General features: G+C 39.0%; 1 long non-coding RNA gene and 1 other non-coding gene across 2 annotated transcripts; both read right to left on the bottom strand.

Moving 5' to 3' along the window:
* Window positions 1-8,056: 8,056 nt before the first annotated feature.
* Window positions 8,057-89,013, bottom strand: LOC145537178 (uncharacterized). The gene is made up of 3 exons (XR_014076249.1): window positions 88,885-89,013; window positions 12,210-12,327; window positions 8,057-11,743 (listed from the first exon to the last, which is right to left on the bottom strand). It is a non-coding gene; the product is annotated as an uncharacterized LOC145537178 (long non-coding RNA).
* On the bottom strand, window positions 45,222-45,293 carry TRNAC-GCA (transfer RNA cysteine (anticodon GCA)). Its single transcript has one exon. It is a non-coding gene; the product is annotated as a tRNA-Cys (tRNA).
* Window positions 89,014-144,179: the final 55,166 nt, after the last annotated feature.

The raw sequence follows: 144,179 nt of genomic DNA on the forward strand, positions 1-144,179 counted from the left end.
CACAGTAATCCAAGTCTATGCCTCGACCAGTAACGCTGAAGAAGCTGAAGTTGAATGGTTCTATGAAGACCTACAAGACCGTCTAGAACTAACACCCAAAAAAGATGTCCTTTTCATTATAGGGGACTGGAATGCAAAAGTAGGAAGTCAAGAAACACCTGGAGTAACAGGCAAATTTGGCCTTGAAGTACAGAATGAAGCAGGGCAAAGGCTAATAGAGTTTTGCCAAGAGAACTCACTGGTCATAGCAAACACCCTCTTCCAACAACACAAGATTCTACACATAGGCATCACCAGATGGTCAATACCGAAATCAGATTGATTATATTCTTTGCAGCCAAAGATGGAGAAGCTCTATACAGTCAGTTAAAACAAGACAGGGAGCTGACTGTGGCTCAGATCATGAAATCTTTATTGCCAAATTCAGACTTAAATTGAAGAAAGTAGGGAAAACCACTAGACCATTCAGGTATGACCTAAATCAAATCCCTTACGATTATACAGTGGAAGTGACAAATAGATTCAAGGGATTAAATCTGATAGACAGAGTGCCTGAAGAACTATGGACAGAGGTTCATGACATTGTACAGGAAGCAGTGATCAAGACCATCCCCAAGAAAAAGAAATTCAACAAGCCAAAACAGTTCTCTGAGGAGGCCTTACAAATAGCTGAGAAAAGAAAAGACGTGAAAGGCAAAGAAGAAAAGAAAAGATATACCCATTTGAATGCAGAGTTCTAAAGAATAGCAAGGAGAGAAAAGAAAGCCTTCCTCAGTGATCAATGCAAAGAAATAGAGGAAAACAACAGAATAGGAAAAACTAGAGATTGCGTCAAGAAAATTAGAGATGCCAAGGGAATATTTCATGCAAAGATTGGCACAATAAAGGACAGAAATGGTATGGACCTAACAGAAGCAGAAGATATTAAGAAGAGGTGGCAAGAATACACAGAAGAACTGTACAAAAAAGATCTTCATGACCCAGAAAATCATGATGGTGTGATCACTCACCTAGAGTCAGACATCCTGGAATGCAGAGTCAGTGGGCATTAGGAAGCATCACTACGGACAAAGCTAGTGGAGGTGATGGAATTCCAGTTGAGCTGTATCAAATCCTAAAAGATGATGCTGTGAAAGTGCTGCACTCAATATGCCAGCAAATATGGAAAACTCAGCAGTGGCCACAGGACTGGAAAAGATCTATTTTCATTCCAATCCCAAAGAAAGGCAATGCCAAAGAATGTTCAAACTATGCACAATTGCACTCATCTCACACACCAGCAAAGTAATGCTCAAAATTCTCCAAGCCAGGCTTCAACAGTATGTGAACTGTTAACTTCCAGATCTTCAAGCTGGATTTAGAAAAGGCAGAGGAACCAGAGGAAAAGGCAGAGGAACCAGAGTTCAAATATCCAACGTCCGTTGGATCATTGAAAAAGCAAGAGAGTTCCAGAAAAACATCAACTTCTCCTTTATTGACTATGCCAAAGATTTTGCCTGTGCAGATCACAACAAACTGTGGAAAATTCTTCAAGAGATGGGAATACCAGACCACCTTAGCTGTCTCTTGAGAAATCTGTATGCAGGTCAAGAAGGAATAGCTAGAACTGATCATGGAACAACCGACTGGTTCCAAGTCAGGAAAGGAGTACGTCAGGGCTGTATATTGTCACCCTGCTTATTTAACTTACATGCAGAATACATCATGGGAAATGCTGGGTTGTACAAAGCACAAGCTGGAATCAAGATTGCCAGGAGAAATATTAATAACCTCAGATATGCAGATGACACCACACTTATGGAAGAAAGTGAAAAAGAACTAAAGAGCCTCTGATGAAAGTGAAAGAGGGGAGTGAAAATTGGCTTAAAACTCAACATTCAGAAATCTAAGATCAAGGCATCTGGTACCATCACTTCATGGGAAATAGATGGGGAAACAATGGAAACAGTGACAGACTTAATTTTTTGGGCTTGAAAATCACTGCAGATGGTGACTGAAGCCATGAAATTAAAAGACGCTTGCTCCTTGGAAGAAAAGCTATGACCAACCTAGGCAGCATATGAAAAAGCAGAGACATTACTTTACCAATAATGATCCGTCTAGTCAAAGTTACGGTTTTCCAGTAGTCATGTATGGATGTGAGAGTTGGACTGTAAAGAAAGCTGAGTGCGAAAGAATTGATGCTTTTGAACTGTGGTGTTGGAGAAGACTCTTGAGAGTCCCTTGGACTGCAAGGAGATCCAACCAGTCCATCCTAAAGGAGATCAGTCCTGGGTGTTCATTGGAAGAAGGACTGATATTGAAGGTGAATCTCCAATACTTTGACCACCTGATGCGAAGTACTGTCTCATTTGAAAAGACCCTGGTGCTAAGAAAGATAGAAGGCGTGAGGAGAAGAGGACGACAGAGGATGAGATGGTTGGATGGCATCACCGACTCAATGGACATGAGTTTGAGTAGGCTTCGGGAGTTGGTGATGGACAGGGAGGCCTGCTGTGCTGCAGTCAATGGGGTCACAAAGTCAGACATGACTGAGCGACTAAACTGAACTGATTTGGGTAGCGTGAACATTTTAACAGTATTCTTTCAATACATGAACACAAGATACCTTTCTATTTACATGTGTCTTCTTCAATTTCTTTCCTTAGCATTGTGTAGTTTGCAGTATATAGATCTCTCACCTCCTCAGTTAAGCTTATTCCTAAATGTCTTATTCTTTTTGATGGTATTGTAAATGAGATTATAGTTTATGATATGACTTTTTTTCTGATATGGCAAGTGGGGAAAAAAGCAATAATATGAAATATCTCGGTAAGTGCTACCACAAGTTTGACCTATTGAACAGACACGCAATTCTTGATCCAACAACAGGAGAAATCACATCCTGTTTTTTAGAACCCATGGAATATATTCTAAACTGGTGATTTTATGATATGAAAGGAAAAGCTCAGCAAATTTCAAATATTAGGCATTGTTTTTTCTGTGCATTTTGATCTCAATATAATTTACAAGTTAATAACAAATTTCCAGTGTTGGGGGCTTTTATGTCATTTTAGCATAATACTAAATAATTTTAATATTATAATGGATATTTTAAATAACACAAACGTAAGTAGCAATGAAAATACTATACCGAAAAACTACATAGGCAGTGAAAAGTGCAGTATTGAGGGAAACTGAAAGATGTCAAAACTTCTAAGAGAACACATGCTCAAAAATAATGAGGTAAGTTCCAAAATTTAAACAGTAGAAAATGGTATTATGCTCAGGGAATTAAGTCAGAGAAAGACATATAATGTTATGATATCACTTATATGTAGAATATAAAAAATACAACAAACTAATGAATAAAACAAAAAAGAAGCAGACTCAGACACTGAAAAGAAACTAGTGGTTATCAGTGGGACAATATAGGAGTTGGAGGGTGAGAGGTACAAACCATTATGTGTAAGACAGGCTACAAGGATGTATATAGTACAATATGTGGAATATAGCCAACATTTTTTAATAACTAAATGGAGTGTATCCTTTAAAAATTGTACAAAAACTTTTAAATATAAGTATAAAGAAGGTAGAAGATGAACAATATCTTCAAAAACAAAAGGAAGGAATTATATATAATAGAATTAAATGAAATAGCTTTTTAAAACCTGGAGTTCTTTAGAAAAAATGAAAACTTCTATGATTGATTGATTAAGGAAGGACACACATACAAATATAATTAGAAAGAAGACATAATTACTGATTGTGTAGAAACTGAAGTGATAGTAAAAGAATTCTTCCCACTACAATATGTCAACAACTACAAATGTGGACAAACTGGAAAAATTCACACAAATTATTACTTCTATAATAATTAAATCAAAAGAATATTTCAGGAAAAATTTTATGAAACATTCAAATTCACGTCAATCTTAATAGATTACCAACAAGGGTCTGTTGTATAGCACAGGGAACTCAGCTCAATATTAGGTAGAAATCTAAATTGGAAAAGAATTTGAGAAAGAGTGTATCCTTGTATGGGTATAATTGAATCACTTTGCTGTCCACCTGTAACTATCACATCACTGTTAATCAACTATACTCCAATATAAGACTAACAAATAAAGGAATAAAGCAAAACAAATTCATGTCAATCTTAAGCAAAATCCTCTGAGAATAAAAGGATAATACTACTTACCTTATTTTACAAAACCAGGACAATCCTCATGCCAAAATCAAAGGTATTACAAGGAATTTTTAGGCCTTTTTCACTGTTGCAAAATGCTAAAAAATATATTAACAAATCAATTCCAACAGTGCATAAAAATATATACATATTGTGTGTTCCACTTGGCTTTATCGCAGATATAACTGAGTTGGCCAAAAAGTTTGTTTAGTCTTAAGTAAAAATAAGACTTTTCCATTTCACCAAGAACTTTATTGAAAAACATAGTCACTAATGGAACAAACTTTTTGGCCAGCCCAATATAATGGTGATTTAATTTTGGACAACCAATTTATTGATGGATTGAAAATGAAAACAATCACTGTTTAAATAGATGCAGGAAAATAATAAAAACTCGGTAAATTAAGAATAGAAAATTTCTATAACTTGCTAAAGAATATTTTTTAACAAACTAGGTAACAGCTACTTTAAGTGGGCCAATTTCACAAACATTCCTTTTAAAACTAGAAACAAGAAAAGGGAGCTCACTGTTACCACTTCAGTATTGTGCCACAGGTTGTAGTCAGTAAAATACAGCTGTCAAGAGATATTAGTGACAAAAGTCTTAGGAAGAAATACAACTGCTGCTCTTTCAGTTCAGTTCATTCACTCAGTCATGTCCGACTCTTTGCGACCCCATGGACTGCAGCACACCAGGCCTACCTGTCCATCACCAACTCACAGAGCCTACTCAAACTCATGTCCATTGAGTCGATGATGCCATCCAACCATCTCATCCTCTGTCATCCCCTTCTCCTCAAGCCTTCAATTTTTCCCAGCATCAGGGTCTTTTTCAATGAGTCAGTTCTTTGCATCAGGTGGCCAAAGTACTGGAATTTCAGCTTCAGCATCAGTCCTTCCAGTGGGTACTCAGGATTGATCTCCTTTAGGATGGACTGGTTGGATCTCCTTGCAGTCCAAGGGACTCTCAAGAGTCTTCTCCAACACCACAGTTCAAAAGCATCAATTCTTTGGCGCTCAGCTTTCTTTATTGTCCAACTCTCACATCCATACATGACTACTGGAAAAACCATAGCTTTGACTAGACAGACCTTTGTTGGCAAAGTAATGTCTCTGCTTTTTCATATGCTGCCTAAGTTGGTCATAGCTTTTCTTCCAAGGAGCAAGTGTCTTTTAATTTCATGGCTTCAGTCACCATCTGCAATGGTTTTGCAGCCCCCAAAATTAAGTCTGTCACTGTTTCCATTGTTTCCCCATCTATTTGCCATGAAGTGATGGTACCAGATGCCTTGATCTTAGGTTTCTGAATGTTGGGTTTTAAGCCAACTTTTTCACTCTCCTCTTTCACTTTCATCAGAGGCTCTTTAGTTCTTCACTTTCTTCCATAAGTGTGGTGTCATTTGCATATCTGAGGTTATTGATATTTCTCCCAGCAATCTTGATTCCAAGTTTGTGCTTCATCCAGCCCAGTATCTCGCATGATGTACTCTGCATATAAAGTTAAATAAGCAGAGTGACAAAATACAGCCTTGATGTACTCCTTTCCCAATTTGGAACCAGTCTGTTCTTCCATGTCCAGTTTTAACTGTTGCTGCTGTTTACAGGTGATATTATTCATCACAGAATAATTCAAAAAAATACTCAGATGTCTTAGAAATAATAGGTGAATTTAGCAGTTTTAGATAAGATTAGTTTACAGAAATCAATCACATAGATAAAAAGCAAGGAACTAAAAATATATTTTATAAAAATACATATTCAAAAATATGTGCTATTACTTACAATAGTATCATACAAATATCACATATATAAAGACTAAAAATGTGGAAAACTTTTACAGGAAATAATTATATAATTACTGTTAAGTGACATTAAACTAGACTTTATATAAATGGAGAAATATGCTATATTCATGGGTTGGAAGACAATAATACATAAAAAAAGTTTTTCTTTAATTTGATCTCTAGAGTCAAGGGAATTCCCCACCACATCCCAAAAGCAATTTCAAATAAATTATTTCAAGAATTTAATAATTTGATTATAGTATTTATAGAAAGACATTTCTGAAAAAGTAAAAGCTTGCTGTAATATCTTATTAGTCATTATAAACCTATATTAATTAAATGTATTACTGGCATGGAAATAGACCTCTGTTCACCAGTGGAGTCAAACAGTGCAGAAACTGAACACACTTGTATGTCAGAGGTGTTATACTAGATCAGATTATAATAGAGTGACTACTCAAAAGATGGACCAAAAAATTTATCCACATATGATAAAAAGTAAAATTGCATTCCTACCATCCACTGTTTAAAAAAAAAAAAAAACTCCCCATAAATCTAGGACTTAAATGCCCAAAATAAAACTTAAAGCCCTTAGTAAAATATAGTGGTAATGATTTATTAGACCTTGGAAAAGAAAAGGATTTCTTTACAAACAGTATAATCATCCACAACAACAAAATATTTTTCAGTTAGGGCAAGCTAAACTTTAAACAGTACACTATATGTCCAGTGTAGCAAAAAAGCTGTGCTCATTACTCAGGGACCCAGGCTGATCAAAGTTTCATCTTAATTATAAGGGCAGGTAAAAGAAAACAAGTTTAATTTTATGCAGCCTCTTAAATATTCTTCCTTCTGCTCCCAGTTGACTAAAATCACATGACAATGAGTAAATTCACCAAGATTGTGATATTAATCCTTTCCCTTGAAGGGCATAAAATATTTATGAAAATAATATAGTTTTCTATAAAATACTAATTATATACTAACTAGATTCTTGACTATATTAAAATTACAGTACGTTGTTAAAACTATGCAAAAGTAAAACAATTACAAGGGATAGCTATAATGCATAACATAAGCCTAAATCATCAAAGAGCATGGTATCAGCACTTGAATACATAATGAAAAAGATAGTCCAGAAATGTATGAGCAACACACCCTCAAGTAGTGAAGAGAACAATTAATACCAGATCTTGATTTCTAAATACTGTCCTTCATGAAAAGGAACCAGATCTTTTTTGGAGAAATGAGTGATTATAGGTCTTGGCACAGAAGTGTAAAGGTAAGCCTCAGATTCCTTTTTAATAAAAAGCAAAAAATGCTCAAAGTCTAATAGACTCATGTCTAAAGAGAGAGTGTGACTTGGATGAGCTTCTAGTAATCAAATTTGGAATAATTTGAAAATTGAAAGGTATACTGAACTAATAACAGCATCAAACTACACAGAGAAAAACTGATAGAACTGTAAGGAGAAAGGGGCAAATCCATGATCACAAGTGGAGACTTCAATACCCCTCTCTTAGATCCAGCAGGCAGGAAACCATTAAGCAAAAAGTTGCACTCAACAACACTATCAATCAACTGGATAAGACTGACATCTATAGATTATTTGATCCAACAAAAGCGGAATTCACATTTTTTCAAGATAGCTAGGAACATTCAATAAGACAGACAACACTGTTGGCCATAAAACAACCTAAGCAAATTTAAAAGAACTGAAAATATACAGTCTGCTCTTGGACCACAACAGATTAAAGTAGAAATCAATAACAAAGTGACAGCTGGAAAAATCCCCAAATACATGGAAATTAAGCAACACATGTATAAATAACATGAGTCAAAGAGTAAATCTCAAATTTTGAAATATTTCAACTAAATGAAAATAAAAGTTATGGGATTCAATGAAAGCAGTGGTTAGAAATTTATAGCACTGTATGCATTCATTAGAAAAGATCTAAAATTGATAATTAAGTTTCCACCTTAGGAAACTAGAAAAGAGTTGAATTTAAAAGATTAAATTCAAACTAAGCAGAATAAAAACTAAGAGCAGAAATCAATGAAATTGAAAACAGGAATGCAGAAAATCAACACAATCAAAAAAAGCTGTTTTTTTTTTTTTTTAAAGATCAATAAAATAAGACGTTAGCCAGGCTAAGAAAAAACAGGCACAAATGACTAATATCAGAATGAAGGAGAGGACATCACAAAAGATTCCATGGACATTAATATTATAATAAAGGAATACTAATAACAGCTCTACTATGGGTATAAATTTGACAACCTAGATGAAGTGGACCAATTTCTTGAAAGATACAGTCTGATAAAATGCATGCAAGAAGAACTAAATCTGAATAGGCCTATATCTATTAAAGATATTGAATAAATAATAACTTTTCAAAACAAAATGAACCAGGCTCAGATGGGTACACTGGTGAATCCTACCAAACATTCAAGGAACATATTATTCCAGTTGTCTACAGTTTCTTTCAGAGGATTAACCAGAGGAAATACTTACCCATTCCATGAGGCCAGCATTACCCAAATAACAAAACAAGACAAAGACCTTAAAAGAATACTGCAGATCAATCTCTCATGAACACAGGTGCAACAAACCTCAACGAAATCAAATTCAAAAGAGTATGAAAAGAACTATACACTACAACCAAGTGGGATTTATTCCAGGTATGCAAGGCTGGTTTGACATTTGAAAATCAATTAATGCAATCCATCATACCAACAGACTAAAAAAAAAAAAAAATCACATGATCAATAGATGCAGAAAAAATATCTGAAACAAATCCAACATTCATTCATGACAAAAACTCTCAACCTGATAAAGAATATCTACAAAACACCTATAGCTAACATTGTACTTAATAGTGGGAAATAAGACATTTTCCTGCTAAGATGAGGTACAAGGCATGGATGGACCCTCTTGCCAATTCTTTTCATCATCATACTGGAAGCACTTCCTAAAGAAATAAGGCACGAATATAAAATAAAAGGTATACAGATTGGTAAGGAATACATAAAGCCATCTTTGCAAATGACATGCCTACATACAGAAATCTGAAAGAATCAACAAAAAACTCTTAGAACTAACAAGCGATTATACCACAGTTGCAGAATACAGGGTTAATAACATAAAAGTCAGTTGCTTTCCTATACCATCAATTGGATTCCTATACCAACACTAAACAAGAGGAATTTGAAATTAAAAACAATACCATTTACATTAGCACCCCCAAAAATGAATACTTAAGGGAAACCTATATACAGGATCTGTATGAGAAAACAGTGAAACTCTGATGAATAAAAAAAGAGCTAAATAAGTGGAAATATACTCCATGTTCATGGACAGAAACAGTATGGTCAATATGTTAGCTCTTCCCAACTTGAGTTAGAGAATCAATGCAATTCCAATAAAAACTGCATTAAGTTGTTTTAAGGATATCAACAAACTGATTCCAAAGTTTACATGGTGAGGCAAAGGGCTCATTTTTGTTGTAAACTTAAACTGCTGTAAAACATAAAGTTGTAAAAAAGAATATTGAGAATAACTGATCATATCACATTAGATTTTAAAGAAAACATAATGAGCTCATAATAAGGTATGTTTTTAAATGTGGTTGGGGATGAAGTTTTTTTTTCCTTTTACACAAGTTCCTAGCTAATAAGTTTTGAAGGAGTAGTATAATTAAGAAATCACCAGTTTGCAACATCTAATATAATAACTATAAGAACCGATTGATGCCAAAAGAACTGGGGTTATTTAGTAGTGAAGCACAACTCACAGATTATTTATTAAATACAAAGAGAAAACTATTATTGTTACAGTGGAGCCATCTGGTCAACAATTCATTGACTAGGCAGAATGGAGGATGTTATAAAAGATTAATAGATTAGATTCTTTAAAAATGTAATACCGTGAGAAACAAATGTGAAAAAATAAGCAACTAGAAAATCAAAAAGATAGAACTTTCTGAGATTAAAAATGACATAAAAACAAAAGTAAATTAGTAAACTTTGGATATTTAAAAAGATCTTGAGGACAAATGAGGATATCATAATATTGCCCCTATATTATATAATATTACAGAAATATGTTTATTAAAGTAGTAATAACAGTATTATAATTATATAGGACAGTGTTCTTATTCTTAAGAGATACATGGTGAAGCAGTTAAGGATAAAGTATGATGTCAACAACTTTCCTTCAAGTGATTTGGCAAAATAATACACACATAAACACAAATATTAACAGAAAATGTGGCAACAATGTTAGAAATTGATGAATATGACTGACTGATGGTGAACAACTGGCATCCACTGCACTACTCTTAACTTTAGTTTTGAAAATACCACCAAGAGACACTGTAAAGAAAGTAATAGTCGAGTCACAAACTGGGAATGTATTTGTCCTCACATAAATGACAAACAATAAATATTAGGAATGACAATAATATTAGGAATATGTAAAAATTGTCTACAAATTGCTAAGGAAACCAGAAACAGAAAAATGAGGGAAAATAAAAAAGCATTTGACAGATGATAAACAACTTTGCACTAATAAACTGGAAAATATGTTTTCCAATAAGTGAAATACAAATCAAGATCAAAGTTATATATAATATTTTCCCATTTCGATTGGTGTAAATTCAAATAAAATTTCTAGCAATACCACATGTTGGACAGAATATAGATGCACAGTATTTTTAATAGACACTTACTAGAGTCTAGATTGGTACAACTACTTTGAAAAACATATGACACTCTCTCATAAAATTGTACACACAGACATTATCTATGACTCAATAATTTCACTCCCAAGAGAAACTCATATACTTACTTCCAGAGTCATGTAGGAACATCCACAGTGACACCATCTTTAAAGAGCAAAAACCTGGAAATAATCCAGTATGCATCAAGAGGAAAATAGATGAGTGAACTCTTTATGTTCACACCAGGGAATATTGCACAGGCATTAAAATGAATTACATCAAGATATGATAGTATATGTAAAACTAAAAAATTTTAAGTTAAATCTCAAACTATAACATAAATATGTATAACATACATATAAATATCTATAAAAATCTTTGTATATATCCTTGCATACACTTTTTTAGGAATACATATAATTTAAAACTATGCAATTTAACCTAAGGAAATGATGAACACAGATTCAGATGGCAATTCCATTATGTGAGAGGCAGGCAGGAGAATGGTTTGTATAAGATCACATATGAATATTTAAATTATCATCAAGGTTCTGTTTTTCACGTTGAACAATGATTTCCCAGGTTCTTATATTATAAAACATAGACAAATTAAAAAATAGACAAGTACAAACATATGCATATCTAACTGAATGAATAATAAAAGAAAGTCATACCTGGGCCAACAATGACTGTTAGAAATCAAGGATGAAGATTAATCCTTAGTCCTGTGCCTCTGAGATTAGGTGGTATGAGGAGCATTTGTTGTGTGAAGCTCATATGCATTGCTATTAGCAATAGGCAGGAGGAATATGAAGGAGGTCTGCTCACAAACTGTAAAGAACACTGAGGGCGAATTAAGTAGTTCGTTGTCTTAACTCTGTACCTCAAATTCTTCATTGATACTTTTCCCTTTATTAATTCCATAAGGTTCATTGAATATCACTTGGCCTCGAATTTCTGCAAAAATCTACTGGCTGTGTGGGTCGATTTATTCCTGAGAGTATAAACACTCTAATGAACCTGGATGTTTTGAGCTGTTTCTAAGAGCAGTTGAGCATGGTTTGAAAACCCTGGAGGAGGGAAGAGCAAATTAAGTTTAAGAAGGTATTATTACCTTTTTTCTCCAAGTACAACTAGGCTAAGAAGGAGTCAGATACTTCCATCTTCCCTCCCATTTTCCTGGATGATGAGGAAAATTTAAAGTCGGTGTCTGAAAACAAGGCTTTTTCTTTTAAGAAGTTCAGGTAATTCTCTGGGAGGTAACATTCAGGTAGATGTATTTCTGTAGACTATTCAGCATTCCTAAAACTATTTGTGAAGTAAAACTGTGCAATAATTATCAGTGTAGGTAGTGATTAGAAAGGCGATTTTATTCTGGAAAATTTTCACATTTTAAAACACAGAGAGATAAAAGATACCTGCATTTATTCATAACATTCCTCCAACCTACTTGTTGGATTATTATTCATCTTTTTGAGTGTAACACTCACATGTGCAGTCAACTGGGGGCTGGCTAGATGACTGTGTTGAATGTACCTGTGTTTAGTCACATGTCTGGAATCAGCTGACTCTTCACTGGGGCGATTACTCTCATCCACATTTCTCATCCTGCATCAGGCTGGCCCGGGCAAGTTCCCTAAGTGACAGCAGAGGCCTAAGAGGAAAGTAAAAATACGGAAGACTCAGTGGGACACACCAACAGCTGGCAAGTCACATGGCCAAACGCAGCATTAATGGAGAACAGCATTCCACAAAATGAGGAAATAATTGAGGCTGGTGTTGCAATCTACTGCTGGCACTTATATCTATACTCTAATCACTGGTCTTGGAATAAGGCCAATTTTTGCCACCTCACATCTCTTTCCACTTCATCATAGTAGTTTCGCTTGGGGCTTCTTTTAATCCCTAGCAAGGTTATTTCACCTCCAAGGCCTCCAAGGTAACAGTGTGTTACCTAGCTAGGCTGGTAAATACCGGTGTCTATTTCTAATTGGACAAGCATCACTTAATTTTTGTATTATGGGTCATTATTTCCAGATAAATATTTCTTCAGAAATATGTTTTGAGGTTAATAACATGTTTTAAATATATGAGTTTTTCTCAGTATTTAACCTGCTCATAGTAGGTGCTCAATAAATAATCAGCAGTTGTTTAATGGATATTTCACTTCTGAGGTGAACAAAGAATCTTTTATTTCAAGGATAAAAATTCCTGGCTAAAGATAGAATATTCAAATAGGAATTTTCTAGAGGCAGTACAGAAATATACTGGTCAAGAAAAAAAGACTAAAACACTCAACTAAATATTAATTTCTTTTTTTTCTTGATGGGACACTTTTTTTTAATTGACCTGGTAGAAGCATATTATGAAGCATAGAAAAAGCGACTGCTGTTATTTTAAACCCGTGGTATTCTATGCTGGCTTCAAACCAGAATCAACAGGGGAGAATTTTAAACACTACCAATTCTGGGGCTCACCCTAAATTAAATCAGTGTCTCTAGAGGTGGAGCCTAAAGATGGATATATTTGGAAGCTCCCTAGGTGATTCTAATGTGAAGCCAAGGTTGAGGACAGATGCTCTAAACTCTTCTAAAAATACCAACAAGAAAGTTTGGAAATTGAACAATACACCTGGAAGCAACATGGCTGTTAACTTGGCTATTGCTAAACAATCCTGACAGATGAAACAGAATCCTAATTAATTTGTCTTCCTAAGTCCATTATGGGCCTTCACCTGGTGGCATTTTCAAAACACAGATTTTGGAAATGCTTAATTTCAGTTATTACAAAGTAGTTCATAGATGCTGGGCAAGCAACTTACAATCTGACTTATATTGTGATATAAAATTGATTTGATATCACTGGGATGTAGCTCTCCTGATGAGAGCTGACAAAGACCAGCTGAGGCTTTAGCTAAATGATGTGTGAGAGCACTGAGGAGCAGACAATTGGAAACTAATGAGATGATAAAAGCTTTCAGGTATGTGAGTTGATCAGCTGCCTGCTGAGACCCTCTCACTGTAGAGAACTCCCATGCTCAGGGCCCTCTTTTCCATCTTAGGTACAATCAAGAATAGTGATATTCTGTGAAGTATTGTCCCTGCTCATTTTTGGAAGTGAAGTTGGAGAACAGTGGGAGTCAGTAGGTATATCTTCCATCCCACATTTATATATATTCCAGTCTAAGAAGCATTCTTATTAGTGCTTACATATAGTGGCACAGGGATGACTTACGAAGGGATTGTCAGCCATAAACTGAAACCCAGTGGCACTAGGGGTTGTACTTACTGCTCCATAAACTACTGACCTCAACTGAGATTCCCTGATTCCATCTCTGACCAATCCTGGACATAGTCTACCTTTTACCAAGAGCAGTGATTGTGGTAGGAAAAACGAGGTATGAGGCTATATTTTAAAGTCAAGGTAAAATCAGGTTTTAAATTCTAAAAAATTCAATTGGATTTCAATTTCAAATTCAAGGAATTCAGAATAACTCATGATGAGATGGCATTAGACTACAACAGAATATACTAGCAAAATATAAATGTATACATAAAACAAGGGTTACTGAACTATTCAAAAGTGGGAACAAATTAAAAATTCCCAAGACTGGACTAGACAAGCGATTTTCTATACCAGCTTCAAGAAATTCTCCAGAAAACAAGTGTCCCACTGTCATATCAGTATAGAAAATGCTGCAAACCACACCTCCTTCTTAAAGTGTCACTGTATAGATGACAAGAATAAAGGTGCAGAGAAATAATACAGTAAATAAGAAGGTTGGGGCTTGCTTATTGCAGAGTTTCAAAATACTCTTAGAGTGAGAACGCGTGCTGTCATATGATTACATTTTGGGGAACACTGAGCTGGTATTGTTTATGTAATTAATCACAGACAGGTGTATTAATTAAAGGAAATGTTAAGCCACACACATGTAAATGTAAAGCTGACTGATAATAAGTCAAATTGGATAATTTACCCTGTCTTGAAATTCACAAACAAATTTTAGGTGTGGAGATTATTTCATTCTTTTACTTTTCACCATCCACAAGAATAAAGCTATTGAACAACACTCCTAGATTTAAATCTACGTACAGTTCTCAGGCAATCTAGGGCAGAAATTCAAGAGTACAATATAAAGTTACTTACCTTTGAATGTAATCCAAGTTTTTATATTTCTTGGAAAATATGGCAGTTAGAATTTGACAATACACTTTGTGCAGTCAAGCCAGAACAGGCCATCTGTAATACAACTACAGTTGTCTGTTATCCACAGGGGCTTGGTTTCATGACCCACTGTGGACACCAAAATCCACATATGTTTAAATACCATAGTCAACCCTCCATGTGTGGGTTCCACATACACAGATTCAAGCAAATGCAGATTGTGTATTAAGTTTGTGATCTGTGGCTAGTTGAATCCATGGATATTCAACCCATGGATATAGAGAGCTGACTAAAAATAACAACAAAAAATCTACACATAGGTGGACCCATGCAGTTCAAAATCATGTTGTTCAAGTGTCAACTGTATTTCTGTCCAAGTTTTCTTTCCCTCTCTATCCATACTTCCTTTCTTTCATTATTTTATGTTGCTTCTTTCTAAAAATAACCTATTTTACAACACCCTAATTCAAATCTGTAGTAACAGGTTCATTTAGATTCTGTTTTACTCGAAACCCATTATTTCAAAATATAATTGTTGATACTGCAGTCGATTATTATAGTGTTTCTGCAACACTTACCTTACTCCAAGTGTTACCACTAGAAAAATTTAATATTGATGTAGTTTCATTAATACCATTTGAATATGAATGTGTAGTAATTCTTTTATCTTACAGATAAAGAATGAGGTTCCAGCTCAAGATGATGATGTAGGAAGATCTTGAACTCACCTCTACCCATGGGCAAACTGGTTCTACAGCTACCTATGAAACAATTTCCTCCTTAAAAAACCCAAAGCCTGGCTGAATGATGACTATACACCAGATAGATAAGAACAACAACATCTCAAAGTAGGTAGGAGATGATGGAACCCAATTTCACCGTAAACCCCACCCCAGCATGGTGACCCACAAACAAGAGGGAACTTGAAACACAGAGCGTCTCCACTTCTGGGTATTTATCCAAAGAAAACAAAAACACTAACTCCAATAGACATCTGAAGCCCTATGTTCATTGTATCATTTATAATAGTCAAGGTGTGGAAACAATCTGACTGACCATTGATGGATGAATAGATAAAGAGAATACTTTTATATCACACAATGGACTATTATTCAGCTATAAAAAAATGAATGAAACTTGCCATCTGTGACAACATGGATGGGCAGTGAAGGGATTATGCTTAAATGAAATAAGTTAGACAGAAATAGACAAATACCATATGATACTTTATGTGTGGAATTTAAGGGAAAAAAACCACCAAACTCACAGATACAGGTTGGTGGCTGCCAACATCAGGGAGTGGTGGGTAAGAAAAAAAAAATCCTGTATGTCTTATTTATTTCACTTTTAGCACTCCATCCTAGGGAAAAAATAATGAGAAATGTGCTTATACTAGAGTATCTATGTATCTACAGATCACCTCAGTAGGGAAGTTTTGATAATCAACCACTATTTGGATGTTATTTAGAGGAAGGAGTATTATAAAAGACCATGGAATGATGGTGGCATCAGTCAATAGGCACAGCATAAATGAATCTTCCTAAATGCATAAGTTAGGCAAGGGTTAAAATATATATCATCATAGTAGTATATGCATTATTAATAACAGTGATTTATGATTTAAATGTTTCTAGTAAACAATATTCCTTTGGTAAAAAGTGTAACATCGAGAACTAATACATTTGTTCAAACCATAAGCCTGACACTGTTTCAGATGCTCTGAATGTATTAGTTTAATAAACAAAATGCTTCTATGAGCTATAAAGAGTATCAGCCACCTGGCATCACACCACTAGCCTATACCAGTAGTGGTAGCAAAGATTTTTGGTTTGATCCCCTAGGTGGGACCCGAATGCAGACAATCAATCCACAGACCGTATACTCACCTCAAATTCTGCTTCCAAAATGTCACAAAGCGCCAGGAAATGTTTCTCTGTATGCAGCTTTTACTGAAAGCTATATTTATATTGGTGCTTAGTCACTGTGGCACTTAAACCAACAATTTTATATAGGTACAAAACACTGAAATATACTGAAATGTATTTCAGCTAAAATCTCATGAAATATGGGACAAATTACTTAAGTAGAAGATATGTTACATTTTATGATCAAACCCAGTAATCTTATATATGCAAATTACATTAGGTTTTAGGAAAAGGGAATTTTTGATTTCCTTAAATATCTAGAAACTTACAAAACTCTAGGTTGTAAAATTGCAGTTTTATGAAACAAATATGATTTAATTCAAAAAGGCAAAACAATGGAAAAATTCATTTTAGTTGCTTGTAAATGTGGTAATTGAGAGAAATTTTGGCATGAATGATACAATTCTTTGGTAGCAGAGTACTTAACTCACTGGTATTTGAATCAATAAGACTGTTTTGGGGGGGAAAACAAAAAGTTTCTCTTTGGACTTTAAAACTCTTTAATTAGAAGGCAGATAGCATAATACAATTAATAAAAGGATAATTTGGTAGGAAAATGTATTTGAATCAAAATGAAAGGAACTGGCTGAAGTATTTCATATAAGAAAGTAGAATTCACTAGTTTGAAAATGTATACATTCAAGAATATGTTGCTTATACTTTAAAAATTCTTTGATTCTAGAAATGGGAACATTTAAAAAAAAATCTGTGTGGTAATAAAGTTTTTAAAAATCCAAAACATGCTTTCCTACTAATAAGGAGAGTTATTTAAAAAAGGACTCACGGAAGTTATAATTCATGGCTTTTTGTCAGCAAGCAACGATGCTTTTGAGAAAGCAGAATGGCACTAGCACCTGAGAAAGACTACCTCCTGCAGTGACCATCCCACCAAAGAGATCAAGCCCTGAGCCTTTGGAGTGGGAGCACTGACTCCAAGACCCTAGACTACCAGAGAACTAGCCCTAGGGAGTATCAAATAGTGAGGACTCACAAAAGGAAACCACTTGAACACAAGACCCTGCATTACCCAACCACCAGTAGCACCCTGAGCAGGACACCTCATCTAAACAACAAACAAAACAAAAATACAAACCCAATCATCAGCAGACAGGATTACCACCTCACTCAGCCTTGCCCATCAGAGGAAAAACAAACAAACAAACAAAAACTCAGCACAAATCTCACCCTATACAAAGCTTATACAAACCACTGGACCAACCTTAGGAGGGCAGAAGCCAAAAGGAAGAAAGATTTCAACCTTGAAGCCTGGAAAAGGGGACCTCAAACACAATAAGTTAAAAAAAAAAATAATGAAAAGGCAGAGAAATACTACACAAATGAAGGAACAAACTAGAAACATAGAAGTCCAAATAAATGAAGAGGAAATAGGCAAACTACATGAAAAAGAATTCAGAATAATGACAGTAAAGATGACCAAAAACCTTGAAAACAAAATGGAGAAAATGCAAGAATCAATTAACAAAGACCTAGACGAATTAAAGAATAAACATACAGAGACAAACAACACAATTACTGGAATTAAAAATACTATAGAAGGAATCAATAACAGAATATCAGAAGCAGAACAAATCAGTGAGCTGGAAGATAAAATGGTGGAAATAACTTCTGAAGAGCAGAGTAAATTAAAAAGAATGAAAAGAACCAAGGATAGTCTCAGAGACCTTTGGGACCATATCAAATGCACCAACATTCAAATTATAGGGGCCCCAGAAGAAGAAGAGAAAAAGGGTATGAGAAAATTTTTGAAGAGATTATAGTTGAAAATTTCCTCAACATGGAAAAGGAAATAGTCAATCAAGTCCAAGAGGCACAAAGAGTCCCATACAGGATAAACCCAAGGAAAAACATGCCAAGACATACTAATCAAACTAACAGACTAAACACAAAGAAAATATTAAAAGCAGCAAGGGAGAAGCAACAAGTAACATACAAGGGAAACCCCATATGCTTAACAGCTGATCTTTCAGCAGAAACTCTGCAGGCCAGAAGGGAAGGGCAGGATATATTTAAAGTACTGAAAGGGAAAAATCTACAACCAAGATTACTGTACCTGGCAAGGATCTCATTCAAAATTGATGGAGAAATCAAAAGCTTTTCAGACAAGTAAAAGTTAAGAGAATTCAGTACCACCAAACCAACTTTACAACAAATGTTAAAGGGGCTTATATAGTCAAGAATACAAGAGAAGGAAAAATATCTACAAAATCAATCCCCCCAAATTAAGAAAATGGAACATATATATCAATAATTACGTTAAATGTAAATGGATTAAATGCTCCAACAAAAAGACACGGACTGGCTGAATGGATACAATAACAAGTCCCATATATATGCTGTCTACAAGAAACCCACTTCAGACCTCAAGACACATATAGACTGAAAGTGAGAGGATGCAAAAATATATTCCATGCAAATGGGAAGCAAAAGAAAGCTGGAGTAGCAATCCTCATATCATACAAAATAGACCTTAAAATAAAGAAGATTACAAGAGATAAGGAAGGACACTATATAATGATCAAGGGATCAGTCCAAGAGGAAGACATAACAATTGTAAATATCTATGCAGCCAACATAGGAGGACATCAGTGCATAAGACAAACACTAACAGACATAAAAGGAGAAATTGACAGTAACACAATAATAGTAGGAGACTTTAACACCCCACTCATACCAATGGACAGATCATCAAAACAGAAAATTAATAAGAAAACACAAGTCTTAAATGGTACATTAGATGAGATGGATCTCATTGATATCGTCACGACATTCCATCCAAATGCAGAAGAATACACCTTCTTCTCAAGTGCACATGGAACATTCTCCTGGATAGACCACATCTTGGGTCACAAATCAAGCCTCAGTAAATTTAAGAAAACTGAAATCATATAAAGCACCTTATCTGACTACAATGCTGTGAGGCTAGATATCAATTACAAGAAACGAGTGTAAGAAACACAAACATATGGAGATTAAAAATCACATTTCTAAATAATCAACAGGTTACTAAAGAAATCAAAAGGGAAATAAAAAAAATTCTAGAAACAAATGACAATGAAAACACGACAATTCAAAACCTATGGGATGCAGCAAAAGCAGTCCTAAGAGGGAAGTTTATAGCAATACAATCCTACCTCAAGAAACAAGAAAATCATTGAATAGACAATCTAACTTTACACCTAAAACAACTGGAAAAAGAACAAGAAAACCCCAAAATTAGTAGAAGGAAAGAAACCAAAAAGATCCAAGCAGAAATAAATGAAAAATTAAAGAAACAATAGTAAAGACTAATAAAACTAAAACCTGGTTCTTTGAGAAGATAAACAAAATTGACAAACCTTTAGCCAAACTCATCAAGAAACAAAGAGAGAAGAATCACATCAACAAAATTAGAAATGAAAAAGGAGAGGTTACAACAGACAATGCAGAAATACAAAGGATTATAAAGAGACTATTATGAACAACTATATGGCTATAAAATGGATAATCTGGAAGAAATGGACAGATTCTTAGAAAAGTTCAATCTAAAAGGCTGAACCAGGAAGAAATAGAAATTATGAACAACCCAATTACAAGCACTGAAATTGAAGCTGTGATCAAACATCTCCCAAAAAACAAAAGCCCAGGACCAGATGGCTTCACAGGAGAATTCTATCAAACATTTAGAGAAGAGCTAATGCCTATCCTTCTAAAACTCTTTCAAAAAATTGCAGAGGAAGGAACACTTTCAAACTCATTAATGAGGCCACCATCATCCTGATACCAAAACCAGACAAGGACAACACAAAAAAAGAAAACTATAGGCCAATATCACTGATGAACATAGATGCAAAAATCCTCAATAAAATTTTAGCAAACAGAATTCAGCAACACATCAAAAAGCTCATACACCATGATCAAGTTGGATTTATTCCAGGAATGCAAGGATTCTTCAATATATGCAGTCAATCAATGTGATACACCATATTAACAAATTGAAAGATAAAAACCATATGATAATCTCAATAGATGCAGAAAGAGCCTTTGACAAAATTTAGCACCCATTTATGACTAAAACTCTTCCAAAAACGGGCATAGAAGGAACCTACCTCAACATAGTAAAACCCATATATTATAAGCCTACAGCAAGCATTATTCTCACTGGTGAAAAACTGAAAGCATTCCCCCCTAAGATCAGGAACAAGACAAGGGTGTCCACTTTCACCACTATTATTCAACATAGTTCTGGACGTCCTAGCTACAGCAATCAGCTAAGAAAAAGAAATAAAAGGAATGCAGATCAGAAAAGAAGGAAAGCTCTCACTGTTTGCAGATGACATGATACTGTACATAGAAAACCCTAAAGATACTATTAGAAAATTACTAAAGCTAGTCAGTGAATTTAGCAAAGTTGCGGGATACAGAATCAATACACAGAAATCACTTGCATTTCTATATACTAACAGTGAAAAATCAGAAAGAGCAATTAAGGAATCAGTTCCATTCACCATTGCAACAGAAAGATTTAAATATCTCGGAATAAACTTACCTAAGGAGACAAAATAACTGTACACAGAAAATTATAAGACACTAATGAAAGAAATCAAAGATGACATAAACACATGGAGAGATATTCCATGTTCCTGGGTGGAAGAATCAATATTGTGAAAATGACTATACTACCAAATGCAATCTATAGGTTCAATGTGATCCCTATCAAATTACCAATGTCATTTTTCACAGAACTAGAACAAAAAATTTCACAATTCATATGGAAACACAGAAGATCCTGAATAGCCAAAGCAGTCTTGAGAAAGAAGAATGGAGCTAGAGGAATCAACCTTCATGACTTCAGATTATACTACAAAACTACAGTCATCAAGGCAATATGGTAGTGGCACAAAAACAGAAATATAGACCAATGAAACAAGATAGAAAGCCCAGAAATAAACCCATGCAACAACAATATGGGTACCTTATCTTTGACAAAGGAGGCAAGAATATACAATGGGGCAAAGACAGCCTCTTCAATAAATAGTGCTGGGAAAACTGGACAGGTACATGTAAAAGAATGAAATTAGAACACTTCCAAACACCATACACAAAGATAAACTCAAAATGGATTAAAGACCTAAATGTAAGACCAGAAACTATAAAACTCTTAGAGGAAAATATAGGCAGAACACTCGATAACATAAATCAAAGCAAGATCCTCTATGACCCACCCCCTAGAGTAACAGAAATAAAAACAAAGTAAACAAGTGGGGCCTGATTAAACCTAAAAACTTCTGCACAGCAAAGGAAACTATAAGCAAGGTGAAAAGACAACCCTCAGAATGGGAGAAAATAGTAGCAAATGAAACAGCTGACAAAGGATTAATTTCCAAAATATACAAGTAGCTCATATAATTCAATGCCAGAAAAACAAACAACCCAATCAAAAAATGGGGAAAAGACCTAAACAGACATTTCTCCAAAGAAGACATACAGATGGCTAACAAACACATGAGAAGATACTCAATATTGCTCATTATTAGAGAAATGCAAATCAAACCTATAATGAGATATCACTTCATACCGGTCAGAATAGCCATCATCAAAAAGTCTACAAACAATAAATGCTGGAGAGGGTGTGGAGAAAAGGAAACACTCTTGCACTGTTGGTGGGAATGTAAATTGATACAGCCACTATGGAAGATGGTATGGAGATTCCTGTAAAAACTAGGAATAAAACCACCATATGACCCAGCAATCCCACTCCTAGGCATATACCCTGAGGAAACCAAAATTGAAAAAGATATATGTATCCCACTGTTCATTGCAGCACTATTTACAATAGCTAGAACATGGAAGCAACCTAGATGTCCATCAACAGATGAATGAATAAAGAAGTGGTGGTACATATACACAATGGAATATTACTCAGCCATAAAAAGGAATGCATTTGAGTCAGTTCTGATGAGGTAGATGAACCTAGAACCTATTATACAGAGCGAAGTGAGTCAGAAAGAGAAAGATAAATATAGTATTCTAACACATAGATATGGAATCTAGAAGAATGGTACTGAAGAATTTATTTACAGGGCAGCAGTGGAGAAACAGACATAGAGAATAGACTTATGGACATGGCAAGAGGAGGGGAGGAAGTGAAATGTATGGAAAGAGTGACATGGAAACTTACATTACCATCTGGAAAATAGATAGCCAACAGGAATTTTCTGTGTGTCTCAGGAAACTCAGTCAGCCTAGGGGGTCAGATGGGGAGGGAGATGGGAGGAATGTTCAGGAGAAAGGGGATATATATGTATGTCTATGGCTGATTTATGTTGAGGTTTTACAGAAAACAACAAAATTCTATAAAGCAATTATCATTCAATAAAAAAAGAAACATAAAAAAGAATTCACAGAAATACATTTGTCCTAGCATAAAATGAAACTTAGAACTATTAATGCACAGATGATTTATAAACAAATGTCTATAGACTTTGAAACCTCCTAATTTTCTGATTATAATTCTTTATTCTGCAATGACTTGATGAACTCCACTACTGAAGTTAGTAAAACACATAATTTAGGTAAGCAAAGTTTTTTACCTCTCTCTCTCTCTCTCGCTCTCTCTCTCTCTCTATATATATATATTTTACCTATCCAAATTTCCTATAAATTCAATGCCAAAAGCCTTTCCTCCAGACTATATACCTTCTTAATATCAGTTACGATTCTTTGATTTATACATAAAAACAAACATTTATACAGTGAACCTATTTTTTAAAAGTTTCCTAAATAGTATAGTTTTAAAAATTATCAAATAGTAAATGCCAGCCCACATTGTTTCAAAAAAAAAAATGAGGAAAAGTAGTGAATATTGATGATCATTTCTAAGTTCAGTTTAGTTCAGTCGCTCAGTCGTGTCCGACTCTTTGCAACCCCATGAGCTGCAGCACACCAGGCCTCCCTGTCCAACACCAACTCCCGGAGCCCATCACAACTCATGTCCATTGAGTCGGTGATGCCATCCAACCACCTCATCCTCTGTTGTCCCCTTCTCTTCCTGCCCTCAATCTTACCCAGCATCAGGATCTTTTCAGATGAGTCAGATCTTCGCATCAGGTGGCCAAAGTATCGGAGTTTCAGCTTCAACATCAGTCCTTCCAGTGAACACCCAGGACTGATCTCCTTTAGGATGGAGTGGTTGGATCTCCTTGCAGTCCAAGGGACTCGCAAGAGTCTTCTCCAACACCACAGTTCAAAAGCATCATTTCTCAAATCTACCAAATTGATGAAATAATTTGAGGAAAGACTGATGGAAATCCTGTTAATGCAGTTCCAAAAAACTATGGTTCATATTTACAAAATACAAAATGATGGAATTATCTTGAAAAACTGGTCATGGATGGATAAAGACAGAATTTTCCAGAAAATGGCATGGTCCCCAAATTTTTCTAAGGTTCCTAGCCTGTCCAAAAGTGACCCTTCTTACTACCTGTGAGATTGGGAACTTATAAGTCAGATACCAAGTCTGTTTTCTTAGGAGGGCTTTGTAGTCATTTGGTCAACATATGAAGTCAATACTAGTTCTTTAAGAGTGAGATTATTATGCCTGATTTGATGAGAATCACTTGAAAATATGATACTGTAAGTATGGCTATGACTGCACAAGCAATCTGTCCAGTTATATATCTGAGAATAAAGGACAAATTCTTATTGAGTCTGTGCAAATAAGTATATAACACTGTCATGAAAGGTAAGGGCACTCAAGTAAACACTACTATTTGTTTCCGAACTATGAGAGACCAATGACAAATAGCATTAAAATGTTTCATTTTACTTTTACAGAAGCATACTCTACTAAATTAAGTGTTAGGAATAGCTTAAGAATAGAATGCATGAGACTTCCTTAAATAACATTAAAAATCAAACATTAAAAAAATTCCAGTAATGTTTTAAACAATTATAATAAGATTGTTTTCCTCAGTCTGAAATGATGAATTTTGTTTCATCAGGTCTCAAGTCAGCAATCTGCTTTTGCAAAGTCTGTTTGCTTCTGCAATCAGAAGGGTTCTAGAAATCCTGACTAGAAATCCATACCATAATCTCAAAGTTGTTAACCAATGCCAACTGGGAAGCCTGTAGTCATAATCTATTCTTTAATTTCTGTTTCTTTAATTTCAGAGTACCTGTTGGAATCCTTTCTAAGAGGCTCTATGACTGTCCTTTGCTGAAGACACAAATGTTAGCTTCTGGATTATACCAGAGACTTGAGGCAAATACCTAGAAGCAGAAAATCGGTTGATAAGACGGAGGGGCTGTGGTTAATTTACAACTTTGCTAATAGTATCATAGTTTACTACTGGGGTACAGTAAATAATTATTTTGTAAAGATTTAATCAATAGTTTCTTGAAACATAAGAATGCATTATGGCAGCACAGGCATTAGCAAATCTCTAAGCCTCCCCATAAAATGTAAAATCTCTATAATATTTACACTGATACAAACCCTTATGATTATACAGTGGAAGTCACACATAGATTCAAGGGATTAGATCTGATAGACAGAGTGCCTGATGAACTATGGACAAAGGTTCATGACATTGTACAGGAGAGAGGGATCAAGACCATCCCCAAGAAAAAGAAATGCAAAAAAGCAAAATGGCTGTCTGAGGAGGCCTTACAAATAGCTATGAAAAGAACAGAAGTGAAAAGCAAAGGAGAAAAGGAAAGATATACCCATTTGAATGCAGAGTTCCAAAGAATAGCAAGGAGAGATAAGAAAGCCTTCATCAGTGATCAGTGCAAAGAAATAGTGGAAAACAATAGAATGGGAAAGACTAGAGATCTCTTCAAGAAAATTAGAGATACCAAGGGAACATTTCATGCAAAGATGGGCACAATAAAGGACAGAAATGGTATGGACCTAACAGAAGCAGAAGATATCAAGAAGAGGTGGCAAGAATACACAGCAGAACTGTACAAAAAAGATCTTCATGACTCAGATAACCATGATGGTGTGATCACTCACCTAGAGCCAGACATCCTGGAATGCGAAATCAAGTGGGCCTTAGGAAGCATCACGACGAACAAAGCTAGTGGAGGTGGTGGAATTCCAGTTGAGCTCTTTCAAATCCTAAAAGATGATGCTGTGAAAGTGCTGCACTCAATATGCCAGCAACTTTGGAAAACTCAGCAGTGGCCACAGGACTGGAAAAGGGCAGTTTTCATTCCAATCCCAAAGAAAGGGGCAATGCCAAAGAATGCTCAAACTACTGCACAACTGCACTCCTCTCACATGCTAGTAAAGTAATGCTTAAAATTTTCCAAGCCAGGCTTCAGCAATACATGAACCGTGAACTTCCAGATGTTCAAGCTGGTTTTAGAAAAGGCAGAGGAACCAGAGATCAAATTGCCAACATCTGCTGGATCATCAAAAAAGCAAGAGAGTTCCAGAAAAATATCTGTTTCTGCTTTATTGACTCTGTGAAAACCTTTGACTGTATGGATCACAATAAACTTTGGAAAATTCTGAAAGAGATGGGAATATCAGACCACATTACCTGTCTCCTGAGAAATCTGTATGCAGGTCAAGAAGCAACAGTTAGAACTGGACATGGAACAACAGACTGGATAGGAAAAGGAGTACGTCAAGGCTGTATATTGTCACCCTGCATATATAACTCATATGCAGGGTACATCATGCGAAATGCCAGGCTGGGTGAAGCACAAGCTGGAATCAAGATGCCAGGAGAAATATCAATAACCTCAGATATGCAGATGACACCACCCTTATGGCAGAAAGCGAAGAACTAAAGAGCTTCTTGATGAAAGTGAAAGAGGAGAGTGGAAAAGTTAGCTTAAAACTCAACATTCAGAAAATTAAGATCATGGCATCTGGTTCCATCACTTCATGGGAAATAGATGGGGAAACAATGGAAACAGTGGCAGACTTTATTTTGGGGGGCTCCAAAAATCACTGCAGATGGTGACTGCAGCCATGAAATTAAAAGTTGCTTGCTCCTTGGAAGGAAAGTTATGATCAACCTAGGCAGCGTATTAAAAAGCAGAGACATTACTTTGCCAACAAAGGTCTGTCTAGTCAAGGCTATGGTTTTTCCAGTGGTCATGTATGGATGTGAGAGTTTGACTATAAAGAAAGCTGAGCACTGAAGAATTGATGCTTTTGAACTGTGGTGTTGAAGAAGACTCTTGAGAGTCCCTTGGACAGCAAGGAGATCCAACCAGTCCATCCTAAAGGAGATGAATCCTGAGTGTTCATTGGAAGGACTGATGCGAAGCTGAAACTCCAATACTCTGGCCACCTGATGCGAAGAGCTGACTCATTTGAAAAGACCCTGATGCTGGGAAAGATTGAAGGTGGGAGGAGATGGGGACGATAGAGGATGAGATGGTTGGACGGCATCACTGACTCAATGGGCATGAGTGTGGGTAAACTCTGGGAGTTGGTGATGGACAGGGAAACCTGGCATGCTGCAGTCCATGGGGTCGCAAATAGTTGGACACAACTGAGCAACTGAACTGAACTGAATATTTCAACTATAAAAATTTAAACTCAGGAAAACCAAGCCTCTCTTTTGATTTGACAATTTTGTTCATACAATTGTTACAATAATGTTAATTAAGATGGAGATACCAAACCTATTTAGAGCATCTTTTCTAAGGTAAATAATAAATCTTTGTGATTTTCCAAGGGTCTCCTGGAAAATCTATACGATCTCTTTAAATGTGAATATTAGACTTGAACTTTTATTTTTCTCAAATTAGATCCTATCTTGGGCAAGTAAAACGAAAGGAGTTGTCAGAGATCTGATCAATTGTTTAAGATAGGATGATGGATGCCTGAGAAACAATATATGGTTACCTATTTAATCAAAGTGACAGTAAAATATTGTTAAATAATTATTTAAGAAAGTAACACAGTTGTAAGGAACTTTATCTTTTTGACAACTGAAGAATCCATGCTGCTTTTATTGTTAATTAAATAATCAAAATAATAAAGCAAAACAACTATTTTGGTGAGATGGGGATTACCTACAGAAAATAAATAATAACCTTTATAACTTCCTGTTAAGATTCTTAAGAGACACCTTAATGATTTTAACAAAGGAAAAAGTCACAATATACTCTTGCATTTATATTTTTGGCAGTAAAAGTTTCAATGTTCTTTTTTTTTGTATAAATAACCTCATGTAAAATGAGCGAACTTTGGTAAAATTTTAATATATTTCATTGTCTCTTTTTATGCTCAATTATTATAACCTAAGCTGAGTAAAAACTACCTTTCTTCGAACCTTCTACAATTTTCCATATCAAATCTAGTCACTCACTAAACTTTTTGACATTCTGGAACAACTGGAACCTTTAGAACAAAATGACCCTCTTTTTCTCTTGATAAACAAAACCACATTTTATTACCATACATACTAAGTGTATTTATCCTGGTACTGTTCCTCCTAATATATTTTCAACCAACTACAATAATTGTAACTTTTAATAAAGAAAACGAACCATTTCAGAAAAATACTGAGAGGTCTATTATTTGAGAACTTATCAAATACTTTAGCAGGCTAAGAAAATTCATTCTCTGCAGCCACATACAGCACTTTTATACCTTCACAAATTGGCTTAAGTGAACATGTTCATTAACATTACCCAAAGACATAGCCACTGTAAGGCATATAAGAATAATCAGTAAGAGCATATAAACTTAAAATTATGTTTACTAATCAATGTTAGACTGATGCTGAAGCTAAAGCTGCAATACTTTGACCACCTGATGCAAAGAACTTACTCTTTAGAAAAGACCCTGATGCTGGGAAAGATTGAAGGCAGGAGGAGAAGGGGACGACAGAGGATGAGATGGTTGGATGGCATCACCGACTCAATGGACATGAGTTTGAGCAAGTTCCAGGAGTTGGTGATGGACAGGGAAGCTGGCATGCTGCAGTCCATGGGGTCTCAAAGAGTCGGGCACAACTGAGTCACTGAACTGACTCTATGTTTGAGTATTCACTTTTACTTAGAAATTATCTAGCATCTAATCACTATCTATTAACTCAATTTAATATTACTACAAATTTGTAAATTATATTTAAACTGAAACACTACAAGATATATTCACTGTTGATACAAAAAAGTGTCAGAATAATGATTCAATTTAGCCCAAAACAAACTAATCTCTTTCATAATTGTAAATGTTTCCTAGGAGTCATATTAACTTATTTCATCAGTAAACTAATATAAAAAGCCTAGAAGTTCAGATCAACTTGTGACTTCAAGAGAAAGCAAACCCAAATCTAAAAAACAAAAACAAAATGCTTGGATTATAAACCATACTGACAGATTAAAGGAAAAGAGAGAGTTACTATTTATTATTTTAGCCAAAACTACTAGTTTAATTACCCCCCACCCCCAGTTAAAATCTCAGGGAGACTTTCTTCATTCTAATTGGTATAAAATTCCTAATTGACTTAAGCTCATAAATAGCAAACAAAAAAACAAAAAGATCAACAAACTATATTCTCCACTATCTCTATCATTCATCCAACATATATCATGAAATGGTAAGACTGTAAGACCAAATTTCCAATCATTGCTGCTGCCAAGAGAAAGTTACATCACTTGAGTGCAAAACAGAAACAAATATAAAAACACAAAATCAACAGAAAGGTGGAAGAAAAGAAACTGAGGAAAAACTAAGAGTCAGCAAAGTGGAAGTTCTGTTGTCATTTGGAATTCAATCCAGTAACCAGGAGAAGACAGGCCTGGAACTTACCAGCCCACAAGGTTTAGTTTCTCCATCAGGTGGGTCAGCTGGGGCATTTCAGTGAAACCTCCAACATGGTTCAGGTAGAATTTTCACTAAGATAAAATCATGTGAAAAGTTAGGTAAATAGTTTACCAAAGAAAAGACAGATTGCTGGGTTAGAAAGCTTCTTACTGTCTAAGAGGGCTATAAACCATTAGGGATTATCTGTTGCAACAGACAGAAATAACTTTTATCTCTACCAGTTAACCGCTGCCCTACAAAACTGTAAAATAGCCCAGACAACAGAAAGGCAAGCCCAGGGTTATCTTTTTCCCATTTCCAAATTTCAGAGAATTTTCCTGACAGATTTCACCTATGTTTACCTCCACTGGTTGAAAAGAGAGCTAATATAATTTCAGGAGAGAAGCTGATAAAGCATGTTTCATGAGAACTTAGGGTAGCTGTCTCTATCTAAAGCAAAGTTACCCAAGCTCCACCTAGATTTGAAGGAACAATTTAAAGCATGTGAGGAATACCCTCACACAATATTTTTTTCTTCGAGTTAACAATCAGTTGATCTAATTAAAACACTAAGGTATTTTACAAATTAACTTACTCTGTTTTGAGTTAAAGAAAGTTAAGGGAAAAAAAAATGTCTATTAAAGTCCTAGAATATCAAGTCTACCTTCCTTGGACCTATAATGAAAATAATATAATCAGATATGTTTCTTCAGAAATTTTATGCATTGAAACATTAAACTCCCCACAACCTCTAACACTACTTGCTAAGGCCATCTAGAAAATGACAATACACTCAAGACCTATACCAATTCCTGGAAGCTTCTGTCCCTCTTTCTCTGGCCACAACCTGATCTGAAAGATAATTGGATTAGAAAAAAAGTCAATATTATACTTAGTATATAGCTCTCATATAGAAACTCTGAGACAAGTAACTCTTAGAGATAGTGGCAAAGAATCAAAGATCATTCACATACATTAAACTAGAGCAAATAGATGGTATTCATGGAACTTCCCACTACCTTACTTGTGGGTAAGGTGAAATGAAATATCATGATAAATATACAAAATTTTTAAAAACCATAAATTCAGGAGCATAATTTGAAAAAGGAAAAGAGAAATAAAAATTATGACAACCAACCAACCAAACTAACAAAATCCCCACAATAAATGATTTGCATTACAGAATAATTTTTCCAGTTTTACTGAGCCATAATAAAGAAAAAATAGTATAAAGTATATAACAAGATTTGACAAACACAGACGTTGTGAATTATTTACTACAATCAAACAAATTAGCACACATATTACCTTACAGTTCCCTTTTTTGTGGGTGTGATTAGAACACTTAGGATCCACTCTTAGCAAATTTCATGTATACAATACACTATTTTTTTTTAATAAATTTATTTATTTTAGTTGGGGGCTAATTACAATACACTATTAACTACAGTCACCATGCTGTACATTAGATCCTCAGAACTTATTCATATTCCAGTTTCAGGTCTCTACCATTTGATCAACATCTCCCAAGTTCCCCCAACCCTCAGCCCCTAGAAATCACCACCCACCACCACCATTCTATTCTCTGTTTCTTATAGAAAAAGAGATGAGATTTGTGGTTATCTGTGGTGGGGGGTTGGAGGAGGGGGAGTTGGGGAAAGGTGGTCAAAAAGTACGAATTTACAGTTGTAAGATAAAGAAGTACTAGGGATGTAACGTTCAACCTGATGAACATAGTTAATACTGCTGTATGATAGAGAGGCAAGTTTTTCCGAGAGTAGATCCTGAGAGTTTTCATCAAAAGGAGAATTTTTTTTTCTTTTGGTAGTATCTGGATGAGATGATGGGTATTAACTAAACCTGTTGTGATAATCATTTAACAATATATGTAAATCAAACCATCATGCTGCATACCTTAAACTTATATAGTGATGTACAATTTTTTCTCAATATGACTAAAAAGAAAATAAAAATATTTTAAAAATCAAGATCACAGTAGAGAGTTTAACAAATGCTTAGTGAAGAGTGAAGATAGGTGAGGGATCAGAACGATAAGACCTAAGGATAATATGAGGAACAGACAGAGAGAAATTTATCTCAGAAGCAACAAAATACAATTAGAGTTATGTTTATTTACATCTTAGGCAAAGAATAAGTCCCACTTTCTCCTAAATATTTGAGTAACCTATTTAAAATTTTAAAAATATTTTCCATATGATATCTCAAGTTCTTAACTTAAATACTATATCTGAAGTCACCCGTATTACAATTATGATTCCTTTAATTTTTATTTTATCTGTCTATCAACTCTGATTTCCACTGCTACCAATTATCTTCCATGTGACTAATTTAAAATAATTACAGCTTAGCAGATTTTATTATGTTACTGAATATATGTATAACTTTTGTTGCAGTTCACTTTTCAAAAATCTTATTTCACTATTTTTAACCAAGAATTTAACCTTTTAAGCATGTCTCAATGTTTCATTTGCTTTAGCTGCCAATAAGATATACTTATGTCATGTATATCTTTTGTAGATCAAAAACAAACAAACAAAATTTTGCATGTACCAAGACCCAGAGGAGAGGAGCAGTGCCCCCATAGGAGACTGAACCCAAACTACCTGCTAGTGTTGGAGGGCCTTCTGTGGAGGCATGGGTCGGAAAGGGCTCACCACTGGGATGGGGCCACTAGAAGCTCCCCCTTGGCTTAAATCCTCTTGGAGTTTGCCATTAACCCTACCACAGAGGCCATAGACTCCAGGGATGAGTTGCCTCAGGCCAAACTACCACCAGGGAAGGAGTGCAACACCACCCATCAGCAGATAATTAAAGCTTTACTGAGGAAGGCCCTGCCTGCCAGAGCAAGACCCAGTTTTTCCCACCAGTGCCTCCCATCGAGAAACTTGTACACAAGCCTCTTAGCCTCATCCATCAGAGGGCAGACAGAAGAAGCAAGAATCAGCATAGTCTCACAGAAGCTAAAACAAAAACCATATTACAGAAAGTTAATCATGATGAAAAAAGCAGACATGTATGTCCCACATGAAGGGACAAAATAAAACCCCAGAAAAACAACTAAATGAAGCAGAGGCAAGCAGAAGCAGTTGGTTTTTCTCTTCCAGAAAAAGAATTCAGAATAATGAGAGTGAAGATGATCCAGGATTTGGGAAAGAGAGTTGAGACAAAGATTGAGACAATGCATGAAATGTTTACCAAAGACCTAGGAGAACTAAAGAACAAGCAGGCAGAAGGAGAAGAAAGAGAGAAAGGACCTGAGAAAATATTTGAAGAGATAATAGCTGAAAACTTCCTGAACATCAGAAAGGAAATAGTCAGATAAGTCCAAAAAGCAGAGAGTCCCAGGAAGGATAAACCCAAGGAGGAACACACCAAGACACATAGTAATCAAACTGACAAAAATTACAGACAGAGGTAAAATATTAAGAGCAACAAGGGAAAAACAACAAACAACATACCAGGGAACTCCCATTAGGCTATCAGCTGATTTCTCAACAGAAACTCTAAAAGCCAGAAGGGAATGGCATGATATATTTAAAGTGATGAAATGGAAGAACCTACAACCAAGAATATTCTACCCAGCAAGACTCTCCTTCAGATCTGATGCAGAAATCAAAAGCTTTCCAGATAAGCGAAAGTTAAGAGAATTCAGCACCACCAAACCAGCTTTACAACAAATGCTAAAGGAACTTCTCTAGGCAGGAAACACAAGAGAAGAAAAAGATCTACAGAAAATAAACCCAAAATAAGAAAATGGTAATAGGATCATACATATCATACATTTTTTTTCTTGATGTTCTCTCTCAAGCCTTTATCAAGTGTAGTTGAAAAGCTTTTGTATAGCTATATATAAATATGTATAATATATACCTTTTAGAAAACGTCAAAAAAAGCAAAGCTAGATAATTAATACATCTATCACCTCAATCATTCAACAATGTCTATCAAATCATCACACTATAATACTTATATACAGAGAGAAAAAGCTGGCTTAAAACTCAACATTCAAAAAGCTAAGATCATGACATGCAGTCCCATCACCTCATGGGAAATAGATGGGGAAACAACGGAAACGGTGACAGACTTTATTTTCTTTGGCTCCAAAATTACTGCAGATGGTGACTGTAGCCATGAAATTAAAAGACACTTGCTCCTTGGCTATGACCAACCCAGACAGCATATTAAAAAGCAGAGACATTACTTTGCAGACAAAGGTCCATCTAGTCAAATCTATGGTTTTTCCAGTAGTCATGTATGGATGTCAGAGTTGGACCATAAAGAAAACTGAGTGCTGAAGAATTGATGCTTCTGAACTGTAGTAGTGAAGACTCTTGAGAGTCCCTTGGACTGCAAGGAGATCCAACCAGTCCATCCTAAAGGAAATCAGTCTTGAATATTCATTGGAAGGACTGACGCTGAAGCTGCAACTCCAATATTTTGGCCACCTGATGGGAAGAACTGACTCACTGGAAAACACCCTGATGCTGGGAAAGATTGAAGGCAGAAGGGGACAATAAAGGATGAAGTGGTTGGATGATCACCGACTCAATGGGCATGAGTTTGGGCATGAGTTTGAGCAAGCTATGGGAGTTGGTGAAGGATAGGGAGGCCTGGTGTGCTGCAGCCCATGGGGTCGCAAAGAGTTGGACACGACTGAGCAACTGAACAGATACACTTTAAATATATACAATTATATTGGTAAATTTTCCCTCAATAAAGAAAACAGGGAGAAAAAAGTTAAATTTAGTATACAATAACAAAAAAATTAGAGCTATTTCACATCCAAAAAGATGATGCTGTTAAAGTGCTGCACTCAATATGCCAGCAAATTTTGAAAACTCAGCATTGGCCACAGGACTGGAAACGGTCAGTTTTCATTCCATTCCCAAAGAAAGGAAATGCAAAAGAATGTTCAAACTACCACACAATTGTACTCGTCTCACATGCTAGCAATGTAATGCTCAAAATTCTCCAAGCCAGGCTTCAACAGTTCATGAATCGTGAAATTCCAGATATTCAAGCTGGATTAGAAATGGCAGAGGAACCAGAGATCAAATTGTCAGCATCCATTGGATCATTGAAAAAGCAAGAGAATTCCAGAAAAACATCTACTTCTGCTTTATTGATTATGCCAAAGCCTTTGACTGTGTGGATCACAACAAAATGTGGAAAATTCTTCAAGAGATGGGAATACCAGACCACCTTACCTGCCTCCTGAGAAATCTGTATGTAGGTCAAGAAGCAACAGTTAGAACCGGACATGGAACTACAGACTGGTTCCAAATTGGGAAAGGAGTACATCAAAGCTATATATTGTCACTCTGCTTATTTAACTTATATGCAGAGTACATCAATGGAAATGCCAGGCTGGATGAAACATAAGCTTGGAATCAAGATTGCTGGGAGAAATATCAATAACCTCAGATATGCAGATGACACCACCCTTATGGCAGAAAGTGAAGAAGAACTAAAGAGCCTCTAGATGAAAGTGAAAGAGGAGAGTGAAAAAGTTGGCTTAAAGCTCAACATTCAGAAAACTAAGATCATGGCATCCAGTCCCATCACTTCACAGAAAATAGATAGGGAAACAATAGAAATAGTGACAGACTTTATTTTTGGGGGCTCCAAAATCACTGCAGATGGTGACTGTAGCCATGAAATTAAAAGACACTTGCTCCTTGGAAGAAAAGCTATGACCAACCTAGACAGCATATTTAAAAGCAGAGACATTACTTTGCCAACAAACGTCCATCTTGTCAAAGCTATGGTTTTTCCAGTAGTCATGTATGGATGTGAGAGTTGGACTATAAAGAAAGCTGATCATGGAAGAATTGATGCTTTTGAATTGTGGTGTTGGAGAAGACTCTTGAGAGTCCCATGGACTGCAAGGAGATCAAACCAGTTCATCCTAAAGGAAATCAGTCCTGAATATTCATTGGAAGGACTGATGCTGAAGCTGAGGATCCGATACTTTGGCCACCTTATGGGAAGAACTGACTCATTGGAAAACACCCTGATGCTGTGAAAGATTGAGGTGAGAGGAGAAGGGGACAACAAAGGATGAGGTGGTTGGATGGCATCACCCATTCAGTGGACATGAGTTTGAGCAAGCTCCAGGAGTTGGTGATGAACAGGGAATCCTGCCATGCTGCAGTCCATGGGGACGCAAGAGTCAGACATGACTGAGCTGAAACCAAGAAACAAAAAATGATTCCACACACAAAGAAAGTAAATAAAAATAATTTTAAAAGCACCTGTGACACTACAGCCTACCAAACACTGTATTCTTACCATGCAGTGCTTTTTCCAAATTTGGCACCTTGGGTTTTATTTTAATTCTGAGTTGCCTAAATGCACTGCTGCTGCTGCTGCTAAGTCACTTCAGTCGTCCCACCAGGCTCCGCCGTCCCTGGGATTCTCCAGGCAAGAACACTGGAGTGGGTTGCCATTTCCTTCTCCAGTGCATGAAAGGGAAAAGTGAAAGTGAAGTTGCTCAGTGGTGTCTGACTCTTAGCGACCCCATGGACTGCAGCCTACCAGGCTCCTCCATCCATGGGATTTTCCAGGCAAGAGTACTGGAGTGGGGTGCCATTGCCTTCTCCGCCTAAATGCACTAATAAGCAACAAAGTCATGAATAGTTCCTATGTAACATTAGGCATACTTCAAATGGTTTTTCTTTAATGGCAGTATCAAATATATAGCACTACTAATCTTACTTTTTATCTTTATTTCTTAAATAGCATCTATAACCACATCCACATCCTGTTTGGAAATAAATCCCAAATGGTTTAGTGGATATTTGATATTATATTACATAAAATTTATACTCCAGTTTCTCTTAGTTCAGATCAAAGTGGTCAAAAGCAGCTCAAGTAGTTTTATAAAAAATGACTCCATACAGGAATATCAAGTGAGTTTAATTTTAGTTACTTCATTGGAAAGTTAAAGTGCACTTGACAAGGAAGCAGGGACACTATTATGAAGGCTCTAACCACAACAGTGCTCCTTGGTGACAACTGGGGCATTCTGTATTTCACTAATTTTATAAAATGCTCATTTTCCCACACTACAAAATTTCGGAACTAGGAAATCATCTTCCAATAAATACCATCTTGCTGCTGCTGCTGCAGCTACTAAGTCACTTCAGTCGTGTCCAACTCTGTGTGACCCCATAGACAGAAGCCCACCAGGCTCCCCCGCCCCTCGGATTCTCCAGGCAAGAACACTGGAGTGGGTTGCCATTGCCTTCTCCGAAATACTGTCTTACCACTGCCATATTTACTTTCCTTTTAAATATCACTGAAATTGATGGCACTGTAGATTCAATAAAATATGATATATTTGGAATCCTCCATGTGTTGCCTTCCTATCATATTCCATTAGAGTTTTATCTTCAAGGAGCTAGGGAACTTGAGCAGATTAATTTGGAAGTTCACGAAAAGTGAAGAATGATAATTTTGGAGTGCCATAGTATCACTTTAGTTATTATGGCAACTAAAAAAACTCCTGTATTTTGCTGCTTGTTTGCTTGCTTTTAAGTAAATTAGACAAAAATGAAAGTGTTAGCTGTTTCCCATTCAGAAATGAGATGTATTCAGTGAAGTTTTAAGCTCATGGTAATTTGGTTTCATGAGTGCTGGGTTTCTGTTTGTTTCTTTCTTCTTGGGCCATCCAGATGATCAAGTAGATGTATAAATACAAATGAAAACAGCAGTGCGATATCACCTCACAGAATGGCCATCATGCAATAGCCATCATCAAAAAGTCTACTAACAATAAATGCTGGAGAGGGTATAGAAAAAAAGGGAACACTCTTACACTGCTGGTGGGAATGTAAACTCGTATAACCACTATGGAGAACAGTATGGAAGTTGCTTCAACTAAAAATAGAGCTACCATATGACTCTGCAATACCACCCCTGGGCATGTATCTGGAGAACCCAGGGTTCAAAAGGATGCATGCACCCCAATGTTCACTGCACTGCTGTTTACAATGGCCAAGACATGGGGGAAATGTATATGTCCATCAACAGATGAGTGGATAAAGAAGGTGTGGTACATATTGACAATGAAATATTACCCAAGCGTTAAAAAGAGTGAAATAATGCCACTTGGATTATTAGCAACATGGATGGACCCAGAGATTATCATACTGAGTGAAGTAAGTCAGACAAAGACAAATATCACGTGATATTGCTTCTAGGTAGAATCTAAAAACATGATACAAATGAACTTATTTATAAAACAGAAACTGACTCTCAGACTTAGAAAACAAACTTAGGTTACCAGAGGGGAAGGAGGGATAGATTAGGATTTGGGGATTGACGTGTACACATTGCTATATTTAAAACAGATAACCAATAAGGACCGACTGTATAGCACAGGGAACTCTGTTCAACATTCTGTCATAACCTAAATGGGAAAAGAATTTGAAAACGAACAGATACCTGTGTGTGTGTGTGTATATATATATATATATATATATATATATATATATAACTTAATCACTCTGTTATACACCTGAAACTAACACAACATTGTTAATCAACTATACTCCAATATAAAATAAAATTTTAAAAATATATATATTTTAAAAAGTTCTAAAACTGACATTTGGGAGAGCTATAAATAAAAGCTAGACTTGACATCTGACAGCCCTAGAGTTAAGGCAACCAAAGGACAGGCTTTTGTAGTGTCTCACTCTTAATTTAAAAGATCAGCCCTAAATTAGTAGGCGTTTGATGAGTGTCAATATTGGGGAAAAAAGAAAAGAAAATTGGAAGAAACAAAGACAAGATATACAGTAAAACAAAATTGAATATATAATATCCACAGAGCATATGAGAAGATATTTCATCCAAAAAATAAAACTAGAATTCTATTAAAAATAGGAAAAAAAGTAGAGAACTTGATAATAACAAAGAGTTACCGATAATAACAATAAGATATTGAGAATTAAAAATTAAACAGAGGGGCTGGAAGATAAAGTTGTGAAAAATCACACAAAAAGTAGGACAATAAGACAGAGATGGAAAATTAGATACTAAAAAAATAGGTAAACCATTGACTAATTCTAACATCTGACTAATTGCAGTACCATAAAGAGATAATAGAGAAAAGATGGAAGTAAATTATCAATGAATGAAATTTCAAAAACTGAATGCTAAATCTCCAGATTTAAATGGCTTACCAAGAGCCTAGAACATGAATGAAAAGGGACCTACATCATGCAAATCATTGGGAGTGATTGGCATTCCTGGAGAAAGAGAAAATCATAAAAGCTTACAGAAAGAGGCCACTTGTAAATTAATTGTAAATAAGTAAATATATTTGACAATATGAACCAAGAACAACAATCATGAATTCATTAAAATTATCAGGGCATAAAATCTACGATCATTGAAATAAGGAATACAATAAGTATACTTATGAAGTAGAACAACAAATAGAATTAGACAGCATATGTAAAAGAAAAGTTAAAAAATACAGAATACAGAATAGTACCAACACATACTAGGAGAAGCAGAATAAATTTATTAGAGAGAGATAAAGGAGAGGAAAGGAGGTGCGGAGAGGGAGGAAGAAAGTGGCAAGAAGGAAGGTAGGAAGGGAGAGAGATTTGAGGAAATAATAGAGATGAAATTGCCAAATTAAAAGTGAAACCATTCACTGATTACAAATACTACACCTAGATTGTTAGGACACATAAAAGGCCAAAGAAAAAGAGAGAAATTCCAGTAAGAGAGTGTAGATGAACTTCAAAGAACCAAGAACCATATTGATGTCTTAGTTATCTTCGGATGCAAGAAGACAGGGGAATGATGTTTTTATTTATTTATTTATTTATTTTAATTGGAGGATAATTACTTTACAATATTGTAATGGTTTTTGCTATACATTGACATGAATCAGCCATGGGTGTACATGTGTTCCCCATCCTGAACCCCCCTCCCACCTCCCTCCCCATCCCATCCCTCAGGGTCATCCCAGTGCACCAGCCCTGAGCACCCTGTCTCATGCATCGAACCTGGACTGGGGATCTGTTTCACATATGATAATATACATGTTTCAATGCTCTTCTCTCAAATCATCCCACCCTTGCCATCTCCCAGAGTCCAAAAGGCAGTTCTATATATCTGTGTCTCTTTTCTGTCTCACATATAGGGTTATCGTTACCATCTTTCTAAATTCCATATATATGCGTTAGTATACTGTATTGGTGTTTTTCTTTCTGACTTACTTCACTCTGTATAATAGGCTCCAGTTTCATCCACTTCATTAGCACTGATTCAAATGTATTCTTTTTAATGGCTGAGTAATATTCCATTATGTATATGCACCACAGCTTCCTTATCCATTCGTCTGCTGATGGACATCTAGGTTGCTTCCATGTCCTGGCTATTGTAAACAGTGCTGCGATGAACACTGGGGTACACATGTCTCTTTCAATTCTGGTTTCCTCGGTGTGTATGCCCAGTAGTGGGATTGCTGGGTCATATGGCAGTTCTAGTCCCAGTTTTTTAAGGAATCTCCACACTGTTCTCCATAGTGGCTGTACTAGTTTGCATTCCCACCAACAGTGTAAGAGGGTTCCCTTTTCTCCACACCCTCTCCAGCATTTATTGTTTGTAGACTTTTGGATAGCAGCCATTCTGACGGGCGTGAGATGGTACCTCATTGTGGTTTTGATTTGCATTTCTCTGATAATGAGTGATGTGGAGCATCTTTTCATGTGTTTGTTAGCCATCTGTATGTCTTCTTTGGAGAAATGTCTGTTTAGTTCTTTGGCCCATTTTTTGATTGGGACGTTTATTTTTCTGGAATTGAGCTGCAGGAGTTGCTTGTATATTTTTGAGACTAATTCTCTCAGTTGCTTCATTTGCTATTATTTTCTCCCATTCTGAAGGCTGTCTTTTCACCTTGCTTATAGTTTCCTTCATTGTGCAAAAGCTTTTAAGTTTAATTAGGTCCCATTTGTTTTTAAGGTATTGAAGGAAAAGATACTTTCATTAAGATATATATAACCAGTCAGACTGATATTCATATACAAGAGTATGATAAATACATCATTAGGCATTTTTAAAAAGCTATAGAAGGTTTGTCACAAAAAGACCCACATAAATGGGGAGGGGCAGTGGGAGGAGTCTGAGAGATGCTGAAAGTCACATAAGACTTATCACAGTCCCTGATAAGAATAAGTTCTCTATAAATGTTTGCTTAACTCCCTGGGTTGGGAAGACCCCCTGGAGAAGGGAATGACAACCCACTACAGTAATCTTGCCTGGATAATTCCATGGACAGAGGAGCCTGGAGGGCTACAGTCCATGGAGTTGCAAATAGTCAGACACAACTGAGCAACTAACACTGGAGCTTGAACTGGACTGGAGGTGGTTGATGAGGAAAGAGTCCTGAGGAATTTGAAAGCTCTGGAATTGAAAGCAAAGGGACAAAATAAAAAGTCCAGTCTAAAAGGAGACATCTTTGCAAGTTCTTCAAGGTTTTCCCATCCCCTAATCCAATATGACTTTCTTTATTGATATACACAGTGATTTAGATTCTAGCCAGGGAAAATGTCTGTGAGATTTACAGAGAGGAATTTAAGGATATCAAATACCCGAGACACCAAAATCTCTCTTGTATTAATATCAAGCACACAAAAACTGCTACTATATCAAAGTCATATATTTCTATTAGTTCATAGGTGAAAAGCCATTCATGGAAAGGAAATTTGCTTTTAAAAAGGATTGATAAAGATTTGCATACATTCTCAAAGAAATAATAACTTGTGCAACAGTTACTACTCAAATGAATACAAAGACAAATCCCCAAGCAGAAGAGAAAGGGTCTAATTATGTCATCTGCATGCAGCTTATATTCATTCCTTCATATCACAACAGTGTGTTTTCAGTTTCTGAGATCTGGAATCAATTAAGATAAATCTGGACTCTTTTTAATAATGGATTCTACTGAAAACAGCTTATTTCCTTTCCTCCAAATAGTGAATATATGAAGAAATGTAAATTCTCCCATCTTAATAAGTAATCTTTTTATTATTTTATTTTTATAAACTTTGAAGATACAGTATTCATTGATCAGATTCCTTTGATTTTATATGCATAAATTCAATTTGAATTAACTTAAGCAAAAAGGTTAATGCACAGGTTCAATTATCCACTATGATAAAAATTAAAAACAGAACTACCATATGATACAGCAATTCCACTTCTGGGACTATATGCAAAGCTAACAAAAACATTAACTTGAAAGCATATCTGTACCCCTATGTTCCCATGTTCATGCCAGCATTATTTACAATAGCCAAAACAGAGAAGCAGTCTAACTGTCCATTAATGGATGAATGGATATGAAGTTGTGGGGTGTGTGTGCGTGTGCGTGTGTGTGTGTGTGTGTGTATAGAGAGAGAAAGATGGACTTCAAAGGCATTATACTAAGTGAAATAAGTCAAAGAAAAATGATGAATGATCTCAACTTATATGTAGCATCTAAAAAAAAACAAAACAACCAAACTTCATAGAAAAAGAGATCAGACTTGTTAATAGACATGGAGTGGGGGGGAGGGAGGGGGAAGGAGAGGAATAGGAGGAAGGTGGTTAAAAGGTACAAAATTCCAGTTATATGATAAATAAATACTAGGGATGTAATGTACAACAGGATGACTATAGTTAACACTGCTATATAATATATGGCAAAGTTGTTCAGAGAATAAATCCTAAGAATTTTATCACAAGGAGAAAAATTATTTTTTTTTGTTTTCATTTTATCTATATGAGAAGATGGATATTAGCTGAAACTATTGTGGTAATCATTCCACAATATGTATAAATCAAATCATCAGGCTGTACACCTTAAACTTAGAATGTATGTCAATTATTTTTTCCTAAAACTTGGCAAAATATTTTACAAAAGTTGCATTTAATATAAAGTTTTATTTAAAATAAGGTTCAAGGGCGTCCCTGGGGGCTCAGTGGTAAAGAATCCACCTGCCAATGCAGGAGACACGGGTTCAGTTCCTGATTTGGGAAGATCCCACATGTCATGAAGCAACTATGCCTGTGCATCATAATTACTGAAGCCTGCACACTGTAGAGCCCATGCTCCACAAGAGAAGCCACCACAATGGGAAGCCCACACACTGCAACTAGAGAGTTGCCTCCACTCACCACAACTAGAGAAAAGCCTGTGCAGCAAAGAAGACCCAGCACAGCCAAAAATAAAATTAATAAATAATTTAAAAGGTCCAAGACCGTGATAAGAGACTTAAACCAAGCATGGGGCCCGTCTAAGGAGAAGGCAATGGCAGCCCACTCCAGTACCCTTGCCTGGAAAATCCCATGGACGGAGGAGCCTGGTAGGCTACAGTCCATGGAGTCTCCAAGAGTTTGACACAACTGAGCGACTTCACTTTCACTTTTCACTTTCATGCATTGGAGAAGGAAATGGGAACCCACTCCAGTATTCTTGCCTGAAGAATCCCAGGAACAGAGGAACCTGGTGGGCTGCCATCTCTGGGGTTGCACAGAGTTGGACACGACTGAAGCGACTTAGCAGTAGCAGCAGCAGGGGCCCTTCTAAGTGAAGTGCCCTGTGCAACTGCATAGGCTGTATACCCAAGGAGCTGGTTCTTCTTCTTGAGGCAAAAGTTCCTCAAGGAGATGTGATAACATTGAAATTTCCTGTCCATGCTTGGCTTCCCTGGATCCATGAAGGAGGGCAATTACCTCAACCCTCTCCCCCTTCCTATTATCACTATATCCTATTATAACTATATCCTATTATACTATTATCATTATTTAGAAAAATCTGCAGGCAATCCGGTTCAATTCTGTGCTTGCCTGGATATATTTTGGTCCTAAAAGGGCGAGATCCAGCATTTCTGACTCAAGTTTCCAAAGGCCACTGTCTTATGAACTAGTTTTCCATTTTTGTGATTGTATTCTTGCCTCTAGAAAAATGTTTACCAAATTTACAAAGTATGTTCTGTTTTGAACATCTGTTACCTGTTCTAACACTTACATTTAATACAATTCATAGTTCCTGTAACACTATTTTCTTTGAAATTCAGTTCAGTTGCTCAGTTGTGTCCGACTCTTTGTGACCCCATGGACTGCAGCACACCAGGCTTCCCTGTCCATCACCAACTCCCAGAGCTTGCTCAAAATCATGTCCATCGAGTCCGTGATGCCATCCAACTATCTCATCCTCTATCGTCCCCTTCTCCTCCCGCCTTCAGTCTTTGTCAGCATCAGGGTCTTTTCCAATGAGTCAGTTCTTCGAATCAGGTGGCCAAAGTATTGGAGTTTCAGCTTCAGCATCAGTCCTTCCAATGAATATTCAGGACTGATTTCCTTTTGGATGGACTGGTTTGATCTCCTTGCAGTCCAAGGGATTCTCAAGAGTCTTCTCCAACACCACAGTTCAAAAGCATCAATTCTTCAGCACTCAGATTTCTTGATGGTCCAACTCTCACATCCATACATGACTACTGGAAAAATCATAGCTTTGACTAGATGGACATTTGTCTGCAAAGTAATGTCTCTGCTTTTTAATATGCTGTCTAGGTTCGTCATAGCTTTCCTTCCCAGGAGCAAGTGTCTTTTAATTTTATGGCTGCAGTCACCATCTGTAGTGATTTTGGAGCCCAAGAAAATAAAGTCTGTCACTGTTTCCATTGTTTCCCCATCTATATGCCATGAAGTGATGGGACCAGATGCCATGATCTTAGTTTTATGTATGTCGAGTTGCAAAGAGTTGGACATGACTGAGCTACTGAACAACACAAGACTGTGTATTTATTGAGGACAGACAGTTCTAGAGGCATTTGTTTTTACTGTTAATAGATATGTTTTTTAAATAGATCCTCAATAATGAACACAGCACCTGGAAACACAGCACATGGAAAAATTTTTGAATGGATGGATCGAAAGATGCAGCGGTGGAGTGGATGTCTAAAGAAATAAAGAACTATTGAGTTATTATTGACATAGTTCATGTGAAAAGAGTAATAAAAGCCTAAACTAGGGTATCAAACATAGTAATGGAAGGAAGTAAAGGTCAAGAAAGCTATTTTGAATAGCTATTTTTTTGCTTTAAGAAAATTAACCTCAAATTTTTAATAACACAGCTTTAAATAGTACACTAGTTTCCTGTGGGTTATTGACTTTTATATTTTATCTTCAAAATTGGACTTACTATTGTATTTTGTCAGGGTTTCATTTGTATATTGGATAATTATATTATGTTTTCCTTTGACTTCCTTTCCCACCATGATTCTGAATTTAATTGTGTGGTGACTCACCAACTTTGATTCCTGCAGGAGTTTCTGTTGATCACACAGCACAATGTCCCTCATAGGTACTAGAAATAATTGCTAGAGAAAAATAATTTGTTTAGCAAAATTTTTACTTCATTTCTTATTCCAAAGAGATATACTATGATTGAAGAATAATAACAATAATAATTTATTGAGTGTCTATAATGTCATAGCAACAATAAGTGGTCTGAAAGTGAAGTGAAGTCGCTCAGTTGTGTCCGACTCTTTGCTACCCCGTGGACTGTAGCCCACTAGGCTCCTCTGTCTGTGGGATTTTCCAGGCAAGAATACTGGAGTGAGTTGCCATTTCCTTCTCCAGGGGATCTTCCCAACCCAGGGATCGAACCCAGGTCTTCTGCATTGCAGGCAGATGCTTTAACCTCTGAGCCACCAGGGAAGCCCAGTAGTCTAGACAAGTACTAGTTTAACAACAATTTAACCTTCACAACTATGAGGAAGTTAACAAAGTGACAAAGTGGCCAGATCATGGTATAAAACTAGTTCAATATGACCTCAAAACTTATTCCTTCCCTTCACAGGAGGAAACATTACTCTGTAGCTTCCTTTTATGATCATCTTCCTCAAATCTTTAGGTTTCTGACCCTCATTTAAAATTTGCTTGACTGGCCTGAGTATTCAGTCTCTATGCATCTGTTACTCTTTCCCTCAGGCTTGATTTGGGTTTGGGTCTACAGTGTTTGGTAACTGAATCTGCAAAGATGTCCCTAATTCCCTTCCTTTCACAAACATCTGGAAAGTAAATCTGATTTTATCTTCCACCATACACATCAGTATTGTGTCCACTTTCCAAGAGATTCTCTAAAAGGTCCACTAAAATGTGGTCACTACCAACCTTTTACCATTTTCACCAGCCCTGCATTCCTCCTGCATTGTAGCTGAACTTCCCAATCAGATCACATCCCTTCTGAAGTCTGATTTGCACATGTGACTTCCTCACTTTGACTTTCTTTCACCTACAAAGTGTCTCCTTGGTGAATGTCAACTCATTTCAAAATATTTCATCCTTTGGGAATGTTGTCTGACACGTTTAGGTAGAGCTGAACACCTGAGGGAACAAACCTCTACTTGATGTTAGACTTCAGTTGACATGAGTCACATCTGCAGACTGCTACATCACCCCTTGGAATGAGTTTCCCAGCAGTCTACCAGCTTGCCACTGTAAACCAATGATTTTGTGCCAGCTCTATCTCTTTAAAAGAGTGATTGTCAAACACTGCCCAAAATACTGGAAACCATCAAGGCCAGAAGGCAGTGGGATTACATATTCAAAGTGCTAAAAGAAAGACGGTCAACCAAGAGTCCTATATTTGGCAAAACTATTCAGAAGGGCTTCCCTTTTGGCTCAGATGGCAAAGAATCTGCCTGTGATGCAGGAGATCTGGGTTTGATCCCTAGGTTGGGAAGATCCCCTGGAGAAGGGAATGGCTATCCACTCCAGTATTCTTGCCTGGAGAATTTCATGGGCAGGGGAGCCTGGTGGGCTACAGTCCATGCAGTTGCAAGGAGTCAGACACGACTGAGCAACTAACACATTCTTCAGAAATGAATTAGAAATTACAACATTCCCATATAAACATCAGCTAAGAGAATTCATCACTAGCAGACCTACCTGATAAGAAATACTAAAGAGAGTCCTTCAGGTTGAAATGAAAGTACATTAGACAGAAAGTCAATTCCATGTGATACATTGATTAAAGGCTACATAGTTTTACTTATGCTCATAAAGAAATAAAAAGAGGGAGAAAAATTTTACAAGTGATAGTTCAGTTTATGGTATTATATATAGTGATGGCTTCACAGGTATATACTTATCAAACTCATCAAGATGTACACATTAAATATATGCAAGCTTTGTTTATGTCAATCATACCTCAATACAAAAATAAAGAGCACAAGAGTAAAGGAAACTATATAAGTAAATATAAAAGACAGTATAATTGTATTTTTCCTAATAACTTTTTTTCTTCTCCTATATGGTTTAAAAGACAATAGCAGAGAGCAATAATTATAAAATTGTATTGATGAGTTTATAAGGTATAGTAAATATAATGTACAATATATGCATAGTATAATGCCTAATAAAGGTGTAATTTGTATGACAATAACAGCACGAAGGAGGAAGAGGGAAAGGAGCTATAATGGAGCAAAGTATACAATTGAAATTAAGTTAGTATTAATCTGAATTCCAGTTGACACCACCCTTATGGCAGAAAGTGAAGAAGAACTAAAAAGCTCTTGATGAAAGTGAAAGAGGAGAGTGAAAAAGTTGGCTTAAAGCTCAACATTTGGAAAACTAAGGTCATGGCATCTGGTCCCATCACTTCATGGGAAATTGATGGGGAAACAGTGGAAACAGTGTCAGACTTTATTTTTTGGGCTCCAAAATCACTGCTGATGGTGACTGCAGCCATGAAATTAAAAGACACTTACTCCTTGGAAGGAAGGTTATGACCAACCTAGATAGCATATTTAAAAGCAGAGACATTACTTTGCCAACAAAGGTCCGTCTAGTCAAGGCTACGGTTTTTCCAGTAGTCATGTATGGATGTGAGAGTTGGTCGGTGAAGAAAGCTGAGTGCCAAAGAATTGATGCTTTTGAACTGTGGTGTTGGAGAAGACTCTTGAGAGTCCCTTCGACTGCAAGGAGATCCAACCAGTCCATCCTAAAGGAGATCAGTCCTGGGTATTCATTGGAAGGACTGATGTTGAAGCTGAAACTCCAATACTTTGGCCACCGCATGCAAAGAGTTGACTCATTGGAAAAGACCCTAATGCTGGGAAGGATTGGGGGCAGGAGGAGAAGGGGACGACAGAGGATGAGATGGTTGGATGGCATCACCGACCGACTCGATGGACATGGGTTTGGGTAAACTCTGGGAGTTGGTGATGGACAGGGAGGCCTGGCGTGCTGTGATTCATGGGGTTGCAAAGAGTCGGACTCGACTGAGCGACTGAACTGAACTGAACTGAATCTGAATTAGGTTGTTTTAAATTATGATCTAATTTTAATCCCCAGGGCAACCAGCAAGCAAATAACTCAAAACAATATTGTACTGCTAAAGGTTAGATTGTACCATCTGGAGAATAAAGATTATTGACTACAACTGAAAGCAGAAAGAGAACTGTTCTCTCTATATATGTAATTTCTCAATTTGTAAAAGATTGTGGCTTTACCTCTGTACACAAATTAGGTAGCATCTATGCAATAGAAAAACATCTAGGTTAAAAATTGTTAATTTAGTCAAATAACACTTGAAAGTCACAGTATAGTGTCCCAAAGTAATCAAGTCATTTTATTTCATGGACCTGTTCTGTTTAAGCATATATAGTTGACCCTTGAACAGCGTGGATTTAAGCTGTGCAGGTCCATTACATGCAGGGTTTTTTTTTTTTCAGTAAATACAGTCAGTCCTCCATATCTGTGGGTTCCACATCTGTGCAGACCACATTCCTGATCAATTATCTCCCTAATGATTTACTTTGATTAGCATTTCCAGTGGCTGAAAATTACCTCTTAGTCTAGAATATATAGTTGTATTACAGAAAGACAGTACTTGAATCTGATAATGTAATCTCTTTCTGAAGCATTTTATAAGATTAAATGAAAGAGAATACTGAGTCATATGTGGGGATACTGATAATGCTCATGTGCAAATGAAATAATATTAAGGCAAAAAATTTAAAAGTTGGACACAGAGAGGCTAACATCAAAAAGTCTACAAATAATAAATGTTAGAGAAGGTGTGCAGAAAAGGGAACCCACCTACACTGTTGGTGAGAATGTAAATTGGTGCAGCCACTATGGAAAACAGTATGGAGGTTCCTTAAACCATAAACAATATGAAAGTCCAACCTATAGACTAGGAGAAAGTATTTGCAAATGATGCAACTGACTAGGAGCTAATTACCAAAATATACAAACAACACATACAACTGAATATCAAATAACCAAACAACCCAATCAAAAAATGGCCAGGAGACCTATTAGTAAATAGATATTTCTCCAAAGATATACAGATGCCCAAGAGGCACATGAAAAGATGCTCAACATCATTAATTATTAGAGAGATGCAAATCATAACTACAATGAGGTATCACCTCACATTGATCAAAATGGCTACTGTCAAAAAATCTACAAACAATTGCTGGAGAGGGTGTGGAGAAAAAGGAACCCTCCTACAGTGCTGGTGGGAGTGTAAACTGATACATCCACCATGGAAAACAGTATGGAGATTCCTTATAAAACTAAAACTAGAGCTACCATATGATCCAAGGATCCCACTTCTAAGCATATATCTGGAAAACAGGAAAACTCTAATTAGAAAAGATACATGTACCCCAATGTTCAGAGCAACATTATTTCCAATAGCCAAGGCACAGAAGCAAATTAAGTGTCCATTGACAGAGGAATGGTTAAAGATGTAGTACATATATACACAATGGAATATTACTCATCCATAAAGAAGAATGAAATATTGCCAACTGCAGCAACATGGATGGACCTGGATATTATTATACTAAGTAAAAGAAGTCAGACAAAGATAATTATTATATGATATCACTTATATATAGAATCTAAAAAATAACACATGAATCAATGCACAAAATAGAAACAGACTCACAGGCAAGGGAGGGGGAGGAGGGATAAATTAGAAGCAGATTAACATATATACACAACTATATATAAAACAGATAAACAACAAGGATTTACTGCATAGCACAGGGAACTATATTTAATACCTTATGATAACCTATAATGAGAAACAATCTGAAAATAAAAAAAAATATATATATATATATAAAAAACTGAATCACTTTGCTGTACACCTAAAACTAACACAATATTGGAAATCAACTATATTTCCATTTAAAAAACTGGACACAAAATAAAATGTGCACATTAGTTACCATTATGTAAAAGTACCGTTGTTGTTTGGTTGCTAAGTTGTGACTGAATCTTTTGTGACACCATAGACTGTAACCCTCCAGGCTCCTCTGTCCATGGGATTTCCCAGACAAGAATATTGGAGTAGGTGGCCTTTTCCTTCTCCAGAGGATATTCCAGACTCAGGGATCAAGCCTGCATCTCATGCATTGCAGGCAGATTCTTTACCACTGAGCCACCAGGGAAGCCCCAAAGTACTCTACATATAAGTGAAAAATAAATGAAGAGAACTTCATACAATTATCTAAAAAAAACTGTGAGAGATTTATTGTTATAGAGGAAGGACAAAGTCATTTTTGACAGAAGAAAGATGACAAGAAAGTAAGGGTAGAAAGAAGAAAACAAAGGACACAAAAAATTCAAATAAACGACCTAAACTTCCATCTAAAAGAATTAGAAAAAGAAGACTAAAGGAAACCCTAATTCAGCAGAAGGAAGAAAATAATAAAGATAATAGAGGAAATAAAAGAGATCAAAGGAAAAGAAAAGCAATAAAAAAAATTCAATGAAAACAAGAGCTGCTTCTTTGAAAAGATAAACTAAATTGATAAACCTTTAATCACACTCATCAAGAAGAGTGGACTCAAATAAACAAAATAAGAAATGACAGAGGAAAAATAACAACTGATACCACAGACATGCAATTAATCAACTGAACAGTTACATGCCAACAAAATGGATAACCTAGAAGAAAGGGACAAATTTCTAGAAAAATACAAACTTCCAAGACTGAATCTGGAAGAAATACACAATCTGAACAGACCAATCACTAGCAGTGAAATTTAAATTGTAATTTAAAAAACTCTCATGAAACAAAAGTCCAGAAGTGTATGGCTTCAGTGGGGAATTATACCAAACATAGCTAATACCTATCTTTCTCAAACTATTCCCAAAAAAATGAAGAGGATGGAATACTTCCAAATTCATTCTACAAGCCCATTATTACTTGATACCAAACCCAAACAAAGATATTACAAAAAAAAAAAGAAAATTAAAAGCTATTTTCACTGGTGAACATAGACACAAAATCCTCAACAAAAACAGTAGCAACTGAATCCAACAACACATTAAAAGGATCAAACACCATGATCAAATGGGATTTATCCCAGGGATGCAGGAATTCTTCAATATATACAAATCAATCAATGCAATACTCCATATCAGCAAATTGAAGAATACAAACCATATGCAGGTAGATGCAGAAAAAGCTTTCAACAATATTCAACACACATTAATAATAAAACAAAATTTCCAGGAAGTGGGCATAGAGGGAACTATCTCATCAAAATAAGGCCATATATGGCAAATCCACAGCTAACATGATACTCAACAGTGAAAAGCTAAAAGCTTTTACTCTAATTCAGGAACAAGACAAGGATGTCCATTCTCATCTCTTCTATTTAACATAGTACTGGAAGTCATAGCTACAGCAATCTAACAAGAAAAAGCAATAAAAGGTATCAAACTTTGAACGGAAGAAGTAAAACTATCACTATTTACAGATAACATGATAGAATAAATGAATTCAGAAAAGTTGGAGTATAGAAGATTAATATACAAAAGTCTGTTGCTTTCCTATATACTAATAATGAACTATCAGAAAGAGAAATTAAGGAAATAATCCCATTTACAATCACATCAAAAGGAATAAAATACCTATGGATAAATTTAAGCAAGGAGGTGAAAGACCTATACTATGAAAACTATAAAACATTAATGAAGGAATTTGAAAATAATACAAAAAAGGGAAGCTAGCCCATGTTCTTGGATTGGAAGAATTATTATTAAAATGTCTATACTTTCCAAAGCAATTTATAGATTTAATGCAATTCCTATCAAAATATGCATGACCTTTTTCACAGAATTATAACAAATAATCCTAAAATTTACATAGAACCATGAAAGACCCAAAATTGCCAAAGCAAATTAAAGGAAAAAAGAACCAAGCCAGAGATATCTGGCTCCCATGACTTCAGATTACATGACAAAGCCACAGTAATCAAAACAGCATGATACTGATACAAAAATAGACACACAGATCAATGGAACAGTATAGAGAGTCCAGAAATAAGCCCACATGATTATCGTCAATTAATCTCCAACAAAGGAGGCATAAAATTACAAGGGAGAAAAGATAGTCTCTTCAATAAGTGGTGCTGAGAAAACTAAACAGGTACAGGAAAAAGAATGAGATTAGAAACATTTTTTCAAGCCATAAACAAAAATAAACTCAATATGGATTAAAGATCTAAATGTAAGACCTGAAACCATAAAACTCCTGGAAGAGAACACAGGCAGAAAACTCTTTGACATAAATTGTGCAATATTTTTTTGGATCGGGCTTATAAGGCAAAAGAAATGAAAACAAAATAAACAGGATCTAATCAAACTTAAAAACAAAGGCTGGCAAGGATGTGGAGAAAGTGAAATTCTAGTACAGTATTGGAGGGGTTGTAAACTGGTTCAGCCACTACAGAAAACAGTATGCAATTTCCTCAAAAAACTAAAAATAGAACTGCCATATGATCTAGCAATTCCACTGCTGGGTACACATCCAAAAAACACTACTTCAAAAAGTAGTGGACCCAATATTCATAGCAACATTATTTACAATAGCTAATTATAGAAGCATTCTAGAACTAACAACAAAAAAAAGATGTCCTTCTCATCAGAGGGGCCTGGAATGCAAAAGCAGGAAGTTAAGAGATACCTGGAGTCACAGGCTAATTAGGCCTTGGGGGTACAAAATGAAGCAGGGCAAAGGCTAATAGAGTTTTCCCAAGAGAATGCACTAGTCATAGCAAACACCCTCTTCCAACAACACAAGAGACAACTCTACACATGGACATCACCAGATGGTCAATGCTGAAATCAGATTGATTATATTCTTTGCAGCCAAAGATGGAGAAGCAATATACAGTCAGCAAAAACAAGACTTGGAGCTGACTGTGGCTCAGATCATGAGCTCCTTATTGCCAAATTCAGGCTTAAATTGAAGAAAGTAGGGAAAACCACTAGACCATTCAGGTATGACATAAACCAAACCCTTACGATTATATGTGGAAGTGACAAATAGATTCAAGGGATTAGATTTGATAGAGTGCCTGAAGAACTATGGAGGGAGATTCATGACATTGTACAGGAGGCAGTAATCAAGACCATCCCCAAGAAAAAGAAATGCAAAAAGGCAAAACGGTTCTCTGAGGAGCCCTTACACATAACTGAGAAAAGAAGAGAAGCGTTAGGCAAAGGAGAAAAGGAAAGATATAACCATCTGAATGCAGAGCTCCAAAGAATAGCAAAGAGACACAAGAAAGCCTTCCTCAGTGATCAATGCAAAGAAATATAGGAAAATAATAGAAGGGGACATTCTAGAGATCTCTTCAATAAAATCAGAGATACCGAGGGAACATTTCATGCAAAGATTGGCACGATAAAGGACAGAAATGGTATGGACCTAACAGAAACAGAAGAAATTAATAAAAGGTGGCAAGAAAACACAGAAGAACTATACAAAAAAGATCTTCGTGACCCAGATAACCACAATGGTGTGATCACTCACCTAGAGCCAGACATCCTAGAATGTGAAGTCAGGTGGGCCTTAGGAAGCATCATGACAAACAAAGCTAGTGGAGGGGATGGAATTCCAGCTGAGCAATTTCAAGTTCTAAAAGATGATGCTATTAAAGTGCTGCACTCAATATGCCAGCAAATTTGGAAAACTCAACAGTGGCCACAGGACTGGAAAAGGTCAGTTTTCATTCCAATCCCAAAGAAAGGCAATGCCAAAGAATGCTCAAACTACTGTACAATTGCACTCGTCTCACATGCTAGCAAAGTAATACTCAAAATTCTCCAAGCCAAGCTTCAACAGTACATGAACCGAGAACTTTCGGATGTTCAAGCTGCATTTAGAAAAGGCAGAGGAACCAGAGATCAAATTGCCAACATCCATTGGATCACAGAAAAAGCAAGAGGGTTCCCAGAAAACATCTACTTCTGCTTTATTGACTACGCCAAGCCTTTGACTGTGTGGATCACAACAAACTGTGGAAAATTCTGAAAGAGATGGGAATACCAGACCACCTGATCTCTCTCCTGAGAAATCTGTATGCAGGTGAAGAAGCAACAGTTAGAACTGGACATGGAACAACAGACTGGTTCCAGATAGGGAAAGGAGTACGTCAAGGCTGTATATTGTCACCCTGCTTATTTAGCTTATATGCAGAGGACATCATGCAAAATGTTGGGCTGGATGAAGCACAAGCTGGAATCAAAATTTCCAGGAGAAATATCAATAACCTCAGATATGTAGATGATACCACCCTTATGGCAGAAAGAGAAGAGAAACTGAAGAGCCTCCTGATGAAGGGAAAGAGAAGAGTGAAAAAGTTGGCTTAAAACTCAACATTCAAAAAACTAAAATTGTGGCATCCGGTCCCATCATCTCATGGCAAATAGATGGGGAAACAATGGAAACAGTGACAGACTTTATCTTTTTGGACTCCAAAATCACTGCAGATGATGACTGCAGCCATGAAATTAAAAGTTGCTTGCTCCTTGGAAGGAAAGCTATGACCAACCTAGACAGCATTTTAAAAAGCAGAGATATTACTTTGCCAACAAAGGTCCATCTAGTCAAAGCTATGGTTTTTCCGGTAGTCATGTATGGATGTGAGAGTTGGACTATAAAGAAATCTGAGCGCTGGAAAATTGATGCTTTTGAACTGTGGTGTTGAAGTCTCTCGAGAGTCCCTGGACTACAAAGAGATCAAACCAGTCAATCCTAAAGGAAATCAGTGTTGAATATTCATTGGAAAGACTGATGCTGAAACTGAAGCTCCAATACTTTGGCCACCTGATGGGAAGAACTGACTCATTTGAAAAGACTCTGATGCTGGCAAAGACTGAAGGCGGGAGGAGAAGGGGACCACAGAGGATGAGATGGTTGGATGGCATCACTGACTCAATGGATATGAGTTTGAGCAAGCTCTAGGAGTTGGTGATGGACAGGAAAGCCTGGCATTCTGTAGTCCATGGGGTTGCAAAGAGTTGGACACGACTGAGCTACTGAACTGAACTGAACTATGGGAGCAGCCCAACTACCAGATCAACAGTCTCCCAATGATGTGTAGCATAAGGGCTGGGTGAATGCATATGTTCATTTTCTCAGTGGACCCCACTGACACCACCCTGACAAAAATGGGGCATTTACTCACAACGCCTCATGTGAAATGGGTGTAGTACAAGTTCAACTTCCCCCTTGAACCCTAATGACTCCTTCCTGGCTAAAAGTCTCAGTAGAGACTTTGAAGTTGTTGTCTTATTCTAGGCTACTCTGATTTTGATTGTATTGTCTCATTTGATGTCAATTTCCTAAGCAGAGAAAACCAAGAGATACAATTTCCAATTAGGAAATGGAAAAACTAAAAGAAGTAAATTTACTTTTCAACTTTCAAGAAGCATTTTACCTAACAAATCTTTACTAATTACCCACTATATGCAATGAAGTTTTCATTAATTGGTTTTACTCAATTTATGAGTTTATTTTTCATCATATACAAAGAAGATGAAATTAATTCCCTAATGTCACATGGGTCCACCTCATGTGTTAGAATAAAAATAGTTAACAGAATAACACAACATGCATGATAAAACATGAGTAAAGAAGAAGAGATATTTTATCATTTCAAATGTATTAAGACTTGCTAAATATATGATACAGGTTATTGCATGTTTCCAGTTTTCTGGCTACTCTTATTCATTGAACTTACTAATAGATATTTTTGAAATGAATAAAGTATGTACTTATAAGAGCTGGATTTTCAGGGTTATCTTGTATACCTAACTCTATATTTATTTATTTTCTGACTTAGAGGAGAAATAATATCCCTCCAACCTTAGAAAAGACAATCTTCCTTTTATCTACTTTCTAATCCTAAGCAATTTGCTTTTGTAACAGAACTGGCTAATATAAAAGGTGCTTGAACAACTGCTCCTCTCTTGTTCTAGGTTCACAGCTGTTTGGATGGGAATGATGTGAGCGCAGGTTTCCTCAGCTCTGACCTTTAAGATTTTTCCTATTGCTAAACTTTAGTCAAAAGGTACCACTAATTTGTGGGGCTAATTGACCTTATATCTAATATTGATTTAATTAAATTCAATCCTGCTAATGACTCTGTTATGTGGATCAACCCTAGAAAAGTAATTGTATGTGATCAGTCTATTTCCTTTTCTCTACTCTTTTGCTTTCTGTTCCTTTCTAGCACTCCTTCATCCTTGCCCCAAGGGACCACTGTTCTCTTAATGTTTTATGATAGTATAATGGAAAAAAGCACTGGGCTGGAATCAGGAGTCTTAGGGATTAGTTCTGGATTTGTGCTTAACTAGGTGTGTGAGCCTTTACTGAGCCTCAATTTTATCATCTGAAAAATGCAGTGTTTGGACCAGATGATGTTGTATTTTCTTTCTAATCCTATATTCCCATCTAATATTTTCTAGATCTGTAATTTATTTAAGAGGAAAAATAGATAAAACTACATCATACTAAGTTATTATTGGTTTATACCACTCTTTCTAAAATAATCTCCATTAAAATAGGCTTGGAAAGGCCTTTTTTATAATGAAGAAATAAACATTTCATCATGGTATTTTAGGCAATGCTATTTTAGGATGGTATTTTGGGGTTAAAGGAGCTCTCATATCTCATGTAGACCGTGTCCATCATCTGCAAGAAAGGACAAGATTATTCAGGCCAAATGTTAGAGACATGAGTCAGAAACACACGGGAGCCTTGCTAGTATAGAGTGGTACTGTACCTATTTATGTTGGTTGGAGAAAAATGGGCCTCATCTCGTCTTCCGTCAGCCATATGCCTGTTCTCCTCTCTGTCACATCCAGTCTTCCAAGCATGACCAGGGGTCTGCACATGAGCCCTTAAGCACTCTATTCCCTATGGAGAATCCAGGTAATTCATTTCTTTAACACTTTGCCTTAGAATCCTCCACTGAGCTCCAGGAATGGAATCATGGACCTTTCCATCCTTAACCAAAAACATCAACATGGGAAAAGAGGCCAAAGACTGCATTTTCCAATGATATAAAGCTTACTTTCCACCATACTCATCCTGCACTGATAACAAAATAGATTTAAGAACAGGGAAACCCCAGTAAATATTCCTATGAAGGAATCCTATAGAAAAATTAGAACAGTTGTGACAGACTTTGTAGAGACGTTTATAACCAATGTACATGATTCTAAGTATTATTACTGGAGGAAAAGTGAGTATATCAGAATTCATTTAATGCACATTTTATTATTCATTCTTGTATATAAATAGATTTTAAATGAAAATTAATTCAAAATCAAGTTTTCTAGCATAAGTTTATCTGTTATCTAGGACTGACTGTATTTAATATGTGAGCTATCACAGGGACTGACTGACCTTATTTAAACTGGGAGCCATCACTGCTTAAATTCATACCTTTTAAATGTAAATATAAAATGCTAATCACAATATATAAGCAGTTACTACTGTCTGCTGCAGTTACTTTTTTTTTTTTTTTTAGGTGCATTTCATTTTGCAGATGGTGAGAGCTCTCCTAACACATCTATTGTTAGCATGAAAGTCAAGCGATCATCTGTGTAGGTGGTTGTGTGGGAGCAGTGCTAAGATTTACAAGGATTTTCTCCCACACTGGCAATCCACATTGAACACAGAGCCATATGAAACAATCTTCTGTTTCCTGGCATTGTTAATCATTCACTTAATTTGTAATAATATAAAAATTCTCAATTAAGGCTTGCCATTTTTCCACTCAGATATTTTTTTCAGTTTTTAAAAATATATTATCTTTTTGTAATTTTTTAATTGGGTATCTATCTATTGAGGGAAGAAAAGCTTTGAAAGTTTATCAAGGGTAGAAATTCTGGGAAGAAATCGGTAATTCTGTTCAGCTTGTTTTAAGATTAAAAAAATTCTTGAGCGTTTACATCAATAATTATATATTTGGACTTCAAATCTGAAGGGGAAGATTATTAGGAGACATTGCTCGTCTGTTTTACAATCCTCCTATATAAATCTGTAGAGGTAAGAAATATAGAATATTTCTGACATCTTACTTTTTCATTATTAATATATTTGTCCCAATTTAAGTATTATCTCAAGGGAAAAGAATATATCTCATATATAAAAGCCTCACACTAAAAAAAAAAATCTATTACAGGAGTCCTACAGTATCCACAGTTACTACACCATAGTAGACAAAAATTCCATTGGGTAAACCTGCCTTTACTCTTTGTAAGGCTCCTTCCACATTTTTTTCCCTCATTGCTTTGGTGTCACCAATATTTGGACACAGGACAAAACCTTGGCCAATTTGACTCTTTTAGAGTGTTTTTGATACAAAGTTTTAAGAAATCTTTAGGATTTATTGGCTCTAGTGGTGAAGGATGGTGGGATTGCCACACAAACATTATCAAGGTCTTCTAAAGCTACGAGGTTCCAGTCTGGACCACACCTTGTCCTTTGCCTTGCCTTTTTCTTCATGACTCTGAATTCTTCAATATCTTTCCAATGTATTACACTTAGGTGACCCCACATTTTAAAACTTCTTTGAGCCAAAAAATTCATGACTGGTGAACAGTATTATTAATAAATAGAGGTAATCTATTTGATCTGGGGGAAGGGTCTTTGATTCATCAAATTCCTTTTATTAGAGTGAAAAATACCCAGGCCTAGACTTAACATTAAGTTGCCCAATGAAACTAGCAAACATGAGATTGTAACTGAGCCTCAAAAGTCTGGTCTTTCAACATAAAATTCGTTGACAGGCTAATTTATTTCTAGGAATTTATGATATCATCTTTCTTTTGCATTCAGGTCCCTGCATATTAGGTATGTTTTTCTTCCTGATATCTCAATATTTTTAGAATTTCCATTCCTGCATTCCTCAAGTAGCTGCACTTAACAACATTTTTGAATTATAAAAAAAAATCTTAATCTTGACTTTTGCATTTTTCCTCTGTGACTTTTCCACTGTTATGTTTAGCAAATTACTTAGTATCTTTTTTACTTCACTTTGCTCACTGTTGTGAGGATTATGTGAGTTAATGTACAGAAAACACTTAGAACAGTATAGAGTGCATGATAAATGCTATATGAATGCTACTTAATTAATACTATTATTGTTGTTGCTAGTGTTACTTAATAGAGTAACTATATAAATTACTATTCCTCTTCCTTTTTGGTGTTATATTCCTCTTACATTTTTTTTAGATTATTATTACATTTCTGAAAATATATTCTACTTTCAAAAATGAAAAAAACTATTTGTAGCAAGTAAGATACATAATTCAGTTTCATACAAATAATTTGGAATGGGGTGTAGGGGGAACAAATGATCAGCTTAGCAAACAAACAAAAAAATTATGACCAAAGAAAAGTAGTAACAATTGAGGGAAGACAAGAGCAAAATTGAAAGATGATTTTAAGGATGCTTTATATGCAAACACCATTCTTTTTATGTCTTGTTTTAACTCAGATACACTAGTACAATGGGAAACAGGAATTTAAGATTATACTAAAGAAAAACTTAAGTCAATTTAAAAATCAAATTATTATCACCCTTTTTATTGAACTGACTCTTCCAGGATTGACACAGACAATAAAGCTACCAGTTTGGGACATCACTGAAAGATATATGTAGCTTCAGTTTATTTAGAAGCATTTGATTTTACCACTAAAACTAGTCTATAAAAGAATCTTAATTTTCTGACTTAAATCATGAATACACTTAGCTTTACATCTACAAAAGTCCAAATAAAATGTTAATGTTTATTAATAAGCAATTAAAATGGATTATGTTAAAACAGGGCTTTAACATAATCAGCAGGTAGAGTCTGCCTGCAATGCAGGAGACACAGGAGATGGGTTCCATCCCTGGGTCAGGAAGATCCCTTGGAGAAGGAAATGCAACCCACTCCGGTATTCTTGCCTGAAAATCCTGTGGACTTAAATCCTGAATTCACTTAGCTTTACATTTGCCAAAGTCCAAATAAAGTTTAAATGCTTATTAATAAACAATTAAAATGGTTATATTAAAATAATAATAAAAATAAATATATAAAATAGATAAATCACATTTCCTTCTTTATTGGGGCATTTAAATTGCTGAAGGGGTGTTAACTGTGTGATTTTTGGCCCCTAAATGTAAGACTAAATAGGTCTTAAAATGTCAGGTACTCCATATTAATGTAATCGAAGCTGCTGTAGCTGTGTCTCCTTTCCAGGTCAGTTCGGAAGTGATCCCTCAATTCAACAGCCTAGTTTGTACCATCGCTAAAAATAACAGCATAACATTTTCTCCCTAAAGTCGATTTAAGGAACAAATGTACTGTAATAATTACAGCCATTATTTATGGCAATTTTCCTGAGTCCTGAAATGAATGCAAATATTTAGGAATAGGGATCATCCAGTCATCTTGGAGAACTGACACTTTTGACTTTGGAATGCAGTATGCTGTTTTTCACTTTAGTTGGTGTTATGTTAGGATGGAGGACAATACAAGTAAGGATTCATCTAAAAGTTACAATTCTAAGAAAAGGATAGGGGAAGCTAGCAAACATAAAAAAAACTATCCATTATCTCAGGTGAAATCATATTGCTGCTGCTGCTGCTGCTAAGTCACTTCAGTCATGTCCGACTCTGTGCGACCCCATAGATGGAAGCCCACCAGGCTACCCCGTCCCTGGGATCCTCCAGGCAAGAACACTGGAGTGGGTTGCCATTTCCTTCTCCAATGCGTGAAAGTGAAAAATGAAAGTGAAGTCGCTCAGTCGTGTCCGACTTTTCGCGACCCCGTGGACTGCAGCCCACCAGGCTCCTCTGTCCATGGGATTTTCCAGGCAAGAGTACTGGAGTGGGGTGCCATTGCCTTCTCTGAAATCATATTGCAGTGCTCATCAATGCAAACAAAAATAGACATTTGTTTGCTAACTGTAGAAGCAGTCAAAATCCCTGGAAAACATTATAAAACTACCACCTGATAACCATTCCAGAAATCCTGAGATGTAATAAAAACTGTAAATATTGAAACTATACGCACAAAAGTTAAAAATGTAATTGACTTACCAACTTCAGCTGGAAGAATAAAATTGGAACAGATATGAGTTGTTCAGTATTTGCTTTAGCATAGAAAGATGCTAAATGTTTTTAAACAAAAATATACATAAGGAGTAAATTTTTCAGTCAATGGAAGACTTTTGGACTACCTCTATGTCTTTAGGGGAAGTTTCCATAGTAAATGCTAAGACTCACAATAAATGCTAAGACTTTAGGTCTCAAAACAGGTATGGCACTTTTTTCCCCCCCCTGAAAAACTAAAGAGGCTAATTCTAGAGAATCTGTTGGCAAGGTGGACACTTTTTATAATTTTAAATTCGTATTGACCTTTCATTGGCTTCTCTTGAGTTCCTTTTTAGTCCACTGACTTTTCTCCCTTTCGTTGTTTTCTGATATCACAGCATATAGGGACCTGGCTTGTACCTATAAAAAATTAGTGTTTATATTAATAGAATCATTTGCCAAAATCTAGGAAGTGGCCAAGCAGGCACTCACTGAAAGTCACAATCTTTAAGAAAAAAAAGTCCTGGATCAAAGACAAATTTAGAATGGGAAAGGCTCATAAGAAAGAAATTGGAATTAATAGTGTGCTTTTCCTGTAGTAGGTGTTCAACCAATATTTTGGAATGTTGAAGACATTAGGCTCAAATATATCTTCTTTTTCATTAAAGTATTAAATAAGATAGTGACCCAGATTCGGACCTTGCCCTCATAGCATCTTAAACAAGTTAAGTTTTTCACAGAATTAAGAGAAATGTAATAGTTGGGAAAGCTATTTTAAAACCAGATATATTAATACCGCCTGACAAAGGTGTCATGCAATCAAACTGCCCAACTTATAATCAAATATCTGCCTTTACAAAATTTCCCAAACCCCACTTGAGAAGGGGCTTGTTGCTCAAATGCAAGCAGACTATTAGATTTCCTATTCCTTGTGGATAAGAATGTTTAAATTGCATTAGGAATTTATTTCACGTTGAGGCACAAAAAAAAATCTTTCTATGTGCCATTTCATTTTGAAGTATGTGTTACTTCCTACATTCTCTCAATGTGAGGAGACTTTGTTCAGTTTTAGTACTCTTCCTAGTTAAAGAAATCAGAGAATATATACAGTCTTACACTAAGATAAATATTTTCTACATCACTGAAACTGGAATTAAACTTATAAACAAAACACAGTGAAACATATCAGCCTTTTTGTGTCAGTCTTTCTGTATTTTGCCTCAGTTAAAATATTTAGTTTGGAGATTGTGAATGGAAGAGGATGGCAAAAAGGGAAGGGACTTGTGAAACAATTTTTGAAACTTATTAAATACTAAAAATCAAAGTGTAACTAAGAAAGTGAGCGGACCACATGTTTATAAGATTTAGGCATCTCTAACATAAAAGTCATACTAAAACTTTCGAGTCAAGGTGGACAACTGAGCACATGTATTCATTTCTTGCTCCAATTCCAAATACACAAAGATCAGAATTCTCAGTGTTGAAAATAAACAAACAGATAACAGACATTGGAAGCTGTGACATTAATGCCTGCTTCAGAGAAACAGAGGCCACAAGCCCAGTGCTGCTGGAAGTCAGAACAGAACTCCCTGCAGGAAGCTGGAAGCCCAGTCTATGCTTCTTGTTCCTGAGAGGTAACCTGCAAATTTCTGCCAATTAACTGACTGGCTTATTTGCCAATCGAAAGCTACCTGCCCCGTATCATGTGTGAAAAAAGTTCTCTTTGGATATGGGAATTTTAAGTTTGTGATAATGCTGGAGCTGTGGCCCAACAAGTGCTGTTCACCTTATGTGGAAATTCAGGGCTGAATATAAAAAATTGAATTTCTGGGTGTTTCAAACTACTCTCATAAAAAATATTTCCACTCAGATCACACTAAGGAGAAAAGTTCCATAGAATATTACTTTAGCAAGAGTTGAGCTCACCAACAAGACCAGTAAACAGATGTGGAGCTCAATGCCACTAAAAAAGTTCTGCAGACCCAAAAGTTGTATTACTATCTGTATCAATAAACAGTATGTTGATAGCAGCACATTTCTAAATGGGTTTCACTGAAGACGTCTGGGTATTTTACTTTTGTCAAAGAATATTTACATTAGGGCATATTAAAGATGTATATTACATACTCACTTTGTGACTTTGAAGAAGTTATCTTTCCTGTAGGTCACTTTCCTTATTTGCCAAAGGGCCTTTGTGAAGATTAAATAAATGACTGGATTTGAAGTGTTATAATAGAGTCTAGAGCATAGTAAGCAATATGTAATGTATTTGCTAAATATAAGTAATTAGACAGGCGAAAACTGGTAACAATTATCTCAAGAAGATGGGCTGTGCTGAAAGGGCAATTTTTAGTTCTTAATTTTTGTCCTTTAAAGGACTGTTTTAATTATTTTCTTTTTGTGCAAGTTTTATTACTTTATAAACAATCTGGTTAAAAATAAAAAGAGAATCACAAAGCAAAGAAAGAAAAACTCCTCCCACAATACACTTTTATTTCATGGTTAATTAAGAGAGACATTAAAAGAAAAAAAGGAAGGTAACTAAGGAGAAATAAAGAGGGTGACTGCTGGCCCTATAAGGACACCCGGACAGAGTGAAGATGGAAGACAAGTCAGACCACAAGGTGGACGAAAAAAGAAGTCAGTAGGCTCTGCAATGTTGGTAACACTGTGGCCGTGAACAATTATTCACTAGAGCTGTTTGTTGCCCTATTCTCAGGCCTGAGGGGAGTACTCTGAACTATTGATTAGTCATAGCACATATTGGCTCGAATTCTTCTTTATCTTTAAAGTCTCAAGCTATTTGACAGAAACAGAAAAGGATTTTTTAAGTCCAAAAATATCAAAGAAAGCAGAGAAGGCACATCTCTGTACCACCAAAAAAAGGGAGGGGGATATTTTAGATGTCTCCAACAATGGCCAAGGTGCCTGAACATGTGAATAGTTACAGCAAACAATGGAAACGTTGAAAGGGCTCAGCAGGTAAGTGATACAAAGGAAAACGTGTCCACTGCTTTGACAGGCAAGTTTGCTAATCTTTGCTGGAGATGTGGAGGACTCCAACCTTGAAACTTGTTTCCAAAAAGTAAAAACGTTCCTTGACCCTATTTCCACCTTCACTGGCAGTTTCTTCTCAATCTTACAATTTCTTCCTGAGAAGAAAGGGCTGTCCTCAGGTTTAGCCTGGGATACTCTCTCAACTCTATCTGCCTTGTTTCCCAACACTTAGTTTTTTAGACCCATGGGTTTGAATGCTGTCACTAATGTGACAAATTCCAAATATACATCAAAATCCTTGACCTCTCTCCTGAGTACCAGGTCTATAGATGCACCTGTCATCTCCACTTGGATATCTCATTGGCATGGGCTCACGAGAATGAGCAATCTGTGGGGCACACTAAAAAAATTTTTCATCATTTATATGGAATTCCAATTAAATTAGTCATCTCATATTTTGATCTTGCAAACCAACACAGGTTTTTCAAGCTTTGTTGTTTAGTCGCTAAGTCATGTCCAACTCTTTTGCGACCCTATGAACTGTAGCCCGCCAGGCTCCTCTGTCCATGGGATTTCCCAGGCAAGAATACTGGAGTGAGTTGCCATTTCCTTCTCCAGGGGATCTTCCTGACCCAGGGATGGAACCCACCGCTCCTCCTTCCCTCCTGCACTGAAGGCGGGTTCTTTACTGCTGAGCCATGGGGGAATATACCTAAATCAAATTTCTCACATGTATTAATAAGAGCTCTGGGTTACATGGAAGAGAAACCCACCCAACTCAATCAAATTGTCTCAAGAATACAAAAGCTAATTTTTGGAACAGATAGCTCAAAGTTCCTGGAGTTAATTTCACTTCAGGCATGGGGCTTTAGGGGATTAAAAATATCATAAGCACTTGGTTTCTCACCACTTGGCCTGGTTTGCCTCTGCACTGGCCTCATTCTCTGGCATGCTCTCCCAGTGTGATAACCTCTAGCTGTTCCAAAATGAATTCCTAACTTACCATTCATTTTGGAAAAAGAGCACCTTATCTCTTTTACTTTAACCCAAAGTCTCAGGATTGCATCTGACTGGGCCAAGTGTGGTCACTAAGTCAATAACTTTGATGGAAGATTTGAAAACATTGACTAGCCAAGTGTGCTCCTCATCACCCATATCTGAGCTAGGAAATGGAGGAAGGCTCACACAACATGACTGAGTAGGAGGAGGGAGAATGACCAGTGAAATATCAGCGTGCTATATTTAAAAGTGGGAGTTGAAGAGTTTTTTTTTTCCAAGTTGAAGTTCAACAGGAAAAAAGTATTAGTTACCCTCTACATTCCCCTAAAGTACATGCGTAAGAGGCATGGTTCTTTAAATAATTGCTCAAGTAAAAAAAAAAATTAGCCATCATTTTTTAATCTTATGTTTTATTTATCCAGAGAGTCAGTAGATCTGCAAATGCTGTCTATTCTACTTCCAGGATTTATCTCAAATTAGTCCAATTCTCTCCTAGTCAAGACGACCATCATCTTATTCCTCAACTATTGCCACAACCTCTTATCGGGATTCCTGCTTCCATGCCCTAAAATCCATTCTCCTTATGGCAGTATGGGAAATTTTTTTTAAAACATAAATTCAGTTGTGTCATCTTCTTGCTTAATATCCTCTCTTGACTTCCCTTTATACTCTAAGACCTTATGTGAGCTGGTTTTTCTCTAACCCTAGAAATCCAGTTCATAGACTCCTTTCCCTGAAAACCCTGTTTACTCCCTCCTATACACCCTGGCGTTCTTAATGTTCCTTGAATATGCCTAGGGTATCCCTTCCTTAAAACCTCTGTATTTTCTAGTTTCCTCTACTTGAGAAAAATTTCCTTTTTCTGTAACTTCCTTTTCTCAGCCCTCAAGCCTCAGATCAATGACCACTTCTTCAGAAATGCTTTCCTTAAACACCCTGGATAAAGAAAATGTTCAGTCACTATCACATTCCCCAGTATGAGAAAGGGTTAGTCATTCAGTTGTGTCCAACTCTTTGCAACCCTATAGACTCCTGTCAGGCTCCTCTGTCCATGGGATTTTGCAGGCAAGAATACTGGAGTGGGTTGCCATTTCCTTCTCCAGGGGATCTTCCTGACCCAGGGATCAAACTCAGGTCCCCTGCATTGCAGGCAGATTCTTTATCATCTGAGCCACCAGGGAGGTAAATTATCACATCCCCCAGTATATGCTACACAATACATAATGGCAAGATATCTCGTTTCTGCAGGTTTTCACTTTTTCGTTATTTACCTTTAACTACTGGAATATAAGGTCCAATGTGGGTTACTTGTTTGTTTTTCTCAACTCTGAATCCCCAGACTAAAACTAGAGCCTGTTCTATATCAAGACCTCAAAAAAGTATTTGCTAAATAGGCACATTAATAAATGAGTGTAAGAACTACAGTTAAATTGACACTTTGCATTCTGTGTGTTGGCCATATATCAAAATAGGTTGAGTTCCTTCAACATTAATTTGGAAGAGTGCTCTAAGGAAAAACTAAACTGACAACTCCAAATGTGTGACTTGATGATACAGGTGACCTAGCAATGTGTTATAAAATAAAGGAAAAATTTTCCCTACATTTCACTGTGAAATATGTGGTATAAATGAGAGAACTGTGATTTTATTAATCTGCTATTTACTCAGCAGAAGATAAAATGTGAGAATAGGAGTTAGGACTATAAATTAGTGAAACTGATTGCTACAAAATATGCGACATTATATATAAGTGATCTTCAAAGAAGATTTATCTCGTGATGTTGCAAAGAAGGAGATAAAGTTATGAAGAGAATAAATTTTGTTGCAAAGTACTTTACTATCCAACTAGTAGAGAATTATGTAAAATGCAATCCATTACTTTAATAAGGTCAGAATCCTTTTAAATATGTTCTTGTATGAGGGTCAAATGCAAGAGTTAAGTACTGGGTAATTAACCTAAGGGAAGTAACCTTGACATAGCTCAGGGATCAGTTGCGTGTGCCCCCAATTATAAACTTCTTCCGATAAAATTGAGGTCAGTAAAGATGCAAGAAATTGTTGGTATTCTGAAGAGCATCCCAGACCACAGAAAATATAAAATAGACAATACATCTTCCATAATTATTTCTAGGAGAGAGGGCTGTATATTTTAGAATAGTAAGGGAACAGGTCTCATGAACTGGTTAAATTTTTGTTTCAGTAAAGCAACAACAACAACAAAAAAACATAAATGATAACATGACAAACAGATTGGGGTAGAAAAGTTATTATCAAACATTATCAATCAAATTGAAAATTATAACTATTAGACTTTAGGAGTTAGAAGCTTTACAAAGTAGAGAAGCAAAATACAAAATGCTATGTATGATAAATAGAGCTAAAGCTATTTTACAGTTTCTCTTAATTTCACTGAGTAAGTCACTTATTCATCTGTAGAATAAACTTTTATTGATTGCCTAGGATTTGAGGGCACCATGCTAGGGCACAGAGGAAGATGGTTAGAAGAATGACAAAACTTCTGCACTCAGGATCATTTAGCCTACTGTGGAAGACATGGATAAGCAAATAATTGCAATGAAATAATATATCTAGAATCAGAATAGAGTTAAGAAGACCATTTTATGGGGAATTGGGGAAAATACTGTGCTTCCCTGATGGCTCAGTAGTAAAGAATCTGCCTGCCAATGCAGGAGACGTGGGTTTGATCCCTGGGTTGGGAAGATTCCCTGGAGGAGAAAATGGCAACCTACCCCAGTATTCTTGCCTGGAAAATCCCATGGACAAAGGAGCCTAGTGGGCTACAGTTCATGTGGTTGCAGAGAGTTGGACATGACTTAGCAACTGAGCATGCACACACAGGGGAGATATTAAGGGAAACTGCCATTTGGATAGAGTCAATCTTCAAGGATTTTAGAAAAGAACAACATTATATACAAATTGAGAGACATGTTAAAAATCAAAAAGACAAGGAAAAACACAGTATTGTGGCATGTACTGGTAAACATACACTAATTTGATCTTCTGAAAAATATTTACTCAAACTATGTGTCAAGCACTATTAGAGGTCCCCATGGACAAAGCAGAGACTATTACAAATGTGAAGCATTCATCATTAGTCAGCCATCTCAGTGGGACTTAATGACCCAATGGAAATAAGAGGGGAGGGAAAAGACAATTGAAGGATGAGTTCAGTCACAGTAGCAAGAGTAGTTTTCTGGGAAGAAGTAAAAATGGATCACGGTTCTAGTTAGCTGTGTTGCTAACCTCTAAATTTGGTATATCAAAAAACCCAAATTAATCTTTCTGTGATTAACTTATTCCTACTAAAATTTAAAAATTATAAATACTCTCATATTTATTTTTTATAAAAATGCAAAATAAAACAAATAATATTCATTCCTTCCTGTCTGTTAGCCTCTGTTGCTCCATTCATTAACTGGCCATCTTTGCTTCAGAACTGCGAAGTCACCCACCAAGAATGTCATTCTCACCTCTTTCTATGTTCTTATTAAAACGGAATCAGTAATCAAAAATCTCCCAAGGAAGAAAAGGCCAGGACCAGATGGCTTCACTAGTGAACTTTACCAAACATTTAAAGAAGAAGAATTTACAACAATCCTTTTCACATTCTGTTTACAAAAGGAAGAAGAACAAAGGAGGGAACATGCACAAAGTCATTTTATGGGGCCAACATTATTCTGATACCAAAACCAGAAAAAGGCACTATTAGAAAAGAAAACTACAGGCCAATATCCCTGATGAATCTAGAGGCAAAAATTCTCAATAAAATACTAGCAAACCAAATTCAGCAGCACATTAAAGGATCATTCACCATGATCAAGTGGGATTCATTCATGAGAAGCAAGGATAGTTCAACATATGCACATCAATCAATGTAATACTTCACATTAATAAAAGAATCATATGATCATCTCAATAGCTGAAAAAGCATTTGAAATGGAAAAGAAAAGCAAAAAAGCAAAATGGCTGTCTGAGGAGGCCTTACAAATAGCTGTGAAAAGAAGAGAAGTGAAAAGCAAAGGAGAAAAGGAAAGATATTCCCATTTGAATGCAGAGTTCCAAAAACTAGCAAGGAGAGATAAGAAAGCCTTCCTCAGCGATCAATGTAAAGAAATAGAGGAAAACAACAGAATGGGAAGAACTAGAGATCTCTTCAAGAAAATTAGAGATACCAAGGGAACATTTCATGCAACGAGGGACTCAAAAAAGGACAGAAATGGTAGGGACCTAACAGAAGCAGAAGATATTAAGAAGAGGTGGCAAGAATACACAGAAGAACTGTACAAAAAAGATCTTCATGACCCAGATAATCACAATGGTGTGATCACTCACCTAGAGCCAGACATCCTGGAATGTGAAGTCAAGTGGGCCTTAGAAAGCATCACTACGAACAAAGCTAGTGGAGGTAATGGAATTCCAGTTGAGCTATTTCAAATCCTGAAAGATGATGCTGTGAAAGTGCTGCACTCAATATGCCAGCAAATCTGGAAAACTCAGCAGTGGCCACAGGACTGGAAAAGGTCAGTTTTCATTCCAATCCCAAAGAAAGGCAATGCCAAAGAATGCTCAAACTACTGCACAATTGCACTCATCTCACATGCTAGTAAAGTAATGCTCAAAATTCTCCAAGCCAGGCTTCAGCAATATGTGAACCGTGAATTTCCAGATGTTCAAGCTGGATTTAGAAAAGGCAGAGGAATCAGAGGTCAAATTGCCAACATCAGTCAGATCATCGAAAAAGCAAGAGAGTTCCAGAGAAACATCTACTTCTGCTTTATTGACTATGCCAAAGCCTTTGACTGTGTGGATCACAATAAACTGTGGAAAATTCTGAAAGAGATGGGAATACCAGACCAGATCACCTCTCCTATCTCTTGGGAAATCTGTATGCAGGTCAGGAAGCAACAGTTAGAACTGGACATGGAACAACAGACTGGTTCCAAATAAGAAAAGGAGTACGTCAAGGCTGTATATTGTCACCCTGCTTATTTAACTTATATGCAGAGTACATCATGAGTAATGCTGGGCTGGAGGAAGCACAAGCTGGAATCAAGATTGCTGGGAGAAATATCAATAACCTCAGATATGCAGATGACACCACCCTTATGGCAGAAAGTGAAGAAGAACTAAAGAGCCTCTTGATAAAAGTGACTGAGGAGAGTGAAAAAGTTGGCTTAAAGCTCAACATTCAGAAAACTAAGATCATGGCATCTGGTCCCATCACTTCATGGGGAAACAGTGGGAACAGTGTCAGACTTTATTTTTCTGGGCTCCAAAATCACTGCAGATGGTGATTGCAGCCATGAAATTAAAAGACGCTTACTTCTTGGAAGGAAAGTTATGACCAACCTAGATAGCATATTAAAAAGCAGAGACCTTACTTTGCCAACAAAGGTCCATCTAGTCAAGGCTATGGTTTTTCCAGTGGTCATGTATGGATGTGAGAATTGGATGGTGAAGAAAGCTGAGTGCCGAAGAATTGATGCTTTTGAACTGTGGTGTTGGAGAAGACTCTTGAGAGTCCCTTGGACAGCAAGGAGATGCAACCAGTCCATACCAAAGGACATCAGCCCTGGTGTTCATTGGAAGGACTGATGTTGAAGCTGAAACTCCAATACTTTGGCCACCTCATGCGAAGAGTTGACTCATTGGAAAAGACCCTAATGCTGGGAAGGATTGGGGGCAGGAGGAGAAGGGGACGACAGAGGATGAGATGGCTGGATGGCATTATCGACTCGATGGACATGAGTTTGGGTAAACTCCGGGAGTTACTGATGGACAGGGTGGCCTGGCATGCTGCGGTTCGTGGGGTCGCAAAGAGTTGGACACAACTGAGCAACTGAACTTAACTGAACATGATAAAAATTCTTAATGTAGGCACAGAAGGAAAATATCTCAACATAATAATGGCTATATATGATAAGTCCTCAGCTAACACTGTAATGGTAAAAAGTTGAAAGCTTTTCCTTTAAGATCAGGAATAAGACAAGGGCACCCACTCTCACTACTCTTACTCATTTCAAAATATATGTAAATAAAACCATCATGCTGTATGCCTTAAACTTATATAGTGATGTATGTCAATTATTTCTCAGGATTAAATTTCTTGGTTTCCTTACAGCATAGCTCTAACAAATTATGATGCTATAAACATTAAAAACCCAGTGCTTAAATATGATATCAGATAGTACCACTCAAAGTGTAGTAATCTGTAATTTTTTTTAACTAGTCTACAATGAAGTAAGCACAGAAATTGAGACTAAATCTTTAGAAATTTTTATAACAATCTGACAGGGTAATTTTATGCATGTTGAATCTAACAATAATTTAAGAATATATTTGTTGTTTTTATGTTTATTTTTCATTATTTTTATAAATTGAGTACTACCCTATTAAAAATTATCCATCTGTGAAGAACTGGTAATGATATTTTAAAAAGTAGACAAACAAATAAATAAAAACTACTTGTCCTCTGCTTAGAACATTTAAAAAAGCACCAGTATAGGACATTTTATTGACACTCAGAATATAGCAACTTTCACTACATTCTTCCAGAATGCCTATTCAATTCTGAAATTACAAATTACAATGAATTATGGGTAAATGCACACTTTCTATATCTATCTTCCATCTCTTAGTTTATGTTGAGCTTCAGCATATTCTCTGTGAACAATCATTTTTCTAAAATTACCCATAAATATACAAACATACTTAAAGCATGATCCTAAAATTATTACTGTTTCAGAAAAATGTTTTTTGAAAACCTGGAGCCATATTATATAGTGCTAGTATTTAATAATTATCAATAAACGTCAGATTGTACATCTGCTTTTGTCTTTCTGTTATACATGTTTATACTGTTGAAAAAAAAAAAGGCCCAGAAATCAAGGTGTGTCATGAATGTTATTTTGAAGGCACAGACTCCCTTCCCAAAGGCCCTGCATGCTTCACATTGTCATGTGGGAACGAGGAAAACACCATTAGCTTAGCTTTTAAGAAGTATGCTCATTAGAGTGAAGTTGTAAGGTTTATGAGGTGTCAGGTGTAAAGCCTATGGGAAAGCTTGCCAACGGGGAGAGATGCAGAGAGATAATGGTGAAGTGTGCATTCAGAACCCAAACAGGAACAGTTGCTCAGTTCTGCTGCAGCTTGTAGAGCTGATTTCAGGTGACACTCGGTCAACACAAGAGCAAATAATGAAAATAAAAGACTAAACCGTGAGAAAATCATTACTAAAGACAGTAATCACAAACATTTAACACTGATAAATATTTTATTTCTTTTTGCTCGTTAAAGTATTTTGAAACTTTAGTGTGTCTAAGAATCACCTCATCAAATCAATACTCAGATATTCTGAGTGACTGTGGGGTGGATCTGGAATTCTGCACATTTAACAAGTGGCTCAGATGGAAACACCATGAGGCAAGCATGTGGGAACTAGAATGACTAAGACCTCCAAGGTATTATAAGCAGGTCCAAGGCCTACTGCTAGGCCGAATTGTTCCTTGTTGGGCATAATCTCAAATACCAACATCAGACTAGGTTACTCTGAGGCCAGTGGTAAGTGAGATATAAACAAGGTCACTGTGTCATTCACAGAATACCAAACATCCTCCTGTCTTGGCTAATATGAGTGATTGTTGCTTCTTCACCTATGGCAGTGTGTTCCACTCTGACCTGCTATCCCTACAAACAAGATGTTTGAAACACCCAATCATAAAATTAGCCTGGCTTACTGACAGCACTTAATCTATAGTGAGTCTCTACTACCTAAGACTTTGCCCCAAATTTCCTAGCCAAGACCCAAATCCTATAATAAATCTCTTCTAATGACCTCTTTGACTTTTCATACTGTTCATGGGGTTCTCAAGGCAAGAATACTGAAGTGGTTTGCCATCCCCTTCTCCAGTGGACCACATTCTGTCAGACCTCTCCACCATGGCCCATCCGTCTTGGGTGGCCCCAAACGGCATGGTTTAGCTTCATTGTGAGAAATAGATTTAAGGGACTAGATCTGATAGACAGAGTGCCTGATAAACTATGGACGGAGGTTCATGACACTGTACGGGAGACAGGAATCAAGACCATCCCCAAGAAAAAGAAATGCAAAAAAACAAATTGGCTGTCTGAGGAGGCCTTACAAATAGCTGTGAAAAGAAGGGAAGAGAAAAGCAAAGGAGAAAAGGAAAGATATACCCATTTGAATGCAGAGTTCCAAAAAATAGCAAGGAGAGATAAGAAAGCCTTCCTCAGCAATCAATGCAAAGAAATAGAGGAAACAATAGAATGGGAAAGACTAGAGATCTCTTCAAGAAAATTAGAGATACGAGGGAACATTTCATGCAAAGATGGGCTCAATAAAGGACAGAAATGGTAGGAACCTAACAGAAGCAGAAGATATTAAGAAGAGGTGGCAAGAATACACAGAAGAACTGTACAAAAAAGATCTTCACGACCCAGATAATCACAATGGTGTGATCACTCACCTAGAGCCAGACATCCTGGAATGTGAAGTCAAGTGGGCCTTAGGAAGCATCACTACGAACAAAGCTAGTGGAGGTGATGGAATTCCAGTTGAGCTAGTTCACATCCTGAAAGATGATGCTGTGAAAGTGCTGCATATGCCAGCAAATCTGGAAAACAGCAGTGGCCACAGGACTAGAAAAGGTCAGTTTTCATTCCAATCCCGAAGAGAGGCAATGCCAAAGAATGCTCAAACTACCACACAAATGCACTCATCTCACACACTAGTAAAGTAATGCTCAAAATTCTCCAAGCTAGGCTTCAGCAATATGTGAACTGTAAAATTCCAGATGTTCAAGCTGGTTTTAGAAAAGGCAGAGGAACCAGAGATCAAATTGCCAACATCCACTGGATCATCAAAAAAGCAAGAGAGTTCCAGAAAAACATCTATTTCTGCTTTATTGACTATGCCAAAGCCTTTGACTGTGTGGATCACAAGAAACTGTGGAAGATTCTTCAAGAGATGGGAATACCAGACCACCTGACCTGCCTCTTGAGAAACCTGTATGCAGGTCAGGAAGCAACAGTTAGAACTGGACATGGAACAACAGACTGGTTCCAAATAGGAAAAGGAGTACGTCAAGGCTGTGTATTGTCACCCTGCTTATTTAACTTATATGCAGAGTACATCATGAGTAATGCTGGGCTGGAGGAAGCACAAGCTGGAATCAAGATTGCTGGGAGAAATATCAATAACCTCAGATATGCAGATGACACCACCCTTATGGCAGAAAGTGAAGAACTAAACAGCCTCTTGATGAAAGTGGGAGAGGAGAGTGAAAAAGTTGGCTTAAAGCTCAACATTCAGAAAACTAAGATCATGGCATCTGGTCCCATCACTTCATGGGAAATAGATGGGGAAACAGTGGGAACAGTGTCAGACTTTATTTTTCTGGGCTCCAAAATCACTGCAGATGGTGATTGCAGCCATGAAATTAAAAGACGCTTACTCCTTGGAAGGAAAGTTATGACCAACCTAGACAGCATATTAAAAAGCAGAGACCTTACTTTGCCAACAAAGGTCCATCTAGTCAAGGCTATGGTTTTTCCAGTGGTCATGTATGGATGTGAGAGTTGGACGGTGAAGAAAGCTGAGCGCCGAAGAATTGATGCTTTTGAACTGTGGTGTTGGAGAAGACTCTTGAGAATCCCTTGGACTGCAAGGAAATCCAACCAGTCCATCCTAAAGGAGATCAGTCCTGGGTGTTCATTGGAAGGACTGATGTTGAAGCTGAAACTCCAATACTTTGGCCACCTGATGTGAAGAACTGACTCATTTGAAAAGACCCTGATGCTGGGAAGGATTGGGGGCAGGAGGAGAAGGGGACGACAGAGGATGAGATGGTTAGATGGCATCACTGACTCGACGGACATGGGTTTGGGTGGACTCCGGGAGTTGGTGAATGACAGGGAGGCTGGGCGTGCTGCAGTTCATGGGGTCACGAAGAGTCGGACACGACTGAGTGACTGAACTGAGCTGAATGACATCTTACTGAGACACCACATATTTCCCATGGTGTGTGTTCTCCCTCACTGCCATGAATAATAAACTCAATTTGTTCCACTGTGATTATGTTCCTGGTGGTCTTTGGCCGAGGGCATTAATGTTTATATTGTACAACCCAAAAGTGATTTAAAAAAATCTTCAGAAGTCCAAAGTTCACTTTATTTTACTAAAAGACATTTGGCTTCCTTAGTACAGGGACAGTACCTTCAGTATCTGCCTAGTGTCTTCCACTAGCAGCCAGGTACCTAGTAGGCAATCAGGAAATATATATGAAAGAAAAATATAAAAGAATTTTTCACTGTTGATAAGGGTACTGGGAGATACTTCCCCTATGGTAGCCAGAATAATGCCCCACCCCAAAGAAGTACATGTCCCAATTCCTAGAATCTATGCACATGTTACTTTACATGGCAAAAGGGACTTTGCAGGTGAGATTAAGTTAAGGACCTTGACATGAGATTTTTTTGGATGACCCAGGTAGGCTTAATATAACCACAAGGCCCTTAAAAAGAGCGTGGCAAGAGAAGGAGATGTTAGGATAGAAGCAGATGTTGGAGAGGGGGCGAGAAAGCAGTAGAAAGAGAAAGAGAAGGAGGGAGAGATGTGAAAATAATTTAAAGATAGAGGAAGGGGCCATAACTCAAGGAATGCCAGTGGCTTCTAGAAGCTTGAGAAAGCAAGAAAATGTATTCCTCCCTAGAGGCTCCAGAAGGAACATCTTGATTTTAGGACTTTTTACCACCAGAACTGTAAGATAATCAATTTATACTACGTTATGCTGGTAAATTGGTGGTAACTTATTACAGCAGCAAGAAGAAATCAAAATACTCCCAAACAGAAGACACTTTTTAGATAGCATTCTACTGTGTTATAGACCAGTATCACTGATGAACATAGATGCAAAAATCCTCAACACAATACTAGCAAAGATTCCATCAACACATTAAAAGGATCATATACCATGATCAACAGGGATTTATCCCAGTAATGCAAGGATTCTTCAATATATGCAAATCAATATGATATACCATATTAACAAATTAAAGAATAAAAATCATATGAGTATCTCAATAGATGCAGAAAAAGCTTTTGACAAAGTCCAACACCCGTTTATGATAATAATAATAAAAAAAACTCTCCAGGAAATGGGCCTAGAGAGAACCTACCTCAACCTAATAAAGGCCACATAAGACAAACCCACAGCAAATATCATTCTCAATGGTGAAAAGCTGAAAGCATTTCCCCTAAAATCAGGAACAAGACAAGGACATTCACTATCACCACTCTTATTCAACATAGTTTTGGAAGTCCTCACCATGGCAATCAGAGAAGAAATAAAATAAGTAACAAACTGGAAAAGAAGTAAAATTGTCACTATTTGCAAATGACATGTTACTATACATAGAAAATCCTAAAGATTCCACCAGAAAACTACTGGATGTAATCAATGAATCTGGTAAAGTTGCAGGATACAAAATTAATGCACAGAAATCTGCATTCCTATACACCAACAATGAAAGAACAGAAAGAAATGAAGGAAACAATCCCAATTGCCAGCACAACAAAAAGAATAAAATAACTAGGAATAAATCTACCCAAGGAAGAAAAAGACCTGTACTCAGAAAACTATAAAACACTGATGAAAGAAATTGAAGAGGACAGAAACAGATGGAAAAATATACATGTTCTTGGATTGGAAGAATCAATATAATGAAAATGAATGTACCACTCAGAGCAATCTACAGATTCAATGCATTCCCATCAAATTACCAAAGTCATTCTTCACAGAATTAGAAGAAAAAAAAAATCTCACAATTTGTATGGAAACACCCCAAATAGCCAAGTAATCTTGAGACAGAAAAATGGAGTTGGAGGAATCAGGCTCCTTGACTTCAAACCATATTACAAAACTCTAGTAATCAAAACAGTATGGTACTGGCACAAAAACAAATATATAGACCAATGGTGCAGGATAGAAAGCCTAGAGATAAACCCATGCATCTATGGTCACCTAATCTATGACAAAGGAGCCAAGAAATACAATGGAGAAAAGATAGCCTCTTCAATAAGTGGTACTGGGAAATCTGGACAGCTGCATGTAAAAAGAATGAAATTAGAACACTAACATCATACACAAAAAATAAACTCAAAATGAATTAAAGACCTAAATTTAAGACTGGACACTATAAAACTCTTAGAGGAAAATATACACAGAACATTCTTTGACATAAGTCATAGCAAAATCTTTTTTGACCCACCTCCTAGTAAAAATAAAAACAAAAATAAACAATTGGGACCTAATTAAACTTAAAAGCTTTTGCAGAGCAACGGAAATCACAATAAAGACAAAAAGACAACCCTCAGAATGAGAGAAAATACTTGCCAACAAAGCAACAAAGGATTGATCTCAAAATACACAAACAACTTATGGAGCTCAATATCAAAAAAACAAACAATCCAATCAAAAAATGGGCAGAAGACCTAAATAGACATCTTCCAAAGAAAACATACAGATGACCAAGAGGAACATGAAAAGATGTCAACATCACTAATTATTAGAGAAATGCAAATCAAAACTACAATGAGGTATCACCTCACACCAGCCAGAATGGCCATCATCAAAAAATCTACAAACAATAAATGCTGGAGAGGGTGTGGAGAAATAGGAACCTTCTTACACTGTTGGTGACAATGTAAACTGGTACAGCCACTGTGGAGAACAATATGGAAGTTCCTTAAAAAACCAAACATAGAACTATCATATGACCCAGCAATCCCACTGCTGGGCATATACCCTGAGAAAACCATAATTGAAAAAGATGCATGTACCCCAGTGTTCATTGCAGCACTATTTACAATAGCCAGGACATGGAAGCAACCTAGATATCCACTGATGGATGAATGGATAAAGATGTGGTGCATATATACAATGGAATATTACTCAGCCATAGAAAAGAATGAAATTGAGTCATTTGAAACAATGTGGACGAACCTAGATCCTGTCATACAGAGTAAAGTCAGATAAGAAAAATATTGTATATTAATGCATATATATGAAATCTAGAAAAATGGTATTGATGAGCCTATTTGCAGGACAAGAATCTAGGCACAGGCATAGAGGACAGACTTGTGGACACAGTGAGAGAAAGAAGTGGGGTAAAAATTAAGAGTAGCATTGACATATATACACTACCAAGTTTAAAATATATAGCTAGTGGGAAGCTACTGTATAGCACAGGAAGCTCAGCTTGGTACTCAGTGATGACCTAGAGGGGTGGAATGGAGGATGGGAGGGAAGCTTAAGAAGGTGGGGATATATGTATACATGTGGCTGATTCATGATGTTGTATAGCAGAAACTAGCATAATATTGTAAAGCAACTATATTCCAAAAAAAAAGACATATCTGCCCACCATCCTTCTCATGGTAGGCATTGTAGTCTTGGTTATAAAGGTGATGAAGTCAATTTGGGATTCTTAGGTAAAATATTAAAAAAAAACCTCTCTTAATTGGGACTTTATAATAATAACAAGCTTTAATAATAACAAAAACTTGATATTAAAAATACATGAAAGAAATCAAATATCTATAAAGCCCTAAGTAATTAGCTAAATCATAAACTCAGATGAATGGTTAAATGTAGATTACATACAGATATAAATGTGGTGTAGCTCTTTTATTTTATGTGGGTACAAGTGGTATATTTTTACCAAAAGTTTACAGGATAGTGTTAAAATTAAATACAAAATTGAGACCAAACTTAAGAATTCTCTGAGCAAAGAAAACCATTGAAGCCATGTTAACCTAGGTTATGTCTTGTAAGTGCCTCTGATAATCATAAAAGAACCTTAAATCATCTTCCTAAAAATGGTTTGAGAAAGTACTTTTAACCAATCCACTGCCATCTGGAAACACCTACTGTAATAACCAATCACTGAAAAGGTTAACAACTTCCTCATTTCTACTTTATAAGTCCTACTGTAATTTAATGCCCCTGAGCTTCATATCAGTCTTTGCACTTGGAAGCTCCTAGTTTGTGGACTGTTTTTATATGCACAACATACATGAACTTAAATACTACTCATTGATATATTGGTTGAAATTTTGCTATTTCTGGATTCGTGACAGTTTCTGGCATTAGAAATGGGACCCCAAAACCCTCAACAACTCCAAGGTCAGTGAGCAAAAGGTACTGGTATGCAGAGCCCACTAAGCTCACTGTTTTGTGCCAACTCCAGTTTGAAGTTAAATTCTCTCTTGAATTCGACCTCTGCTCTCTTTGCCTTTTGAGGTCTCTGACTTTACTGTGCATATATGTATTTTGTTTGTTGAAATCCAAAGACAAAGAAGAAGCTACAATCAGATGGTAGGAGGGGCACAAGTGCAAGAAAATCAAATCCCATACATGCTGACCCACAAACTGGAAAATAATTATACCATAGAAGTTCTCCCACAGGAGTGAAAGTTCTGAGTTCCACATCAGGCTCCCCAGCCTAAGGGTCTGGCAATGGGAGGAGAAGCCCCTAGAGAATCTGGCTTTGAAGGCCAGTGAGGCTTGATCTCAGGAATTCTACAGGATGGGGGAAAGAAACTCCACTCTTAGAAGGCACACACAAGTTCTCCTATGCACCAGAACCCAGGAAAAAAAGCTGGGCCAAACCTACCTGCTAGTATTGAAGGGTCTCCTGCAGAGATGGGGCAGCTGTGGCTCACTATGGGGTCAAAGACTTCAGCAGTGGTAGTTCTGGGGAGTATGTATTGACATGAGCCCTCCAAAAGGACGCCGTTTTCTCACCAAGTCCCAGCCCCACCCACTAGCCCATGGATTCCAGTGCCTCAGGAAAATCATCCAACAGGGTAGGAACTAATTTATGGTTGAGGTAGGGTTGAGTGGGGAGGAAGGATAGACTGGGAGACTGGGATTGCCTGTATACACTGTTATATTTAAAATAGATAACCAACAAGGGCCTATACTGTACAGCACAGGGAACTCTGCTCAATATTCTATAATAACCTAAATGGGAAAAGAACTTGAATGAAATTAACACACTGTTAATCAACTATACTCCAATACAAAATAATTTTTTAAAAAAATGAAGGCCAAACGATACATTTAGGTCACATTAATCCTGGAGATTGGGCTTCCTTGGTAGCTCAGCTTGTAAAGAATCTGCCTGCAATGCAGGAGACCCCGGTTTGATTCCAGCATCAGGAAGATCCCCTGGAGAAGGGCATGGCAACCCACTCCAGTATTCTTGCCTGGAGAATCCCCATGGACAGAGGAGCCTGGCGGGCTACAGTCCATGGGGTCACAAAGAGTCAGACATGATTGAGCGACTAAGCACAGCAAAATCCTGAAGAAGAAGGAAAACATACTTATTAAATTGAGGAGGAAGAAAAAAATCTGTTTAATTTGTTTATAGTACCTTTTTAATGTTTCATTGAATTACTAAATACTACTGTGCTTAGTCGCTCAGTTGTGTCCAACTCTTTGTGACCCCATGGACTGTAGCCCGCCAGCCTCCTCTGTCCATGGAATTCTCCAGGCAAGAATACTGGAGTGGGTTGCCATTTCCTTCTCTCACTAAACTCTCTAAATTAAATGTAACGCAGACAACATTTTCTACCTGGGTTTATTAGTCAAATAAGCTCATGCTGTCTTCATGTTACAGAATTAGTCAACAAGAAAAATAACTTTAAATGATGGTTAGCTATTTGGTGTCTAAACTAAGCATAATATAAAAAACAAGTAATTTAAATAAATGTAAATAAGATAAAAGTTTATGCTAAGTTAAAGTACATAATGGATATTTATGGCATATTTAGATCCTTTCTAAATAATATACTGAGACATTGATTGCTAAACCTAAGTTTAAATTTATCTATGTTTGGCTTTTTTATTTTTACAGAGGCAACATATACTTGGGTCTATTAATAAATATGTCTTTTGCTATGTTAAAAATCATGCTATGAAAAACATAAGTTGCTAAAAGTTATAAATTTTATAATTATGTATTTATAAATTTGTTACCAACTACTACAGATTCTAATATATGACAGACAGTTTACAACTGCCTGCTTCCTAATTTTTACTGGAAAGAAAAGGTTACTGATAGTTAAAATTTATAATCAATATACAAAAACAGAACTACTAGAAATGATAAGAGTGAAGGAAAACAACTCTGTATATACAGAGTATGAGAATAAAATGGAACGTATTTTTATATGAAGAACATGTAATGAATATAGGATGTGTTTCGTTAAGGAAAAGGAGAGTAATGTTGACTGGTTATTCCAGAATAAGAAAGGAAAAAGAATAAGACAAAACCCAAATGGATGTTGAAATTTGCAGGTTTGAGGAAAAACAATGTCATGAGATCATAGCTAACTAAATTGAATACATTTGTAAAGGTTTTTAAAATGAGCTTAATAATGTACTAATATAAAATTAGAGTTTAATTTTTCTCTTTGTTAAAATCACAAAATTTCTTAGATAAAAAGTTTTTCTTTACCTTTTATGTAAACTGCTTAGGAAACAAAGATTCTGTGTCTTAGAAAACATTTCCTGGGATCCATGTTATCTTTATCAGATATCTGATTATTTAGGAAAACTGAGTCTTTTCAATATTAAAAGAGCAAAGGTTTGCTTAAGCACTATATAACTTTCTGTATTTGCTTTTGAAATCCTTTAATTGTCACTATGGTTAACTGGATGAGGAGGGCACGGCAACCCATTCCAATATTCTTGCCTGGAGAATCCTCGTGGACAGAAGAGACTGGCAGGCTGCAGTCCATGGGGTCACAAAGAGCCGGACACAACTGAGTGACTAAACACACATGGTTAACTTGATAACTAAGTATTGTCTCCCAGTAACCTGTGATCCTGTTAATAATTGATCAAGTGTTTTACTCTCCGACATAAATCACAGCAGGATCCTCCATGACCCACCTCCCAGAATATTGGAAATAAAAGCAAAAATAAACAAATGGGACCTGATTAAAATTAAAAGCTTTTGCACAACAAAGGAAACTATAAGCAAGGTGAAAAGACAGCCTTCAGAATGGGAGAAAATAATAGCAAACGAAGCAACAGACAAACAATTAATCTCAAAAATATACAAGCAACTTCTGCAGCTGAATTCCCGAAAAATAAACGACCCAATCAAAAAATGGGCCAAAGAACTAAACAGACATTTCTCCAAAGAAGACATACAGATGGCTAACAAACACATGAAAAGATGCTCAACATCGCTCATTATTAGAGAAATGCAAATCAAAACCACAATGAGGTACGATTTGACACCAGTCAGAATGGCTGCTATCCACAAGTCTACAAGCAATAAATGCTGGAGAGGGTGTGGAGAAAAGGGAACCCTCTTACACTGTTGGTGGGAATGCAAACTAGTACAGCCACTATGGAGAACAGTGTGGAGATTCCTTAAAAAACTGGGACTAGAACTGCCATATGATCCAGCAATCCCACTGCTGGGCATACACACCGAAGAAACCAGAATTGAAAGAGACGCGTGTACCCCAATGTTCATCGCAGCACTGTTTACAATAGCCAGGACATGGAAGCAACCTAGATGTCCATCAGCGGACGAATGGATAAGGAAGCTGTGGTACATATACACAATGGAATATTACTCAGCCATTAAAAAAATACATTTGAATCGGTTCTACTGAGATGGATGAAACTGGAGCCCATTATACAGAGTGAAGTAAGCCAGAAAGAAAAACACCAATACAGTATACTAATGCATATATATGGAATTTGAAAGATGGTAACGATAACCCTATATGCGAGACAGAATAAGAGACACAGATGCATAGAACAATTTTATGGACTCTGAGGGAGAAGGTGAGGGTGGGACGTTCTGGGAGAATAGCATTGAAACATGTATATTATCATATGTGAAACAGAACACCATTCCATGTTCGATGCATGAGACAAGGGCTCAGGGCTGGGGCAATGGGATGACCCAGAGGGATGGGATGGGGAGGAAGGGGGGAGAGGGGTTCAGGATGGGGAACACATGTAAACCCATGGCTGATTCATGTCAATGTATGGCAAAAACTATTACAATATTGTAAAGTAATTAGCCCCCAACTAAAATAAATAAATTTATTAAAAAAAAATAATTGATCAAGTGTTTTAAAACTTTTGACATTTTAGAATAAACTTCTCCAAATCAAATTCTACACAAGTCTTTCTGACCTCGAACTAATTAACTTTGGGAATTTTCCAGAAGGTCTTTGGGAGATTTCAAAAGAGGTGGTCTTTTTATTATAAAAAGAGAAATGTTATTTATTTAGGTTTATTTGATGTTAAGGTGTAGGGGAAACATTGCCAAATAAAAAGTAATATTTAATATTCTAAGAGCATTTTTATATGTGATATATATCATTAAAATAGGTAATTAAGAAATTATATACAAAATTCATAAAAATCTTTATGGTCTGGAATAATGTTACTGGTAATCTGATTCACTTAGTTGCTTAATCTTGGCTCCTACAAATATATGCTCTGGGGAATTTTTCAATCCTTGGCTATTATTTTCCTTATAATCATATTAACCTTTTTGATGTATTGTATCCTTTCAAACGCTTCCCTCATAGCTCAGTCAGTAAAGAATCTGCCTGCAATGCAGGAGACCTGGGTTCAATTCCTTGGTTGGGAAGATCCCCTGGAGAAAAAAATGGCAATCCCCTCCAGTATTCTTGCCTGGAAAATCCAATGGACAGAGGAGCCTGGCAGGCTACAGTCCATGGGGTCGCGAGAGTCGGACACAACTTAGTGACTAAACCACCACCATCCTTTCAAACGTTTTAAATTGCCTTTTGGCAGTCACTCATACATCAAATGATAGCCATCAAGAGAAGACAACTTAAACTCAATGATTTGACCACTTGTGTCCCTGGAAAGGATGCAACTGTCGGTAACGGCAATCACATGGCCCTCCATCCTGACCACTCAACTAGTGGCAGCACTGAATATGTAACTTCAGCACACCTACATCAACAATGGTAACTGAGAGTACCACCATATTCGTTGGTCACACTCAGCTTGCTGAGAGAATGACCATGACGGTGTTCAGTTCAGTTCAGTCACTCACTCGTGTCCAACTCTTTGTGACCCTATGGACTGCAGCACGCCAGGATTCCCTGTCCATCACCAACTCCTGGAGCTTGTTCAAACTCATGTCCATCAAATTGGTGATGCCATGAAACCATCTCATCCTCTGTTGTCCCCTTCTCCTGCCTCAATCTTTCCCAGCATCAGGGTCTTTTCTAATGAGTCAGTTCTTCGCATCAGGTGGCCAAAGTATTGGAGTTGCAGATTCAGCATCAGTCTGTCCAATGAATATTCAGGATTGATTTCCTTTAGGATGGACTGGTTTGATCTCCTTGCAGTCCAAGGGACTCTCAAGAGTCTTCTCCAACACCACAGTTCAAAAGCCTCAATTCTTTGGTACTCAGCTTTCTTTTTAGTCCAGCTTTCAAATCCATACATGACTACTGGAAAAAGCATAGCTTTGACTAGACAGATCTTTGTTGGCAAAGTAATATCTCCGCTTTTTAATATGCTGTCTAGGTTGGTCATAGCTTTTCTTCCAAGGAGCAAAGTCTTTAATTTCATGACTGCAGTCACCATCTGCAGTGATTTTGGAGCCCCCCAAAATAAAGTCTGTCATTGTTTCCATTGTTTCCCCATCTATTTTCCATGAAGTGATGGGACTGGATGCCATGATCTTAGTTTTCCTGAATGTTGAGTTTTAAGCCAACTTCTTCCACTCTCCTCTTTCACCTTCATCAAAAGGCTCTTTAGTTCTTCTTCACTTTCTGCCATAAGTGTGGTATCATCTGCATTTCTGAGGTTATTGATATTTCTCCTGACAATCTTGAGAAGGCCTTACAAATAGCTGAGAAAAGAAGAGAAGCTAAAGGCAAAGGAGAAAAGGAAAGATATAACCATCTGAATGCAGAGTTCCAAAGAATAGCAAGGAGATATAAGAAAGCCTTCCTCAGCGATCAATGCAAAGAAATAGAGGAAAATAATAGAATGGGAAAGACTAGAGATCTCTTCAAGAAAATTAGAGATACCAAGAGAACATTTCATGCAAAGATGGGCACAATAAAGGACAAAAATGGTGTGGACCTAACAGAAGCAGAAGATATTAAGAAGAGGTGGCAAGAATACACAGAAGAACTATATAAAAAAGATCTTCATGACCCAGATAACCACTATGGTGTGATCACTGGATTAGAGCCAGACATCCTGGAATGCGAAGTCAAGTGGGTCTTAAGAAGCATCACTACAAACAAAGCTAGTGGAGGTGATGGAATTCCAGTTGAGCTATTTCAAGTCCTAAAAGATAATGCTGTGAAAGTGCTGCAATCAATATGACAGCAATTTTGGAAAACTCAGCAGTGGCCCCAGGACTGGAAAAGGTCAGTTTTCATTCCAATCACAAAGAAAGTTAATGCCAAAGAATGTTCAAACTACTGCACAATTGCACTCGTCTCACACGCTAGCAAAGTAATGCTCAAAATTCTCCAAGGCAGGCTTCAACAATATGTGAACTGTGAACTTCCAGATGTTCAAGCTGGATTTAGAAAAGGCAGAGGAACCAGAGATCAAATTGCCAACATCCATTGGATCATTGAGAAAGCAAGAGAGTTCCAGAAAAACATCTACTTCTGCTTTATTGATTATGCCAAAGACTTTGACTGTGTGGATCACAACAAACTGTGGAAAATTCTTCAAGAAATGGGAATACCAGGCCACCTGACCTGCCTCCTGAGAAATCTGTATGCAGGTCAAGAAACAACAGTTAGAACTGGACATGGAACAACAGACTGGTTCCAAATAGGTAAAGGAATACGTCAAGGACATATATTGACCATGACAGGGGAACTGCTAAAAATTAAATACAAAACAGTGACCCCCAATTTGTGTTTAGCTGTACAACCACCCTCTTAAAAAGTTCACCCTCCAACAAGCCTTTGATTTGTCTCCAGTGGATATCACTCATCTGGTAAAATTAAGCCAGGGCCAACTGAAACAGCTACTGCCACTCTTGACTTGCTAAGTTTATCTGTTTCTTCCTAAGGTTCTACTGAGTGGTCCATCTCCTCCCTCCCAGGGCTGTCTCCTCTCATAAAAATTACAAAATCTTCAAAGTATTAAATATGATCATTGGAGTCACATTATTCTTTTATATATTCTTCCAGAAATGTAAAGATTGTCCATTTTTTCTCCCTTTCTTCCAGAAAATGAAATCCTCATGGACAAAGTCTATTACAAACAGAAACTGGAGTTAGGGAGAAGGGTTCCTGGCCTACATGTTTTATAGACAATGTGACTCTGAATCCCAGGGTAGCCTAGCTGTAGCCCTCCACCATAATTTATAACCCTTCTCTCTAGATGACTGTTGAAATGCTTGAGATTGTTTTAAATATTTCCAATCAAGCATTATCCATTTATTTACTTTTGAGTCTCATGCTGCTATTAGTGGGCCATGTTGGACCCCACCTTCAATGTATCAGAAATGATCTACTTTTACTGTGTTCAGTCTCTATGTCTGCAATTTTACAAAGTTACCTTTTACCTGCAAAATGCTGTCAGTATTTTCTAGTAATCTAGTTATTTTATTCCTATTTATAACTGCTGAGATTCATTTAAATGTAGACACCATTCTTCCAGCTCATTATGCCCTCTAGTCTCTTCGTCTTACCCACCTGACACATACAGACGCACAATTTCCTCCAATCTATTACCTTCTTTATAATTAAATTCTTTTTTCCTATCATCTATCGTATAGTCCACCATTGCCATCACTCTCCTTCACCTTGCTCTTCCATCATACATAGCTTGTACAATTCCAACCCTGGACAGCTTGACATTTCCCCTCTCTATACCTGGACCACTGAAGGTGGCTGGAGAAGCACATTCTATTCTTTATGTTGATTATGCCATATCCCTGTCCTCAAATTCTCATGGGCTCTCTGCTATTCCCCAATTACAGCTTGCTTTCACGTACAGCAAGTTACCTCCCCTGTTTTACAAAAATAACACAAGCCATCAGGCAGACAAATTCCCCCATCCCTTAAGATCTTCACCACGAACCTACAAATTCTGTGTAGACATCCATTATTGTCTATATCCTCACCTCCACCCCAGTCATTTATTAAATAAACTTTTAGCTTGGTCTGCTCAGAGAAATTACTCCATCAAATATCCTTCCCGTTCCTCTTTCCTGTATCTTTAATTTTTCCATTTTTATGGGTTTGAACACCTTTCCCATCCTCCAACCATGGGCTGGAGTAAAGAATCTAACTTCTTTATGCTCCCATATATATATATTCATTTATCTGTCATAGTATTTATTACATAAAATTGAATTTATCTCTTAGTAAATTTGGAATGTGTTACCTTCCTATTCCTCTTATAGATTGTAAGCACCGAGAAAGGAGCATGCCCCAAACTATGTATTTCCATGTTCCTAGTGCCTACGATATAATACTCTCACGAGAACGTTTATTGATGAAATTTTGAATACATTCATTCATATGTGAATTTAATTCTTCAAGAAACGCCTACCTGCTTCAAAATACCTCCTCCAATCCCTTCTATAGGATGAATTTTACAGACCTGTCTGTTGTTCAGAGGGGAAAAAAAACCTTCAAATTTTAGTGGTCCTTGTTTATATGTTTACTTAATGCACTCAGTACACGAGGGTAGGTTTTCCTTATAATTTTGAAAAACAGACAAGTATGATTGTCAATATCAACATAAAATGGGTCAGGCCAGTCAACTCAAAGAGACAGACAATCAGTTTGCAAAAAGAGAAGGCTCTGTGCTGCAATGAAGATCCAGCACAGCCAAAATAAAACAAAACAAATCTTGACTTTAACATGATTTGATATATTAATGTTTTTAAAGTCAATCCAAAGGGTTTAGTTAAGACATGAAAATATACAATGAGAACAAGAAACAGAAAGATACTGAAGAATTTGTCAGTAGTACACATTCAAGCATCACTGAGGGGAAAGAAATACCAATTGAAATGAAGAATTCTATCCATTGACAAGTTTTTACAGTTTTAAGTTGTATGCATCTGGGTATCTTAGCCATTAAATATATATCTGCTGTTGTATGATACATAGTATAAAGTATACTTTATAAAGTATAAAGTTCCTTCGTTTGGTTTCAATCTACCTAGGCAATAATTTGGCTTCCCTTGGCATGTTTGAGTACTTCATTTCTCTGATAATAATTTATTCTAAGCTAATGTATTTGAATTCTGATTTTATACATCAATATTATTAACTACTGTAAATATGAATGTGCACCACAGATTATGCAGCTTCTCCTACTGTGCTTAAAAAATTACATTTCTTCTTGGACTTCTCTGGTAGTCCAGTGGTTAAGAGTCCACCTGCCAATCCAGGGGACATGGGTTCGATCCCTGGTCCAGGAACTAAGATCCCACATCAGGGCAACTGAACCAGCATGCCTAGAGCCCATGCTCTGCAACAAGAGAAACCACTGCAATGAGAAGCTCGTGCACCACAACTAGAGAGTAGCCCCTGCTTGCTGCAACTAGAGAAAGCCCACAAGCAGCAACGAAAACCAAGAACAGCCAAAAGTAAGCAAACAAACAAACAACAAAAAACCCCTTAGATTTCTTAACCTATGACCAGGCTCATAATGGTCACAGAGCTAGCAAGGAGATACAGCCTCTTGTAACATCGCCTGGCTTCTTTCACCAGGTGACGTGGACCTCTGAGTGCCCTTATGCGTCTTCTCATTTTATAAAGACTAAAAATTTTCTCAGTGACTCACCTGCAGCTTCATCCCCTTGCTTTGCTCAGTGTCAAGATTTAACTCTTCCGTGCCCATATATTGCTCATATTCATCAATGTTTAAGATGGTTCTTTAAGATGAAGAAATCAGGATTACAGCTGTGAAGGTCTAGAAATAAAAACTGATGAATGAATAAAAGTTAGTAAAATGTAATTTATGCTAATCATTTGATAACCATAACACTAGGGCATTAAATGAAGAAAACCCAGGAATGAGATAGCTGAATTAAAATTGCCTCTTACTAGATGTACTACTTTCATGTATGCTAAGTCACTTCAGTCGTGTCTGACTCTTTGCAACCCCATGGACCGCAGCCCGCCAGGCTCCTCTGTGCACAGGATTCTCCAGGCAAGAATACTGGAGTGGGTTGCCATGCCCCTCTCCAGGGGATCTTCCCAACCCAGGGATCAAACCCACATCTCTTGCATTGCAGGTGGATTCTTTACTGCTGAGCCACTGGGGACCTTAAAAGGAAATCACTTTTTTCCTTAAATGTTGCATTCAAGCTTCATATATGTTAATGGTCATATATATTCATTTATCTTGGGTACACATTTTCAGCTTTAACAGACACTGGAAAACACTTTTCTAAAGTGGTTGGGTGAATTTCTTCACATGCTTTCTAATACTCTGTATGTCGTTTTTTCTCACACTGTAGTTGGGTGTGTAGTGGTATCTTGTGTTTTTAACTTACATTTCACTCACGATTAATGATGTCTAGTATCTTTCTACATATGCTTATTGGCCATTTGGATCTCCTCTGTATTTATCTGCTTGTTCTGCTACAACAAAATATAGACTGGCTGGCTTAAACAATGGAAGTTTGTTTTCTTAAAATTCTAGAAGATGGAAGTCTGAGATCAGGGTGCCTGCATGGTCAGTTTCTGGTGAGGGCCCTCTTCAAGGCTTGCACATAGATGCCTTCTTACTGTGTCTTCACATGGTGGAGAGAGAGAGCTCTAAGGTGTTTCTTCTTATGAGGACACTAATCTTATTGGATTAGGGTCCTACCTTCATGACTTTAATTCACCGTAGTTGCCAGTTATCCCCTTATAGGCCCTACCTCCAAATACAGTCACATTGAGGGTTTGGGTTTCAACATAAGAATTTTGAGGGGGACACAAACATTCAATCCACTATAGTCTCTTTTTATGAAGTCCTTGTTTACATATTTTATCAAAATTTCATTTGCCTTGTCAATCCTTTCCTTGCTGACTTGTAAAAGTTCTTTATATGTCTGAATATGACTCCTGTATTGGATTACAAATATCTGCTCCCATTCAGTAGCTTTGATTGTTTCTGAACCAATATTACACTTCTAATCACTGAAGCTTTATCTTTATCTGGAAGTGTAAGATATTTAACACTGCTCTTCTTCAAGCTTGACTCTTCTTGGCTCTTTATATTTTCATGCACATTTTTAAAACCAGCTTCTCAATTTCTACACACAAAATCTAACTGGTATTGGAAGTGCATTGAATTTATAGGGGTTTTTTTGGGGGGGTGGAGAATTGGTATCTTAGCAATAGAGTATTATCCAATCCAAGAATATTGTATGTAACGTCCTTTTCTCTATGTCTTACCTGGGTATTGGGCAGCTTGGAATTTGGCAAATGCCTAAAATGCACACAATATACAGAGCACTGTTCTCAGCAGTTTCCTCCTTCCAGCATCTTATACTCTCAGGTTCTGAGTTTCTGGAAGTCCTGAGCTCCAACTATTTTCACTGAGACTGCCACAAGCTCTGAGCTCCTACTTCTTTGTCTCAAAGTTTACATTGAGAGTCTAACTTCTCCAGGGGTAATGGAGTGGGGAATGCAGGACTCACTTAAACACATTTTTCTTATCAAGATCACTGTCCTTCAGTTATTGGCCACTATTATTGTTCTCTGGTATCATCACTGTGTGTATGAGCATATTTTATCTAACTACCAGTTACTCAGTTTTAGCTGGAAAAAGAAGTTTTGTTATTTAGTTTTTTTTTCTATTATCTCTACAACATTTATTATTCCCTAGCATCATTCTTCAACACAGTTTTGTTAACACCAATAATCGAGTACCAGCCTTGTTTGAAATTTCTTGAAAAATGAAGTAAACAATCAATCATGATTTAGGATTAAAAAAAAAAAAGCTAGGAAGCACTGGAGAAGTATGATGCCAAAACCAGTCAATAGGAGGTGTTTAGGACAAGAGGTGACAAAACCCAGTAGAAAATGTAACCACTTCCTTCCCAGCTAAAGTTTTTTTCAGAAATAATCCTTGTGGCTCAGCTGGTAAAGAATCCACCTGCAATGTAGGAGACCTGGGTTCGATCTCTGGGTTGGGAATATCACCTGGAGAAGGAAAAGGTTACCTACTCCAATATTCTGGCCTGGAGAATTCCATGGACTGTATAGTCCATGGGGTCGCAAAGAGTCAGGCACAACTGAGTGACTTTCACTTTCACTATGCAGTCACGAAAGACATGGACTTGAGCAATTAGAGCCCTTGCTTTGAATCAAATCCTCTTTAGAGTAAAGCTCACTGAATAATTTTCTGTTATAGGGATAGCACCCTGGTTTTTAATTTTCCTTACTCTGTTTCTTCTGAGTTCCTGATGATAGGGTTATACAATCATTATAATATACATTGTCACTTCTTTTCTCTTGAGCGACCAAAAATTAATACTAAATTTAATTAAACTCCTCTTTATTACCAGAAACTTTTGACTGATCAACATTTCAGGGGTTCCTTAGTATCTGGTATCCATTTAACTCTGGATCTCTAAAAGTCAAGGATGATTTCTTACAGGATCTGAGAACTACTTATGGAGGCCTGTGGTAAATAAATAAATGCCATACCATCTTCGTGCATCAGGTATTTTCTGTGACATATACTTTACAATTAGTATTTCACTTAATACTCATAAAATAGAAACTTGATGTAGCATTATCCCCATTTCACTGGGGAAGAAACTGAGATTCAGTGATGAAATGAACAAAGCCAAGATGTGGAAAAGCTCTGGTGTTAGAATTTTCCAGTACAGAAAATCTGATTGACTTCTTGTCAATTATATCTGTGATTTAGGCTAAGGACTCAGTCGTCTTCACTGCTAAGTCGCTTCAGTCGTGTCCAACTCTGTGCGACCCCATAGATCGCAGCCCACCGTCCCCAGGATTCTCCAGGCAAGAACACTGGAGTGGGTTGCCATTTCCTTCTCCAATGCATGAAAGTGAAAAGTGAAAGTGAATTCACTCAGTCCTGTCCGACTCTTAGCGACTCCATGGACTGCAACCTACCAGGCTCCTCCGTCCATGGGAGTTTCCCGGCAAGAGTACTGGAGTGGGTTGCCATTTCCTTCTCCGAGTCGTCTTCAAGGCCTTACCAAATTAAGGTAATGGAGGATGCCTCCCTATTTTATACCCAATTATTTTCTTCCTGAAACTTCTATATATCGATTATTTTAGGGAGAAATTAGGACGGGATGGAACTGTCAGAAACTAATTATTATTAATTTTATTTGTATTCTATCTGAATAACAACCATCAGGTTTCTGCATGCAAACAACTGAATCATCCACTGTAATAAATTTACTTAGGAGAAAATAAAACTGAGAGAGCTTGCTGTTTTAAGAGTGGATTATATTAACATAATGGGCTATTATTCTCTATTGCGAATTGGCAGCTATGTTCTATATACCTTCAATATTGCCAATAAGCTGGTGTGTGACAGTATAAATCATTTGAACTCTGCCTCAGCTTATCAACTAAAAAATTAGACGTTTGATCAATATTATCTCTAAGATCACTTAGAGTTTAAAAAATAATCTAGAGCTTTCTGTATTTATATTTGCATATGTCAGTGTGATATACAAACAGCAATGCCCTGTGTATGTGTGTATTCAATTTTACCCTCAAAAAAGAATTTTACAAATAATGCAACCTAAGTACAAGATTTAATTCTTCATTGTCTATAGGAATGTTGCATAAATAAGGAGTTCAAGTACAGCATGGGAAGATACATTAAGTCTTCAAAAAGTATATATTAGCTAATGTTTATGCAATAGCAGAAATGTAGTTTTACATCACAGAATATAATAAGACTTGGTCTAAAGATCTTATGATCTAAAAGCTTAAAACAAAACACTCCTAATCCAGCCAGGCAATCTCAGATGTCTTATAATCAAAGCTAAGAAACATTAGATGTTTTAATAGCCTTATGAATTTAATAGCCTTAGGAATGTCCATAATTACCCATGTTAGCAGCCAAGAGGCAGCTCAGCCAGAGGCACTCAGCTTTTAATAGCCAACAAGCCACTTTGAATACGGCGAAAACAGTTTTAAACCTTTGGGGATTATTAGGGATAATTAAAAGTAGTTGAAAGTATATAATATCATTTATCAAAGCACTAAAAGCTGTTCCATAAGAAGCACGTCACAACATTAGCAAATGCAATTCATAGACTTCATTCATTGGTTAACATATAACCAAATACAATATTCTAAGTAACTCAAATATTATTTTTTTATTGTATTACATATATAATCTACGTTATATTAGCTAAAACCTAAATAAAACATACTGTTCATGGGGCTCTCAAGGCAAGAATACTGAAGTGGTTTGCCATGCCCTTCTCCAGTGGACCACAATCTGTCAGACCTCTCCACCATGACCCATCCGTCTTGGGTGGCCCCACACGGCATGGCTTAGTTTCATTGAGATAGACAAGGCTGTGGTCCGTATGATCAGATTAGCTAGTTTTCTGTAATTTTAGTTTCAGTGTGTCTGCCCTCTGATGCCCTCTCGCAACACTTACCGTCTTACTTGGGTTTCTCTTACCTTGGGCCTTGGGTAATTCCTCTCGCCGCCGCCGCCGCCGGCCCCAGCCGCCGGCCCGGCCTAGCCCCTGTCGGCCGCCGCCCCGGCCCCGCCTAGCCCCTGTCGGCCGCCGCCTCCGGCCCCAGGCCCCCGGCCCCAGGCCCCCGGCCCCGCCTAGCCCCTGTCGGCCGCCGCCCCCGGCCCCAGGCCCCCGGCCCCAGGCCCCCGGCCCCGCCTAGCCCCTGTCGGCCGCCGCCCCCGGCCCCAGGGCCCCGGCCCCAGGGCCCCGGCCCCGCCTAGCCCCTGTCGGCCGCCGCCCTCGGCCCCAGGCCCCTGGCCCCGCCTAGCCCCTGTCGGCCGCCGCCTCCGGCCCCCGACCCCGGCCCGGCCTAGCTCCTCTCGGCCACGCTTCTGCGCCGAGCCGTCGCAGCCGCCTGGCTTCCGCGCCGAGCCGTCGCAGCCGCCTGGCTTCCGCGCCGAGCCGTCGCAGCCGCCTCGCTTTTTTGCATAGGAACCTGGAATGCTAGGTCCATGAATCAAGGCAAATTGGAAGTGGTCAAACAGGAGATGGCAAGAGTGAACGTCGACATTCTAGGAATCAGCGAACTAAGATGGACTGGAATGGGTGAATTTAACTCAGATGACCATTATATCTACTACTGTGGGCAAGAATCCCTTAGAAGAAATGGAGTAGCCACCATGGTCAACAGAAGAGTCACCATGGTCAACAGAAGAGTCCAAAATGCAGTACTTGGATGCAATCTCAAAAATGACAGAAGGATCTCTGTTCGTTTCCAAGGCAAACCATTCAATATCAAGGTAATCCAAGTCTATGCCCCGACCAGTAACGCCGAAGAAGCTGAAGTTGAACGGTTCTATGAAGACCTACAAGACCTTCTAGAACTAACACCCAAAAAAGATGTCCTTTTCATTATAGGGGACTGGAATGCAAAAGTAGGAAGTCAAGAAACACCTGGCGTAACAGGCAAGTTTGGCCTTGGAGTACAGAATGAAGCAGGGCAAAGGCTAATAGAGTTTTGCCACGAGAACGCACTGGTAATAGCAAACACCCTATTCCAACAACACAAGAGAAGACTCTACACGTGGACATCACCAGATGGTCAACACCGAAATCAGATTGATTATATTCTTTGCAGCCAAAGATGGAGAAGCTCTATACAGTCAGGAAAAACAAGACCAGGAGCAGACTGTGGCTCAGATCATGAATTGCTTATTGCCAAATTCAGACATAAATTGAAGAAAGTAGGGAAAACCACTAGTCCATTCAGGTATGACCTAGATCAAATCCCTTATGAGTATACAGTGGAAGTGACAAATAGATTTAAGGGACTAGACCTGATAGACAGAGTGCCTGATGAACTATGGACAGAGGTTCGTGACATTGTACAGGAGACAGGGATCAAGAAAATCCCCATGGAAAAGAAATGCAAAAAAGCAAAATGGCTGTCTGAGGAGGCCTTACAGATAGCTGGGAAGAGAAGAGAAGTGAAAAGCAAAGGAAAAAAGGAAAGATATTCCCATCTGAATGCAGAGTTCCAAAGAACAGCAAGGAGAGATAAGAAAGCCTTCCTCAGCGATCAGTGCAAAGAAATAGAGGAAAACAACAGATTGGGAAAGACTAGAGATCTCTTCAAGAAAATTAGAGATACCAAAGGAATATTTCATGCAAAGATAGGCTCGATAAAGGACAGAAATGGTATGCACCTAACAGAAGCAGAAGATATTAAGAAGAGGTGGCAAGAATACACAGAAGAACTGTACAAAAAAGATCTTCACGACCCAGATAATCACGATGGTGTGATCACTCACCTAGAGCCAGACATCCTGGAATGTGAAGTCAAGTGGGCCTTAGAAAGCATCACTACAAACAAAGCTAGTGGAGGTGATGGAATTCCAGTTGAGCTAGTTCACATCCTCAAAGGTGATGCTGTGAAAGTGCTGCACTCAATATGCCAGCAAATTTGGAAAACTCAGCAGTGGCCACAGGACTGGAAAAGGTCAGTTTTCGTTCCAATCCCAAAGAAAGGCAATGCCAAAGAATGCTCAAACTACCGCACAGTTGCACTCATCTCACATGCTAGTAAAGTAATGCTCAAAATTCTCCAAGCCAGGCTTCTGCAATACGTGAACCATGAACTTCCAGATGTTCAAGCTGGTTTTAGAAAAGGCAGAGGAACCAGAGATCAAATTGCCAATATCTGCTGGATCATCGAAAAAGCAAGAGAGTTCCAGAAAAACATCTATTTCTGCTTTATTGACTATGCCAAAGCCTTTGACTGTGTGGATCACAATAAACTGTGGAAAATTCTGAAAGAGATGGGAATACCAGACCATCTGACCTGTCTCTTGAGAAACCTGTATGCAGGTCAGGAAGCAACAGTTAGAACTGGACATGGAACAACAGACTGGTTCCAAATAGGAAAAGGAGTACGTCAAGGCTGTGTATTGTCACCCTGCTTATTTAACTTATATGCAGAGTACATCATGAGAAACTCTGGGCTGGAAGAAACACAAGCTGGAATCAAGATTGCCGGGAGAAATATCAATAACCTCAGATATGCGGATGACACCACCCTTATGGCAGAGAGTGAAGAAGAACTAAAGAGCCTCTTGATGAAGGTGAAGGAGGAGAGTGAAATGGTTGGCTTAAAGCTCAACGTTCAGAAAACTAAGATCATGGCATCTGGTCCCATCACTTCATGGGAAATAGATGGGGAAACAGTGGAAACAGTGTCAGACTTTATTTTTGGGCTCCAGAATCACTGCTGATGGTGACTGTAGCCATGAAATTAAAAGACGCTTACTCCTTGGAAGGAAGGTTATGGCCAACCTAGATAGCATATTTAAAAGCAGAGACATTACTTTGCCAACAAAAGTCCGTCTAGTCAAGGCTATGGTTTTTCCAGTGGTCATGTATGGATGTGAAAGTTGGACGGTGAAGAAAGCTGAGCGCCGCAGAATTGATGCTTTTGAACTGTGGTGTTGGAGAAGACTCTTGAGAGTCCCTTGGACTGCAAGGAGATCCAATCAATCCATCCTAAAAGAGATCAATCCTGGATGTTCATTGGAAGGTCTGATGTTGAAGCTGAAACTCCAATACTTTGGCCACCTCATGCGAAGGGTTGACTCACTGGAAAAGACCCTGATGCTGGGTAGGATTGGGGGCGGGAGGAGAAGGGGACGACAGAGGATGAGATGGTTGGATGGCATCACCGACTCGATGGACATGGGTTTGTGTAGACTCCGGGAGTTGGTGATGGACAGAGAGGCCTGGCGTGCTGCAATTCATGGGGTCGCAAAGAGTCGGACACGACTGAGCGACTGAACTGAACTGAAATAAAACATAGGTAGAGATGCATATAAATGTGGTCATATAAACTTAAGCAATATGTATACAAACATATAAATTATATATTTATGTCAATACACAATATGAATATTTATATATCTAAATATATTTTAATATGTATAATATATACAAATTTTAAATATATATATACACACATACACATACATATAAATAGTACCTAATGCTAACTGCCCAAACTTACAAAGCTAGTTGACCTCCAGGAACACTGTCTGAACCACCTATGTCTCTCATAATATTGTCATCGTTGGGCCACATATATGTGTGAATGCTGTGCTAAGTCACTTCAGTCATGTCCGACTCTTTGCAACCCTATGGACCATAGCCACCAGGCTCCTCTGTCCATGGGATTCTCCAGGCAAGAATACTGGAGTGGGTTGCCATTTCCTCCTCCAGAGAATCTTCCCCACCCAGGGGTTGAACCCGCATCTCTTTAATACTACCGCCACCTAGGAAGCCTGCCATATATATGTGTGTGTATACACACACACAAAGTCATTTTACCTGTGCAACTTTCAACTGAAAAGCTAAAAAAAAGTTTCTACAAATGTTACCCAGTCATGGCAACATATTCTGGAAAGTAGAGCCACTATTTCACTTTGACCTAGATTCACAAGGAAAGCCTACTTTGCACTGAGTCACTGTCATTATTGGTGATGACTTTAGTGCTTCTCATCATTTTACTCAGTGGAAAAACTATTATTATTATTTAGAAAATAATTTTTAAAGTAAACCTGAACACTATAGGGTTGAGTTCGCTGGCATAACCTATAGTTTTAAGGTAATCACAAGTATGACTTCAATACATTAAGCATTAACTTACAGTTGGTTCCAATTTGCAAAAAGTTAAAAAGGATTTTCAGGGTTCCTGTAATCACATTTAACATATATATTTACACTAAAGGGAATTAGTAAATAATAATAATTACTAAGTAATTTAAAACTGATATGAAAAATAGTTGCATGGTGATGAACAGCTCCATCATTAGTCAACCAAAACAGGGCTAATGTACCTTTTCCTTTCATTGTGTCATCAACAAAAAATTTATTTGGTCTTCTTCCTCATGGCTTTCTGCAACTACTAAAACTTCAGAAATCAAAACATACAACTAAATGAGACTTAATTCCTTTTAAAGTACTTGAGTACTTCTTCACAAAAGAAGTATATGCCATTATAATTTGATTTATAGTTTAAAACTCAAATTTTACATACCTAACCAAATGAAAGGATTGATCAATGATTAATCCTTAGTGTACCCCCCTTACAACCAAACTTTTAGAGATACTTCTTTCATTGTTGCCTCACAGCCCTGAATTTCACCAAGAGTTTCATATTTTCATATGCAAATATTTAGAAAGATTAGAAAACTATTCCCCCTTCAAGACAAGGGGTTTGATCTTATCACTAGAGCTGAGATCTACAGCTCAGAGAAAGGAAAGGGAGCGAAGGGACAGAAATTGGACAATATGGAGCAGGTTTTGGCATGCTGGTAGAAGTCATGGGAAAAGGAGAATGAGAGTATTAAAAAGAAATGGTATACTACAATGTCACCCTGGAGACATCCTTGTAAGCAAATAACTGTCCATTTATAGATTTCTAAGACACCTGCAGGAAGAGATCCTGGCACACTTATCAGCAAATTAAACAGATAGACTTATACAGTAAATACACTAGAGACACTTAGTGTCCCTACAACACCTGTAGTATCACTGTGCATTGCTTATTATCTGGGCAATAATTCTTTTGAATTATTAGAAATAATCACCCAGAAAGCTTATTTAGAACTCATTCTGCTGGGAGTTCTGCTATTTACATTCTGGGGCCTCAATGAGAGAGTATCTTGTTATATGTGTCTGATCCCAGGGAAACAGCTCTTTTGTAAGAAAGGAACCAAGCATGTAGGGAAGCATGTGTGAGTTACAGAGATAATCTTCCAGAAAACACTCATCTCAGAAAATAGTATTTTCACTTGCCTGAAGCCAAGATATTCTGTAACCCTTTGAAAACAGATGAAAAACACGAAGAGCAGACAGAATAAAAGCGCCATGAGCATTAGAACCCTAATATTATAGTTAACTGCTGTGTGTGTGTGTGTGAATGTGTATTATGAAAGCAAATAGAAAAAAACAATCTATCCACAACCAAAGAAAAAGGGAGTATTTCTGAGACAGTCTTACAACTTCAAAGACCAAATTTTGGTTAATGGCATTAAATAATTGGGATGGTGATCTTGGATGGTGTGAGGTGCCACTCAGCTCCCCCACTTTAAGACTGAAGCACTCATTCTTTCTGCTCTTGGGAGTCACCTGATGGCAGCTTATAGTGGAGACCCTCCCTTTCCTTAAAGGGAAATACTTCACCTAAGGTTATAGCTGGGCCATTCAGTGACCATTAGGATAATGCTAAAGGGCCATCCCAGCTCCAGAGCTCCCCAACTGTGAGGCGTTTTCTCCAGTGACTGTGATGCAGATTACCTTCTCCCTCTGCCCCTTGAGGGTACCCTCTCTCCACTTCAGGTACTGGTTATAGGGGCATTTCTCAATCAATGTCTTATCAGCAAAACTCCATCTTAGAATTAATTTCCAGGACACAGTCCATGGAATTCTCCAGTCCAGGGTAGCCATTCCCTGCTTCTGAGGATCTTCCCAACCCAGGGATCAAACCCAGGTCTCCTGCGTGGCAGGCGGATTCTTTACAAGCTGAGCCACCAGGGAAGCCCAATTTCCAGGAAATAAAACCTAAAGCATAAAGCTTGAAACTGGCCTATAGCTACCAATGTTAACATTGAGGAATGCCCTTATGAACCGGTGGCCATGGATCAACAGACATCTATGTGGATGAGGATCTGAGGTTCCAAGAGAGAACTCAGCATAAGGGAAGAGGTGATCAAGAAGCGGCTTGATCCAGTAAAAAGCTTTACTGGTGTCAGGGGAGAGGAGCAATTCTAAGTACTCTGTGGTATCACTCACTCTCCCATCCCTTCATCAGAAGTGGGAAACATGAGAGCAGTAACCTGTTGGAGACTAAGCAGCGTGAGACATAGCCATATCTTGTGGATAAGCCCATGCACTGTAAAGGAAGAAAAGACGAGTGGCGGGTGGGGTGGGGCAGAAATACACTGTGGGCACTGCACTGCAGAAAACCTAGTACTTTTATGGGAAGGTATAAGGCACTTCTGGGTTTCACTGATAGCTCAGCTGGTAAAGAATCCACCTACAAAGCAGGAGACCCCGGTTCGATTCCTGTTCAGGAAGATTCCCCAGAGAAGGGATAAGCTACCTACTCCAGTATTCATGGACTTCCCTGGTGGCTCAGATGGTAAAGAATCCACTTGCAATGCGGGAGACCTGGGTTCGATCCCTGAGTTGGAAAGATCCCCTGGAGGAGGGCATGGCAACCCATTCCAGTAGTCTTGCCTGGAGAATCCCCATGGACAGAGGAGCTTGGCTGGCTACAGTCCATGGGAATGCAAAGAGTCAGACAAGACTGAATGACTAAGCACAGCACAGCACATAAGGCACCTCCTTGGGACTCTAAGAAATTCTGAGGAACAGAGGAGATCACTTGAGTCAGAGAACAATATCTAGCATGGAAAAAAAAAAAGATCTGGCCCAAAATGATACTTTTATGTTCCTTGATGGAGAACCTTCTTGATATTCTCTTAAGGATTAATACAGTTTCACAGTTAACCATATAATAACATAAGCTCAACCTGCGGGTTCTTTATGTATGTTATCAGTAGGGAGATAGGTAGTCACTTTATTCCTACTGTGCATGCACTTCTGAACTGAACAGCATAGGGAGACAGAGTAAAGCAGAGTGGTTAAGAGCATGAATTTTGAAGCCAAAATGACTGGATTTTAATCCCAGCTCTTCTGTTAATACTTATGAGTAGTTGTTAGTTCTTATGGTTGCTTTGTGGACCAAAAGTATCAAAACTTTTAAGCACTCAAAATGCCCAACTTAACAATCGAGTATAGGAAGGACGTGCTGTGAGAAGTGTGGTCAGCAGGCAGCCTCCAGCTGACAGCCCACTCAGGGTCAGCTTCAGCTGCTGTAAGCTGCCCTGTCCGAGCCCATTCTCTTCCCAGGGGCAGCATGTGCCCACTGACTGAGTATGGCAGGGGTATACAGGTCCTATGGGATGTAAAGGCTCTGATGTTTCAGCTCAGAGTGGGCTACTCTGATGGGCTGTACTCACTCCAGAGTCACCCCCCACCCCGCCTGGCCAAAGCTTTGTCAGGTCTGCATCACAGATAAGCTTCTCCTTCTCTCCAGTTCTGCCTGTCTTCTTCTTCTTCCTTTTACAGGTATTGATTCCAAATAAATATTTTGTCTCCCACAAACTCTGCCTCAGCATCTGCTTCATTTAGAAACCATAAGTAAGCCTGTGTCATACCAATTCATCACTTTATATTTGTATGTGAATGTCCTTTATAAACCTAATGTCAATTCAGGGAACTGTATTATTATATAAAATATTCATAAACTGTGTTAATAATGACAACAGCTAAAGATATTTTTATAGTTTTATGAGAGCATAATAACATGTCTGAAATGAATTTGAAATGTTATTAGAATACTAAATATTTAAAATCTGAAAATTGTTATTTGGAAGATTCTAGAACCATTACTGTGCCAAAGAAATTACTCATTAATTCAAGTGACCAATATCTACTGAGTACTATGTACTAGCCCACGTGCTACACACAGTAGATAATAATAAAGCTAAAATGATCCCTGCCATCATGAAGCTTATGGTCCAGTGGGGAATAAAGATACTGAAAAAACAACAGATATACATATAGTCTAATAATATTCAGGGAAGGTAATGAGTCCTATAAAAGCACAAAGCAAGGGTAAGCTTACTTAGTCTAGAGAGACTGAGCTGTAAAGGATGAGCAGGTGTTAGTCACACAAAATGGGCCAGAAACAGTGTCCCAGGTACTGAGTTGGAAGAGTCTTTGCAAAAAATTCCTTTTCTTAGCATCCCACGGGAGGATGTGTGCCATTAAAAAAAGAGACATCAGGGGAGTGACATGGCCAAGAGGGTGACATAGGTCATTCCTGACTTAGCTGCTCCCCACAAGAAGATCAACAACTATCCAGGAACAAGACAATACCAAGAGAATCCTAGAGCAAAGGGGTGATGTTGAAGCACCCCGTGTCTCACAGAGACCAAGACAGATCTTGGTCTTAGAAGGGTAAGGGAAGTGGCTACACATGGAGCACAACTGCACCCTCCTGCCCAGGCCAGTGCAGCAGCATGCAGAGAGGTTTCCCCTGAACCTCTGGTTCTTCCAGCAAAAAAAAAGAGAGAGAGAAACAGAGTGGCAACCAGCTGCCCCTACATTGTGGGTCACCTCACAGGATGTCTTATACCAGGGGGACTGCAGAGGATCTGTGAGGTTCAACCACTGGGAATGTGACTGAGATGAAGAAGTGGGGAGGGGCTCCCAACAACCAGCACATGATTCCTGGCAGAGCAGTTCCTACCTGCAGTGCCCAAGTGGCAGTTCCAACCAGTGGCTATACTCACCTGCAGAGCCAAATCAGTGGTGCACTCTGAGCAGGGAACTGGTTGGGGTGCAGATCTTCCTGATTTGGGTCCTTGAATGAGGAGTCTTGTCAGCCCTAGAGACACATGTATCCATGCGCAGGCAAGAAGCTAAGTCATTACCTCATCCACTAGGGAGAGGGTCTTCCAGCCCCATCTGGCCAGAAGGGCTGGCAAGAGCACTTGCAAGCTGTGTATCTCAGAAATGCTTGGGCTGAGACAGGCAGGTAGAACTATCTCCCCCAGAGCAAAGCCAATCCTAGGCTTGGAGGGTTCCCCTGCTATAGCCAGGCAAGCTGAGTTATAGCTTAGGCTGAGGGAAGCTCCAGGGCCCTCCAGGCCAGAAAGTCTGTCTGGGAAAAGTTGGCAGAGGCCTAGAGTGGCCCCTCACCTACTCGCCCATGCAAGGGAACTGAGTCATAGGCCCACCCTCTGTGGAGAGTGTCTCCTAGTCCCATCTGACAGGAAGGGCTGAGAGAGCAGTGGCAGCTGTGTGAGCAGCAGCACTCGAGCTGAGAGGTGAAGAGGTAGAGACAATAGTCTGTACGGCATAGCCAGTGGCTCTGTTCTGTCAGGGTAGTTGGGACACAGGTTGGCTTGAGTCACAAACAAAGCTTTAGAGCTACTTCTCCTACTGCACCTGGACATGGAAACTAATTTGTAGCCTGAATACAGCCTTTATCCTGCCCAAGCAGGGAACCTAATCAGAGTATACTGGAAGCTATGTAGCCCATCCCCGTCCAACAGCCTTGTTTACAGTGTCACTTGAGTAGAGAGCACTGCCTATGACTTTCCCCATTGGCAGAGCAAAGCCAGTGGCCTCATCTGACCGGGAAATTCAGTGCACGCTCTTGCCAGATTTGAGTCACCAAACAACCAGCTGATCAGCCCCTGGGGCCCGCGCTGCAGTTCTTCTAGGGTAGGGAACCTAATTCATAGCCTCATTTATTACTGAATATAGTAGCCATTTCTGACCATCTAGTAAGCCTGACCAGAGAATCCAGGCAACTGCAGAGCCCATCCTACAGCCTCATTTGGGTAAGGAACAAAGCTAGCAGTCCTATTCAGCTGGTCTCAGTCAGTGGTATATCCACAATCCTGGCCCTCAGAACTTAAGAAATAGTCTTGGACAAAAACAGGCCATAAGAGCAGGCCCTACCAGCCCATGAATATTACCAGCAGATACACCCAAAAACCCATACTGAGCTGACTGGTGAAGATTTCTCTGTCAAAGCAAATCTGTAAAGTTTGAAAGAGGAGCATGATTACTCAAATGCTTAGGTACCAATATAAGGAATCAGGAATAACAAAATATCAGGTAAATATGACATCATCAAAAAAATCTAATTAAGCTCCAATAATGATCCTAAAGAAACAGAGATGTACAAACTATCAGACTAAGAATTCAGAATAATTCTCCAAAGAATAGTGAACTATAAGAAACCACAGACAGGCAACTGAACAAAATTAGGCAAACAATGCATGAATGAAATGGGAAGTTTGAAAAGAACTAGAAGTCACCAAAAACAAACAGAAATCCTAGAGTTGGAAAATACAATGAATGAATGGAAAATTCAAAGTTTCAAAGGCAGATTCAGTCATGAAGAAGAAAGAATCAGCCACCTACCTGGAGGATAGGACATTAGAAATTTCTATTCAGAGGAGCAAAAAGAAAGAATTAAAAAGACTAATGGAATGCAATGAAAAGAAATAACATTTGCATTTTTGGAATCCCAGAGAGAGAAGAGAAAGAGAAATGGACAGAAAGTATACATAAAGCAATAATGATAAAAACTTCTTGACCTTGAGGAGAGAAATGGACATGCCAGAATCATGAGGCTCAAATGACCCCAAATAGGTTGAACTGAATAGGGTTACACCAAGACACATTATAATTAGGTTGTCAAAAGGTAAAAATAAAGAAAGAGTTTAAACATCAGCAAGAGAAAAGAGAGAAGTTATATAGCCCCAAAAGACTATCGGTAGATATCTCAACAGAAATTTTTTAGGCCAAAAAAGAATGGCATGACATATCCAAAATATGAAAAGAAAAAACCTGTTAACCAAGAATTCTAAACCCAGTGAAGCTGCCCTTCAGAAATAAAGAAGGGATAAGAAGAACTTTCCCAAACAAACAAAAACTGAGTGAGTTCATTGCTGCTACACCTGCTTATAAGAAATTCTAAAGGGAATTCTTTGAGTAGAAGTAAAAATATGCTAATTAATATCACTGAAACACAAAAAGGTAGTGTAAAACTCACTGACAATGATAAACATACAGTCAAAGTTAGATTGTGTAATATGGTAATAATGGGGCATAACAACTCTAGCTTAAAAATAAAAAAATGAACACAGAAAAAAATAACCATAACTACAGTAATCTGTTATCAGTTATACAACATAAAAATATGTAAATTGTAACAGCAATAACCCAAAATGTGAGAGGGAGGAGAAATGCAAAGTTTAGGAATTCTATTGAAGTTAACTTGTTACCAGCTTAAAATATGGTGTTAAGATATTTTTTGCAAGTCTCAAGGAATCACAGAGAAAAACTGGAGCAATAACAAAAACAGTATTATAAAGAAAACAAAAGATGCTGATACTGAAAGACACCAAAACACACAAAAAAGACAGCAGGATAAGAAATAAGAAATAAGGATAAGGATAAGAAATGCAAAACAACCAGAAAACAATTAACAAAATGGCAAAAGTAAGTTCCTATCAATAATTTCTTTAAATGTAAACTGATTAAATTCTTCATTCAAAAGATTAAATGGCTAAATAGATTTTAAAAAAAAAGATCAAATGACATGCTGCCTAAAAGATAAAAGAGTCACACTTACCGGATGGAGTAGAAACAGTTTTAAGAAGGAATTTTATATCAGTAAATGCCTATATTATAAAGCAAGGGAGATCTCAAATAAACAACTTAACTATCCTTTAAGTAACTAGAAAAAGAAAACAAACTTGAGTCTCAAGTTAGTAGAAGGGAGGAAATGATAAAGATTCAGTTCAGTCGCTGAGTCATGTCTGACTCTTTGTGACCCCATGGACTGCAGCACGCCAGGCTTCCCTGTCCATCACCAACTCCTGGAGCTTACTCAAAACTCATGTCCATCGAGTCAGTGATACCATCCAACCATCTCATCCTCTGTTGTCCTCTTCTCCTCCCACCTTCAATGCTTCCCAGCATCAGGGTGTTTTCCAATGAGTCAGTTCTTTGCATCAGGTGGCCAAAGTATTGGAGTTTCAGCTTCAGCATCCGTCCTTCCAATGAATATTTAGGACTGGTTTCCTTTAGGATTGACTGGTTGGATCTCCTTGCAGTCCAAGGGACTCTCAAGAGTCTTCTCCAACACCACAGTTCAAAAGCATCAATTCTTCAGTGCTCAGCTTTCTTTATAGTCCAACTCTCCCATCCGTACATGACTACTGGAAAAACCATAGCTTCAACTAGACGGACCTTTGTTGGCAAAGTAATGTCTCTGCTTTTTAATATGCTATCTAGTTTGGTCATAACTTTCCTTCCAAGGAGTAAGCATCTTTTAATTTCATGGCTGCAGTCACCATCTGCAGTGATTTTGGAGCCCCCAAAAATAAAGCCTGTCACTGTTTCCATTGTTTCCCCACCTATATGCCATGAAGTAATGGGACCGGATGCGATGATCTTAGTATTCTGAATGTCAAGTTTTAAGCCAGCTTTTTCACTCTCCTCTTTCACTTTCATTAAGAGACTCTTTAATTCTTCTTTGCTTTCTGACATAAGGGTGCCATAATGAAGATTAGAATAGAAATGAGTGAAATGGAAAAAAACAGAAAACATTAAACTAAATAAAAATTGGTTCTTTAAAAAGATAAAACTGAAAAACATTTAGCTACACTAGCCAATGGGGGGAAAAAAAGAAAGAGAGAGAGAACCCAAATCAAAAGTATAAATGAAAAAGGAAACACTGAGACTTATACCACAGAAATACAAAGGATCATAAGTAGCTGTTATAAACAATTACACACTAACAAACTAGACAACCTAGAAGCAATAGAAGAATAGTTAGAAACATAAAACCTTCCAAGAATGAATCAGGCCAAAACAGAAAATGTGAATAGACCAATTACTAGTAAAGAGGCTGACTCAGTAATCAAAACTCCCCCAAAGAAGAAAATTCAAGGACCAGATGGGTTCATTAGTGACTTTTACCAAGCATTTAAGAATTAATACAAGGAGACTTCCCTGGTGGTCCAGTGGTTAAGAAGCCAACTTCCAATACAGGGGACACAGGTTGGAGAAAGGGGACACAGGTCCAGAAAGATTCCATATGCCATGGAGCAACTAAGCCTGGGTACCACAGCTACTGAGACTGTGCTCTAGAGCCCATGAGCCTCAATTACTGAGCCCATGTGCTGCAACTACTGAAGCCTGCACATTCTAGACCCTGTGCTCCACAATGAGAGAAGCCACCGGAACGAGAAGCCCATGGTCCACAAGGAGAGAAAACCCATACACAACTAGAGAAAACCCATAGGCAGCAACAAATACCCAGCACAGCCAGAAATACATAAGCAAATTAATTAAAAAAAAAAAGAACAGCAGGCTTCCCTGGTGGTCCAGCGGTTAAGAATCTGCCTGGCCAACGCAGGTGACACAGGTTCCATCCCTGCTCTGGAAAGATCCCACATGCCCATTAAGAAACTATGCCACTGTGCCACAACTTCTAAGCCAGTGCTCCAGAGCCCGCAAGCTGCAGCTCCTGAGCCCATCTGTCTAGAGCCTGTGCTCTGCAACAAGAGAAGCCACCTCAATGAGAAACCCATGCACCACAACTAGGGAACAGCCTCCGCTCACCACAACTAGAGAAAGCCCACACACAGCAACAAAGACCCAGCGCAGCCAAAAGTAAAATAAATAAATCTTATTTTTTAAAAAAAAGAATTAACACCAATCCTCAAAGTCTTCCAAAAAGGTTGAAGAGGGAGGAAAATACTCCCAAACTTATTTTATGTGACTAGCCTTACCTTATCCTGATACCAAAGCCAGATAAGGACACTACTGGAAAAGATAATTATAATTTGATATCCCTAATGAACACAGATGTAAAAATCTTTAACAAAATACTAGCAAACCAGATTAAAAGAATCATTCACCATGATCAAGTGGGATTTAGTCCATGGATGCAAGAATGATTCAAAACCTAAAAATCAAGCAATGTAACACATCACATTAATAAAACAAAGGATAAAAATCTTATGATCATCTCAGTAGATGCAGAAAAAGCATCTGACAAAATTAAGCATCCATTTATGATTAAAATTCTCAACATAGTGGGTACAGAAGGAATGTACCTTAACATAATAATGGCCATATATGACAAGCTCACAGCTAACATCACATTCAATGGTGAAAAGCTGAAAGCTTTTCCTCTAAGATCAAGAACAAGACAGGCTGCTCATTCTTGTCACTTTTATTCAACATAGCATTGAAATGCCTAGCCAGAAAATTAGGCAAGAAAAAGAAAAAAAGAAAAAGTATTCAAATTGTAAAGGGAGAAGTTATATGAGCACTAATTGCCAGTGAATTTTTATGTATAGAAAACCCTAAAGACTCCATCAAAAAAAAAAAAAACTGTTAAGATAAATGAATTCACTAAAGTTGTAGGATATAAAACCATCTCAAAAAAAATCTGTTGCACTTCCAAACACTAACAATGAACTATCAGAAAGAGAAATTAAGAAACTATTCCATTTACAATTGCATCAAAAAGAATAAGATACATAGGAATAAATTTAACCAAGGAAGTGAAAGACCTGTACACTGAAAACTTAAGACAATGATGAAAAATCTGAGGAAGACACAAATAGAAACAAAATAGAAAAATATTTTGTGCTCCAAATTACAAAAATTAATGTTGTTAAAATGCCCATACTACCCAAAGTAATCTACAGATTCAATGCAATCCCTATTAAAATTCCAATGACATTTTTCACAGAAATAAAACAAATAATCCTAAAACTTGTAGGGAATCACAAAAGACCCAGAATAAGCAAAGCAATCTTGAGAAAGAAGGACAAAGATGAAGGCAATATGCTTCTTGATCTTTAATTATATTATCAAACTGTAACAGTTGAAACAGTACAGTATTGGCATACAAACAGACATACAAATCAACAGAATAGAATAGAAAATTCAGAAATAAACCCATGCTTATATGGCTAATTTACCACAAAGGAGCCAAGAACATATACAATGGGGAGAGGTAGTCTGTTCAATAAAAGATGTTGGGAAAAATCAACACAACATGCAAAAGAATGAAACTAAACCACTATCTTACACCATATGCATTAACTCAAAATGTTTTAAAGACCTGAATATAAGAAGTGAAACCATAAAACTCTGAGGAAAAAACATAGGCAGTAAACTCCTTAACACAGGTCTTGGTTCTCATTTTTTGGCTTCGACCTCAAAAGCAAAGGTAACAAAAGTGAAAGTGAGCTAAAAAACTGCACAGCAAAGGAGACCATCAAGCAAATGAAAAGGCAAGCTAATGAATGGAAGAAAACAGTTGCAAATCATACTACAATAAGGGGTTACTATCCAAAACATATAAAGAACTCCTACAACTCAATAGCAAAAAAAAAAAAAAAAATCAATCAAAATATGGGCAGAGGATCTGAATAGACATTTTTCCAAAGAATACATACAGATGACCAAAAGATTCATGAAAAGATGACCAATATTACTAATCATCAGGGAAATGCAAATCAAAACCACAACGAGATATGACCTTACCTCTGTTGGAATGGCTATTATCAAACAGACAAGAAGTAATACGTGTTAGAAAAGGTGTGGAGAAAAAGGAAGCCTTGTGCTCTGTTGGTGGGAATGTAATTTGGTGCAGCCACTATGGAAAATAGTATGGTGGATCCTCAAAAAATTAGAAATAAAATTACCATAAAAAAAACTAGTATATGATCCAGCAATTCCACTTCTGGGTGTTTATCCCAAGACAATGAAACAGTATGTTGAAAAGATGCACTCCCACATTCACTGCAGCATGATTTACAATAGCCAAGAAATACAAATAATCCAACATTCCATTGATGAATCAATGGATAAAGAAGGTGCAATATACATACAAAATAGAATACTATTCAGCCATAAAAATGAATGGAATATTGCCATCTCTGACAACATGGATGGATCTTGAGGGCAAATGCTAAGTGAAATAAGTCATACAGGGAAAGACAAATACAATATGATCTCACATGTCGAATCTAAAAAACAAAACAAAACCTGTAAGCCCCTACATAGACAATAGATGAGTGGCTGGGGAGAAAATGGGTGAATAGGATCAAAAGAACTACCATCTATAAAAAAGAAGTCACGGGGATGTAATGCACACATGGTGACTATAGTTAATCATACTGTATTGTACATTTGAAAGTGGCTAACATGGTAAACCTTAAAAGTTCTCAACATGAGAAAACAACAAAAGACTTTTCCCAGCTTTGTATGGTACAGATGGTTATCAGACTTCTGAAAATAATAAACTGTTATATGTCTATTAAATTTCAATTAAAAAAATAAAACTGTGGATGAAAAGGGAATACAACAGACCAGGTTCTTCACTGAGGAGGACATATAAAAGGCCTATATACATGTAAAAATATTTTCAACCTTAGTAGTTAATGGAGAGATGCAAATAAAGCCAGAGGAATAGTACTTTTTTATCCCAGACTATAAAATATTTTAAAAATATGACAATGTCAATTATTTTTTCAGTGGTTTGTAGAGATAGAAACAAATACTGATGATAGGAGTATAGATTAGTATAATTAGTTTGGAGAACATTTTGGAGTTACTTAGAGAAATTGTTGATATGCACACTCTACGATCCAGTAAGTCTTCTTCTGGATATAAACCAGTGAACCGCAAATGTACACCAGAAAAGTATACAAAGGAGTTTATAAAATAGAATAACAAAAACAAACACAAAACCAAAAGCAATCAATGACTGTCTGGCTGTCCAGACAGTAGAATGCATACATACACTGGGTATATTTGTACAATGTAATATCATATAACAATATACAGAATGATTTCTATGAAAACAAATCATAGTTGTATTTCAGAAAAAAAAATTTGAATGAAAAAGTTTTAGGAGGAATCTCAGAGAATTATGATTCAATCTATGTAAAGATCCAAAACATGTAAAATTAAATAATATATTTTGAGGATTCAAATATATATGTTAACTCTTTATAAAAAGATTCAAAGTTCTATTTCTTTGACTTAGAGCACTTACCTTTCTTCATTTTTCTATTGATGTCACCACTACAATTTTTTTCACTGCTTACTCCTCTGATCTCCAGAGAAGGCAATGGCAACCCACTCCAGTACTCTCGCCTGGAAAATCCCATGGACGGAGGAGCCTGGTAGGCTGCAGTCCATGGGGTCACTAAGAGTCGGAAACGACTGAGCAAGTTCACTTTCACTTTTTACCTTCATGCGTTGGAGAAGGAAATGGCAACCCACTCCAGTGTTCTTGCCTGGAGAATCCCAGGGACGGGGGAGCCTGGTGGGCTGCCGTCTGTGGGGTCACACAGAGTCGGACACAACTGAAGCAACTTAGCAGCAGCAGCAGCAGCAGCACTCCTCTGACCTCCACCTCACTATTCTCCCATGGTCCCATCATTTACCCTTCTTTTCATTGTATATCTTGGCCTCAGTTCTCTCTTTCATTTATTCCTTACACTCCATTCCCAAGTAGATATTTGTATTTGATAGAAAAGTCTATGTTTCCAATTCATTCAACATACCTAAAAACAAGTTAATTATTCTTTTAAAAAATTCCTGCTCTTCTCCATGTATGTTCTAATTTTATTTAAGGCATTACCATACCATGAGTAACCAAAGCTAAAATCTTTGTGTCATCTCTCTCACTTTCCTTCACGAGACACATTTGATGGTCCCCACGTCATTCATTCATAGTTCCAGTGGCTATTTTCCATAATCCTGCAAGTTTTATTGTTTAATACTCCTGAGAGAAAATCTAAGATGGGGACTGAAACATTTCCATTGAATTTATCCAAATGAAGATTTTCATTGACAATATCAGGAAAATTTCACTGAAATTGTAGGGGACAGGAAAGTTATTGAAATATGAATGGTAGGTAAGGAAGTAAATTCAGCAAGCGCAGAGAAGCAAAACAAAAACCATTTCTACTAGCCAATAGGAAGGACCCAGTAGAAGTTATAAGACTATATAGAGAAAATGATAGTTAAACGTAGAGAAACAGAGAGTTAAACAGAGAAAGTGAGATATCAGAGCATTAAAGCAGTATTGGTAAATCTAAAGTCATGTTCTAGAAATATTTTTGCGGACTTTTGTTGACATATTCCACTGCCTCTACTGATGAACTATCTCACAATATAGACTTTTGACTATAAGTCTGCAAGAGAGCACAGCTGAGTTAGGTAAATCCGTTGCTGCTCTTGCAAAGTTTAACAAGTACTTGCTGCACAAGATGGTGAACCACTCACATATGGCACATATCTTGCACTCAAATACCTAAAGAACCCAAATTAACGAAGGTAATTTTGATGAAGTCATAGAAAGTCTGACTTAACCCACTGAGGATTATTGTTTCTTGAGTCTGGTTATTCCTCGCCTACAACACTTACTGGCTAAAGGTCACAGGTTACTTCTGTTTTCCTCCTGTCCTTTCTTGCATGCCACCATGATGCAGTATTTTGACACTTACCACCTAAAATCTTCTGTCCAGAATTATAAGCCAGAATCAATGAAGAAAACTTGGATAAAAGAAAAAATATTAAATTCATTTAGGGTTCTTCATTTGAGTAATGGACCAGCTTCAACCACGGCAGTACAGTATCATAAAACTGTCACACAGATTTACAGAGATTCTGAGGATGGCTTATCACCTCTTCAAGTTTGGCCACCAAGCCAGAAAGACTAAACCTCTGCTCTTAAGGTTGCCATTTAAGAAAGGCTTTTTCTTTCAGAGAGCAATCAATTAACATGCTGTGTTTCTCTCATATATTCACTTTTAACTTGGTGAATTGTTAGTTTATATGTTCAAGTTTAACTTGGTTAAGAGTTGGAATAAAACACAGTTTAACATCCTTCAAAGTACACTCAAGTTACCACCACATGTACAATAATGTATGGCTTTCATATTTTCAGAGATCTCCAATAGTCTTAACTGGTCAGCAGTTTATGTATACTTGGAAACATAACTCTGCGTGTAACTGATAATGCTGAAGATCAGGAAGTAGAATACTTGAAGGTCCTTTCTGCATTTTCTCCCATTTAGGCACAATTTCTCCTTAAAATTCAGTACCAATGATTCTCTACATTTTGATGTTTGAAATTCAAAACTCAAAAAAATACAGAACTTGATCTCATCTCAGAGAAGAAAAACTGTAAATATTATAAAAGCTAGATACTCCTGCTATTATGCTTTCCCAATATTCTCTTTCCAAATACACTGCAACTGAAAGATTATGTCTCTCTGACTCAAAAGTAAATAATAGGCACAGAATGGTGATTCCCTCCTTAGACTACAGGTTTATTTAAAAAATTAACAAATCACAGGCCAGCAGTTATGTTTTATAGCTTGCTGAATGAGTTTTCCTCAGGAAGATAAAATATAACCATTGACTCCAACAGTTGGCAGTTGGCCATGACAACTGACAGCAGTCCTGATTACAATAACAGAGAGACTTGCATGAAATTTGTTGACCTGCAGAATGCAGCAATGCTTGCCACCCCCCTTTCTGCATCAGGCTGGCAGCCATCTTAGGCCTTAAAAGCAATCATATCTGTTTCTAAACTTCAAACCACAATCAAAGTGCTTACACATTATTTGCTTTTTAACCACCAAAAGCACCAAAATTCTTCATAGCTATGTATGACATGTGCATGTGTGTGTGCTCAGTCACTTCAGTCGTGTCTGACTCTTTGTGACCCCATGGACTGTAGCCCGCCAGGCTCCTCTGTCCATGAGATTCTCCAGGCAAGAATACTGGAGCGGGTTGCCATTTCCTTCTCCAGGGGATCTTCCCGACCCAGGGATCGAACCTGCATCCCCTGCATTGCAGGCAGATTCTTTACCCACTGAACCACCTGGGACATACTGGACATATATTCATATTTTATTAAACTCAAAAGTTTTCTTTTCCAATCAAAAATGTAACAATTGAGTGTGAAACCAAGGGGAAATGGTACATAAATCCTGTATGTGTATTGATAGTGTGTGTGTATTTTGCTTTATCACCAAATACTGAACTTCACTACTAGTTATCTGTTATCCTATATAAAAATATAGTTATTCTACTTTCTTCCTGACCATATTAAAAGGATAAAAGCCATTTTATAATACCTAAAATAATTAGTCAACTTGGGAGATACAAGGTAAAGGGAAGCCAAAACTGTTAATGTGGAAATACTTTTAAATTAACATAATTTACTTCAAAATGAAAGGAAAGATATGGCACATAATGTTAGGAATGGGAAGAATGCAGTAATTTTTTTAAAGAAGTGAAAATTGTATATATAATGGTGGGAAATATTACTAATTCTATTTTTATTTTGTTGCTATTTATAAAGAAGAAAAAATTTAAAGTTAATATCTTATAAGTAATTTACTTTCTTCAATCTATATAAAGTATGCTTTCACCTGTGTAGAATATTACTTTAGAAAATGTAGATAGACCTCTGTAGGAAGTAGAAAGTAGGAGCCCTATCTTCATGGATATAACAATGTAATAACAAAACACATCAACTTTCTCTCTTCACTTACATAAAAAATATAGATGCACTTATATGTAGCTGTATATATTTATAAATAAACATTCATATACAAACTCAAATTCATTCACTCATACCCACACCTCCCAACATATAGATTCAAATTAAACTTAGTGTCAATGAAGTTTCAAGTTTAGCATACTATTTAGCATATTTCATTTACTGGCTTCCTCATTTAATACAAATATGAACAAGTGTCTGCTATATGCCAGGAAAGTATTTATTTTCTTGGGCTCCAAAATCATTATGGACGGTGACTGCAGCCATGAAATTAAAAGATGCTTGCTCCTTGGAAGAAAAGCTATGACCAACCTAGTTCAGTTCAGTTCAGTTCAGTCGCTCAGTCATGTCCGACTCTTTGCGACCCCATGAATTGCAGCACGCCAGGCCTCTCTGTCCATCACCAACTCCTGGAGTCTACCCAAACCCATGTTCATTGAGTCGGTGATGCCATCCAACCATCTCATCCTCTGTCATCCCCTTCTCCTCCTGCACCCAATCCTACCCAGCATTAGGGTCTTTTCCAATGAGTCAACTCTTCGCATAAGGTGGCCCAAGTATTGGAGTTTCAGCTTCAACATCAGTCCTTCCAATGAACACCCAGGATTGATCTCCTTTAGGATGGATTGATTGGATCCCCTTGCAGTCCAAGGGACTCTCAAGAGTCTTCTCCAACACCACAGTTCAAAAGCATCAATTCTGTGGTGCTCAGCTTTCTTCACCGTCCAACACTCACATCCATACATGACCACTGGAAAAACCATAGCCTTGACTAGATGGACTTTTGTTGGCAAAGTAATGTCTCTGCTTTTAAATATGCTATCTAGGTTGGCCATAACCTTCCTTCCAAGGAGTAAGCGTCTTTTAACTTCATGGCTGCCATCACCATCAGCAGTGATTTTGGATTTTGGATTTTTGGGGCTCCAAAATCACTGCTGATGGTGATTGCAGCCATGACCAACCTAGACAGCATATTAAAAAGCAAAGACTTCACTTTGCTGACAAAGGTCCATCTAGTCAAAACTATGGGTTTTCCAGTAGTCATGTATGGATATGAGAGTCGGACCATAAAGAAGGCTGAGTGCTGAAGAATTGATGTTTTTGATCTGTGGTGCTGGAGTAGACTCTTGAGACTCCCCTGGAGTGCAAGAAGATCAAACCAGTCCGTCCTAAAGGAGATTAGTCCTGAATATTCATTGGAAGGACTGATGCTGAAGCTCCAATACTTTGGCTACCTGATGTGAAGAGCTGACTCATTGGAAAAGACCCTGATGCTGGGAAAGACTGAGGGCAGGAAAGGGGACAATGGAGGATGAGATGGTTGGATGGCATCACCGACTCGATGGACAAGAGTTTTAGCAAGCTCTGAGAGATGGTGATGGACAGGGAAGCCTGGCATACTGCTGTCCATGGAGTCACAAAGAGCCAGACACGACTGAGCGACTGAACAACAAAAAATATTCAAATAAAGAAGATATATCTTCTACCACTACTGAGGTCAGAGTTGGCATAAGGAATGAAATATGATGCCAAGCACCTTATCAGTTCTTGAAACTACTCAAACAATAAAACATTTTTGTTCAAGCATTTCAGGTCCTGGGCATTATGACAGCTACATTTCCTTATTTGAAATTGCATGCCCCTGGAGTAACCTATTCTTTTCCTTAGATTCCACTAATTTTTAACTATAGAAAATAGAACCATTTTTCCATCTCACCAAAACCCATTTCCTTACTTTTTCAACAGTCCTCTTTCCCTTCCCATTTCTACAGCAATGAGGAAAAGGCTAGATTGGTGTATTTGGGGGGTGAGGGTGGGGCTCTATTACTGCTACATGAAATTGCTGTTTTAAGCACTGTCCTGATCATCATTTACAAAATTGGAGACTAACATTATATTCTGAAAAAAAAAAAAAACTTTTGTAAAACAAATTATCAGGGCTGATCTCTACCATTTAGTGATATTTTTGTTTCCTTGTTATCCCTGACAGTCAGCACAGATCTGAAATAAACTGAACAAAATATTTAACAATGAGAAGGTTTACAGCTCTGATGCTGTTTCCTTTCTCCTTCCTTTCTTATCAGAGTTCATCACACAGATCTACCTATTATTTACATTCTTTGTCTATTTGAATTATTACAAATTCCAATGATTCATCCTTAATCAATTACCTGGGAGATGAAATTTGGACCTATCGATAAAAGTCAAGGACTTAATACCTTTCTTAAAGAAGGAAAATAGTGATTCACAAAGGGCTATGTCTTGCTTATGCTGACTCACACAATAGGACCCTATTAGGTAAATAGAATTATGAAATATTTGTTTTCCATATTTTGAAGGGAGGAAAACGAGTGCTTTTTTAAAAAGCTAGTAGGATAATCACCACGTTCGACATAATGGAAACTTTCCATCTGAGCTAGAAACAGCAAAATGTGGACCCATACATTAAAATAGTTTTGTAGTAAAATATGTGCTATGAACTTGGATGGAAAAGCCAGAAAAAGGCATCCATGGAAGTTTAAGAGACTTGGCATGGAAGATGTAGAAATAAATGCATATTAAAGATGTTTAAATACAATATAAATCATTTTATATAAACTCCAAATGTTAGGCTATGAATTTGGAGCTCTGTTATACTTCTGCACTCAAAAATATTATACATTCCTTGCATAGTTCCCAAATTAAATTTCTTAAAGTATGTTAAGAGACCTAAGAATGGACTTCAAGGGTTGTGGGAACCTCCTGAAATTAACTGCACCATCTGCACTTGAGTTTAGCACAATTATATTGGATGTTGTTAGTGGTGGGAATATATGAAAATTTGAAAACTAAATTCAAGCCTGGCTACAGGGGTTGGGACGTGGTCCTTGAGCATTAGGAAAAAGAATTACAAAACCTTTCCAAATAATATTGATGGCTAATGCATATAGACTATTTATTATTTTATAGGCACTACTATAATGTTTATTTGAATTAATTAAATTGATCTTCATAACAACCATATTATGTAAACACTATTATTATCTGTAATTTATAGATGAGGAGTGGGCACTGGGATATTAAGTAACTTGTTCAAGGTCACAGCAGGTAAGTGGTGGCACCTACCAGGTGATGGCAAAAAAGGAAGAGGGTATCCTAAAGTAGGGGCTTCCCAAGTGGCTCAGTGATAAAGAACCCATCGACCAATGCAGGAGACTCAGATTTGAACTCTGGGTCGGGAAGATCCCTTGGAGAAGGAAATGGCAACCCATTCTAGTATTCTTGCCTGGAGAATCCCATTGACAGAGGAGCCTAGCAGGCCACAGTCCATGGGATTGACTGCAAAAGAGTTGGACACGACTTAGCGACTAAACAACAACAATCCTAAAGTGGATTCAGAACAAAACAGGTTTGTTTCTGTTGTTCCACTCATTTTGGCAAAATCAGATCACAGGTTATAACCACACTGAATTCATTTTCAAGAAAGATTTACAAGGATTTTGTTTTTACTTTTTTTTTGTTTAACAGAAATGGCCCCAGAAGTCAGGCTCTTTTGGAAAAGCATAAAGGACTAACATTTATTGATCTTCTGTTATATGCCAAGCATATATGATGTCTAGTTGAATCATCAGAACATCACTGCATATTACTGGGTGTTAATCCCTTTTTATAGATAAGAACACTGAAACCAACAAAAGATCAGTGACTTCTCAAAGGCATCAGCAAATGAAAGGCTTAAGTGTGAAATTCAAACACAGTGTTGTCAACTGACTCTAAAACCTGTCTTTTTGCAAACATATCATGCTATTGCCCAAAGTACAAAGCAAATTCATAATGAAGACATCTTCCAGAATTTTGAAATAAAATTACAAGAAGACAATTATTAAAAAACAACACTTTAAAAATTGGCTAATAAAGTGGTCACAATTACCGGCTATTATCAAAAGATATTTTTAAGAGGCTATCTCCTCTCAACATTAGGCCATGCATTGTGTTAAAATTCCAGATGGTAGTATTACTGAATTTTTTCCAGCTTAAGAACAGAAATAATTTCAGGAAATATTTCACTCTTGCCTATAACTGAGTACATCTCCAGGAAATATATCTATCCATAGCATGAATATTTAAAATATAGTGGATGATGATAATGCCTTTAATCTCTCTATGGTTTTATACATTTGCTTGAAAAATGGCCTCTGCTATTTTAAGACCTGATTAATTATAAGGAATTAAGGGGCAATGGTAAACATTCGTCTCACTTGAATATAAGAAGCCTATGATGAGTTTTACCTTCTACTAAAAAAAAAAATTACATATCAAATTAATTTATCTGAGTTTATCTAGAATTGTGTTCAGTTACTTCACTAAACAGGTTCCTGCAAAACCTCTAAAGCAACTGAACCTTCTGAAAGTTGTTGCCATGGAGTTAGATATTTTGTGTCCATTGTGAATGAAAAACGAACAGAGCATCACTTGTTATTCAGCTATCAGTTTCAGTCAGCTCAGTCGCTCAGTAGTGTTCGACTCTTTGCAACCTCATGGACTGCAGCACGCCAGGCTTCCCTGTCCATCACCAACTCCCAGAGCTTGCTCAAATTCATATCCATAGAGTCGGTGATGCCATTCAACCATCTCATCCTCTGTCGTTCCCTTCTCCTCCTGCCTTCAATCTTTCCCAGCATCAGGGTCTTTTCAAATGAGTCAGTTCTTTGCATCAGGTGGCCAAAGTATTGGAGCTTCAGCTTCAGCATCAGTCCTTCCAATGAATATTCAGGAATGATTTCCTTTAGGATGGACTGGTTGGATCTCCTTGTAGTCCAAGGGACTCTCAAGAGGCTTCTCCAACACCACAGTTCAAAAACATCAATTCTTCAGTGCTCAGCTTTCTTTATAGTCCAACTCTCCCATCCACACATGACTACTGGAAAAACCATAGCTTTGACTAGAGGGACCTTTGTAGACAGGTCATTCAGCTATACAAGGGTTAAACTGCAACTCTCAGCAATCAACCACAGCCACCAACAGTGCCTATGTGCCCTGAAGGAAATGCTGTGCTTCCTTTAAACTGGCCCCTAGGTAGTTAAGATGCATATCTTAGAATGAATATCAATGACTCCAGATTCTTGCATTTTCCCATACACAGAAAGGCACTAAAATCATTAACATGAGATATCTGCTCTTTTTAATTAGCAGTAATCTTTTACCTGGATGTATCCTTGACTACCTGTATTTCCTAGCCAAAAAATTCACATAGATATGGGCTCCTCTCCTATCTCTTCAGAGCAGTTCCTCAGGGATATCTGAGAGGCTATTTCTCAGGTTATAGTACTAAGTTGACTGAATTTAAGAAAGACTAAGTTTAGAGTAAGTGCAAAAACATTCAATCAATTAAATTTGAATCACCATTATTAACTCATTTAAATACACAAAGAATATACACTTTTATATGTGACAGCATCTCTCTTCTTTTTACTGTTTTATACAAATCTTTGGATAATTAAAACAGGTCCTAGAATTTGAATAAAATTTCTAATTTAATTAATTGGATAAAATGCAATGTAGTTGCATGAATCATATGTAATATAGTTTAACATCTTACTACTAATCAAAATTCATATATATTTTATAGCTATTATTAGGACTTAATAGAATATTTGTGTCCCATCACTGTCTGCTATAAATCAGTTTGTAAGTGAATTATGGTTTTCGATATACTTCCTTTATAAAATTAGAGAAAACCTTCTTTTGAAAAGACTTAAAACAGTAGATACAATTAACCTAAATTTTAAATTGAGGGGAATATAGAAAAGTCACATATTTAACAGAAAGTTGATAACATTCAAATAAATAGTATTATTTATTACTTATTGCTACTGTCAACTAAAAATTTGTCACAATCTGAAAGTAGAATTATTTTATTTTATGGGAATGTTAAGGACTCTCAGCCTGGAAGGCAGCAGACAAAACCACTCCAAGGAGGTGGAAGAGGGAGTCAGGCTATATACAAGTTTGCAAAGAATGTGAGCAGGCAGTCTGAATATCAAAGATTATTGTTAAGTAAGGAAACCCAGATATCAAGTAAGGAATTTAGGGTTCTTCAATGTATGGGAAGATGCAAGCCTCTGGGCTCACTGAATTCATTCCTTTCACTGTGCACCTCAGTTATCTGGGGCCAAATCCTTTTTTTGGATTTCTCGCATCCCCCTCCTCCCCCCAGCCCTTCAGCAATCACCGTGGAGGTTGGCCATCTGCTGGATCACAGGCATTGTGTCCCCTTTTGGGGAGCCCTCATTCACATTTGGAGGTTTGAAATCACTGATGGCTGTTATATCCTTGTTTGTTGATATGGTTTGTTGAGATAATTCATTTCACACTACTATTACTGTTATTATATTAATTTTATGAGCAGGACACTCATACCTGTTATGTTAACGGAGGTGTAACTGTTTAGATTAACAAAACTCATGAGCTTTAGTGTGGTGGTTTTAAAATGTGATGCAAGTTCTCTGACAGTCTTCCCATCAAAAGGTGGAATCTAACTCCAGTCCCTTTTAATGTGAGATGGTATAAAGGATCATGTCGAAAATACAGAATGTAGTGGAAGTGATATCATGTGATGTTCAAGGCTAGGTTACGAAAAGCCACATAGCTTCTGTGTGGCTTTCCTTTTCTTGGATGGCTCACTCTGAGAGAAGTCAGTCTCCATGTTTTGAGAATACTCACACAGCACTGTGGAGAGGCCTCTGTGAAGAGCAAATAAGTGCATGTGTGTGTGTGTGTGCGCGCGCACGCACGCACTCAGTCTCTCAGTTGTGTCTGACTCTGTGACCCTATGGACTGTAGCCTATCAGGCTCCTCTGTTCATGGGATCCTCCAGGCAAGAATACTGGATTGGGTTGCCATTTCCTCCTCCAGGGGAATCTTCCCCACCCAGGAATTGAATCCCATGTCTCCTACACTGGCAGGTGGATTCTTCACCACTGAGCCACCTGGGAAACCCTTCCCCTGCTGATAGCTAGCACCAAATTGGTGGCCATATAAGGGAGCCCATAGGAAGCCAACATTTTAGCTCTGTTAATCCTTCAGGTGACTGAGATACTGAAGATCTGGGTAGAAATAGCCAGTGGGAGGAAGAACAAATGTAAAGTCTCAAAAGGGCATCCTATCTTGGAATGTAAAGTGTGTTCAAGAGGCCAAAAGAGAATCAGTATGACTTCAGCCTAATGAAAAGGGAGTGAGTGGGAAGAGGCACTGGATTGTGAGGTAGGGTGATGAGCTGCAACTCAGTTATTATCACTTTGAGGTAACAGTGCCCATCTCAGTTCGAAAAACTTGGTGTCTCAAAAACAAAAAAACAAACAAAAAAACACTGCTTAAATCATAAAAGCTGAAGAAACAGCCATTTCTACTTATTTAGAACATTTCTGGAAGGCACATTCACATTGCACTTGCCTGACATTTAATCAGATTTTTAAATTGGCAAAAATGATAGGCTGAAGTTGCTCATGGTATGTCATAACACCTCATTTGATAGCTTGCTGAATAATAGATGAAAGTATTATATCCATTTCAATTCATTCTTTCAATTCATGTCCATGAGTGCCAACTAAAATATGATTGCTTTTACATGCAAAAAAATGTATAACTTCTACAATACTATCAGATCTTTACTGCTATTATTTTTCCAAGACATGAACTGAAAAACTCTTTATATGTTTCTTTCTCTTTCTATCACTCATATTTATGTAGAGGGGAAAAAATCATTAGTTAAACTCTTGAAGATATTCAGGTTCAAAATGAGAGATACATTAATGGTTTTAAAAAAGTAAAAATGCCTTTCATTTGCATTTTCATTTTAAAATCAGTGATGCTAGAAAATAAAGTTTTGATTCTATCCCACTTTATTACAGAGGCCCTGATTCTCATTTCTTAAAATAGAGCCAAATGAGAGGAGAAAGCCCTTCACGTCCAGGTATGTAAGTCTTTATATAACTGAAGTCATGAAGCCTTACATGTAATCGTATTTAAGACACATTTTAATAAGGTTGCTACATAGTTTCTTTTTTTTTTTTTGTATACTTCTGTGTATTGTTGCCACCTCTTCTTACTATCTTCTGCTTCTGTTAGGTCCATACCATTTCTGTCCTTTATTGAGCCCATCTTTTCATGAAATGTTCCCTTGGCATCTCTAATTTTCTTGAAGAGATCTCTAGTCTTTCCCATTCTCTTGTTTTCCTCTATTTCTTTGCACTGATCACTGAGGAAGGCTTTCTTATCTCTCCTTGCTGTTCTTTGGAACTCTGCATTCAAATGCGTATATCTTTCATTTTCTCCTTTGCTTTTCGCTTCTCTTCTTTCCATAGCTATTTGTAAGGCCTCCTCAAACAGCTATTTTGCTTTTTTGCATTTCTTTTTCTTGGGGATGGTCTTGATCCCTGTCTCCTGTAGAATGTCATGAACCTCTGTCCATAGTTCATCAGGCACTCTATCAGATCCAGTCCCTTAAATCTATTTCTCACTTGCACTGTATAATCATAAGGGGTTTGATTGAGGTCATATCTCAATGGTCTAGTGGTTTTCCCTACTTTCTTCAATTTAAGCCTGAATTTGGCAATAAAGATTTCATGATCTGAGCCACAGTCAGCTCCTGGTCTTGTTTTTGCTGACTGTATAGAGCTTCTCCATCTTTGGCTGCAAAGAATATAATCAATCTTATTTTGGTGTTGACCACCTGGTGATGTCCATGTGTCAAGTTGTCTCCTGTGTTGTTGGAAAAGGGTGTTTGCTATGACCAGTGAGTTCTCTTGGCAAAACTCTATTAGCCTTTTCCCTGCTTCATTCTGTACCTCAAGGACAAATTTGCCTGTTACTCCAGGTGTTTCTTGACTTCCTACTTTTGCATTCCAGTCCCCTGTAATGAAAAGAACATCTTTTTGGGATGTTAGTTCTAGACAGTCTTGTAGGTCTTCATAGAACTGTTCAACTTCAGCTTCTTCAGCATTACTGGTCGGAGCATAGACTTGGATTACCGTGATATTGAATGGTTTGCCTTGGAAATAAACAGATCATTCTGCCCTTTTTGAGATTGCATCCAAGTACTGCATTTTGGACTCTTTTGTTGACTATGGTGGCTACTCCATTTCTTCTAAGGGATTCTTGCCCACAGTAGTATATATAATTTTCATCTGAGTTAAATTCACCCATTCCAGTCCATTTTAGTTTGCTGATTCCTAAAATTTTGATGCTCACTCTTGCCGTCTCCTGTTTGACCACTTCCAATTTGCCTTGATTCATGGACCTAACATTCCAGGTTCCTATGCAATATTGCTCTTTATGGCATTGGACTTTACTTCCATCACCAGTCACATCCACAACTGGGTGTCATTGTTGCTTTGGCTCTGTCTCTTCATTCTTTCTGGAGTTATTTCTCCACTGATCTCCAGTAGCATATAGGGTACCTACCAACCTGGGGAGTTCATCTTTCAGTGTCCTATCTTTTTGCATTTTCATCCTGTTCATGGGGTTCTCAAGGCAAGAATACTGAAGTGGTTTGCCATTCCCTTCTCCAGTGGACCACATTTTGTCAAAATCTCCACCATGATCCATCTGTCTTGGGTGGCCCCACACAGCATGGCTCACAGTTTCACTGAGTTAAACAAGGCTGTGGTCCATGTGATCAGATTGGTTAGTTTTCTGTAGTTGTGGTTTTCAGTCTGTCTGCCCTCTGATGGAGAAGGATAAGAGGCTTATGGAAGCTTCTTGATGGGAGAGACTGACTGAGGGGGAAACTGAGTCTTGTTCTGATGGGCGGGGCTTAACTCAGTAAATCTTTAATCCAATTATCTGTTGATGAGTGTGGCTGTGTTCCCTCCCTGTTATTTGAAAAGTGGAAAAGTGAAAGTTAGTCACTCAGTCCAACTCTTTGTAACCCCATGGATTGTAGCCCACCAGGTTCCTCTGTCCATGGAATTTTCCAGGCAAGAATTCTGGAGTGGGTTGCCATTTCCTTCTCCAGTGGATCTTCCCAACCCAGGAATCAAACCCAGGTCACCCACATTGCAGGCAGACTGACCCACCAGGGAAGCCTACCCTTAGGGAAGCCTTCCCTGTTATTTACCTGGGGCCAGACTATGGTTGAGGTAATGAAGATAATGGTGACCTCCTTCAAAAGGAGGCCCTTATAGGCCTCAGTTAACCCATTTGAAAAACTACTGAAAATCCTTTCTGTCAAGAGCCTTTGCAGAAGTTAGTATACACAGCACATTATGATCACCATCTACCCTAGACCCCAGAATTCCTTGTGTCCTAAGGTCTAAAACATGGTCTGCAAACTGGGCAACCATGTACCTTCTGATGGTATCTCTTCTTGTAAGATGTAGAACCTATAGCTCTTGTATGATATGTCCAACTGAGAGAGTCAATTCCTAGGCAGGTTGATAAGAAGTCCAGGATCCCCAAGGAGGAGAAAGGCCTCTGGGGCTCTCAAGGAGGAGATGAGGGTCTGGAATTCTCGAGGAGGAAAGGACAGACTTCTTTTTCCTACATTCCTTAATAAGGATTATATAACAACAATGTATCCTGCTTGAGGACAATTTCTCCTTTTTGAAAACCTTCTGACTAATCCTGTTATCTTAAAATGTATATTATGGGATTGGGTCTGGTAAGATATTTCTATTGTTCAGTTCTAATCCTGTTATCTTAAAATGTAAAATGTGGGAGTGGGTCTGGTAAGATCTTTACAACCTTGAGACATTCTTTTGATTTATTGTAATAATCAATTAAAAAGTATATAACTCCCTTGTTTAGACTAGCAACGGGAGCACTTTCTGACCACCTTGTGATGTCTATGTCAGAACTTTCTCTGTTCCTTTTTCACTTTAATAAAACTCTGCTACACAAAAGCTCTTGAGTGATCAAGCCTGCTCCCTGGTCCCTAAGCTAAATCTTCTTCTTCAGAGATAAGGAATATCCTTCACCATAAGCTATCACAATTCCATCTCTAGGACCCTAAGGGCTCATCCAGAATGTGCTGTCCAGGGTGCTGAAACCCAGAACAGTTCCAGAGTCTTGTTAGTCTGAAAGCAGGTCTTGAGGGGCACAAGGCTGGGGAGGGACTTCTGGACACCATGCCCATCCAGTTTTGCACTGGGGCCCCTTTGGTGATGAGACTTACCACCCACGGCTGTACCAGGGGCCTTAACACAAATGCTTGCTGTGCAACATGGCCTGCAAGGGATGTTCCAGCTCCCTAGACCCCTTTGGCAGTATTCTACAGTCTTACTGGAGTTATGAAGGCCCTTTCACGCTGAAGCATTTCAGGGATATATTTTCCCCCATTGGATGCTGTGGACCCAGAGATTTTGACTGTAAGATTGACCCACTGCTCAGAATTCCTTTTGATTTAATCACTTGAGCCATTTCAGCCACCATCCCTACCGGCTCCGTACGCATCCCACTGCCTGCCAATAACCAATTACCCCTCACTACAATTGAAGAGCTCCTTCTGGTGCAAGGTCATCAACAAAGTGTATACCTTTGAGACCATCTCCCTTACAGTAGGCTATAGAACCCAGCAACTTTGTGCATCTAGGATTCCAGGAGTTCTTTTGACACATGTGGTCTAGGGCACAGGAACTCTGAACCGCTTCCAGACACCTTCTGCCCTGGTGCAGTGCCCTGCTCGTCCTTTAAACTGTGCTGCCCCCGTACTGGGTTCCAGAAGAGCCCTTATGGGAAATAGACTGCTCTATCGCTGAAGAATATCTGGCTTTACTGACAACCACCTGTGGAAAACACCGGTGCAAGGGGCTCTTTTTTAACACTGCACTGCCTTCTGGGCAGTGCTCCTAGAAAACCTTCCAACTACCAGACTTCCTGTCAGCAAGCAATCCAGAATACCTACTGGCCACCAATCTCTATGTGTGCTAGCGAGTATTAAGGTTCTTTAGTGACCAGAGGGTCTGCTTGTGGTGGAAAGGAAAGTACATGGTCATGGCACTGCCACTGGCTGGGGAGGGGTATGCCTCAACCATTCTAAGCAAATTGATGAAGTAAGATCTCTTTGGGTCCAGCGGTCGAGATGGTGGCCCCACACTGGTATTCCGGCCAGCAATCAGCCTCCTCCATACAATCCCATGCATTCTCGTACCCCTCAATGGACGCATGGAGTCCTCCTATCAGCACTTCAGCAGAGGGCGGCCTTTACGCCTGAGGCCCAGCAAGCCATCGCTCCTTCTCACAATACAGAACCCTAGTGTGCTACTTGCCTGACACCTTAATGATGACTTGGTGGGGTACTTCCAGACACCATTCCCCAACTTTGTTGTCCGGGTGACCCTTTTGGCAACTAGACTGTCAGTGCACTGCACTCCTATGAACTGAATTAAGGTACCTTGCTGTGGAATATACGGCCTTACCAGAAACTGCCTATGGGCACTTTAGCCCCAGTACTACACATGAAGACCATTCCACCTTTAAATGTTTTCGTGAGGTACTTTCTGCCCACAGTCCATATTGGTAGCACAAGCTATTGGTCCAATTTGACCACCGGCCTACTGCTGAAACTGAACCATATTAGATTGAGGTATAGATCTCTGACCAAGATACAGTGGGCCCTTTAAGCAAAGAAATTTTGAGCCTCATTGGCAATCATATTTCTCTAGTACCCTTTCAGCCAAGAAATTTGACCCTTGTAGGCCACCTTCCTTTACCTCTAGCTCCAGTGCCCAGCAAAATCACGGACCACCAACGGTACCCTGGCTCTAAGGTTCCGGGACTATTTCCGTAATACTCACAATCACGTGCACAGGAAGCAAAAGTTCGTGCACAGGAAGCAAAAGTTCGTAAGTCACCAACCTACTCTGTCATGCAGAAGCTAGAACCCTTCAGGTGAGGAATTAGGCTCGGCTGTCGTGAACCAATTACTCCTCCAGTCCTCAGCTAGCTCGTTTGCTACGACACTTTGAACCCTATCAGTCACGCGCTTGCTCGCTAGTGTCCCTGGAGAGGCTCCGATCACCCAGCACCTAAGGTTCCTACACACCTTATGGCCCCCAGTCTCACTGTTATTTAACGGCACTCTGTACTCTTGTGACCATCACCCTCCTGATAGCGCCAGGACTCGGAGCCCTCAGTTCATCTCATGCATTTTGATCAGGAGGAACCTACAGGGTGTTCCTCCGCAATGACACTGCCCTGGCCACTAGCACTAACATATTTTGCTCTGGTCCTGGTGACCTGTGGGTCCTTTCTGAGACCACAATATTTTGCGTAGGGTTCCAGGAGAGCATAAAGCACAGTAGCCCACACCTTTGTTTGGAACGGAGATCTTTATCGGCAACCAGCCGTTCAGCCTCCTGCAATGAGACGGCCCTTCTGCATCACTGCACCTCCATCTAACTTATGTACCTGAAAAGCTTCCCTTCCCGCCAGCCGACTTCGTGGCAGCTAGGGTTCCGGATACCTCCTGGCTCCCAGTGTGAATTTGTTCTGGGGAACCGAGGGTGTTTGGACAACAAGCCAGGCCATCTGCAATATAAACACATTAATTCACCCTCAGGGCACTAATACCCACCAGGTGGAACTGTGAGCCTTTCAGACCTTAATTAGCTAGCAGTCTTGAGAATTAACGAGCGCCCTCAGCCAGAGTCTGCCCTCTCGCCAATGCCCCGGGAATTTTTCCTGCTGCTAAATTTCCCTCTCTCCAAGATTCCAGCAATCCTTCAGGTCCACAACCATAGTCAGGCTTGGAAATATGGGTTCCTGTTATTAAACCATCAACCTGATGATCCCTTTAGGTTTGCGTCCATCTAGATTTTCTCAGACCCTTGGACTTTTCTGGATTCTTTCTGCTAGCCAGAAATGGCCTGGGGCCATTTCCAGACACCATCCACCATGGAACTCCTCCCCTTGAGGTCCTGATTTACCCAGATTCCCAGTGAACTGCTGTAACACGGGATCCCCCCACATCCGGTGATATGGAATATATAGCCAAGTTGAAAACCACACTACCATACCCTGAGATCTCTGACCCACTTAGGCACCGTACTCCACATCCCATCAGGGAAGTTTACAATAGATTTTACTGCTCAAAGTTCATGGACATCCCGGGGACCAGGGGGATTTCTGGTGATTACTTTACTGGCGGCTTTTAAAACTAGAGGTCTTTTGCTCACAGTTAGCAAACGAACATATGTATCCAGAGCTCTCACAGCTAAGGAATCTCGGCCCTTTCAGACACTGTACTTACCAACAGCATGGATCAACCAATGAACTCTCAATGCAACAACATGTTTCCTACCTTAGGTTCTGGTGTTCCTTATGGTCCAAAATTGTCTGGCTTCCCTGTAGACCTAAAGTCATTAGATCACCAGACTGACATTGTGATGCAGAGATTAGGGCTTTTGCAGCCACTAGCCAGGCCTGGCCTTGGGGATGGTCCTCAGCTATCCCACTAGAAAAAGGACCTAGAACCCTTTCAAACATGGAATTCCACACCCATTGTGTCCCTGGGCACCTTCCTAGCAAGATCTGGTCCCTGCATCTGAGTTCCACATGTCCTCGTGGACCTAGCCCATCCATCAGCTAGAGAATTAGGTATACTTCACATCGTCACCTTCTTAGTGGCTGTGAAACTCACAGCCTGAACTCTAGGTTCCTAAGGCTCTTTTGCCCACCTTTGGTCCAGGGCCCTCTCACCCAGGGAGCACTTCTGGACATGTTCTCCTCGGTGTTTGTGCCTTGTGGGTTCTTTCTGAATTCAAAGTACTTGAGCACTGAGCTCCAGGAGAACACACAAGCACTCCCCTTCCCTGGATATGTGGCACACACTGCCCTAAAGGTAACCATCCACTCAGAGATCTGATGCAAGGGCCCTCTTTCCCCACTGCATCTTGATCTGGAAGTGCCTGGAGAATTGCTGGTCATCGGAGCTTTTGTTAGCTGGGGTTCCAGGTTTCCTGCTGGCCCCCACTTTGAACATGTTCATGAGAACCTAGGGTCCTTGGCCATCTGTCTGACCACCTTAGGTTGAGAGACTTTGGGGTCACAGCACTATCATTCCCAAGGAACTGAGAGCTTGATAGCCAGGGAATCTTAGTTCTCTCGGCCATTAGCTGCCCCTGGAGTTGGTGCCCCAGAGAACATCCAGCCAACAACCAGGTTGCTTAGGAAGGTTCTGATGATACTTAAGGCTCCTACACTATTCTCATGATTTGGAAACACAAGCTCCTCCAATGGGACTTAGAGGAGAACAAGGCTTTTCACTTCGGGTATATCACCCTCTCATGCCTGGGACATTTCCATGCCCCTCACTGGTACCACAGGCATAACTCCCAGAAGACATCTGATGTGCAGAGGGCCGTTAAGTGAGACACTACCTGCATCCAGGGCTCCAACTAGCCTTAGTCAGAGCCATACTTGTAATATACACCCCTATTGGAATCATACTTGTAAAATGCTGCTAATCCATACCCATTTTAGCACCCACAGTCTGTCACATGAGTGTCAGAAGGGCCTTCCAAACCATGGAGCTTTGGGGTAGATGCCATCCTCGACACACCAGTATGCTTGGGGCCTGGGGCTTTGCAGCCATCAGTTTCGTTGTCTAGTGTTGAAATGGGAGCACTTTCAGTCACAGTACACGACACACTGAGGTAAAGTGGGTCATTTCAGTTAAGTGTTGGAACCATTTCAGCCACCTTTCCCCTTCCCCTCTACCCAACCTCACATGTGAGGCCTAATGAAACTTCAGACCATAGACATGTCTCCTTGCAAGTGTTCTTGGGGTCTTTCTTGCAAGGGATCTTCTAGCGTGCCTAGGAACTGAAGGTCCTTTGGCCACCAGCCTTCCTGTGTGATGTAGAAATGAGAACTCTTCTAGCCACTGGTCAGACCTAGCTCTCAGAACATTTGGTGGTTCTAGCACTCAGCTACACCATTTGTACATGCCCAACCCACTTCCCTGGTGGTTCAGACGGTAAAGCATCTGCCTACAATATGGGAGACCCGGGTTTGATCCCTAGGTCAGGAAGATCCCTTGGAGAAAGAAATGGCAACCCACTCCAGTATTCTTGCCTGAGAAATCCCATGGATGGAGTAGCCTGGTAGGCTACAGTCCATGGGGTCGCAAAGAGTTGGACACGATTGAGCGACCTCACTTTCACTTTTCAACCCACAGTTACCCTTAACATAGGCCGAGGAACCCAGAGCCCATCAGGTGGATTTTCTATCCCGACATCCAGGAACAAGGAGGTTTCTGGACACATGCATTTGCTGCACTTGTGGTGACCGTGCCCTGGTGCTGGGTTCTGGGGATACTCTCAGACAGACCAGGCTGTCTGTGCACTGGTTCTACAAGGACCACAGGCTGCCTGGTGCTGTGGAACACAGAACCCTGTTAGTGACCATTTATCTAGAGCCCTGTTGCAAGACATACCCTTTCACGTCCTGCCTTCATTTGCACAATAACCCCAGGATCCTTCCAGCCACCAGACTTGCAGCCATCAACAGTTCCAGGATTCCCTCCAACGCCCAGCCTGTGTGAAGCCTGGAGAACTGAGAAGTATGTTGCTCTTTAGGACAACCAGCCTGCTTGCCAGCGACGGAAGGCGAGCACTTTCCCTCATATCACTACCATCCACAGGGCAACTGTGGGCCTGGTGTTTGAACCAGAACACCTCCGTTCACATTACGTGTCTGACAGAGACATCATGGGTGCTTCCAGCCCAGAAATCATGAACCCTCTAGACCGCCATTTGTTCCCATTTGGGGACTCCGAAGAATCTTCCTGCTGTGAACAAGCACATTCACTAAGGTTCCCGGGATCGTTCAGGCTTCTAATCACACATGTATGGTGGAACCCAGGCTCCTCCTATTAGTCTGTCAGCAGGAGAAGACATTTTGGTCTGGGTCCATCTTGATTTCTCATGCTCTGAGATTCTTCTAGATGTGTTCTTATCCCTGCACCAATGTGATGGGAGGCAGTTCAGGACACTATCTGCCAGGGCTCTCTGCCATGGGGGCCCATTTGCAACTGTACATCCAAAAACCAAGGATCTTGTTGGCCAAGACTAAATCTGTGCTGTGGAATACGTGGTGCTACTGTGAACCATACTTTTTTGGCCCCAGTGAGGCACCTTACACCACCCATGTTAATATCATGCAAGCCCTTCTGGCCCTAAATCTAATCAAAATTTGTTGGTGTGCTGGGAATCTATTTGATATCCAGCTGCTAGTTTTTCAAAAGGCTGTTTAAACCAGAGCATTTGCACTCACAGTATAGGCCTCACACTGGAATACGCTGGGCTCTTGCAGTTAAGAAACCCGAACCCTTTCAGCCATCAGACTTTGCCCTGTAGGTGCACTGATGGATTTTTCTGATCACCATTGTATCCCTTTGCTATGTTTTCCAGGTTCCTTCTGATCTGGATTAAGCCTGCTTGCCTGGTAACCAAAAGTTCTTTGCCTAAGCCTGATAATTGATACAGATACTAGAAAACTTCTGGTTACAGGACAGGCATGGGAAACTATGGTGCTTATACTCCTCAGTTATCCCATTTGAAGTGCTACCTAGATCCTTTCTGTCAAGAGTCTTTGAAAAAGTTAGTATACACAGCACATTGGGATCACCATCCACCCTAGACTCCAGGATACCAGGTGTCCTAAGATCTACTAGTTGGCCTGGAAGCTGGGCAACAGTGTAACCTTCTAATCGTCACTCTTGTGTAGGATGTGGAACCTACAGCCCTTGGACGTCCTGTCCATCTTGATCCTTGGGTCTCTAAGGGGCCTTTCCGTGATGTGCTGTCCAAGGTGCTGAACCCCAGAACACTTCCGGACTCAGCCTGGATGCCGGGTCATAAGAGGCACAAGGCTGGGGAGGGATTTCTGAACACCAAGATCCCGGCCACTTCTGCCCTGGGGGCCCCTTTGGCACACAGACTTACCACCAATGGTTGTGCCAGGGTCTTTAACCGAAACCCCTGCTGTACAATATGAATATGGCCCTCGTGGTAACTAAACTGACAGCTCCCTTGATCCCTTTTGTCGGCATTCTACAGTCATATTGGAGTCAGGAAGGCCCTTTAACCCTGAAGCTTTTCAGTAAGATCTTTCCACTCCTAGCTGATGCTGTGGACTCAGAGATACTGACTGAAAGTCACCTCCACTACTCAAAATGCCCTTTAGTTCAGTAATGTGAGCCATTTCAGCCACCATCTCTACCCATGCCTTCCCATCCAAGAACCTGCCAATAACCGATTTAACCCCTCACTACAATTCCAGAGCTCCTTCTGGCCCAAAGTTATAAAGAAAGTATATACCCTTGAGATCATCTCCCTTCTCGTAGGCTGTAGAACCAAGGCCTTTTGTGCATCTAGGACTCCTGGAGTTCTTCCAGACACATGCAGTCCAGGGCATTGGCACTCTGAACCACTTCCGGATACCTTCTGCCCTGGCACTGGTGCCCTGCTCATCCTTTAAAAGACCCTGTTGCCCCCGTACTGGGTTCCAGGAGAGCCCTTATGGAAAACTGCCTGCTATATTGCTGAGGAATATGTGGCTTTATTGACAACCACCTATTGAGAACATGATTGCAAGGGGCTCCTTTTACACTGAACCAGCTTCTGGGCAGTGTTCCTGGAAGTCTTACCGGCCACTAGACTTGCTGTCAGCAAGCGAACTGGAATTCTCACTGGCCCCCAATCTGTATGTGTACTAAAGAGTATTAAGTTTCTTTGGTTGACAAGAATGTCCGCTTGTGGTAGAAAAGAAAGCACATGGTCATGGCACTAGCCACTGGCTGAGGAGGGGTTGGCCTCAACCACTCTGAGCAAACTGATGTAACATCCCTCTGGGCCACTGGCAAGCAGTCCAGATGGTGCCCCACACTTACATTCCGGCAAGCAACCTGCCTCCTCTATAGGGTTCCATGGATTCTTCATACCCCTCAATGGAAGCATGGGCTTCTCCTACCAGCATTCAGCAGGGGCAGCCTTTATGCCTTGGGCCCCACAAGCCATCACTCCTTCTCACAACACAGTACTGTACTTTTGTACATGCTTCACACAGAAATGATGCCTTGGTGGGGTACTTCCAGACACCATTCCCCCTGACTTTATTGTCAGGGTGATCCTTTTGTCAACTAGACTGTCAGTGCACTGGGTTCCTATGAACTGAATCAAGAATTCTTGCTGTGGAATATAGGACCTTACTGGAAATCATCCTAACAGCTTGTTGGTACCTGGGGGCCCTTCAGCCCCAGTATTCCCATCCTGTTAGCCTCGTGAGGGCCATTCCAGCTTCAAACATTTTTGTGAGGTACTTCCTGTCCACGGCCTATACAGGTAGCACAGATTGTCAGTCCAATCTGACCACCTGCCTACCTCTGAAACTGGAACATAGGTTCAGGTATAGATCTCTGACCGAGTTACAACGTGTCCTATGAGCAAAGGAATTTTGAGCCCTATCGGCCACCATACTTCTCTAGGACTCTTTAGACTAAGAATTGTGAGCCTTGTAGGCCACCTTCCTTCACCTCGAGCTCCAATGTCCAGCAAAATCACCGACCACCAACAGTACACTGGCTCTAAGGTTCCAGGACTTTTTCCAGGTTCCTGCCAATCATGTGCCCAGGAACCAAACATTCTTAAGCTACCAACATGCCCTTTCATGCAGAAGCTAGACCCTTCATGTCAGGAGTTAGGCTTGCTTGTGGTGAGCTAATTGCCCCTCCAGTCCTCAGCTAGCTCGAGTGCCATAAAACTTTGAACGATTTCGATCACGGGCTTGCTCGCTAGTGTCCCTGGACAGATTCTGATCACCAGCCCACCCAGCACCTAAGGTTCTTACGTTTCTTATGACCTCGAGTCTCACTGTTACTTAGTGGCACTATGTATCCTTGTGACCATCACCCTCCCGATAGGGCCAAGACTCAGAGCCCTTAGTGCATCTCATGCATTTTGATCGGGAGGAACCTACAGGGTGTTCCCCTGCAATGATGCTGCCCTGGGGACTGGCACTCAGACAGGACTTCTGGACACATTCTGCTCTGGTCCTGGTAACCTGTGGGTCCTTTCTGAGACCACAATACTTTGCGTAGGGTTCCAGGAGAGCCTTTATGTACACTAGCCCGACCTTTGCTTTGGAATGGAGTTTTATCTGGAGTTTTATCTGGTTTTATCTACAGCCAGCCATCCAGCCTCTTGCAGCAAGAGGGCCCTTCTGCATCACTGAACCTCCTTCTAACTGGTGTACCTGGAAAGCTTCCTGCCTGCAGACTTTTTGGAAGCTAGGGTTCTCAGATACTCCCCGGCCCCTAGTGTCAATTTGTTCTGGGGAACCAAGAGTGCTCAGACAGCAAGCCTGGCCATCTGCAGTGCAAGCAGAGAATACCCGCTCTAGGCACTAATACTCACCAGGTGAAACTCTGAGCCTTTCAGACCTTCAATTAGCTCACAGTCTTGAGATTTAATGAAGGCTCTCGGCCACCGACTGCTGTCTCGCGTATGCCCCACGAATTTTTCTGGCCACTAAATTTCCCTGTCTCGAAGATTCCAGTTGGTGGCGCTAGTGGTAAAGAATGAACCTGCCAATGCAGGAGACATAAGAGATGCGATTTCCACCCCTGGGATGAGAAAATCCCCCTGAAGAAGGAAATGGCAGTGAGAGGGCCCTTAGCATCACTGCACCTCCATCTAACTGGTGTACCCGTAATGCTACTGCCTGCAGACATCTTAGCTGCTAGGGTCCCCGGCTCCTTCCCAGCCCCCACTGTGAATTTATTCTGGTGAACTGTGGGTGCTTGGGTAACCAGGCTGCCTGACAGAGGTGAAAACAGAGGACTTCCCCCTCTAGGTACTAATATCCACCAGGTGGAACTGTGAGCCTTTCAGACCTTCAATTAACTAGCAGTCTTGAGATTAAATGCCCGCTCTCGGCCACAGTCTTCCCTCTCGTGGTTGCCCCCGGTATTTTTCCTGCCGCTAAATTTCCTTCTCTCCAAGATTCCAGCAATCCTCTGGGTCAGCAAACCAAACTCTGGCGGGGAAATACGGGCTCCTGTTATTGAGCCATCAACCTGATGATCCCTTTAGGTCTGCATGCATCTAGATTTTCTCAGGCCCTGGGACTTTTCTGGACTCCTTCTCCTAGCACACTGGTATCCCTGGGGGCATTTCCAGACAGCATCTGCCATTGGAACTACTGCCCTGGGGGTCCTGATTTAGCCAGATTGCCAGTGAACTGGAGTTGCATGGCATGGGCACCCCCCCCACACACACACACAAATCCTGTGATGTGGAATATATAGCCTAATTGACAACCACACTTCCCGTATCCTGCTTGTCTCAGTCAAAATTAGGCACCATCACATCAGGGAAGTGTCCAGGTGCTCCTACTGCTCAAAGTTCATGGACATGCCTGGAACCAAGGGGATTTCTGGTGATTACTTTACTGGCAGCTGTTAAAACCAAAGCTCTTTTGGTCACAGTACCAGACTGGGGCTTATGTACCCTGAGCCCTCACAGCTAAGGAATCTCAACCCTTTCAGGCACTGAACATACCAACAGCATGGATGAACAAATGAACTTTCAAGTCAACAACGTGTTTCCTCCCTTAGGGTCTGGTGTTCCTTAGGGTCCAGAATAGTTTGGCTTCCCTGTAGACTTAAAAAATGATTAGATCACTAGACCGACATTGTGATTCAGAGATCAGGGCCTTTGCAGCCACTAGCTAGGCCTGGCCTTTGGGATGGCCCTCAGCTATCCAACTTGAAACAGAACCTAGAACCCTTTCAGACATGGAATCCCACACCCATTGTGTCTCTGGGCACCTTCCTAGCACCATCTGGTCCCTGCATCTAGGGTTCCACCTTGTCCTTATGGCACTAGCCCATCCATCAGCTGGAGGATCATATACACTTCAATCATCACCTTCTTAGTGGCCGTGAAACTCACAGCCTGAACTCTAGGTTCCTAAGGCTCTTCTGCCCACATTTAGTTCAGGGCCTTCTCACCAGTGGAGCACTGCCAGACATGTACTGTGCTCTGGCACATTCCCTGTGGATTCTTTCTGCCGCCAAACCACTTGAGCACTGAGCTCCAGGAGAACACACACAAGCACTCTCCTGCCCCGAATTGTGGCACACACTACCATAAGCTAACCATCCACCCAGAGATCTGGTGCAAAGGACCTCTTTTCCCCACTGCATCTTGATCTGGAAGTGCCTGGGGGAACTTCTGGCCATTGGACTTTTTGCTAGCTAGGGTTCCAGGTTTCCTGCTAGCCCCTAATTTCTGCATATTCAGGAGAACTCAGGCTTCTTGGTGACCAGTATGCCCCCTTAGGTGCAGAACCTTTGGGTTCAGACAGCACTATCAGTCCAGAGGAACCGACAGCTTGCTAGCTGGGGAATCTGGAGTTCTCTCGGCCACTAGTTGTCCATTGTGCTGGTGCCCAGGAGAACCTTCCTGCCAACGACTTAATTATTTAGTAAGTTTCTGATGATAATTAAGGCTCCTACACTATTCTCACACGATGGAAACCCAGGTCTCTCCAACTGGGCTAAGAGAAGAACAAGACTTTTCACTCTTGGGTATGTCACCTTCTCATGCCTGGGCCATTTCTATGCCCTTCGCTGATACCACAGGCATCACCCCTGGAAGACACTGCTGCACAGAGGGTCCTTAAGTGGAGACAGTACCTGCATCCAGGGCTCCCACTGGCCCTAGTCAGAGCCATACTTGTTATATACAGCCCTAGTGGGAACCATTCTTGTAAAATGCTGCTACTCCACATCCATTTGAGCACCCACAGTCTGTCACATGAGTGTCAGGAAGGGCTTCTTCACCATGGAGTTTTGAGGTAGTTCCCATCTACAATGCACCAGTGTGCTCGGGGCCTGGGGCTTTCTAGACATCAGTTTAGCTGTCTAGTATTGAAATGGGAGCACTTTCAGTCACAGTACATGACACACACTGAGATAAAGTGGGTAATTTCAGTTCTGTTGTTGGAACCATTTCAGCCACCTTTCACTTTCCCCTCTACCCAAGCCCACATGGGAGCCCTAATGAAAATTCCAACCACAGATGTGGCTCCCTGCTAGGGTTCTCGGGTTCTCTCTTGGATGGGGACTTCTAGCGTGCCTAGGGACTGAAGGTACTTTGGCCACCAGGCTTCCTGCATGATGCAGAAAGAACTCATCCAGCCACTGGCTCAGCCAGGTGTATCCTGGCTCAGCTACACTGTTTGCACATCACCTTTCCATAATCCCCTTCTGCTTGTCTGTGGCACCCATAGCCCATTGGGAGTGGTTTTCCATTCAGGAACAAGGAGGTTTTCTGGACACTTGCTTGGAGCACTTTTGGTTACCCTGCCCTGGAACTGTATCCTGTTGATACTCTCAGAGACTATGCTATCTGTGTACTGTCTTCTACAAGGACCACAAGCTGCCTGGTGCTGTGGAATACAGAGCCCTGTAAGTAACCACTCATCTAGAGCCCTGGTACAAGACAACCCCTTTCACGTCCTGTCTTCATTTGCACAGTACACTCAGGATCGTTCCAGCTGCAAGACTTGCAGCCATCAAGGGTTCTAGGATTCCCACCAACTCTCACCCTGTGTGCAGCCTGGAGAACTGAGAAGTATGTTACTCTCCAGGACAACCAGCCTGCTTGCCAGCGGGGGGAGGAGAGCACTTTCGCTCATAGCACTACCATCCACAGGGCAACTGTGGGCCTGGTGTCTGAACCAGAGAGCAACTCTGTTCACATTATGTGTCTGACTGAGATATCATGGGTGCTTCCAGCCCAGAAGTCATGAACCCTCTAGACCACCATTTGTTCCCACTTGGGGACCCTGAAGAATCTTCCTGCTGTGAACAAGCACATTCACTAAGGTTCCCTGGATTGCTCAGGCTTCTAATCACACATGTGTGGTGGAACCCAGGCTCCTCCTATTAGTCTGTCAGCAGGAGGTGACATTTTAAGTCCATCTTGATTTCTCAGGCCCTGAGATTCTTCTAGATGTGTTCTTGCCCCTGCACCAGTACCATGGGAGGAGGTTCAGGACACTATCTGTCCAGGCATGCTGCCCTTGGAGGCCCATTTGCAACTGTACATCCAAAAACCAAGGGTCTTGTTGGCCAAGACTAAATCTGTGCTATAGAATATCTGACCCTACTGTGAACCATACTTTCCAGTATGCCTGTGTCCATGGTCCCAGTGAGGCACCTTACACCACCCATGTTAATATCATGCAAGCCCTTCTGGCCCTAAATCTAATCAAAGTCTGGTGGTGTGCTGGGCATCTGAGTGATATCCAGCTGCTATTTTTTCAAAGGCTGCTTAAACCAGAGCCTTTTCACTCACAATATAGGCCTCACAGTGGAATACACTGGCTCTTGCAGTTAAGAAACCTGAGCCCTTTTAGCCATCACACTTCCCCCTGTGGGTGTACTGATGGATTTCTTTGATCACCATCATACCCCTTTGCTATGTTTCCCAGGTTCCTTCTGACCTGGATTTATCCTGCTTGCCTGGAAACCAAAAGTTCTTTGCCTAAGCCTGATAATGTGATATAGATACTAGAAACTTTCTGGATACTGGAGAGGCATGGGAAACTATCATCCTTAAAATGCTCAGCTATCCCATATGAAATGCTACTTAGATCCTCTCTGTCAAGAGTCTTTGAAAAAGCTAGTATACACAGTACATTGGGATCACCATCCAGCTCTAGACTTCAGAATTCCAGGTGTCCTAAGATCTACTACTTGGCCTGGAAGCTGGGCAACTGTGTAACCTTCTGACCATCACTCTGTGTAGGATGTGGAACCTACAGCCCTTGGAAGTCCTGTCCATCTTGATCCTTAGGTCTCCTCCAGAATGTGCTGTCCATGGTGCTGAAGACAGGAACACTTCTGGACTCAGCCTGGGTTCTGGGTCAAGAGGGGCACGTGGCTGGGGAGGGCCTCTGAACACGACATGCCCGACCACTTCTGCACTGAGGGATCCTTTGGCAAAGAGATTTACCACCAACGGTTGTGGCAGGGTCTTTCCCAAAACTCTTGCTGTGCAATATGGCCCTCATGGTAACTAAACTGCCAGCTCCCTCACAGCTAAAGAATCTCAGCTCTTTCAGACACTGTACTTCCCAAAACATGTATGAATCAAGGAACTTTCAAGACAACAACGTGTTTCTAACCTTAGGGTCTGGTGTTCCTTACAGTCCAGAATTACCTGAAATGATTAGGTCACTATACTGACATTGTGATGCAGAAATCAGGACCTTTGCAGCCACTAGCCAGGCCTGCCCTTGGGGAGGGTCGTCAGCTATCCCGCTTGAAACAGAATCTAGAACCCTTTCGAACATGGAATTTCACTCTCATTGTGTCCCTGGGCACCTTCCTTGCACCATCTGGTCCCTGCATCCAGGGTTCCACGTGTCCTCATGGCTGTAGCCCGTCCATCAGCTGGAGGATCGCATCACATTCTTTGTGGCTGTCAAACTCACAGCCTGAACTCTAGGTCCCTAAGGCTCTTCTGCTTATCTTTGGTCCAGGGCCCTCTTGCCCAGGGAGCACTTCCAATCATTTACTGTGCTGGGGAATGTGCCCTGTGGATTCTTTCCGAAGCCAAACTACTTCTGCACTGAGCTCTAGGAGAACACATATGAGCACTATCCTGGGCCAGAGTTTTGGCACACATTGCCCTAAGGCTAACCATCCACCCAGAGAACTGATAGATGGGGCATCTTTCGCCACTGTATCTTGATGTCAAAGTGCCTGGGGAATTTTGCACCGTCAGACTTTTTGCTAAATAGGATTCCAGGTTCCTGCTGGCCCAACTTTTTTCATATTCATGGGAACCTAGGCTTCTTGGCGACCTGTATGCCCACCTTAGATAGAGATACTTTGGGATCACAGCAGTATCATCCCAGAGGAACCTGAGAGATTGCTAGCCAGCGAATCTTAGTTCTCTCAGACACTAGCTATCCCTCGTGTTGGTGCCCCTTCCTGCCAACAACCTCACTGCTTTCAAAGGTTCTGATGATAATTAAGGCTCCTACACTATTCTCACACGATGGAAACCCGGGATCCCCTAACTAGGCTCAGAGCAGAATAAGGCTTTTCAATTTTGGGGTATGTCACCCTCATTCCTGGGACATTTCCATGCCCCTAGCTGGTAACCAGGCATTACTCCTGGAAGACACTGCTTCACAGAGGGCCCTTTAGTGGAGACACTACCTACATCCAGGGCTCCCATTGCTCCTGGACAGAGCCTGTGCTGTGGAATATACAGTCCTATTGGGAACCATTTTTGTAAAATGCTGCTACTCCAGACACGTTTTGGCACCCACATTCTTTCACATGAGGGTCAGGTGGGCCTTCCTCAGCAAGGAGTTTTGGAGTAGGTCCCATCTATGACACACCAGTGTGCTTGGGGCCTGGGGCTTTCCAGCCATCAGTTTGGCTGTCTACTGCCGATATGGGAGCATTTTCATTCAAAGTACATGACAGGCACTGAGGTAAGTGGGTACTTTCGATTTTGTGTTGGAACCATCTCAGCCATCTTTCCCCTTCCCCTCTACCCAACCACACGTGGGAGCCCTAATGAAACTTCCAACCACAGATATGGGTTCTTGCTAGGGTTCTCAAGTTCTCTCTTGCATAGGGTCTTCTAGCGTGCCTAGGGACTGAAAGTACTTTGGCCCCCAGGCTTCCTGCATGATGTAGAAATGAGAACTCCTCCAGCCACTGGTCAGGACTAGCTCTTGGGACATTTGGCAGTTCCAGTGCTTAGCTACACCATTTGCACATGCCCTTCCATAATCACACGCCCAGTAAACTGTGGTACACAGAGCCCATCGGGTGGTTTTTCCATCTCAACACCCAGGAACAAGGAGGTTTCTGGATACTTGCACTTGCATTTCTTGTGGTCCTGCCCTGGTGCTGAGTTCTCAGAGACCAGGCTGTCTGTGCACTGGATTCTACAAGGACAACAGACTGTCTGGTGCTGTAGAACACAAAACCCTTTAAGTGACCATTTATCTAGAGCCCTGGTACAAGACGGCCCCTTTCACAATCTGCCTTAAGCTGCTTGGTGCACCAGGGAGCCTTCCAGCCACCAGACTTGCCGCCATCTACTTTTCCAGGATTCCTGCCAGCTCCCACCTTTGTGAAGCCTGGAGAACTGAGAAGTGTGTACCTTGCTTGGGTGAGCAGCATGCTCACAGGTGGCAGAAGGGGAGTACATCCCCCCAAATACTACTGTCCCCCACAGCAACTGTCAGCCTGGTGTTTGAACAACAGCACCTCTGTTCACAATACAGGCCTCATTAGAGATATCATGAACGATTCCATTCCAGGAATCATGAATCCTGTAGGCCACCATTTGTACCCCCTTGGGGACCACCAAGTATCTTCATTCCAACACATATCAATTCTTTAAGATTCCAAGGATATTTTAGGCTCCCAACTACACTTCTGTGGTGGAACCCAGGCTCCTCCTACTAGTCTGTCAGCAGGAGGAGACATTTTGGTCTGAGTCCATCTTGATATCTCAGGCCCTGGGACTCTTCTAGAGTTGAAGTTGCCCCTGCACCGGTGCCATGGGAGACAGTTCAGGACAGCATCTTCCCGGACACGCTGACCCGTGGTCCCATTTTCGAAATATACTTCTGAAAACCTAGCGTGTTATTGGCCAAAACCAAATCTGTTTTGTGCAATACGTGGCCCTACTATGAACCATACTTTCCAATATGCCTGTTCCCATGGTTCCATTTAGGCACCTAACGCCACGCAATATCATGAAGGCCCTTCTAGATCTAATTTCTAATCAAAGTTTGTTGGTGTGATGGGCACCTGGGTGATTTCCAGCCTCTAGTTTTACAAAATGCTTTTGAAACCAGAGCATTTTCACTCATAATACAGGCTTCACAATGGAACAAACCAGGCACATGGAGTTAAGAAAGCTGAGTGCTTTCAGACATCACACTTCCAGACATCACACTTCCCCCCAATGTGGGTGCACTGATGGACTTTCTGATCACCATCCTACTCCTTTGCTATACTTCCCAGGTTCCTTCTGACCTGGATTTATCCTGCTTGCCTGGGAACCAAAAGATCCTTGCCCATGCCTGATAATGTGATACAGAAAGCAGAAACCTTCTGGATACCAGAGGGGCAGGGCAAACTATGGCTGTTATACTCCTCAGCTATCCCATTTGAAATGCTACCTAGAATCCTTTCTGTCAAGAGTCTTTGCAGAAGTTAGTATACATAGCACATTATGATCACCATTCACATCAGACCCCAGAATTCCAGGTGTCCTAAGATCTACAACGTGGTCTGAAAGCTGGGCAACCGTGTACCTTCTGACCATCTCTCTTCTTGTAGGATGTGAATTATGTAATTGTTGGACCTCCTATTCAACTCGATCTCTAGGTCCCTAAGGGCTCGTCCAGAATGTGCTGTCCAGGGTGCTGAAACCCAAGACACTTTCGGACTCCATTAGTACGGAAGCAGGTCATGAGGGGGACAGGGCTGGGGAGGGACTACTGGACACCATGTGCCCATCCACTTCTGCACTGGGGCCCCTTTGGCGATGAGACTTACCACCCATGACTGTGCCAGGGACCTTACCCCAAACCCTTGCTGTGCAATATGGGCCTCGTGGGGTGTTCCAGTTGCCTAGACCCCTTTGGCAGCATTCTACAGTCTTATTGGAGTTATGAAGGCCCATCCACGCTGAAGCATGTTAGGGATAACTTTTATCCCAAGTGGATGCTGTGGACCCAGAGATTTTGACTGTAAGTTTGACCCGCTGCTCAGAATTCCTTTTGGTTCAGTCATGAGCCATTTCGGCCACCATCCCGACCTACTTTACATGTGTCCCAGTACCTGCCAGTAACCAATTACCCCTCAGTACAATTTCAGAACTCCTTCTGGCCCAAAGTCATCAAGAAAGTATATACCTTTCAGACCATCTCCCTCACTGTAGGGTGCATCTACCTTACAGCTCAGTTGAACACGACTGAGTGACTAAGCACAGCATACCACACCTCGCAGCTCAGTTGGTAAAGACTCTGCCTGCAATGCAGGAGATCTGGGTTTGATCCCTGGGTCGGGAAGATACCCTGCAGAAGGAAATGGCAACCCACTCCACTATTCTTGACTGGAGAATCACATGATAAAAGGAGCCTGGCAGGCTACAGTCCATGGGGTCGCAAGAGTCGGACAAGACTAAGAGACTAAACCACCACCAGGACTTCCTGGAATTCTTCCAGACACATGCAGTCGAGGGAACTGGCACCCTGAACCAATTTCGGACACCTTCTACCCTGGCGCTAGTGCCCTGCTTGACCTTTAAAACACCATGCTGCTCCCATACTGGGTTCCAGGAGAGCTCTAATGGGAAATAGCCTGATCTACCGCTGAAGAATATATGGCTTTATTGAAAACCACCTATCGAGAACACTGTAGCAAGTGGGTCCTTTTTAACACCACACTGGCTTCTGAGTAGTGCACCCATAAAACCTTCCGACCACCAGACTTCCCGTCAGCAAGTAATCCGGAATACCTAGTGGCTCCCAATCTGTATGTGTGCTAGCGAGTATTGAGGTACTTTAGTGACTAGACGGTCCACTTGTGATGGAAAGGAAAACACATGGTCATGGCACTAGCCACTGGCTGGGGAGGGGTATGCCTCAACCAAACAGACGAAGTAATATCCC

Source organism: Giraffa tippelskirchi, chromosome X (genome assembly GCF_054371585.1).
Source record: "Giraffa tippelskirchi isolate mGirTip1 chromosome X, T2T-mGirTip1v1.2.pri, whole genome shotgun sequence".
Taxonomy (NCBI): Eukaryota; Metazoa; Chordata; class Mammalia; order Artiodactyla; family Giraffidae; genus Giraffa; species Giraffa tippelskirchi.